We start from the raw sequence: 136,064 nt of genomic DNA on the forward strand, positions 1-136,064 counted from the left end.
ATTCAAGCTATGTAGTTCATGCTTTTGTTTTATTTTTTATGTTGTAAGTGATAAGAATACTCAGATAGATAATGAAGGTCTGGAATGGATGGCTTTATGTATTTGCTTATGTACTCACACACTATAACATTGATAATAGTTTGATCACATGCTTTATCTCTCTTTTTAATTATGTTTAATAATTTAGGCTACTTTTGTCATCCTGTTTTTCTTACATTTTATTTCGGATTAGTACAGTGATTGTTTTTAATGTGTTATGAAGTTTACTTTCTTTTATTCATATTTTTTAAGGTAATATTTCATATTATGATTATAAGTTAGATTTTAGTATCTTAATCATTGTTTTATTGGTATGGTACGGTATGAAAATGCTACCGATGCATATATTATTTCATATGTTCTTCGTTGTAGACTAGTGTGTTAGTTTTATTCATATTTTTGCATGTTATCTGATATTGCTTACATGTAATAGTCAAGTTCAATTTATTGGTAAAGTAGGATACTTTTGTAGGAACTATATTTCTCTTTATCTTTTTTAGGGGCATATTATTTTAATGATCAATAATATTTAGGTTTTTTTTTTATGATTCATCATATTTTTTTACATTTTTTTTTCTTTATAGAATGCTAGCATATACAGTACCCAGTTTGTTTGTGTTTTCTTTAATTTATTCATAAAGTACTGTGTTCTGAAAACCAGGATATTAAAATGCCAATCTTCATGATATTATATGAAAATCTTCACCATGTAAATGGATGAAAATGGATAGCACATATATGCCTGTATGCATTAGTCACAGAAATACTATTCTAGAAGTAGAAGTATACTTTTGGCATGTATTCAGTATTGACTGGTCTTGAGTCTGAGTTTAGTCTCATTTTTCCCCCAAGTAAAAAAGGGGGTTAAAATAAGAGAGATCTCCCAAAATCATAAGACACAGGCAGTAAGATTTAAAGATTTGTCAAATTTATTATATCATTGCTGCATTCATATATGTATCATTCATTATATTTGGTTGAATCAAATAATTGAATGTATTCTTTCACATGATTGGCTTATTAACATCAAATATTTCACCTGGTTTTTCAGAATACTTCATCCAGGAACAGCACTTGGTCATTCAAATACTGGTTACGTATGGAAAGGTCGTATTTTCTCAAGTAATTCATCAAACTCACAGTGGTTACTTTCACATTACAACTCTTGAACACAAAGGGGACTGATTGTTGCAGAAATTAAATTAGGTCACGATGGGCTTTAATCTCCTTATGTGATGTACATGTTTGTTATATCATCGGGCTCTTAGATAATCTTGGTATCCATTACATTTCCAAATTTATTATACAGTATTGTATAGAGGGTGGGATTTTCAAAATGTCTTGTGTAAATTTAGATTATTGATGACATTCAGCTGAAATTAACCTTTTCTTTTTTGTTTATTCCAGAGAAATTTTGTCACTTTAGTTCTTTGAGAAAGACTAGATTACATTCATCCCTCTTTTCTTTCTCCCCCCCCCCCCCATTTGTTATGGCCAAAACACATCTTATCTTTTATGGAGCATATATGCCACTTGCCTAAGAGACTTAAGACTGCCCTTCATGTATGGTATGATAACATGAAAATGAAGCCCAATTTCTGCAAAGTCAATATCACCATGACATGTGTTTGCCACAAGTGTCTTGCTTGAGAATTTGGAGAGACAAGATTGAGGCTTTATGAAAAGTATTTTTGATATAGAGAAAAAAATTTGATGAGAATTTAATGAATGATTCGATTGTATCAATATTTACATAAATTATGTAAAAAGTATCATGTACAGTGGTCGCGTAAGCACTTGATGTAACTAGCTATGGTAACCATATCTGTTACAAAATGCAAATAAATGTTACATGTTCATAGAACATAAAGTTTTTGTATCTCCCTTGGTTCTTGATCTTTTGTGTGTGTGTGGGGGGGGGGGGGTTATTAGCAACAGTAGAATAGTAAAAATGAATTCAAGTACAAGTGACTTTAAAGGACAAGTCTACCCCAATAAAAAGTTGATTTGAATGAAAAGAGAAAAATCCAACAAGCATAACACTGAAAATTTCATCAGAATCGGATGTAAAATAAGAAAGTTATGATATTTTGAAATTTCTCTTAATTTCACAAAACCGTTATCTGCACATCCTGGTCGGTATGCAAATGAGGTGAAACTTCATCCTTTCACTATTTCTTTTATATTTAATTGTGTGAAATATGAAATATTCCATTTTTCTCATTGTCCTGTGAAACAGTTTAATTCCTCCCTGAACATGTGGAATTAGCAATGCTATATGATTTCATGGTTCAGAGAAGTTGCTCCTTATTTTCATATCAGTAAAAATTGAAATACCGCTATATTATATTGGATGGCTCAGAATGGAATACCAGAAATATTCCAAGAGTTCGGGAAAATATTCCAAGAATCACAGATGAGTGAAATATTGGCCCTAACGAGTGGAATATTTCTGGTATTTCATGACACAAAGCCATCCAATATAATATCTATCCCACCCCCCAAAAAATGAGGGAGCAATTTGATTGAACGAAGACATGCAAGATTCATTTTCCAAGTGTGTTGGAAATCGTGTTGCCATGGTAATAGCATAGGGCAGGGGTATAAGTAGTGGGTAGGCACCCTGTGATATAGATCTAGAATTGTAAGGCTAGATGAGATCAACATGAAAAGGGGCGAATCACAAATTAATTAAGAAACAAATCTCTGATTCGATATATTTTTTTAATATACATTTCAATTGAATTCAATACATTGGATACTGCAACAGTAACAGAAAGGGAAAAAAAGACGGTATAATACGTTCTTTTTTATTCTGAATTCCTATCTTCATAATTAAATGGCATTAATGATGCATTGGAACCCAAAATAAGTTATGAGGGCTATTAGATATGGGGGATGATTTACCATCGCCATATATTATATTTCTATTGAAGGACATACATAAGCACTCCTTTTTTACACCTCAATACTAGAATAATAGTAAACTGTTTTGTGAAAACCCTCCAGGCGCCAAGGAATCAATCTTAGAGTATTTTGCACGAGGAACCACAAATATTTCCTGACAACACAATTGTGAATTAATAATAATCCTGGGTTTTTCTTCACTAAAATTAAGAAGCATTTGAAATGGATTTCCACAAACGAAAAATTCACTTTGCAACAATTAATTTCTCGTAAATAATCTGCACTCTCCCTTCAATTAGAGCTGCACATCAGAAGCTGATGTTGATGACTGGACTTTGTTCTTTCTGCCAGCAATGACAGATTATAATATAATAATACCAATAATAATAACAGGCATTTAAATAGTGCCATCTATCCAGAAATCGTCTATTCTGAGACACATTGTTAATATTATTATTACCTCGGCATTAGCTCGAGCTGTCTCTCAGCGCTAAGTGCATTCAAGAAATTAATTCTGCCAGGCACCCCTAACCTCACCTGGGTTGAGTGCAGCACAATGGGGGTAAATTTCTTGTTGAACGAAAAAACGCCATGGCTAGTATTCGAACCTATGTCCCTTTTGAAAGACCGGAGTCGTAACCACTAGACCACAACATCCCTACATATCAAATGTTCCTGTGCTGATGACTTCTGTAAGCTGGAGAAATGGTTTATATTCCTGATCTTACTAAATCGATACCTGTCGTCCAATCCTCCTCGTCTTCTTGCAATACAAGAACACAGGCATGTACCAGAACTAGTTAGTTGCCCTTGTTAATTTAGGATACTTGTCGTAATAGGAAGCTTTCACAACCTGGCCATGTATGACAGAGAATCTTCTCTTCCCTAAAGTCAATTTCTCCTTGTTCCACATCATGAAAATCCTGCATTAGATCTTATACATGTATGCTGCCACATGATTTTGAAGAGCACTTAGGGATTAGTAACACCATCAGAGTTGCCAAGCCGTGAATTCGGCAAAAACATTGCCTGAGAACAGTTATCAAAGCTGCCAACCTGAAAAAGGAACATTTCAGCATTTTTGAAGCTGAAAATCAGCATTTCGGTGAGGAAACCAGCATTTTCAAAAAATACCATAGCACACACAAACAACTGAAACTTTAGAAATCAGTAATTTACATGAAACTATCAGCAATTTTCTCACTTTTCAGTGCTAAATACTGAAAATCAGTACTACTACTTGGCAGCTTTGAGTTCTGAGGTCATTCATGATGCAGCTGGGTAGCCTTATCATTGTCCAACCACACTGTCTTGAGACTTGCACGATCTTCATGCTCAAGGGCATCATCCATCCTTGTCACATAACATGCTTGAGAGAAGTCATCAACTGTCTGTATCGGTGATCTCACTCTTTGCAGCCGGTAGCAAATCTCCCCAGTTGGTGTATCTGGCACAAAGATACATGTCTCTGATCAAGGAACAGAAATGAGACAAAATAACAAGATATTGATAAAACAGGAAATACAAGCAACACCTGTTCACTGAAAACATAAAACTATTAAAAGCTTTTACATGATTTCTTAACCCCCAAACAATCTATATTAATGCTCAATAGTATCCAATAAATGTTTGCATAATTGACAGCCAAAAATTCTCAATGTGTAAATTGAAATAGTACTACTATATTCCAACAGCTTTCCTGGAAGGTTCTTCATAGGAGCAGTTCATAAAGATTGCCACCTCTTAAAGAATAATTGGAATTAGGCATGCTAAAATAAAGGTTGAAGTTGAAATTTGCAAATGTTTATCTTTTGTACAGTTAAAACACCTTTTTTCAGAACATACCTCAAAACAAAGGGAATCATTAGAGATACAATACAGTCATAATTTCCAAAGATATCAAGGAAAATCCTTGGCTCAAATTCTGGCACTCAATGTTCAATTCTTCATAAAGTCATGCACAAATTCAAGGATCAGAGATGCTAACTGATAGCTCAAAAAAATCCTGAAAACCCAGGCCGGGGGTCCAGGGGCCCGCCCAGGGCCCCTGGCGGGGTCAAGGGCGAAGCCCCCTGAAGCTGGAACGTTTTCTTATTCTTTAGAGGGCTGAAATCATTAATCTACAGTAGTACATAACAAATAATTAATGACATAATAAACTTCATATCATAGGCAAGAAAGGTGCTCAAAAAAAAAAAATCATGTAACCCGTACTCATTACGGTACGGGTTAACCTGCTGCGGGTTAATATGCTGCGGCCAATGGGTGCGACTCGGGACGGGTGTATGTAGCAGCTGGGGTGCCCTTTTTCACTCACTGTACTCATCAACAAGACAATCCTATACTATTGAAAATCCATAAATCACAATTTCTATCAAAATGATGGATAGTTCACACATATGAATTGATGAATACGCACCAGAGAACACATGGGAAATCAGGGTCGAAATGCAGTCCACGCCGATTAGCTGAAATCCCGCGGCAGACAACCAATCACTCACGCAGCAGCAGGCAATTGCAGCCACACCGGGCCGTGCTTCGAGCGGTTCTACCGGGCGATCGCCCGACTGGGATAGCGCTGACACCCGTATCCCTGCAGGGTATAGGGCGGCGTTTGCAAATGCTACAATGTATTGCTCGCGCGTACCGTGCAAGTACAGTACCAGCTAAACTTCATGCTGCGCCAAACGCTAATAATTTTCCGTCTGCGCAAATTGGCCATCCAAAATTGAAATTGCGCTCTCCGTAGCGAACTCCGTGACAAGATTTGGAGGGGAAATTTTTACGGATTTCACTTTGACAATCGATTTTTTTTTCCGGAATATTTTTCAGCAAAGGAAAAAATCCGGAATTCCGGAAAAAATCCGGAAAATTCGCAACTCTGAAGGACAGCTTCAGGAAACAGACCCCTGTGTTATGTACATAAGAGATCTCTCAATCTGCTCCCTATATTTCTTTCTTCCCCACCCTCTTTACCCCCCCCCTCTCTCTCTTTCTGCCTTCTATCTGCCTTTCTCTGATTGTCTGTATCCCCCCCTCCCCTTCAGCTCCCCCTTTTCTCTCTGCTTACTTGACTGATCATCATATTACTCACTTGCTATGTTTAGACTTTGTGAACACAGCTTCCCTAAGACTCCCATCGTTGCAGCAGAGACGGCATATTACATGACGAGACTTCTTAAGCACTGGTTTGACAACTCTGGGCCAAACTGAAATAAAATCAAGATTGAACACTCAATGATCTGAAAAAATAAAAGATACAAACATAATCCTAATCTTAATAAAACATATAAGAATTTTAAAGAATAACTTTTTACAAAATTTTGTTAAAGGGGAAGTTCACCCTGAAGAAAACTTTGTTGTAAAAATAGCAGAAAAAATAGTAAAAAATATTGGTGAAGGTTTGAGGAAAATCCGTTAAAGAGTAAAAAAGTTATTAGAGTTCAAAATTTTGGATTTGTGACGTCATAAACAAGCAGCTGCCCCATGTGTTATGTAATATAAAATGTATGAATTTCAAATTTTGTATGGTTCCTGATGACTTAATTTTGTTTTCGTTTCATGATCGGGTGTGAAACGATTTGTCTATTGATATACAAAAGTTACAGTGAAAACCATTTTCAATTTTCTGAGAAAATGACATTTCATTGATTTTTTACCATTCGCTATGTAGGAATGCTGCTCGCATACGACGTCACAAATCAAATAATTGAAATTCTAATAACTTTTTAATTATTTGATGAATTTTTCTCAAACCTTCGGCAATATTTTTTATTGTTTTTTCTGCTATTTTTACAATAAACTTTTTGTCAGGGTGAACTTCCCCTTTAATTATTATGTTTGAAATGTTATACTCCAGTTTTTGCAATAGATTTGACATTGATATACAAGATTTGAGGGAAATAATAAGGAAATAGAAATAGATACACATCAGTTTTGCATAATTTCATAAAATGAATGACAAAAACATCTTTGTGATTAAAAGGGGTACATTGCAACACTCAAAAGGATGTGAGGAGATGAACCTGGGAAACAGGGCGGTATAAAAACATCATCAAACATGAACTTCCCAAACCTTACTTTATATTTGAGTTTCAAAACTAGGTTAACATAATACAATGACCTTGATGACATTCACAAGCTCAACATGGAAAAACAAATCAACCGACTCATAAAGTCAAACTTGCATGAGATAAACCTGATGGAATGGTTTCAAATTTACAAGTAACTATCCATGACTAAAAAACAGGGGGGGGGGCCAGACAATTAAAGAGGAGTTTTATGAACATCTCTGATGTCTTGCTTCTACGCAAAGTTTGGCAGCTGAGGTTGACCTATGATAAAGATTGAGTGTAAATCTATTAAACTTACTATGAGCGTCGATTCTGGGCCCTTTCTTGAGTATAAGATATGTGAACCTCTCAGTGTCGGCTGCAGTTGATCTCTTACCAGAAAACTGAGTCAAGGGTTGATAGGTTTGTTCAAAATTACATGGTATACCATTGCTTTCTTGTAGTCTAGGGCACGGGTCATCGTGGGAACACTGTCACAAGAAATAAGACACATTTAAAGATTTCAATATCCTACAGGTTATGATCAACCAGACAGGAAGGCCTGCTCACAGAATAAATCTAATTAATCCATATCTGGTGTTTGATACTTCCTTGGTTTTTCAAGTAATCATGTATGCAAGCATAGAATCTGTATTGCATTATGTGTTTTTACTTCATTGTGTGTGCATGGACAGTGTATATTTTTGTTTCAAATCAAATTTCATGAGTCACAGCCCAATGGCTAGATTATTAGCCATGTATACAATTAATAGATGCATTACATATTTTAAACAGCAAAAACTGAAATAAGAAATATGTAGTCGATCAGGCAAGTTTATTTAAGCAACAGAAATAAATAGACATAAGATAATGCATAAAGAAATTGATCTACTCTACAAATAGTAGATTGGACCCACATTACCTTTTTTTAGGGGGGGGTATTTCTCACGGACTGAAATGAATCAAAGCAACATAATATATTCTCATCCCATACTTTAAATTCAATTCATTTATTAGGGCAAGGAAATTTTATATTGTGCATAACCACCAATATTATAGTTCTAATGAGAACAATAAAACAGGGCACAGCATCCAAGATAAGTGGCATTGAAGCCAATTAGTAGCACATCCAAGGCCATGGTCTTCACCACACCCTTGGGTTGATTTAAGACCCGTCAGCAATGTTATAGGTCTGAAACACTTACCGGCGCAAATACATAGCCACCTCTTTGATCAACCTGGGGTTTGAGTCTGTCATGAAATTGATTCTCTGGTTCTTCCGTCTTAAAGTTTTCCTCATTCTGCTCCTGGTCCTTCTTTTGAAAAGGAGAATGATAGAAAGAAAGAAAAAAGAGGGAGAAAATGAGAACAAAGAAAGAAAGAGTGGGATAGAAAATCGATTGTGGGAAACGGAATAAAGATTAAAATCTTCATTCATGATTCACTTTCTAGACTACAAAAATTCCTGGATGTACAACCCCATTTACGGATGAAAATCAACATTCCCATTTGAAACTTTTACATGGCTTCTCTTGAAAGTATGAAATAAATACCAGAATATAACTACTCATAGAAGACACTGAACAAGTTTAATATGAAAAGAGTCAAAAGCTTAATACAGGAACTCAGGATACTACTATCAAAGTTCTGCTTCTCCATATTTTACATTTTCTCCCGGCTGGTATGTAATGAATAGAAAGACCATGTAATAAGATGACATGAACAATGTTCTTCGAATTGCATATTGAATAATGGGCATTCAACGAAATGTAATCCAATAGGAGAGTACTGCTGGTTCCTAATTCAGCAACAAGCTTATTAAAGTTTCATCTTATCATAACTTGAACTATCACTGAAGGTGATAAATACCCCTGCTGTATTTCATTACCATGGCAACAGTTTCCAACACACAGGAAAAATATGTCTTGCTAATTTTTACCCCAAGACCAATAAGTGAGCTAAATATCACGAGAAATGGTTAAAACAGACGAAGTAGTTCAAACCACAAGTTTTTTGCCTAATTTTAGACAATGATATGTTGATAATTTGGCAACATGATTTCCAACACATGGAGAAATATGTACTGCACCTCTTCACCTCAAGACCAATGTGTGAGCCAAATTGGTTGAAAACTGATGAAGTAGTATGAACCACAAGATTTTTCCCTGATTTTGGGCATATAATGTTGTTACCATGGCAACTCGATTTCCAACACACACAAAATATGTCTTGCCCATCTTTACCTTGAAACCAATGCATGAGCAAAATTTCATAATTGGTTGAAAATCAATGAAGTAATTAAAACTGCAGGATTTTCACCATATTTCATTACCATGGCAACATGTGTTCTGACATGCACAAAAAATATGTCTCGCACATCTTTTCCAAAACACCAATGTGCCAAATTTCATGAGAATGGTTTAATAATGAGAAAGTAGTTTGATACGCAAGATTTGCAACATACCACCGACCGCTCGACCGTACACTGATTCCTATATACCCCCCTTTCAAACTTTGCTTGGCGGGGTATAATGACTGATATGATTAACAGCATTGGCGTAAATCCATGCCATTATACTTTTCAAGTTTGGGGGATGAAACAATAGATCATCCCCCCTAAACAATAGGTTTGCCGCTTGGATTTATGCCAGTGGTAACAAGTTCAAAATGCCACATAATAAATTTTCCCCTTACCATCATAAGAATAGCATCTCTTGCCTCCATAAGAGCCAAGTAGCTTTCATAGCTGCCATTCTCTATCAAGACCAGGTAATCGTCTGTCAGTTTCCATAATGATCGTACAGTATTGACTCTGTCTTGAAAGGAAGGGAGCTCGAGCAGCGAGTATGCCGATACTGTCATACTATATCGTGCCTGGAAAAAAATCAAAGGTCACAAATACTACTAATGGATGAGGTAATGGAGGAGGACGAGTCATAAAATACATCACTCAAGTAAGGCATGCTCATGCGTAATCTGTTTCTTAAGGACAAGTCCACCCCAACAAAAACTTGATTTGAATAAAAAGAGAAAAATTCAACAATCATAACACTGAAAATTTCATCAAAATCGGATGTAAAATAAGAAAGTTATGACATTTTTAAAGTTTCGCTTCATTTCACAAAACAGTTATATGAACGAGCCAGTTACATCCAAATGAGAGAGTCGATGATGTCACTCACTCACTATTTCTTTTGTTTTTTATTGTTTGAAATATGAAATATTTTGATTTTCTTGTCATTGTCATGTGAAATGAAGTTTCATTCCTCCCTGAACACGTGGAATTCCATTATTCTAACATTTTGTGCTTCAGGCAAGGAGGTCCTAATCATCAAATTCATAAAAATTGAAATATTGTATAATTCAAACAATAAAAACAAAAGAAATAGTGAGTGAGTGACATCATCGACTCTCTCATTGGGATGTAACTGGCTCGTTCATATAACTATTTTTTTTTAAATAAGCGAAACTTTGAAATGTCATAACTTTCTTATTTTACATCCGATTTTGATGAAATCTTCAGCATTGTGCTTGTCTGATTTTTCTCTATTGATTCAAATCAACATTTTTCTGAGGTGGAATTGACCTTTAAATCTCTTTATGTATCAAATTTGCAATAATTTTTTAAAGCTAGTGAAATCATTCAATTTGATTGGCTAATATATAATTGGTTAAAGAAATTAAGCATTTGTTATTATAACAAGTCTTTACGAAACGAGACCCAGTAGAGGTCTAGACCAGAGATGTAAATCATACATACCCTGAGAGAGACTGGCATGAAGTATCTGAAGTAGACATTCGGAATGAGGAGCTCCTCCTTGCCAGCTGAAACCTGGAGTAATCTTTCTGAGAGTTGATGCATCGCCTTGGAAACCTCTACCAGGTAGTACTCTTTGACAGATTCTCCCCATGTACTGTGGGCTGCCCTGAAATATCATTGGTTTATTGATTTAAGAATGGAAAGCACAATAAAAAACATGGGAATGTAAATAATATCATTTAAAAAATATTTAAAAAAATTGAAGAGCTTGACAGCATGAAACAATTATATTTCCAAACAGTTCATAAATACATACTAAAACAACTGATAATATTGGGTCATACTGCAGTAACATTATTGGAATTATTGAAGAGTGGTTTCTTAATCTTTGCAAAACTTGCTTTTCTTGGTACATTTAAAAAGAGTGGTTTTGAGAAGGACATATTTCATGACTTATACTTTTTGTACTGGTCAACACTTCTTTTGAAGAGATTTACCTTTTGCCTTTTAATGAAGCCCCATCGGTTGTAAAGAATAAGCCATGTACTTTCACTTTCACTAGTTGTATGCATGAATATACCAGTTCAATTTAATTATCTGTAGGTGATAAAATTTGATTTCATATTAATATATTTGAATGTAGTTACCATGTTGTAGTACCAAGCCCGGATCCAAAATCAAGGATGCTTGAAGGTACATATCCTGGATCACCTCGTTTGATCTGACATAGGATAAAAAACAATAACAATTATGATCAAACAAGAATGAAAAGAAAACACATCAAATTGTAATATCAACACAGAGAACAACAAGAAGAAATGAATACATAACATTTACATAAGTATGTTCTGATGTGATAAAAGAAAACACAAGGTAGGCCTATGTTTGATGCATAATTTTGTTACTAAAGATGTTTGCTATTCATCTGCATAAAAGGGGCTTCTTTTAAAATTCAATTGGAGACTTGATATACATGATATAAATGATATACATGAAATTGCCTCTTATGCTCAATATAAATTTTATTAATGGGACACAATTACTTGTATTTGCTAATGCATTCTTGATTAGATAAATTTCTGATGATGGTTAAAATGAAGCATAACGTATATGGGTGAATTCCACGTACCTCGTTTAGAACTCTGGACAAAACAGCATAGTTAGGGGGCATCCTTGCAAGCATATATGCTAAGCTTTTCACATCATCATACCTAGTATTGGTGAAATGAACGAGAATTAATTGCAGTGATTGATCTCAATAACCTTGTTCTCTAATACAAGATATATCCCCACCCCTTCACAATTTCATTCTTGAAAAGAAAATGAATCCCTTTTTTCATGAATAATACGCTCCCAAGAGAGAATAACAAATGTGAACTCCTCCTGCCAAGAATAAGACGTTCAAAAGAAGAGGGCGATTTATCGCAAAGAAGATTTGCAAGGAAATGGTTCCCAAACTAGTGTCATGGGAGGAATCTTAAGAAGTCTTGTAAAATTCATACATTTTTAGCCAAGAAAATACAAGCAAGACTTGGAACTAATTCCCTATTTTTCTATATTTTAATCAAACAAGACAGACCGCACTGTGATAATGTCAACCTCTTGTGTCATCTTCATTAGCCAGAAAGTCAGAGAGTTTCTATGCATCTTCCTGCGTGCATATTGTACTTATCCTCACATTCATAATAGACAATACAATGCAGGAAAGTTGCTCTGAGGAATACGGTACATTGTGGCTTGATAGTGGGATTTAATGGCCCTTTCTCTTGCATCCCAAAATGTTTTATCTGTTATGTGAGAATATAGGATTCCTGTATGAAAGATGCAGTTCTGTCGTAAATATGTCCCTTCAATAATCCAAAGGAAAATAAACCCCAAACTTAAGCCTTTACCAGAAATTGTTTAATGAAAAATAGACAAGTAATTGATCAATATTGGATCTCCCAAAATGCTAATTGTAATGAAAGAACAGCTCAAACTTGAAAAAATTCTATGGGTTAAAATTTTTTGATAAAGAATTTCCCTTTTTCTTGCATCCTTTTAAAAGTCACACGATTCTCACTCTATTGACTGCCATTTATAGAGGTTTCTTCTCAGGTTTTTCATTACATGTTGTATCTTTCTTTTTCCCTCTTGAGGAAACAGCTGGCTGTTGACGTCATCAGCATCTATATCTGGTTTATGGGGAGAGAATGCAAAACGAAATCACCCATTAATTTAGAATCTACAACTTTGACACTTTGCATTATCCTCTATCAATCTTGAATAGTATGGTTATTTCATACTGATGTAAAATCAGTTTGATACATTCAATACAAGGGTCCCACAATCAATAATCCATTTTATTGTTCCAAATAGAAATCTGAAATGAAACAGAAATTCTCTGAAAATTCTTTTTGCCCAATTGATTGTGGGCCCGGCAGCCATTGTGCAGCCCCAGGTCGACGTTACTCTATCCCTTCAACCATTGAACACCAAACAAGGTAGCAGCACCTCCCACCTTTTAATGTCTTTTGGTCTAACGCAACCAGGAATTGAACTCCCGACCTCCTGGTGAATGACAAATGTTATAAGCTATTAAAATCCTTGTACGTGATTGGTTTATAATAACATTGTCAGTCAAGGTCAATGATAGGACACTTCATGAAAATGCTCCCTATGACTCACCTTCTAGTCCAATTTCCTCAGAGAAATGCCGAGCTGCTGCTCTTAATTCAGACTCTTCTACAGGTCTCTTACGACTGCTCAAATAGTTAGACAATCTGGTTGCTTCAGGAATAAGATTACGAATAGTCAGACCTATAGGAAACACAGAGATTTAATCTTACTTTGGTCTTTGATATTCATTCAGTGTTTAGTTTTTAAATTCATACGTAACACAATTTTAGATGAGTTCAGTTCTCTCCATGTGAATTAGAATAATTAATCAAGATATTCAACTTCTTTCAAATGGGAGAGCTAGTGCCTATCAATCAATCTGTGCATTTCATCATGCATCAACATTCATTGTCATGAGAGGCTTGAGGGCTAACCACTTTTTCAGGTATCACTGGTCACAGGTGAGAATTGAAATACAAATGAAATGTTTAACTGTCTTTGTCTGAACAGTGAACCACAAGCACAGGGAATAATGAGGATAACTCAGTAGAGATCCCGGTAAAACTGTGATGAAACTGGAACTAGATGACATTATTTTTAGGTTTGTGTTTTAGGTTTATTTCATTTTTGAGGTTTGGTATGATATGGTTTAATATTTGATTGTATACTACCCTACTAAATAAACTCATTCATTACCTAACTGCATGTCTGTCACTACTTGACATCAGGATTCATTTTTTAATGAAGTATTCAAACATGAATGTAATGTAAGTCTGAAGATACCTCCATGATCTTGCACCTACCGTCTAGGACTGATGCAATATTGTTTGAGAGAACATCAGGAAGCTTGATGGTTTTCATCTGCCGTACCCCTGCATGACGTCGGTGACTTGTAGCCTTTGTATCCAAAGACCAGTTAGTTCTGCTTTCTTTTGATTCATGTTTCTCTTCATGGAAAGTAGAAAGGACCTGGATAATAAAGTCAATAGAAAAACACCATAAACAGTTATAAACTTGCTTGTGGAGGACAAGAACTGAAAGGTAAGATGTGTTTTATTTCAAAAATCAATAGCTCAGGTTATAAACTTGGGCTAGTTTTCCTGCTTAGATTGTTGCTTTCACTTTTTAAAGATCCTAGCTACACTCTGGATCCAAGAGAAATGAAGAGTAGATATAAGAATGTCTAGATGTCTTAATTTTATCATCTTAATGCTAGTATTTACTGATTATATTGTGTGTTATTTCAAACATAGACTTCTATACATTCCTGGCTGTCTACATGTATATCCTTTTTAACATCATCCTAAAACACAGATATCAGAAATAATCAATATACATGTAGCCTACACAAACTTACTCAGCTCCTTCTACTTCACTAATATATGGCCTATGCAAACAGAGTGATCTTGAAGACAGCTTGCTTCAAGCAAGATAATTGGCAAATTTGCAATCTTTTCTTTAAAAAAAAACAACTTTGATAAGTGAATTTCTTGTTTTCCCACAATTTTCTTGAGATGTCAAAAACAAATATCATATGGTTGTAGGCCTATATCAAGTCAGGTCCAATAAAAATGTTATTTCAATGACTGAATTGCAGTCAATAATCTGACTGCTAATAAAAACTACATCACTATGTATCTCCTAGTAAGGGATCTTAATTATTATCATTCACTCTCCAACTAAAAATAAAAAGAACTGATTTTTTTTTTTATCTAACTAATGTACATTTTTTTTTCATCAGTCTTTATCACACATTAACAGGACAGCATAAAAACAAAGAAAAAAATATAAAAAGTCAAAAATTTTGTGAAAAAATTATAAAGAAAGAAAAATAAAAAGACCCAAGGAATTTTCAGGGAGCAAAGAACAGTAAGTAAAAATAAATATGAATAAAGAAAAAAAAGAGGTCTGAGGACCGAAAATGATGAAAAAATGGGACATAGAAATAAAGTTAGAAGAAAGAAAGAACAAAGGTAGAAAAGGACAAGAAAGGAGAAAATAAAACACCTAAAAGGAGAAAGAAAAAGTCTAAGTTTAAAGAAATAATATCAATAAGAAAATCAAGCTTAAAAAGGAGAAAGCAGAAAAATATGAGAGAAAAAAGGGGCAAAAATGACCCATCCAATGGCTGGTGCATGGGTGAGGGGATTGTGGAGAATTGCTTTCAAATTTGGCTTCATTTTATAGGGTGGTGTAAAAGTGCAATGACTCCTGACAAACACATCAACTTATTATAGGGCACCTGTGTATTTGAAGGGGAGGTTCACCCTGACAAAAAGTTTTTTGTAAAAATAGCAGAAAAAATAACAAAAATATCAGTGAAGGATTGAGGGAAAGTCCATCAAAAATTAAGAAAGTTATATTAGAATTTAAAGTTTTTTTTATTTGTGATCCCGGAGATCTACAGCAGGTTGCTGCATTGTTGTATAAATAATTATAAGAGCACAAAGCATTTCCTCAGAGTAGAATAGGTATCAGGCGGCGATACAATACGATTACACATTCAAAAGAGAGAAGAGAGAAAGAAGGTACGAGAGATGTGGATTTTGTGCAGGAAGAGTAAGAGTTACACGTTATATAAAATCCATAAATTTCAATTTTTTATGGTTCATGGGGTGACTCATGCTTTTATTTCTTTTAGGAGTGGGTGATGTGAAAAGATTTGTCTATTGATATACTGAAGGCACAAATTCACAATGAAGCCTAAAGGCTAAAATACCAAGTCAATATTGTTGTGGGAAGTACCTCGCTTATCATGACGTCGAACTCGAAGATCAAAATCTTAAAATTCGGCATTATCGTGAAATAGGTGTCCAGTTTCCTAATTCCCCCGGACACTTACCAAATGAAAAACATGTCCTCCTATATTAAAGGCTCAGTTTCTGTTCGCCGCGATATGTCTCCCTCTACCGTACCGTACTCTAGCTAGCTCTCAATCTCTCGTCTGATCGATGATCATATAGCTTTATTTAGTCGCTCGTGCGCATGTATTGCTAAACCTTGTTAACTTGTGATTTAAGAGTGTTTTGGGGTGTTTTTGGTGTCCTATTTCACGACTATAATAAAGCTTGTTTACTCTCGTTATAATATGATTTTGATTTGTATTTTGGTGTCCTATTTCACGACTAAATTAAGGCTTGTTAAACCTTGTTAATTGGTGGTTGGATGTCAATGAGAAGTTACGTGGGGAAATAGGTGTCCACTGTGTACAAGTCTATGGAGAGTTTCTCCGTGCGTTTCTACAGACTGGTGTCCTATTTCACGAGTAAATTAAGGCTTGCTAAACCTTGTTAACTAGTGTTTTTAGAGTGTTTTGGGGGGTTTTGGTGTCCTATTTCACGACTATATTAAAGCTTGTTTACCCTTGTTAAATAATGATTTTGATTTGTATTTTGGTGTCCTATTTCACGACTAAATTAAGGCTTGTTAAACCTTGTTAATTGGTGGTTGGATGTCAATGAGAAGTTACGTGGGGAAATAGGTGTCCACTGTGTACAAGTCTATGGAGAGTTTCTCCGTGCGTTTCTACAGACTGGTGTCCTATTTCACGAGTAAATTAAGGCTTGCTAAACCTTGTTAACTAGTGTTTTTTATAGAGTGTTTTGGGGTTTTTTGGTGTCCTATTTCACGACTATATTAAAGCTTGTTTACTCTTGTTAAATAATGATTTTGATTTGTATTTTGGTGTCCTATTTCACGACTAAATTAAGGCTTGTTAAACCTTGTTAATTGGTGGTTGGATGTCAATGAGAAGTTACGTGGGGAAATAGGTGTCCACTGTGTACAAGTCTATGGAGAGTTTCTCCGTGCGTTTCTACAGACTGGTGTCCTATTTCACGAGTAAATTAAGGCTTGCTAAATCTTGTTAACTAGTGTTTTTAGAGTGTTTTGGGGGGGTTTTGGTGTCCTATTTCACGACTATATTAAAGCTTGTTTACTCTTGTTAAATTATGATTTTGATTTGTATTTTGGTGTCCTATTTCACGACTAAATTAAGGCTTGTTAAACCTTGTTAATTGGTGGTTGGATGTCAATGAGAAGTTACGTGGGGAAATAGGTGTCCACTGTGTACAAGTCTATGGAGAGTTTCTCCGTGCGTTTCTACAGACTGGTGTCCTATTTCACGAGTAAATTAAGGCTTGCTAAACCTTGTTAACTAGTGATTTATTTTGTTTTGGTGTCCTATTTCACGACTATATTAAAGCTTGTTTACCCTTGTTAAATAATGATTTTCATATGTATTTTGGTGTCCTATTTCACGACTAAATTAAGGCTTGTTAAACCTTGTTAAATACTGTTTATTCGTGTTATTTATAGTTTACAATATAATGATAGCCTACTGTCTAAAAGTGGCAGAGTGGTCTTGAAGAGGAGGGAAATGAGGGGTAGATGGAATATACAGGTTAATTACCGTTTTGGTTTAACTATTTTTTTGGGGGGGTGTCCTATTTCACGACTAGATTAAAGCTTGCTCATTCGTATTATTTATAGTTTGCGATATTAGGATAGCCTACTGTCTAAAAGTGGCAGAGTGGTTTTGAAGAGGAGGGAAATGAGGGGTAGATGGAATATACAGGTTAATTACCATGATTACTGATATTGTTTTGACTGATTTTGGTGTCCTATTTCACGACTAGATTAAAGTTTGGTCTTTCGTTAAAAATAAAAACATATTAAGATAAATGTGGTAGAGCGGCCTTAAAGAGGAGGGAAATGAGGGGTAGATGGACTGTTTTACAATGTACTTTGTGCCCTATTTCACGCAATTCATATGATTCTGACTTTTGCGAATTCGTCAACTCGATTGGCCATAGAGCGCTTCGAGTGGGTGGATACTAGTCTGTACATGACTTGTATATTGTACGTGTAGGCCGCGAAACCTATTCAGATTTTAAGGCGTGGTTTGTTTTGCTCAGTAGTCAAGCCGAACAGACCACTCCTACAAACTGTCTCACATAATTTTCATGCAATCATACATTCTCGAAATCTCCGGGCGAAAAGTACAAATTGCACGTGCATCAGATCGATAAAAGTATCCGTATATTGTAATCGACAAATTCCCTAAATAATTCGCGCCTATAATTATTGCAGTGGCACTGGGCCGTGTAATCAAAGAGTATCTCTCCACGTTACCCCCCCCCCCCTCCTCTACATGACCTGCACTGAAGTTCACGTTCAACAGATAGAAGAAAATAATTCGAACATTAATTGGCCACCCTTCGATCTCGCATAAGCTGCTCAGGGGATATCATGGAGCTAAAATTAACCCGCTCAACTCAATAATATTATGGACAAATAATTCTGTTTGTGACGAGTTTTCATTATTTTATGATTACACGAAATTAGTGTGGCCGTGTAGTGGTTGCAATTGGACATTGATATACTTACCCCCCCTCCCATGAATGTCTACAAACAGTTCATAAAAAGTTCCTTCTCAAGTCAATATATCAAATAATTTCAGCTCCTGCTTTTTATGACCATACCACATCTTGTTTGTGATTACAAAAAAAAATATTTTATAATGTCACAATTTAGGTCTAAATTGCCAAAATATTTCAGATCGCGGGATTGTGAGAGCAATCAGCACTGGGAATTAAACCTAATTGTGGGCCTAATTGACGAAATAAAGAATAAAGCTTTGTTTGCGAGTGCACAAATGCTAGCAATTGATATATTATTAGCCCACGTGTAGATACTCTACCCACGTGGCCACACACACACTCCCTCTATCTCTCACATCTACGAAGAAGCCAAAACGTAGATCGTGTGTGCCTTTCGCCGTGCGTTGCATGCATGCACGCACTGTACTGGCCTATAAGCTGATTGGTCGGAAGTGAGTTTGTACATGCGCATAATGGTGCCGCAGTCGCGTGCAGGGCCAAGTGAATGAAGTGTTGGTTAATATAGGGCGTGGCTCATCTCAAGAGTAATTGACGAGGAATACTTTCTTGCATGCGTATCCTTGGGCACGTATCAATCAAACTATGCCAAATAGCTGTCTGTCATGGAGTAAACTACAGGATCATGTAATTTACAAATAAATTCTCAGCGTGCAATGCCGGTGCAATGAAACTATGTTGCCAGTTCAATACTGTGATAGACTACACACGCACACACACGCATGCAAACACTCCGTGCATTGGCAAGCTGGCTAGATGGAGTGTACTCACGCTCGTACCCAGCCTCAATCTGATTGGTCAAAAGTCACTTCTTATGCTCACATATCGGCGCAGTACGGTATTCGCGTGCATATAGGAGGTCGTAAATGATTACGCAGGCGCGCACTTTGGTCGTCTGTTGTGTGTGCATGTAGACTAGCTTCCATATATGGTTTTAAAAGGCGTGGTTTGTGATGAGCTCGCTGAGCAGAGTTCGAGCAGGTGTCATTCAGTGATTCTGGATAGTAAAGTACTACAAGATCCAGTGCAATCTACTCTTAAAATTCACAGCATGCAACTAACATGACTGCGAGTAGAGTAAAAAAAACTTTTTATTTATTCCACTACGCATGCTCAATATTTTGCCCTATGAGAAAATATGGAATGTACCATAATTTACAAAGGGTAATTACTGATTAGATAATGCATTGTGCAATCAATGCAAGGAAGTCTACTGCCACTTCTCGACTACATAAATGACATCATAAACAGTGTATGCTCCATGAATTAAGGGAGGGATGATTTCGTCTAATTTTCAATCAAGCATTCACTTTGAAACTAAAATACGTCTACAATATACAACCCCATTGAAATATCAAAATGGAAAGGTCTTGCATAGTAACAAAGTTCAATGCTATATTTTGCGCATGCTCTAAAACTTGTCTGTGATGCCATTGGTTCATGGAAAATATGAGATTATGACATGGAACTAATACAAACCTCATAGGGGTGTTAAAAGTCATCTTGCAACTTGACAATAATTGGGCCCTTATCGTTTTTTATTATTCTATGAAATTCGGAATGACTTCGAGAAATCGGGAAATCTATCATTTGTGGACCGATATACAGGATATTATTGGTGATGCTAGGAAATGGCCTCGCAATATAAGGAGGTGTTTTTGGACGAAAAATTTGGGACACTGGAACAGATGCTTAGTGGCAGCATTTGTTTTTGTTAATGGCCTTAACCCTGATGTATTTTTTAGACTGGGCAACGCTTTAGAGAAAGGTCAAGTTTCAACCACTTTAGAGCGTTGTTTAGATTGTTCGAAGGAGGAAGGAACTACCGACTCTATGCGTGGAATGTATCGACAGGGCGCTACGAGTTTTTGGATGGAACACCAAAATATTATTAAACAGAGGTAAGTGCCCCTACTTTTTTTAATAGAATATTCCTATTATTATGTTAATAGTATAATTATGCAAATTCTTTTCACTTAATGATATTTTTGGCGGCAATCAAGGGTATAAATAAGGGAAAATTGGAGGGAAATCATCACTTTGCCAACATGTCTTGGAGTAAGCCCCTTCCAGACCCTTCGACGGGGGTATTCGAACATTGGAAAAATCCATTCAACTTCTACAACCTTTTAATCAGTCTTGATGACAAGTCTTTGTATAGTTGGCTGAAAGAAAACCGCCTAATCGCTGCATCAGTCAACTGTGCAGTCTGCACCAGGAAGGCAAAGAAGTATCTAATGCGAAAAAAAAGGTGGCATTATCTGGAGATGTCGAGGATCGGTCACTTGGCCTCATTCTACAAGCCACTCCGTCCATCACAACTCTATCTTTGAAGGCTCTCATTTCGATGTCAGAGAAATCCTGGTCTTTATCAGGGAATGGATACTATCCTCTTCACTCCATCGATGTTCCGTGACCGCTGGTATGGACTACAAACGTACTGCAGTGGACTGGGCGAATTTTATGAGAGACATTTGCTGCAAATTCGTCAACGAATTGTACTATGGTACCTTTCCGGAACAATTTTCGGGGGAAGTAGAGATCGATGAAAGTCTATTCAGACGTAGATGCAAGTTCAACCGAGGGGATCCTCGTGGTGTCAAGGTGTGGATTTTTGGGATGATTGAACGCTCCTCGAATCGCATCATCATCTACCCCGTGGACGAAAGGAACGAGGCCACTCTAATTCATCTCATCGAGCGTCACGTCACCAAGGGCTCAACGATATACAGCGATGGATGGAGGGCCTACAGCTCGTTGAACAGGAGGGGGTATCAACATTTCACAGTCGAGCATAAGCATACCTTCAAACAGCTGTATAAGAACGACGACACTGGAGATGTAAAGGAAGTTCACACCAATACGATTGAGGGAGCGTGGAAACTGGCGAAAGACCACTTCAAGCAGATGAATGGCACTCGTCTCTCCAACTTCGAAGGGCATCTCTGTGAGGTGATCTGGCGAAATAGGGTCGCTTGTCAGAAGTTGGATCGTATCTGCAACTTCTTCGCCCTCATCCAAGAGTACTATTCACTGGTCCGCAAACCATCGCTAGAAGTTCGCTACCCGGTGATTGACTCTTGGAACGCTCACCAAGAGGAAGATAGGATAACTAGAGCATTCGAGCCTGAGATTGAGCAGATCCCATCAGATGAGCCAACACGAACAGAGCCGATGGAGCAACATGAGAGACAGCGACCAGTGTCTAGAATGCCATCAACCTCTAAGGAGCAAGTCATCACCCCGCTACCCAAAAGTCCATCTCGTCCCTGCCTGGCCATGAAGCGTCACATTATGAGTCCCGGTCGCAAGTCCTCGAACATTCAAGGAAAAAAGAAGGCAGCAAAACGGGACAAAACTACCGGTACACTTTGCCACCCAGCCGGTTTCATCCCTGTGGACAAAAAGGGAAAAGCAATTGCAACAAAGAAGACATCTGAACGCCCTGGCTACGGAAAATGTGACTTCCAATATGAATTCTCATCGGACAGTGATTTTCAGTAACTCTCTTAATATTCTTTTTCACGAGCTAACCTATTCAATCCTTGCTGAAATAATTAAGAATACCCAACTCCATGAAATATTTTTTTCTTCCTTTATGAAGTCCAAAGTGGAAATGATTATTTTCTCAATAACTCTTTCTTAAAGAAATTAGACTGAAATTATAAGATTCCATGCACATTTCGCAAGCCGTATATGTGAATTTTTTTATAGTGAAATAATTTCTGTATCTTTTCCAAAATATTATTCAATGTGGCGTTCCTTTACGTGAAACTGCAGTGTACGGATCCTAATATTTATGTGTGATTGCACTTTTGCTATAGGCCTGCATGACTCTGTGTTGACATTCGCAAAGTTGTAATTGACACTGTAATGTACACATTTTTGAAATGTCGCGTAGAGACGGTGTGCCCGGGAAGTCTTTAATCCAAGCTTTATTTAGTCAGTATGCTATTGAATTGAAAGCACAACCTATAGAGTAGTATGTATTTCTCGTGATAATTTTAATTATGAATGAAAACATAATTTTGTCCGTTAAAAGTCTAATCAAGCATTATAAATCAGAAACATTGTTGTTTATATTTCAAGACCGACACCCTGCAAGCAGTATTTCGACTACTAACTTAATAGACCTACATCACGGAAGTCAAGATGGCAAATGTATAAAGTCATATACAATGTTTGGGATTTGCGAATGGGTTTAATGTTATTTGGCCCTACGAGTTTGCTGGATCGAGGCACAATCATTCTATTTTCACTCAAATAATGTTGTGATGTTTATAACGGATTAATTTGCATTATATGTAATAAATAAGAGTTTCGAAAGTTCAAGATAATCATATCAATCATTTCTGATGGAAAGGTCAATATTGAAAATCTCTTTTTGACAACAATTAATAGTCTGATAAATGCTATAGCATATCAATTTTGTGATTCATGTTCAATGAGTGGGAACTTTTGGTATTAAATAAATAAATGTGATTAAACTGTTAAAAATGAAAATATACTTTTTAAATATTTTATGTTCTTATTAGTGACATTGATGTTTTTTGCTGCAACATTGGTCAATGATGGTAATCTTATGTGCTGATTGCTTAGAAGTGTGAATAATTCGCTGCACTTAAAGGGGAAGTTCACCCTGAAGAAAACTTTGTTGTAAAAATAGCAGAAAAAATAGTAAAAAATATTGGTGAAGGTATGAGGAAAATCCATTAAAGAGTCAGAAAGTTATTAGAGTTCAAAGTTTTTGATTTGTGACGTCATAAACGAGCAGCTGCCCCATGCGTTATGTAATATAAAATGCATGAATTTCAAATTTTGTATGGTTCCTGATGACTTAATTTTGTTTTCTCTTCATGATCGGGTGTGAAATAATTTGTCTATTGATATACAAAAGGTTCAGTGAAAACCATTTATAATTTTCTGAGAAAATGACATTTCATTGTTTTTTTTACCATTCGCTATGTAGGATTGCTGCTCGCATATGACGTCACAAATCAAATAATTGAAATTCTAATAACTTTTTAATTACTTGATGAATTTTTCTCAAACCTTCGGCAATATTTTTTATTATTTTTTCCGCTATTTTTACAATAAACTGTTTGTCAGGGTGAACTTCCCCTTAAAGAGTCTGACTTCATGATCTTTGCTCTGGTGAAGCATGCTTTCAAATGCCAATTGAATGAATATAAGGTGCATATTAGCATATTAGCAAGCCTTAATTTAGTCGTGAAATAGCTAGGACACCAAAATCTGTCAAAACAATATCAGTAATCATGGTAATTAACCTGTATATTCCATCTACCCCTCATTTCCCTCCTCTTCAAAACCACTCTGCCACTTTTAGACAGTAGGCTATCCTAATATCGCAAACTATAAATAATACGAATGAGCAAGCTTTAATCTAGTCGTGAAATAGGACACCCCCCCAAAAAAAATAGTTCAACCAAAACGGTAATTAACCTGTATATTCCATCTACCCCTCATTTCCCTCCTCTTCAAGACCACTCTGCCACTTTTAGACAGTAGGCTATCATTATATTGTAAACTGTAAATAACACGAATAAACAGTATTTAACAAGGTTTAACAAGCCTTAATTTAGTCGTGAAATAGGACACCAAAATACAAATCAAAATCATTATTTAACAAGGGTAAACAAGCTTTAATATAGTCGTGAAATAGGACACCAAAACAAAATAAATCACTAGTTAACAAGGTTTAGCAAGCCTTAATTTACTCGTGAAATAGGACACCAGTCTGTAGAAACGCACGGAGAAACTCTCCATAGACTTGTACACAGTGGACACCTCTTTCCCCACGTAACTTCTCATTGACATCCAACCACCAATTAACAAGGTTTAACAAGCCTTAATTTAGTCGTGAAATAGGACACCAAAATACAAATGAAAATCATTATTTATTAGGGTGAACAAGCTTTAATATAGTCGTGAAATAGGACACCAACCCCCCCCCCCAAAAAAAAACCCACTAAAATCACTAGTTAACAAGGTTTAGCAAGCCTTAATTTACTCGTGAAATAGGACACCAGTCTGTAGAAACGCACGGAGAAACTCTCCATAGACTTGTACACAGTGGACACCTATTTCCCCACGTAACTTCTCATTGACATCCAACCACCAATTAACAAGGTTTAACAAGCCTTAATTTAGTCGTGAAATAGGACACCAAAATACAAATGAAAATCATTATTTATTAGGGTGAACAAGCTTTAATATAGTCGTGAAATAGGACACCAAACCCCCCAACAAAATAAATCACTAGTTAACAAGGTTTAGCAAGCCTTAATTTACTCGTGAAATAGGACACCAGTCTGTAGAAACGCACGGAGAAACTCTCCGTAGACTTGTACACAGTGGACACCTCTTTCCCCACGTAATTTCTCATTGACATCCAACCACCAAATAACAAGGTTTAACAAGCCTTAATTTAGTCGTGAAATAGGACACCATTAAATACAAGCTATTCACATAATTTAGTTTCATTTTTCAAGACTAGTCTATAGATATAATTCAGAAGTCGATTGAAAAACCGTCCCTCGCTGTAAAAGTCGTTCAATAGAATATTGTGTGAGGAGCAAGGAACCAGAAGCGACTGCTCTGTGTGGAGAGTTTCGCATCGGGAACAAAAGGTTTCGCATCAGATCTTTTGAAAATTGTTGAAGCGAGGATTTCTTTAAAAAATCATGGTAAGGTAGATCCCGGTTCAAATAAGTGTCCAGTTTCCTAAAGCACGGAATGGCCTAAAATTCTAATAACTTCTTTAATCTTTCATATTTTTTTTGCTGTTCATACGTGTGGCTCAAGTGAAAAAGATTTTTTTATAACGTACGTTACTTCGTCTATCTACATCAGCATATTCAACATGTGGGACTAGCTGACATATTTTAATCAGAATTTAGTCTATTTAACTATCATGACTATCGTTACTTTTGTTCTAGGAAAAAGATGTAGGTTAAATCTTGATCAATCCTTGACTTTACCCTTTTCAAACATGCCATTCTCCTTTCCTTGAGAGCCAGGATATGCTGTAGGCAATGATATCTAGGTGTTGTCAGCATGGTGCACTTTGAGCTCATGGGAGCTGCCATCTTGAATTGCATGATGATACGAAGACTGTAATTGGACCAAAGTTATTCTCTGTCCAATAGGAATTGTCGTTTTAACGGTACGGATCGTACCACCGTTTTGGCCCCTCCCATATCTCTGCTGTATGAAATTTTGTGAACAAAGTACAGACATGGAAATCGGCAAAATAGTGACATGTAAAGCCCCAATTAACATTGCTGTCGTCAAGTATTGTAAGTAAGATGTAAATTCGGAAATTAATGTATTTTGTTTCGCTTCATTCTTAGTTCGGATGTTAATAATCCGATTATTTTGAGGTAGACTCTAGTACTAGTGAAAATGCAGCAGTGTGCGCTTACAAGAGCGGCCGTCACATTTTCACCCGCCCGGACCTTGCCCGGTGCAGTTATGACAGATGGCCGATTTCCCCCGTTCACTGGTTTTGCCCGTTGGTTGGCCGATGGCCGATTGAGCTGAGTGAGAAAGTCGACTGTCGACAGTTGGTCTGCAAGCTCCTATGTTAATGAGCAAGATTTATCCAAGTCGACTCGTGGCTGAATTTCAACCCTTCACAAAATCTTGTAAATTGTGACTGTGCTGTGAGACTTTTTTCTCGAAGAATTTAACCATTTTGAGACTTGAGTAGATCCACTCATTCAATGAACAAGGTTATGATATAACCTTGTTCTCAGTTATATCTCCATGTGTGACAAAATAAGGGTGGCAATGTTTGGCTTATTTTCTCTTTTTCTTCGGGCAAATGCTTGATTTTTTTACACTGACAGTTTCCATTAGACCTGTTAATTCATACTGCTTGGCTCTTATTTAAATTTGATTCTTTATATCATTTATTCTTAATTAAAAATAGAGATCAAAAAATGAAAATTTTCTTGCCATATTACTTTCCACCAATAGAGGGCGTACACAAAAATATGCCCAAAATTCAGGTTTTTGAGCGCTCGGGCGAATACAAAAATTATTCCCACATTACTAATGATAAATAAATTAAAACTGTATGGAAATTAGTAATTTTGGTCACAAAAGTGATATTTTAATGATTTTTTGAAGTGTGCTCTATACAGCATTGGCATACCATAGTCCTACCTGTAGATTCTCCACAGGCCAGATGGTAGCAGTGAACAAGTGGATAGATCTAGGCCCTAATAGTTGTTTACAAATAGTAAAATTGATTAAAATTTTGTAGGATGGGGGGTCGGGAGTCCGGACACTTAATATTTTTGAAGCCTTCTATTTTGTCTTTGGATTACACTAAAATATGAATTCAATAGTTGAAATCATCTTCTATTTTGTTCTCTATGATATTTCCTAACATTTTTTACTAAAAATTTATGAAACTTCACTTGTAAATTCTTCGAAATGACTTTCTAAAATCGATCGTATACCATAGCCAGCATTATAGCATAGGAAAAAGTCACACGTATTGCGAGGTAGTATACTAACCTCGCAATATGTGGGAAAGAGTAAATGTTACTCTTTTATACTGGTTATTTCTTTTGAACAAAATATTTTGATAAATAGGTGAATTTCAGACCTGATATTAGAGGCCTCAAACAGAGTTTTCTTCCTCTGTTTTCTTTTGCAAATTGTGCAAAATTTTGTGTTTTGGGCACAAATGTTATAATCATCAGAAAGCTCAAACTCTACTTTCATACGATGTCACTCTTGATATGTGACACATTTTAGATGGGTCAGCAGCCAGCCTTTTCCATCAAGATGCAAGACAAGATTTCTGAGTAGCATAAATTAATCTAGAGTTCAGATTTAGAGGTAATTTGAAGAGATTACCACATGGTGAGTGTGACCTGCAGAGGCCCAGTGTGGGGAACATTGGAATTTGCGTGGGTGTGTGGTCTCTATGACCAATCAGAGCACAGTATTCTTGTTTTTGAGCTGCTAAATGTACTAAATAACTTTAAAGTTCCTTTGTTTAGACAAATGGGATGCAAATGGCCATATATGTTCTGTTTGAATGAAATTTGGCCCATTTTACTGTATGAAATCATGATTGTTCAACTTATAGTCCAAAATGATATTTGTCATGTGAGTCACATTCCTGTGTCACGCGAGTCACATTTTCAAATGGCTATCGACTCAAAACAATATTTCCAGATTTTTCAAAATACTCTCCAGAAAATTTCATCAAAATCTGGTGTGTATATCCTGAGGAAATTACAAATACAGTAAGGTCAGGAATCTTCAATAGTAGCGTGTCACAGAAGTCATAACATAACAAACAAATTGAAATGTCTCCTACAAAATTAAGTCTGTAAATGCAAAATTTTTGTTGGACAATGTGTATTATCAATACTTTGTTTGAACTAAATTGTAAAAACAAGTACGCAATATACGATTTTCAAGTAAGTAACCTTAAGATTTTAAAATTTTGTGTAAATGTCACGCGTGTCACAATGGAATGGCTGCATTGTTCTCTGTTTTCTTTTCATTTTCAAGGGGGCAAACGAGATGAAAAATTAATTCTTCCTGTGAACTCGTCTTTGAGTGCTACCCTTCATATTGATCAACTGTGCACCACCACGACTATAGCTGGCAGCAAACACTTCCTTGAAGATAGACTCTGGCTCAATGGCAAGTAAGTTTGAAGTATTTAGCAATTTTTTTTTTATAAAGATACATGTAGAAATTTCTATAGGAGTTTAATGTCTGATTTTTGATAGAACATATTTAATAGTTGATTCTTCATTGAAGAGGGAAGGTCTTTATTACCAATCCTTACAATAATGGGTTCAAGGATGAATCAAAAGAAGATAAAAAGCACACAAAAAATATTTATCATCGTTTCATTCAATGTGAATAGATATAACATGTATTAGAGCCATTTAAAGAAACTCTTGTAGAACAAACTGATCATTGCAAGTTTTCAAGATCTTTTCATGTTATTAAGGAAGATTCTTATAGTAAAAATGTCCATTAAAGAGGATTGCTCTTCACATGCCCTTGCATTCAAAATATGACCCCAAAACAGCCGTAAATATTCATGCAAATCATTTGCGTTACATTGCCCAGATTCTCCTACACAACACTTCAATTAGCATTTAAGAAATTCTTTTTAATCTGCATTTAAGACATTCTTTTTAATCTGTATTTTATGCCTCCAATGGAAGATTATCAGTAACTAGGATGGTCATAACAAATACATTTTAATTACAGTCCGACCTCTCTTATCCGGCCTCCCCTTATCTGGATCTCTCTATTATCCAGATGCACACTTGCGAGATTTTTTTTTTTTTTTTAAATCTAGTACAGGTACGTGAGGAAATGAGATTTCAATCTAAACTCAATCCTATACATAAACCCACTCTGATTACATATATTTCCCAACATAGTCACCCTACACCAAACATATTTTTCATGAAAATATCTCACCCAAATCACCAAAAGAACTTTAGGAATGATAATTTCCAGTAAATCAGGGTGCAGCGCAAACATTTCATCACGTTTCTCTTTTTGATTCGCGGGAAAAATGTCTTGCTAGCTAACTTTAGGCCTCAATACGGACAGCGCCATCTATCATGTTTGAGCCTACAGTCAGTGAAACAATGGCTGACATTGCGAAGCTGCGATACCCGCCGCGATGATCTAATTTTAAAACTTGGTTTCATCGAGTCATTCACTTTCTTTCGAAGTATGCTCGATGTATACCTCAGTCATTTTAGCAGGTAAATTATCCAAGAGTTTTGGCCATCGATCGATTTCATTTCAATAAAAACACTGCCTATAATTTGCACTGACTCTGCAGTGAATATTGTCTTTACCTGTATACGCCCACTACAATAGTGCAGTGTAGCTACCACCGGTGGCCTGGGGAGGCAGCCGGCAGCGCAGCTGCGTGTATTTAATAATGGGTCTTCCAGATCCGGATAAATCCCTTATCCGGATTGGTGCTGGTCCCAACGTGTCCGGATAAGAGAGGTCGGACTGTAGTGCATTTACTTCTGCAAGTTTCTGGATTAAAGTTCATACAAGAGGTCTGGGGCCCGTTGTAGAAAGAGTTGCAATCAAACACAACTAAAAAAATCTTGCGGAACTTGATTTTCAGCCAATGAAGCACCCGTATTTGGGATTTGCACTTGATATTTTGACTTGCGTTTAAACGTAACTCTTTCTGCAACTGGCCCCTGGGCAGTTATTTCTTATTTTTAATGCAATGTTTTATTCAAAGATTTCTTTTTGTAATAGACTAAATCTGTGTGTTTTTGCTTTTTTGTTTGGCTTTTGATGAAGATCATTGTTCTTATTTTCAGGGAAGAGTCTTTAGAGAACCCAAGAGTAAGAACCTGCTTACAAGAGAGTAAGTATGATGCATTCATCCATCCTTTAGCACACCAGCCCACCCCCCCCCCCACCCCTTGCACACACAGTCATGTGACTCACTCTATCATTAATCAATGAAATTTAAAGATCAAGTGTTTGATGACAATTAAGCATGATTTTTATCAGCTCAGACTTTACTCTTTGTAAAACACAAACACCCTACCCCCTTAATTATTTCAATGATGGAATGAAATTGCTCTATTAAGCACTCTTGGTGAATCATTCTGGTTATCTACTGTTGATCCAAATCACTCTATCTTACATTCATGTCATATGTATGATGTATTTATCTGGTTTCATATAATTTTACTCCAGTTAGGAAAAGGGTTCGGAAGAGGAAGATATCGGCCGACGAATCATGCCCTGAGGATTGGAAGCTTCATATCTGTTCTGAAAACAATTTCCCTACTGCTGCTGGTTTAGCTTCATCTGCTGCTGGATATGCATGTCTGGGTAAAATTTTAACTTTAATATCATGCTTTTTGAGTATTTTCATTCTTGCTTGTCTGTCTGCCCCTCTCTCTCTCTCTCACTTTCTCTCTATTTCAACACCATGAATAGCACCCAATGAAATCCCACTATTGTAATTTTTCATTCTTCTCACTCAAACTTGTTCCCCCTCTCCCATTGACATTTGAAAATTATTATTGTTTTCTCTATGGGCAATTCCATAAAATATATACATCTGACCCCATGTATGTGAGACCTTCATGAAATATCTTTCTTCTGATTTCTGGTTCTTTTGACAGTCTGTAATGCTCTCAAATGGTCATGACTTGGTCAATTTATGAAATGAATTAAAATGTCAGAAAAATGGGGATCGGATGTATAAAAAGGCTAATTATCATACGGAATCGCCCATATCTTTCACTTACAGTTTACTTGAATAATATATTACTTTCCATATTTCTTCTTACAGTCGCTACCTTGGCACAGGTCTATGATGTCCAAGGGAACGTGTCCGACATCGCCCGTCAGGGCTCTGGGAGCGCATGCAGGAGCATGTATGGGGGCTTTGTGGAGTGGCTGGATGGGGAATCTAATGATGGCAGTGACAGTATAGCTCAACAGGTGGTAGATGAGACCTACTGGCCGGAGATGAGAATCCTTATACTTGTAGTAAGTACTGTTTCTGTCAGTGGTAACTTTCGTAGGAACTCGGCAGGACAGCATTTTGCTGGTAAACGCCAAGCTGGTATATAACCATTACCTACTAGGTTACATTTTACGTCTAGGTTACCGCTAATCAGTCATAGTGGCTGACATAATAGACGAGAGTTATCTTTCTTGGGCTGTTTTATCAAAGTGGAGACAATTGCAGAGCTGGGATGACCAGTACTGGGTTTTGTCATGTAGAGTTGATCAATTAATGACCATTGGGTGATGGGAATTTAAGTGCTACATGCATTTCAGGTTACACTTAACTCTTTGTGAAACGTACCCCTGTTCTTCTATTCAAATCATAGGACATGGTTGAAAGCTGCAGCGATAAAGTAAAGCTAAATAGGTGATAGGTGTTAAAGGGGGAGTGAACTGAGTGTGGTCTTTCATTGACTGTGTGTTATAAATACATATAAGTCCTAAAATATATGTTTTCAGATATCTACTAAAACTACAGAGAATAAATTGACCTATAATTGTATTTGTATGGAGAAACTAAAAGGTTTTGAGAGGAAAAGTAATTGTTTGCTACTTGGTAACATAATTATTGCGGTATAAATGTTTAATTAGTTAATTAGCATGTTATCATTCAAGTGGGTTTATATTACTAGACTACACTAGCATTATGGGTCAGGAAACTGGCCTGGTTTGAGTAGTTGAGGACTCAAGATGGCGCTATTTGTTCGAATCTGCTTTAACATCTGACCTCTGATCAAAATTTGTTTTTGGATGGAAATTGCTTGTGCCTCTAATTACTCAAGCTCATTCTTGGTTGTGTTTCATAGTCACTATCACTATCACCATACATGTGCATGGAATTTGAAATTTCAAAATCCAGAATCAATTTTCATTGTTATTGTTTTTCAGCTGATTGAAATTTCATGATTTCAGTCATATAGTGAAGATGCCATTTAACCCTCATCAGGGTTGGGCTCAATTACAATTACTTAATTGAAAACAAATGTTCAATTACAGTTACTTTTCAATTTAAGTACAGAATGCAGACATTCTTTTCAATTACAATTACCAATTATTTTTGTCAATTACAGTAATAATTTCAATTTCTTTATGAAAGTCATAAATGAAATCAATTTGTATTCTGCATGTACTAGCACCACCTTTTTCAACATTTTTTTTAAGTTACAGAGAAACAGACAAGATGAAGGTTTATGTTGAAGACCACAGATGCTGCTTATTACACTCTTTGATGCTGAAGCACTTGACATGAAAAGGGTCATGGAATTAAATCATAAAATAAATAAGTTTATTGTAAAGTAATTGAATGTAATCAAAAGTAATTGACACTTATTGAAGTCAATTACAGTTACAATTATTTCCATTTCAGAATTTCAAATACAATTGCAATTACTCAAATAAATGTAAGTTATTACATAATTGATCAATTACCTTTTAAATGAGCCCAACCTTGACCCTCAACCTTGACCCTCATACCTCGTTATATTAGGAGATATTTTCTTCTCTTGATGAAATCATTATCCTTATCGTATATGAAGGATATCTTGATGTTCAGGGTTTTTGAAGGTATCTTCTGTTTCCCGCTGCAGGTTAGCGATCAGAAGAAACACACGAGTAGCACTGCTGGTATGCAGACTACTGTAGAAACAAGTGAACTCCTTCAGCACAGGGTAACATTGATACCAGGATACATGGAAACTATGAGGAAAGCTATCAGGGAAAGGGATTATGAGACTTTTGCTCAACTTACTATGAAGGTACTTAAATCACCTAATCCCATTAATTCATATATGAAGTAACTGACAAGGATACCAAAGAGGGTACAGTGGTTTCATGGTACAGTTTGTATCTTACGTAGGCAAATGCTAGTCCTGAAATAGGACCAACATATGCCCCCGATAGATACATAGTGTACCATAAAACCAAAGATACTCTTTTTCTTTGCCATGGAAACCTTGTGTAGGATTTTGAATTATAGTATAGCCATTTATCATTACCGTATAATCATAAACTTACTAGAGACTTCATGTCACCTCTTCATTCAGACTCAAAGATCTGAATTCACAACGACTATTATCCCTCTCTGGGTAAAATCCACCCCTAAACAATGGGTGCATACTGTATATGATCGCTTTTTTTTTCGCAAAGTGCATGCATAGCCAGTGGCTGATTAGTACTCTACTTTTGACATGCTATGCTTAGAAACCCAAATGTTAAATCCTCTCTAATTGAATACCTCTAATGTGTTCTGGCACAAAAAAAAACATTAAAAGATTCATCATGGGTATCTTTGTTTTTGGTTTATTCTTTTTATCTGTACTAAATGAAATAACTCTGATTGTATACCAAGATGGAAATATGATTTTACACATATAATACACTCCACATGAAATTCTTCTTTATATTGCAGGACAGCAACCAGATGCATGCTGTGTGTCTGGACACCTACCCACCTATATCCTACATGAATGACACATCAAGGTCGATTGTTCAGATGGTCCATGATTACAACTCATTCCACGGAAAAACCAAGGTATGAAATTCTCACTATGAGATCATAGAATTCTTGGAGAGTAGGGAATGACTGCATCATGTTTGGCAGGTATCAGTAATAGAGTAATGAAGTGATGACGTCACAAAAAACTTTGAGCGTTTTTTATACCATATTTTGGTAGAGCATGATGAAAATCACCCACTGCCAGAATTTGGTGGGAATCGGTCCATGGGGGCCTTAGATATGACCTCATGAATACTTAATTAGCCCCATTGAAGTCAATGTATTATTGGCCTGGTTCTAAATGTTAGGAACCAGGCAAATGATACACTGACTTCAATGGGGCTAATTATGTATTCATTAGGTCATATCTAAGGCCCCCATTGACCGATTCCCACCAAATTTGGGTTGTGGGAGTTTTTCATCGTGCTCTACCAAAATATGGTATCAAAAACGCTGAAATGCAAAAAGTGAAAATTTGTGACATCACACTTTAGTACTCTATATGAAGTTGTATCCGAGAGTAGAAAGCTACTACAATTGCTTTTGCCTTGTTTATATGATGGTGGGTTCTTGAAGTGTCCATAGTTGTGAGATTTCATACAGGAGCCTTTGATATTGGAGTGATATATACTTGTCCAGCTTACACTCTTTAGAGACCACAGTTTTCTGTTTTCTAAAATGCAAACTCTGTGTTCTTTGGTGTTCTATACATCACATTCTGTGTTCTTTGATGACATGTACAAACACATGCAAAAGCAATGGTAAATGGTGAAAATCTATAAAAAAAACAAAAAAAAAACATTAGTTTTCATGCAGGTAAACCTTGGCAAATACATACTTGAAAGGGCAGACAGGTTTGATTTTATTAATTTTTTTTGCTTTGATTTTCATGATTTTCACTTTCTTTTTGTTTGGCCTGAAAATTTGCATTTTCTGTGAGATTCTGTGAATTCTGTTCCTTCTTCCTGAATTCTTTGATTTTTTTCCCTCCATTTTCTATTTCACAATACAGAAACCTATGTGCTTTGTAGGTCATAATTATAAATTTCTTAATTTACCAACATGTATGCTTATCAATTCATTACGCAGGCCTGTTACACCTTTGATGCTGGTCCCAATGCAGTACTGTACATCCTTGAGGAGAATGTGAATGAGGTGCTATCTCTGATCCATCATAGTTTCCCTCCTTCTGGAGACAATGTGGAGTACATCAGAGGACTGGATAGTAGTATTCATGATATATCTCAGGTAAGTGCTCCTGGTCCTAATGTAAGGAGAATGTGAATGAGGTGCTATCTCTGATCCATCATAGCTTCCCTCCTTCTGGAGACAATGTGGAGTACATCAGAGGACTGGATAGTAGTATTCATGATATATCTCAGGTAAGTGCTCCTGGTCCTAATGTAAGAAGAATGTGAATGAGATGCTATCTCTGATCCATCATAGCTTCCCTCCTGGAGACAATGTGGAGTACATCAGAGGATTGGATAGTAGTGTTCATGATATACCTCAGGTAAGTGCTCCTGGTCCTAATGCAAGGAGAATGTGAATGAGGTGCTATCTCTGATCCATCATAGCTTCCCTCCTTCTGGAGACAATGTGGAGTACATCAGAGGACTGGATAGTAGTATTCATGATATACCTCAGGTAAGTGCTCCTGGTCCTAATGCAAGGAGAATGTGAATGAGGTGCTATCTCTGATCCATCATAGCTTCCCTCCTTCTGGAGACAATGTGGAGTACATCAGAGGATTGGATAGTAGTGTTCATGATATACCTCAGGTAAGTGCTCCTCGTCCTAATGCAAGGAGAATGTGAATGAGGTGCTATCTCTGATCCATCATAGCTTCCCTCCTTCTGGAGACAATGTGGAGTACATCAGAGGATTGGATAGTAGTGTTCATGATATACCTCAGGTAAGTGCTCCTGGTCCTAATGCAAGGAGAATGTGAATGAGGTGCTATCTCTGATCCATCATAGCTTCCCTCCTTCTGGAGACAATGTGGAGTACATCAGAGGATTGGATAGTAGTATTCATGATATACCTCAGGTAAGTGCTCCTCGTCCTAATGCATGGAGAATGTGAATGAGGTGCTCTCTCTGATCCATGATAGCTCCCTCCTTCTGGAGACAATGTGGAGCACATCAGACAATTGGATAATAGTATTCATGATATACCTCAGGTAAGTGCTGGTCCTAATGCATGGATAATGTGAATGAGGTGATATCTCTGATCCATCATAGCTTCCCTCCTGGAGACAGTGAGGAGTACATCAGAGGATTGGATAGTAGTATTCATAATATACCTCAGGTAAGTGCTCCTGATCTCAATGCAAGGAGAATGTGGATGAGATGCTACCTTTGATCCAACATAGCTTCCATCGTTCTCAAGACAATGAGAAGTACATCAGAGGACTGGATAGTAGTATTTATCAATAATCCTTGTTTAAGTACTCCTGTAATCTATTAAATCTTTTGCAACTCTGTATAAACGAAGCTATCAATATGCAGATTCAAGGTAAAACCTGAATTAATGCCTTAACAATTTATTTTTAGAATGTATGAATAATTTTCCAATATCCCTGTAATTTTATGTTGTTTTAATTAGATTATTAGTAAAATATTTTATTGAAGATAGATATTTATTCAGATCCCCGAATAATGTTTTAGATTATCTCCTTGTAATCATATTGATCAAATTTATGAAAAGTATTTTAAAAGATCTGTTTTTAATCTCATTGGTCTATTATATTACACTTTCCATTGCTAATATTACTAAAGTAAAAAAAAAAAGAATTAAAAACTAGAAAAGATTTAATTTGTTTTTATACACAGGATCTCCAAAGTGCCATGAAGCGAGACCCCAATCCAGGTGCTCTGAAATACATCATCCACTCCAAAGTAGGACCTGGACCACAGGTAGTGATAGACCAGGAACTGAGTCTACTGGACCAAAATGGAATGCCTAAGAAACTTGTTAGTTGATGTTAAAGCTTTACAAGCTTATATTTTTCTTGGGCCTCCACACACCGAATCTGATCCAAATCGCCCTGTCCAAAACTGTATGAAATCACCTTTGTAGTGATTACATATGAACTGTTCTGTTTAGTGTTTACTAAGTCAGTGGTGGACCGTGACCCCGAGGAGACAAAGCATTGGGGGGGCATTGTTCACAAACAATGCCCCCCCCAATGCTTTGTCTCCTCCGGGTCACGGTCCGCTACTGTACTAAGTGGATACTTAGAAATGGTAGTTGATTCATTTGAACTGTCACTTTGGGATAGTGTGCATCAGCAATTATTTTGTCGAATATTTCCATGAACCATCATACCAGGGCCCCGTCTTACAAAGAGTTATGATTGAACTGATCAATCGTAACTCTATGGAAATCCATCAGTGTCATCATTTTTTCTACGGAAAATTTGCACAATGTCCTTTGTATGCAAAGAGAAGTGCAGTGAATTTTCAAGAAAACAATGAATGCATGAATATACATCATAGCTAAAAATATTTTGAACAAACATGCATAATAGATTTTGATGTTGCTGGTTGTCCATAGTTGTGATTGATCAGATTCGGGCCCAGGCTCTGGACTGTATTTTGATGTTCATTGGGCTTGTTCATTTCAGTATCAAATTTTATTAATGTGATATTTTCAATTTGACCATTCTCTAGATGCAGGAATTTTCTGTTTATTATCATATGAAAAACAGAACTGAAAAATTATTAACAGCATGAAATCAGAATTTTTTAAAAAAGACTTCATTTCTGTATATATATAAGGATGATGTTTAGCATTCTTGGCATAGAGAGGCAGAGGCACTTAAATAAAAGAAAAAAATGGCAGTATTATCAAACACTTGTGAGAACTAGATGTGTAGTCATGTTAAAACTATCGGTCAACAGTGCTTTTTCAATTAAAGATCAATGTATATTATGCATGTTAAGCTATGCTGTAAAGGAGATATTTTACAATGCTAACCATTAAAAAATTCTCAATGAATCATGTGCAATTCTTTACACATTCTAAGTACATGATAGCATCATGAAAGTAAAAACTAAAATCATAGTCTTTTACTGATTAAAAAAAAAAAATCATTGTCTTTATTATGAATCATTCTGCAACTTATAGACAAATTGACCTATTTTTTGAAGACTTGTGTATAAGAACTCTCATCCATAACTAAGAGCAACACTTCATAGTAATGCACATAATTATATGAAGCATTTCTTAAAGCAATACAGTGCAGGCCTGAGAGTAAACATCGATTGATGGAATAGCTTGCCACTGATCGCCAATGTACTCCAATAAATTACCAACTTTATATCAGAATCAATGATTTTGGCTTAATCAGTTATATTTCTAAAGGTTAGCAGCTCTGCAGCATGTGCCAAGTTCTTGATTAGAAATATATTGATATAAGCATAGTTCACTGAAATAGTGTTGTTTTAACACTTTTACACAATGATATTTGTTTTTTCGCCTGCCCTCCTTCAATCATGCTATTTAAATTGTTTGTCATTGCATCTTGAAGCTTCTCATTATAGTTTATTGTATTCAAATATGGTTGATGTAGGCAAATAAGATGCTTGTTCCAAGGAATTATGGATTTAAATTTCAACTTCAAACATTATAATAGCCTTAATTTATAAACTGGCCCTTTGTGTTGATCTCTTCTTTACAGTTTGTTTGTCTAAACTTCACATTGTACACTTTTTTTAGGGCCTACAAGGACAACAGAATGCCAATTACTGATGGAGCCACCCTACTAAAAAAGACTTATAAATAAATAAATGAACAAATAAATAGATAAAATATATAAATGAACTTAAACATGTTCCCCCCCCCCCAAAAAAAAAAATATATATATATATATATATGACTGATACGTTCTTGAAAAAGGTGATATGTATATGAAGTCAATACCTAATGATGTACTTGCAAAAAGGTAAACAGTGGTATTTGAGTTGATCATGAAAGCACTTGAAACAAACCATTCCTCTTGATATATGTAAAATGGTACATATTAGATTGAGACCGATAAGGTCAATTTAGATTTAATATCCTAAATATTTGATCAATGCAGTGAATAATATACATGAATGATATATTTGTATATCAAATAATCATGAAAGCTTAACAGTATTAACAAAAAAAGATGCCACTTATTAGACAGATGTTTGTCATCTGTCAGACAATGTCAGTGTATTTCCAGGCCATGAGAAATATATTTGATGTAGATAAAAAAGGCTCATATTTGATATGTATTTTTCATTATATTTGATGATTATTTTCCCTGTGAGCAACTGAGAAATTGTAAACTGTAAATAAATAAATTTCCAAACAGATTATGTCTATCATCTCTGTTGTATGAACCTCCATGCAGTCATGAGAATATAGTTACGTGTAGATTTTGCTTATGTATGTGCCTTGTAACATAAAGCTTAGCAATTAATTGTAAATTATGTTTATGATTGATCTCATTATTTGTTACATGTGAGTTATATAAATAAATTTTTCAATTAAAGGTCAAGTCCACCTCAGAAAAATGTTGATTTAAATCAATAGAGAAAAATCAGACAAGCACAATGCTGAAAATTGACATGCTGACATTTTTAAGTTTTGCTTATTTTCAACAAAATAGTTATATGAACGAGCCAGTTACATCCAAATGAGAGAGTCGATGACGTCACTCACTCACAATTTCTTTTGTTTTTTATTGTTTGAATTATACAATATTTTTATGAATTCGATGATTAGGACCTCATTGCCTGAAGCACAAAATGTTGAAATAATGAAATTCCACGTGTTCAGGGAGGAATCAAACTTAATTTCACATGATGGTGACGAGAAAATAAAAATATTTCAAATTTTATATAATAAAATACAAAAGAAATAGTGAGTGAGTGATGTCATCAACTCTCTCATTTGGATGTAACTGGCTCGTTCATATAACTATTTTGTTGAAAATAAGCAAAAATTTAAAATACCATAACTTTCTTATTTTACATCCGATTTTGATGAAATTTTCAGTGTTATGCTTGTTGAATTTTTCTCTTTATTCAAATCAAGTTTTTGTTGGGGTGGACTTGTCCTTTAATTACTAAGCCTAATGTTACAGTACCCAGGTCTTAACTGACACCAATTAGTATCAGTGACATCACTGGACACAAGGGTACTATCATGATACTCCTTTCAGGAATATTTTGGGAGGGTAGATGAGTATAAGAGAAATATAATGAATTTTTATCTTTCTTTGAGGTAATGGATAACTGCAGAGTTTCACTTTTAGAAAATGAGAGGGGTGTGGTACTTATGTTGGTGTAAAAGTGTAAGAGTTGAGATACTCAAATTGGTAGCAAGATAAAAGAGACTTGGTGTTTTTATTGGTTGAAAAGTGTGAGAGAATTGAGATACTTATATTGGTAGCAAAGTGAAAGAGACATGATATTTTTATTGGTTCTAAAGTAGAATCGAGATACTTATATTGGTAGCAAAGTGAAAGAGACATGGTACTTTTATTGGTTGCAACGTTTGAGAGCATTGAGACACTAACACTGGTACAAAGTCAAAGAGACATGATACTTTTTAAGTGTGAGTGAGCTATGGAAGCTTAAAAGTGCCACCGAGATGTTGAGATAATTATCTCGGGAAGTCGACATCTTGATAGCAAAATATAAGATGACGAGATCCTGGATCTCATCATGTTGACATCTTTTAGAAGAGATGATGAGATGACGAGATCCTGGATCTCATCATGTCAACATCTTTTAGAAGAGATGTTGAGATGACGAGATCCTGGATCTCATCATGTCAACATCTTTTAGAAGAGATGTTGAGATCCTGGATCTCATCATGTCGACATCTTTTAGAAGAGATGATGAGATGACAAGATCCTGGATCTCATGTCAACATCTTTTAGAACAGATGATGAGATGACAAGATCCCGGATCTCATCATGTCAACATCTTTTAGAAGAGATGTTGAGATGACAAGATCCCGGATCTCATCATGTTGACATCTTGTAGAAAAGATGATGAGATGATCTTGTCATCTCAACATCTCTTGTTAAGATGTTGACATGATGAGATCCAGGATCTTGTCATCTCATCATCTCTTCTACAAGATGTCAACATGATGAGATCAAGGATCTTGTCATCTCATCATCTCTTCTACAAGATGTCAACATGATGAGATCCGGATCTTGTCATCTCATCATCTCTTCCAAAAGATGTCAACATGATGAGATCCAGGATCTTGTCATCTCATCATCTCTTCTAAAAGTTTCTAAAAGATGTCAACATGATGAGATCCGGGATCTTGTCATCTCAACATCTCTTCTAAAAGATGTTGACATGATGAGATCCGGGATCTTGTCATCTCATCATCTCTTCTAAAAGATGTCGACATGATGAGATCCAGGATCTCGTCATCTTATCTTTTGCTATCAAGATGTCGACTTCCCGAGATAATTATCTCAACATCTCGGTGGCACTTTTAAGCTTCCATAGTGAGCTATATGCATGTCAATGATCTTATCCACCTTGTATTGATAGTGAGTGCCCCCCCCCCCACCCTCGGAGGGAACAGCCCTCAAGGTCCTTGAGGTTGATGTACATATAAACAAAATATCACAATATTTACATAAGGGCTCATCAGTAACCGCGGAAAAGCCGAGTATAATAATCACCGTGTTCATATTTACCCTTTAGCGCGCCCCGCCCCCACGATCGGCTTTTCATCTTATTGATAGTGCTCATTCGACCAAAACCCTCTTTGAGGCAAAGTCAGTGACTCTTCGGACAGCAGCGGTACAGACATTGCGCGCGGGGAAAGCTAGGCGAAAAGGATTTACTTTGCACACACAACCATGGCGAGGGGGATTTCTGTCGTAACGTTCCTTTTGGTGATATTTCACCTAGTTTTTGCTCAAGAATGCCCTAGTGGAACGCCAGATGGATGTCAATGTCAAAATCGTATTTTCAATTGCTCCGGATTGAATCTTAACACCATTCCAGCAGTATCCCTCCAAAACTTCGACGTCTTGTAAGTATTTGCATGTGTGCCGGCGGGGGGCCTGCTGTGTACATATTGACGCCAACTTTCCGCTGGTATAGTAAGGGGGTAAGAAGAGATGTGGGTGTGGATGAGTTTCTAGATCTATTGCCATTGTCGTGAAGGGTGAGCTACTGTGATGGGCTCGGATTGGGGTGGAGTAATAAAGAGTTATGGAGTATGGTCTCTGAATGGCTGAATGTGTTGTCATCATATTACTTTTATTGCCTGAATGAAAATGCTTTTGAATGTGAAAGGTTGTTCATTCTCAGAAGTCCATTGCCCTGTTTACACATCAAGTCTTTTTATCTGTTATTTACAGAGTGATAAATATTGTACTATTGACTTGTAAATTAGCCTACATGAGTTCCAAGGTAGACTTTTAGTGGTAGCTAAAACAGTTAGTTTTTACATATCATTTAATACATTTGGATAATATCTTGGCCTTCAACTTACGTGCTTTAGAAGTTGTAGCAATTATATACTTTTATGTAAACTAAAAGTAATGTAAGATTTTTCCAGAAACAGTGCAATTGGTCACAATTTTTTACCTCAAAATTTCATTATTTCATATATTGATGTATATAGTGATTGATGTTCAAATGCTATGTAGAAAATGTGTAGGTCTATATATTTTTTTTCTCCATGAATAGTGACTAATTGAAAATAAAAAATATATTTTTAAAGAAATTAACAGAGTGAAGTATACCGGGATATTCGTAAATAATGCACCATTTTAACCCTCAAATTCAATATTCTGTATATATTACCATCATGATTCCAAATTAACTTTGGAAATTTGGACCCCCCCCAAAAAAAAAAATACTTCGTTGACATTACTTTATCAACCCCTTCTTCAGCTTCTTCCAGTGTACAGTAAGTGCTGCTTCAAGAAAGATGAATACGCTTATTCGCATAATGTTATTTCACATAAGTTTTAAAGTTTACTAGCTTTGTTTATATACTTTACTGATGCAATATTTGCAAATTTATGTTTATAGGAATAAGTTATTTCCAATATCTAGATGCTCCTCAATCATGAATACGATTTTAGTTTGACTACTATGAGGCCCTTTTTGCATGTTTATTAATGTTTACTCATAAGTTATTTTGGGGGGTCTATATTATCTGTTTGATGACTGTTGTAAGTATTAGTTTTTATTTCAAAAATTTAAAATTTTACAGTGTAAATTCAAGATGAGTCTCCAGATAATTATCACAACAATAAAAGTTTAAACCAAACTTGACATTATAATTGAGTTTGACTTTGATGGCAATTTACCAATTTGAGCAAGCCAATAACAGGCATAATTGAATGCATTAGATGACATGATGTGTTTCAGTTTTCTTCAAGAGAAATGTAATTATCAATTGTAAAATTTATATTTTTCTCAGTTTCATAGTGTACATGTACAGTGATTTTTGTGCAAATGCCTTGTGTTTATAATTGCATGTATACAGGGAAGTGGGAGTTGACTGTCTGGTTAAGGAAAGATTGGTGAGGGGGAGGGGGGGGGTTATAGCTCACCTTGGTCCCATTGTTTTTGCTGACCAGACAGTCTTGGGTGTGGCCATTAAGGGAAAGTCCCTTCAGTAGGAAGTATGGTAATCACTCCTGTCATCACATTGTGTAAAAGGCAATTCATTGGACATATACATAGCTAAGTTTCTTGGGGTTCTTATTCATTTTGATACTTAGAGAGGTCAAACAAACCAGTTTTCCCTCTGATTTTAATGTGGAATTAATGTTGATAGGGTTTTACATTTAGGATATGTTTTTTTTTCTTTACAATTACGTATGTTATTATGTTATGTTTATGTCTTCAAGTGTTTCTCTCATGTAGTCTGAGAAATAATACAATAGCAATTTCAAGTTAAGTTGATATGGGCCTATTTGACTATGAGCATCTGATCTATTCTTCAATTAGTTCGGTAAAATATTCATTGATTCATATTAGAGCTTACAGAATATCTTCATTCTTCAATCAAGATAAGGAGGAAATATGCCATAATCACTTTCATGAAAGCTCAATTGAACTTACAAATTATTCATTCATTTCAAATTTTAAGAAGTACCGTTTTTTCCATTAAAAAAATAGAGAAATTTATTTGGAATATGATTTAATTTAGAAACTATTTGCATTCATAGAGAATTTTGGACCTACAAATAACGTTTTTCTGGTTTGGAAAAAAAATTAGTCTGGAATAAGGCCATTGATTCTTATTTCAGGAATATTACAGATAAACATCACCTTGGTAATGAAAATGGCAGGTTATAAACAAGGGCCGGGGGGGGGGGGGTTCAGCCCCCCCCCCACTTTTTTCCAAAAACTGTACAAAAATGTAAAAATAACCATATGATTGTGATTTTTAGCATGGTCAGCCCCCCCCCCCACTTTGAAAACCATTCCGCAGCCCCTGATAAAGAGATAAGTAGAGAAGGAATCCAAGGGAATGAAGCAAATGAATAGGGGTAAAACTAACAAATCAAAGTAGTGTTGCTCAAGATTATTGGCATTTTTTTTATTGGCCTCAAGAATCTATAGACTGTCAGGATATTTGATTTGGCCCCAATCACAATGACAGGGCATAATGACTATACTACATGTAGATAAAAAAAATCTTAATAAACTTCATTCAGAACAATTACAAAATTTCATTTATCACCAAAATATTTTAAGTGTTTTATTTCCATTTCAAAGTGCTAAATATGAAAAATACACAAGTGACAAGTGTATTGGTTGATTGATTGTTCTTTTAAATCAATTAAGTTGAGAATAACAACACCATCATTTGTTTATGAGATCCTAGGGGAAGTATTTTATTTGAACAATTTCCTCAACAAGTCTGGAGTGGGTCATGGACGTGGCTAACAACACCATGATCGAATTATAACTCTCAAATAGTTTTAAATAAAAGCTAGGTTGACCTCTCAGCATTCATACAAAAGGAGACAGTTTTGTTCAAAAGCTACATTGTGTGTTAAACTGAATTTATACATTAAATCCCTTATAAGTAACAGGGGAATCTCTATTATTTCATGAAGAAAAGGATAATTTCTACCCTTGTGCTGTTAGAAAAAAATTCTGTATTGGGAGGAAATTCAGAAAAATGAGAATTTTAAAAAATATACAATTTTCATACCTTTTGTAGACTTAGTTAACAGGTATTATATTACTTTTATGTGATACATATTTTGATATATTTAAACTAAAAGCTCTGAATGACCATCTTTCTTTATTTTTACACTTTATTCCTTCTGATGTTTGCTGGTGGCATTTTTTTAGGGGTTGTTAGTTTGAATTTGTGGAAGAATTAATATCTTGAGAACAAATCACATTATGCTTGAAGGGAAATCAAAGTCAGGATGGAGCATGGGGAAATTATATTGTATGCAATTTACAATAGGCTTGTTAACTTACACATAATAATTTGTCCATGATCATGCGAGCCTGTTAGACTGGTGTGATAAAAATTTGGAGAGTAGGAAATTCAACTGAACTCAGAATTGTCATACTTCATGGCCCTGTCTTAGAAAGAGTTACGATTTATCTGATCAATCGTAACCATGGAAAGCCAGCAACGTGAAAATCTAAAATTACATGTTTTTCAAAATATATTTCTAGAAATGATGTATATTCATACATTGACTGTTTCTTGACAATTCAGTATGCTTCTCTTTGTTTTCAAGGACATTAAGCAAATTTCCTAAAGAAAAATTATGACATTAATCAATCAATGGATTTCTATACAGATTGATCGGATCAATCATAACTTTTTGTGTAAGACGGGGCCCAGGTTTACAAGGTTTTTAATAATCCTAGAACTAAATCCTTGAATTTTGTCATGTCTCAGGATCATTATACCAAAACTATCATGCTGCATAAGGAATTTGTATTTCAAATTCTATGCCAATTTCCCTCACTTTCTTCGAGACTGGCGTGGACTATGTATATGCTCTCGACCTGGTCTACTGTTGCATCATGGAGCTATTAACAGAGATAGCTCCATGGCTATAGTGTGCTTGCAATTGTTTTTTTTTCAATATGATGAGCTTCTTGTCCTTGATTTATTTCTAATTGTGCAAACTTTGAAAAATTTAAATAACAATATTGGCTTCTTACATAGAGAGCACACTGGTCCAACTTTTGGTGCTTCAAGAAAGTAAATGTATATACAGGAGCAATTAAAATAGAAATAGAATTAAAATGAAACTTATTTTCTCCTGAACACAATACATTATTAACTTGTTAATGGGAGAGGAGCAAATAAGTTTTCAGTTTAGAATTGAATGTTACCGTTGATGAAAGTTGGAGCACATACTTGGATAGGAAGTTAATTCAGTAGCTTTGGTCATGTTACGAAAACAAACAACATATGATCCCCCAATCTGTGTTTTATTTTCAGCAATAAATCATGACACTTAGCATAATCATTCTTGTACATGTGGAACCCAAGCCAAGCAAGTTTGGAAATATGCCTACATGTACTTTCCCATAGCCTCTTTAATTTTTTACATTCTTTATAAAAAAATTACTAAGTTCATCAGATAATTTGTCCTCTGTTTCTTGATAATCAGGATATTGAATTAAGTATGTGTTAAACTCTGGGACACTCTTGTAAATAAATTGTACATGAAATGAACAAACCCACCCTGCAGTGTATACCTAAAAATAAGTACCATTATGATTAGTTTTATAACATTATGATCTTCTAGCTTGGAGTATTATGAACCCTATATATACCATCTTTTTTGTTTCAGACTGTCTTTCTTAACCTTATACTACTTAGCTGGGGGTTTACGCCTTGGCTTAACACTGGACTATCGCACAGCTCATGAATATTGACAATTTTGTCCCACAGCTCAAGTTTAACATGCAATTTCAAGTGCTTAGCCCCACTTTTCCTTTGCCCAGTTGGTTTCTGACTACAGTTCTCTTCTTCTACTGCAATAATCCAGCTTACCTTGCATTTTACCTTGGCCAGATATTAGCATAATATTTACCATGCTTGTTCACTTTGGTAGAATGTCATGTAAAACCAAGTGGGCTAAGTTTAACCCTGGGAAAATGGTAGGGCTAAGGCCCCCAGCCCCATCTTTTTCCCCGGGACTAATCACTAAGGGAAATTTGTGTAGTGTGAAAAGCATATCCGGGTGTGCCTATACATGAAACCTAGATTTCACCTCTGGATTTGAGTGCATACAGATCAAATCTTGTATCATATATGTATACCTTGTGGCAGCGGTGGGATGAAATCCCATGCCATTGAAGTAACTGGGGACTCTTTGTCACTCTTTGCCTTGGAAACTCTCTTGACCTATCTTTACTGATCTACAAAACTTGAAAAACTTGATGCCTTAATTGTAAACCATACAATTGTAAGTTGCATCCTTACACTCCCTACAACCATGCAAGTCATTGAAGGGACAGAGTTCATGTAAACTCGGAATGTTCTACGTAATAACTGGTGCGATTAATGATGTTCTTCAATCTTGATCATATGTCATTCTTTTCTTTACAGTGATTTTTCTTACAATAGCCTTCAGGAAATACCATCAAACACATTTACAAATGAACCTTTGCAAAGAATGTGAGTAGCTTGTACCTTGACTTTCATCTCACTTACATGAAGGTTATTAAGTTTATGTATTTATCTTTATATCTATCAAATTATCTATTATTCTATCTATCTGAAATTTGCAACCTGTAAAGGTTATTTAGTTTATGTATTTATCTTTATATCTATCAAACTATCTATTATTCTATCTATCTGAAATGCCCAAAGTTCACAAGTATGACTATATATTTACTGTCCTTTATAAGTATAAAAAGGACAAAATCTAAACAGTTTATTTGTTTATTATATTTTTTATCATTCTCCTGGGGGGTGTTTCACAAAGATTTAAGTATGACTTAAGTCGCACTTAAATGCTGACGCGTACATGATATGCAATCCGCGATCTTATTGATAGATACGCAGTAGTGCGCGTCCTCATGGCATGATCTGACCAATGCGGTCAAGCCTTTCATACCGTACGCAACTCGGCATTTAAGTGTGACTCTAAGTCATACTTAAATCTTTGTGAAACACCCCCCAGGATCTATTCTAATCTATACCAAATTATCATTGTGATTTTTATGATCTATTGACCATTAATTTCAAGTGCCTTTGATCTGTATTGTTTTAAATTGTAATTATTTCATGATGCATTTACATTCATTATATCAAGTAATTCAATTGAGACTGCAAGATACAGACTTTTCAAATTAGGTATATTGAAATTGTATATGTCCACAATTCTACATGTTTCAAAACTGGAAACAGAATAGGGCCTAAAGATAGAATTTAACACAGGAAAATTTTATGAATTATGAGGGACCTATGTACTGTACAGGCCTTCACATAGTTCCTATTCAACATTAAGCCTCATTATGATATAGGACCTATTATGAAGTAATTATGAAGTTAAAAATAAAAGGTTTCAATTTTTATTCTTTCATTTTTTTAATGTTTAAAGAAATGTAGACAAATATTTCAATTTAACTGCAGTATATTGCTAGTTTAGTTTTATTTGGATTAATTTAATTTTGTTGTAATATGATGTGCATTGAAAGAGAAATTAATAAGTTGTCATTCTGAAACACGACCACCTTTCTATATTCCTGGATGAGATCCATTGGATTTGGAAAGCAACTGCTTAAACTGAATACTTCATGCATATATGTGTTCTTGATGAAACTTTTTGAAAAATACTCCTACAAAATTTTAGTTGGAAATTGGTTCTAAGTTGTACTCATAAGGCATTTATTCATTGTGGCTTGTAAATTTCATATTCTTGTTTTCTAGAATTTTAAAGAACAATTTAATCACAATGATTCAGCCTGGGGCATTTGATGATCTCAATCAGTTAACATCAATGTGAGTATAATTGTCTTTGCATGATTTTTTTTCAGTTTATGTTACTAGGAATGAAAGCAGTATTTTTTTTTTTACATTTTTAATTGATTTTATAGCTTAGACACTTACAAAAAAACATAGCGAGTTTCAGAACATTTGATTAAAAAAAAAATATTGCCCCTAAAAACCCACAAGGGTAATTCATTGTACATTTTTGAGTTTGCAACTCTGCATTTCTCTTTACTATGATGATTGTTTCTAATCGTGACAGGCAGTTATTTTTAAGTGTATGATCAGTATCTTGTTCTTGACAGGTTGGTGAGTTGTTTTTTATTCACGATTAAAAATGCATAAATATAAACAAAATAAACATTACATGATCTGATAATTAAAAACAATGTAACAGTAATAAAATTTAACAATGCATGTAATACATAATCGTAGGGATAGACCCCGGGGGGCCACTTACATTGACGAGTGGATACCATGCGCGACCAAAAAAACACGTAAAAAGGATGTCCTTTTCACGATAGGGCACGTTACGTACGTAACGTGATAAGGGTGTCAAAAACACAGAAATAATGAAAAAGGGTATCTATTTCGCTAGGAAAATTACGTGTTTAGGGTCGAATTTGCTGGGATGATAAAAAAAAATTGAAATGTTTTATAAAGGATGTCCTTTTTGCCCCAGCACTTCGTGTTTAGAGTCCGATTTGCGCGAGGTGTAGAAGGTGGGGTCGTACTAAACCAAATAAGATAAAGCCAACAACCGAAGGACCCATAACAATAAAACATTCCTGTACTTGTTAAGGGGTTCATTTCAGGGAATATTTACCAAGAGTATCATTTTGTTTCCAATACTTGTTAAGGGGAGAGTTTCACACGCCAATACTTGTTAAGGGGTGCATTTTCAGAATATGGAAATTACGTGTTTAGGGTGCTTTTCGAGACCCCATGGTCGCGCATGGTATCCACTCGTGAATGGAAGTGGCCCCCCCCCCCCCCCCGGATAGACCCATTTCAGATTGGCTATTAATAGCCAACCTGTTCTTCCCGGGGGGTCCAGGGAAGAACAGGTTTCCATGAAATGTTCATGGGTCCCATTAGATATCAAATTCGAACTGCTGCCTTGACCTCAGGGTCGAATTCCGCCATTGTACCGCACTGTATTTCATTTCAGTTTTGCTTCCAAGTACCGGTTGTCATGAAATCAATTCTTTCTGTGTATTCATGGAAATCCTTGCCATTTAAAGTATTCAAACTGAGGAATTTTTTCATAATATTCACAATATTGAATAGGGGGGACACAATAGTTTATCCCCTCTGAAGAGTACATGTAGCTTTGCTGCTTGAATTTACACCAAAGATGATATAGAGAATTGGTTATGATTTATCAGTTTAACCTTCTTCAAAGTTCATAAAAATACCTTTTTAAAAGGAAAAATGGAAATAAAAGCATAATTCATTACAAAACAAAAATAGATTTGTTAAAAAATGAACCATTTTTTTTGCTTAAAAACCTATACATGTACCGCCTAAAAAATCAATTTTGTTTCACAAAATCATATTTTCGAAAAATAAAAATATTTTTGCCCTCTCTCCCTTCTCCCTCCCCCCTCACTATCTCACACTGAAGTTGATCATGTCTTGAAAATTGCTATTTTTTTTCATTTTGTAGAAACTTTGAGCAGAACAGTCTTTCCACCCTCGATCAGACTGGTTTCAATTTGGTGTCTGGTCTAACTGAGCTGTAAGTATGATTATGTCCAAATATTATTCTTCCATATATGGATTAATGGCGTTTTCATTTAAAGGAAAGAAATAGAACAATGATCCCATGAATGTGAAAAAAAATCATCTCAAAACCATTTGTTAATATCAGTGATTTGATATAGACTAGAATCTAGAATGGTATAAGTATCATTTTTTTATACAGATGTTTTGTTGATAAACCAGTATAATACAATCATCTTCTTCAATGTACTGATTGGGAATTTGGGAGCATTAATATGTACTGGTAATCACCTATTTCAATGTGAGTTCTTTGTTGATAAACCTTAAAAAGATATTGCAAGACTATTCATTAGGTGGTTTCAAACCGCCTCGATCACAATAATCCCCGTTAAATTACGAGAACTTTTTAAGGCTAAAAAATACCCATTAATTATTCCTGCATTCACACCGCCCCGAAACACATCCTTCGGGATAAGTTCCCGAAGTTACGAGCATGCGCAGTGTGGTCTGATAAAGCAGGCAAGGCGGGAGATTCAAAATCACTAGCCCAGCAGCCACCCACGCCGCCGCGCCCAACGACACGCTGGGATAAAAGTTCCCGTAATTTGCTTTCACATCGCCAAAATACCTGCGACCTTGGAAAAATCCCCACGAAAGTTCTCGTAATTTCGCCAAGTACCTACTATTTTCTTTCGGGGAGATTACGCGTAGTTTGCTTTCACATTACCAAAATACCTGGTATTTTCTGATCGGGGTAGATTTCCCGATCAGAGAATACCTGGAACTGGCGAACTTCGAGGCGGTCTGAAACCACCTAATTGCTCTGCTCTAAATTCATGAAACGATCTCCACGAGAGTGATGTCATATTCATATTACCTGATGATGTGATACATTTATATCCTTAAATACAGAAGATAGAATGTATTTGTCTCGGATTGATTAAACAAAACAGTTTATGTAATCATTTTATTGATTATTGAGTACGATAATTTTTAGATAGTCCATAAAATTGTAATTTTTTTTAACATATCATTAGGAGGAAAGTTGAGATGAAGGAGGAGAATTAATTTAAATGCTGGTTGTAGCTTGATAATCTGTAGAATGTAATAAGTTCTATCAATTTAAAAAATATACATTCACAATACATGCTTTTAAATCTAAATATAGAAAAGTTATTTTATCTGCTTATTAATTCTACAAAACCTACACAAACATTTGTGTGTGTGTTTTTTTGTGTCTGTTGTTTGTAGTATGGTTGTAATTGACCTATTTTTTATTTGATTGTTCATTTAAGTTCTTAATTTACCATGTTTTAATGTATATTTTGTATGTAAGGGTATCACTGTTAAACAAGCCTTAGGCTTTTGTTGTGATTCCCATACACATTTTATTGTATACATCTACTTTGCATTTTATGAATTATTAATAAATTGAATTGAATTTGTCAGGATTCATTCGAACCGTGAAACCATTCAACTATTGCTTTAAGAAAAAATTATTTTTAAATTTTTGCAGAAAATGAAAGTCCAGGTTCTACTCTATACATGATTAAGTTTGTAAGATGGCCATACAAAGATAAAATGAGTGAATTTGGAAACATGTACTGTACATAGCAAAGAAAACAATTAACAGCCTAGCGCACTTTTACAAATGCACGGTCAGCCAAACCGTCGTTTCTGCAGTGCAATGATTTTGCACAAGAAAGTAGTGATACCACATTATGCTGATCGCGCGTATAAATTGTGGAAAGTGTGGTCAGCATCGTCGTATTCCCTATGGCGTTTTTGTTCAGGAAAAATCTGAACTGCTGAAACGGAAATTACAATCTTGTAGCTCTTTTGAAATATTTCCTTGGATTCTTGTTTTAGTGTTTCGAAATAAAGACACCATTGTCTTGTAATTTGTGCCATGTAATTACAATGTATATTGTAATGTAATAGTGTTGATTTCATGTTTTGTATGGTGTGTTCTTATGATGTACATATGTATTGTGCAGGGCCCTGGTTGAGAACAGTGATTTAATCACTGAACAGACTACCCTAGGTAAAGAAGACAAATAAACAAAATGTATTTTTCAGGCAATGAAAAATCTAAGGCTGGGGACAAAAGTGTGGAAATTGTAGTACACTTTGAAGTTGATTATCTCTGAAATGGGTTTGCACTGTCATATCTGTGATACGACAGTTTGGATGACTGCCGACAAAATTGGTTTGATAATCAGAATGCAATCATCTTTTTTTAATACAGGTTGTTGAATGGTAATCCATTTGATTGTAGTAATGCAGCGAATGCTTGGTTAAAAGGTTGGTTGGCATCATCGAGTGATAGCCCTGTTCTCACTGGTGAATGCTCAGGTACTCCTGGAACAATATTTGAAGCTATAGGTAAGTACAATACACAAAAATGCATTTTAATGATATTTTCACTTAGAAAACTGACTAGATAACAGTTAAATCCTCACAAGAAATATCTAATTAAAATGCATTCTCATAGTGATTGAAAATTTCATATAAGAAGAATGTGTGCTAAAACACTATTTCATGATAATGCATTGCACAACTTCAAAAATTATGTATATTTCATGACATTAATGGCATCGCACAACTAAAATACTTTAAAATATATGTATATATTCTTTTGAAACATGATTTTGTTTATGGAAGATAGAAAAAAAAAACTAAAGCTATCAATGTTCTCTTTTAAAAATGAAGAAATTAGTTATTTTTAGACCAATCATCTAACTATTAGATCATGTGATATTTACTCTTAATGTTATACTTTTCCTAAATTCTGCATTTGTTGCTCATATTGCCTGTGTTCCTATGTGTGTTAATGCAATATGATGTGCTATTGTGTCATTTTTTGTTACATAAAACAATTACTATTATTTTTTTTTAGAAGTTACGCTCTTCAGGGCATTCAAACTATGAAGTTTTATGCATGAAGAACATAGTTCAAATGTCTGGACATCTCATTGTGGTTGTTTTTTTAATTTTGAATTTGCAGATGCATTAGCAGAGCCGGCCTCTGCCTTGTTTTCGTTTGAACAACTTGATTACAGAGTAGCAGAGGATGCTGGGGTTGCAGAAGTTGTGGTTACTAGAACTGGTATAGTGGGGACAATCGTGCAGTTCGGTAAGAAAAAGTAATCAAGTATTACAATATAAGCAGAATATATAAACTAATATTACCAAGACCACATCAAGGAAATTAGAGGGCATTTCAACTATTTTGAAACATAGGAAGAGAGAGAGAGAGTTGCAGTGGCATAATAAGGCAACAATTTTAAGGGGCCAGATATGGCATATCAGGCAAAATTTATAAAAACTTGCAAGCGAGCAAGCAAAAATTAGATTTTTTTTATTACAAAACTCAAATTTTGTGATAGATTTTTGCATAATATTCAGAAAATAATTATATTCCACCCTTCTCACTTTCTTTTTCTTTCCTCTTTTCTATTTTTTCTAGGTCCCCCCTAAATTTGAGGTGGGGGGTAACCTTTTTTTTTGCGTCCCCTGTGTCCCCCCTAAATTCCGGTGACCCCCCCCCTAAAATTTTGGTTGATAACCTTTTTTTTTTTTGCTTGCCAAATTTTAATTTTTTTGCATGTGTCCATCACAAAATTCCAGGTGGACCCCCTCCAATATTTTGGCTTCTGCTGCCAATGTTTGAGGGTCCATGTCCCCCCCCCACACACACACACACACACATCTGTCCACTAGTGCAGATTTGTATGAGAGGAAAGAAAAAAAAACAGATTACTTTGAAATTTTGATTAAAAGAAAACAAAATTGTGAGTGGGGTGTTTATCTTAGAGATGGTCTTACCTGTAATAAAAATCAATGAGTTTATATCTGTTCATTTCAAGGCTATTTTGGTGTTTTTTCTCTTCTTTGTGTGGGTCATTATAATTCACAGGTATTATGATATGCATGAATAATTTGATAATGCATACTTTGATGATTACAACTTGTTTAAAATGTCACAAATGAGAGATTTTGGTGTGTGTGGTTATTTGTCTGTGTACTTAATTAAAATTCTGGCCTTGTTGATGATTTTTGTCATACCTGAAATCATGTTTCATGTGGTCCAAATACTTAATGGTAATAGCTTTGATCTTCATCGCAGGTTTTTTTATACCCCTGAATATCTCAAAAAAGGGAGAACATTTGAAACAGGTTTATGAATTACAAATGACATCAGTATGCTTTGTGAATTATTGATACATAATTTATGACCAATTACTTCATACTGGAAATTAAGTTAATCATGTTATTATGATGAAATGCATACATGTACTTCAAAAGTTTGTTTGCAGTTATTAAAACCAGTTTATTAAGTTTCAGAAAATCAGAAGTTTATAAATTTTCAAAATTTAGGTTCATTGTCAGTTTGCGAGGCATATATTAGGTGAGAGATGCTAGTTTAGATCTGATAAAAACATGTAGAATTCACAACTAAGATGTAATGATTTGAATTGTAGTACATACTTTTTGGTTCATTTTTCATTTTGGTATGATACCACTTCTAAAATCATGAATTGGGCAAATATTTCCAGATACAATATTCATTAATAGAACTTGCTGATATTTGATCATTAATTCGAAGTGTATGTGTTTACAATGATTTTATATTCAAATAACCATTGCCAAGAGAAGGCATCGAAAGACTAAGTTCAAATTTTGTTCAAGAACAAATCGATGATAAATCATGAAATGATCACTTTATTTTTGTTGATATTGAATTTTAGAATAATAATGATAAAATATTTACCAAAGCTGCTGGTTTTAGAATGGATGAAGAGGTTGGTGCAATCCATCCTCGTGGAGCATTTCATAATGAGTTTCAGCCAATTAGATGCAAGGATTTTTAGTGGCTTATAGCAAAATTAAGTTCAAATTACTGACTATATTTTCTGGGAATTCTCCCAATCATGGTTCATACTTCCTCTAGCCAGGGTTCAAATATCAAATACAAAAGTATAAAGGATTTAAGAACAAGCAGTTGTGGTAGTAAATCACATGCCCATGACCTTATTGGCAGCCACTTTAGAAATATACTGTTCTCTCAGAAATTTGAACCCTTTCTGAAGGTAGTATAAACCATAATTCAGAGCATTTTATGATATGCAGTTACTGATTTACACTGGCTTTTGTCATAAGCTGCCAGAAATCTTTTCTTGCATTTGGGGAGTCCATCAGGTTGGGTAAAAAAATTACAAGATGTCCATGTAAATTAGGTATCAACTATTTTATTTCACAGTAAAGATGATTGCTTCAGATGTGGCTCAGATTTGATGTTTTAGTGTGAGGAATGTCTCCTACCATATATAGCAATTCATGTTTGATCTTCAAATCTTTCTGGACCTGTTGTAGCATAAATTAACTTTTTTAACCAATGGTACACGGATATCACATTCATATATATCATTGGAAATAGGTCTGAATTGCAACACATCATGATCGATGTGTAAGTAGTAATCTTTGTGGGCCACCATTTTTGCAGAAGAAGATCTTTGCCTGATTTAAATGAGACACAGTTTTATAGTTCTGGTATGTCACAAAAATGGACCCAACGTACCAATGGGCTAACCCATTTATGATATGATATGAAAATCCCTTGGGAGATATTGAGTTTGCGTGTCTGGCTGTCTGCCAAGCTTCAAAACAGTAGTTGCTTTTCCATTTTGTTTAGGAAACAACAGCATATTTCCATTTTGTTTGGGAAACAACAGCATATTTCCATGTGAGAGTCAACAAAGGAGGATATGTCCTCATGTTTTGTGATGATGATCATGATAGCGTATATATTTTAAAGAGCATATATGTCCTTGATAATCATCTTTCAAACACTATTACAGAGATTGGATGTTTATTGTGCATCATTTAAATTATTATCAGATGAAAGGAAAAAGTAATATAATGTGAAGAATGGCATATTTGACTAATTTGAAAACAGACTTTTATTTCTCTTCTTATTATTTGTGGTGTAAAATTTATTTTAATATAATTTGATGAAATATCAGAAATATTTTCATTCGTAATAAAGTTTTTGAACTATCATGAATTCACCAGTTATTGTAAAATGAGTTATCAAGACATTTAATCTGATTAACCATTCAATCTTTAAGGAGATATGAAATGGATGTCCCGCCTCAGTTTTAGTGAATATTAATGTGCGATTGATATCCATGAATGATCATTTAAAATTGGGAGTTGGGAGAAATTAATGGCCAAACTCAGATTTCCAAACTTTTTTTGAGGGGTTTATATTGTTTGTATATAACCCAATGTAGTGAAACCCTGAAATGTTGTGTTATACTTTATTCTACTCAATATGTTATTGCATTATTTTAGTAAAAATTTGTGATGGAATGTTCTTCCTTGGGTATTTCAATGCAGATGTGACAGTTACCAGTGGCACAGCATTAGAAGGACAGGATTTTGCCCCTACCGCAGGTAGCACACACACCATGCTAGAGGGTCAAACCAGAGTGGGTATTGATATCCTCCTCATTGATGACCCTATCATAGAGACTGATGAATCCTTCACGGTATCCATAACTATCGAGTCGCGTGGAGAAGCTAACATGGGAACCATCGTAGATGGCACCACACGAGTTACCATACAGGATAGTGAGTGTTAATTTAAGGGAGGTTACAAGTGTTTGAATACATGCAAGTAGGAAAGAGGGTTTACAAAAACTAAAAAGAATTTAAAAGCAAGCCTCTTTTGTAGCAAAAGATAAGGGGTAATTTTTGGATGAGAATGATGGTTGTATCCTAGAAAAAGCTTAAGAGATCTTGACCAATGAGAACCATGCTCTCCATAAATATTATATGTTTAGGTCTGGCAAATGTCAGAGGTCACCTCTCTGCAGAATCTCATGCTTTGTAAATTCTTTTGTTCTTGTCTCAATCTATACATTTAATAGTCATACCTAAGCTGGTTTACCCCCCCCTGCCTTTATCTTTACTTCTCTTATCTTTGTTTATTGATTTGTATAATGTTAACATATATGTATAAACTATAATGTAATCTTTGTGTGTATCATAAGATATTTGTATATCTTTTGTGTGAACAAATCAAATTCCCATTTGTACCTGATTGCATGTTATGGACAATAAGAATATCTGAATGACATTGCTCTGCAGCAATCGCTCCTACTGAAAATGCACACATTAATTATATACCCAAGCTTCAAATCTTAATCCTAACCCTCGCATGCTTCTGAACCTTAAAATTAATCCCAGTCCTCACCTGAGTCTGAACCTAGCTATCATGACCATCATTCTAACCTTATATCCACGGAAATTAGCGCAAAAGCAATTGTTGTAACTGCAAATATTGCATAACCAGTAAGGGTAGTGGTTAATGTGGAGAAAATTTTCACTTACATTTACAATGGCAGATCTGGGATTTATTGGGGGGGTGTTAGATTCATTCTCTGAAAAGAAATTGACAAGCAAGAAAGGTCAATTAGTTTTAGCCAGTAAGGGGAGGGACACATGCTCCCTTTTATTCCCCCTGGATTGGTCACTGATTTAATGTGTCTTGGATGGATATAGGTTGGTGGAAATTAAGTTTTGGTCAAAAGCAGATAAATTATTTCATTTAAGCAGAGGGGGGGGTTACAGAAATTTCCTTTCAGGTACCTTTTTTCATTTTAATCCCAATGAAACTGTGTGGATTGATTTCTTCATAATTTGACTCACAAAACATGTTGTCACTAAAACAAAATCAGTGGAAAATGGGGAGGAGAATATATTACTGCACAAGGGGTATATTACTACACAAGGGATATATTCAATATTTCAATATTTCCCATGACAACCTGTACTCAAGGACACATTTTTATAAAGTTATAGTTAGATGAAGTCTGGGATTTTCAACTTTGGTACCTGAGTGTCGATTTTGAAATTATCCCAATTCCTTGTTTTGCTTCCAAAGCTTTACTTGAGCTTTTGATCATCTCAAAAGTAGCAATACCTCTCATCAGTATATGTTTTCTTCACTTTATCATTATCTGGGTTTAAAATTCACACCTGTCTTACACTATACAGATGATAGTCCAGTTCCAACCATGATGTCAACGACAGCTTCAACAATCCATAGTCCCACAGCATCTACCCGGGCTGAAGATGAAACTACTAACCCGGTGGCAATGATGACTACAGCCGGTCAATCACCACAACCTACTACCAACGCAGTCAGTAAGTTATCACTGCTCTATTAAGCTTTTTCTTCTTTACAAGTATCAATTTCCATTGATATTACATTGTTTTTACCTTTGGAGTATAAGTTGGAATTTTACAAAACAATCTTGCCATTTGCCATCTCATTAAGTCATCAACTTTCTCGAGAGGAAAATTAAATTTCGCGAGGGTTCTCTTTCTTATTAAAACCTTTTTTCAGACAAAAAATAGAGAAGTTATGTTATATCATAAAAGTCTTTATAAGGCCTATACCATAATATTCAACATTCCATTATCATCCCCTAAAAAAATCTCTAAATGTTTAATAATGCTGCAACTTGGTAATACTTCTATATGGGTATGTTTGAAGTAAGTCTTAATTTCTAAATGTGTTTTTAAAATTCACAAATTATCAGTTCTCACTTCCCTCTTCTAATTCTTTGCCTCGATCGCTCTCTCTACCCCCACTCTTCTCTCTCCCATTCATTTGTTAATGTGGTGTACCCAAGAAGTTCTGTTGTAAAAAGAAGTTCTCACTCACTTTTATTTTCCTCTCTGTCTATATGTTTGTATAGCAAATTGATCCCAAAATAAATTGTATGTTAAATATTGCTTGTTAAATTTCTCTCACACATTTCTTCCTCTCTTTCTCTTCCCCAGTTTTGTATATGTGTGTCATTCTCTAACCATTATGTCAATTATCATTTTCACTCATATCTCTCCCTTCCCCTTTCTTGCCATTTATTAAAAAAAAGAATCAGATGTGGCAGCCATTGTGGTACCTATTGTTCTGATCGTCGTGATAGTGGCGGTTATAGTCGGGTATTTGTGGTATCGACGCGCTCGGAACACAAAAGCAACCAATTCCGGGCCATGATCGGTGATTGTACTTTCGGTGTTTGGAAGCTGGTCTCATTATTTTTTTTTAATATGCCAACACTAGCTGACATCACCAAACTTGAAACAAAATTGGTGGTGGGGCATATGTATGACATACATGAAATAATCCTTGTATTAAGAAGTTTTTATTAAAGACTAGTGTTGAAGGTTTCAAACTTAGTGTAGTGGTAATTTCTCATTTAACATTACTAGCCAAAGTACTCGGGCTGGAGGACTTTTAACTAAGTTTGTTTATATGTTTGTGAATCTCATGACCATACATCTAGTGGAAATGTCACATTAATATCCTTTTTTTTTTTTTGCATCAAAACTATTGCAAATTTTCAGAAAATTATTCATGCTCTAAATATTTTTTTAAAGACTTATAATAGTTTTTCTTCATTCCTCTGCAATTTGTGTATGATCATATTGGTGCTATATCTCATTTATTTTGCTTTTGCCATGTTATACCTTTTGCAGTGGGTAATTTCAAGTTCGGTGTTGATATTGGTGTGGTGTTGAAAGCACTATTTAGATTGCCTTTTCTAGCTCCAACACCTCCTCTGAGTTAACAAAAATAATCCAACTCATGTTCCTTTTGATAGCTCAACTCTTAAAAAGATTTGTCATAAGACCAATATCATCGTTGAAGTTTGGTGTTGTACCGACAGAATCATCAAAACGTCAACACAGAACTTAACATCACCCAATTAACTTTGAAATGTTTTCACATGAAGGTGTGAAGTCACTCAGTTTCAAGCCATTAAAAGTCATCAATATTTATTTGTGTATTAGTGTTGTTGCACTTTAAAAGGCTACTCCAGGCTGGTTATAAAACTGAAGGCCTAATATGATTCGAACAGATTAAGTAAGTTCAGGCAAACGAAACATTGACATTTTTATCCAAAATTGGACAAGGAATAACAAAGTTATGACAAATTAAAGTTTTGCATTATTTCAGTCAAACAGTTCTATGCATGTCTTCATGAATATGCAATGAGCAAGTTGATGATGTCATATCCCCACCTATTCTTTTGTCTTATTATATGAAAAATTATTTATCCAAATTTTGTTGAAGAATGACCAAAATTCGATTGACAACAGATTTCATGCATGTATGCATTTCTGCAACTTCTTTTAGAACTTAAAAAGGGAGACATAGCATACACATACATGTATATGAAAATATGAAATAAACATAAGAAATGGAAAATTATATGACAATGTGCATATTTTTACAGAACTTTTACTAAGCTTTAACATTCCATGACTTTGCTATTTGTTGTCAGATTTTGATATTTAAATCAAATATAAATATTCACTCATTATTTAGACATAGTTATTTTCAGTAGCTTTCAAAGCTTTCAACATAAAAAAACATACTTGACATCACCCAATGAACAGTGTCCATTGCTCTTCATTTTACAAGTAGATGTTTCAAAAAAAGAAATAATCTAATTACGTATTGATATTCAAAATGGATATTTACTTTTATTTATTTCGCTCTCTCTTTTCTCTCCTTACTATTCATTTTACCTCGTCCAACCCCTATACACTTTTTCTGCGTGAATCAGATGTAGCAGCCATAGTAGTTCCCATAATACTGATCACCGTGATTGTGGCAGTCATAGCAGGGTATCTCTGGTATCGTCAAACCAGGACGATCAATAAAGCGACTACTGCTGGGGTACGTTACGCTGCTGTGCAGAATAGAGGCAAAGTATACAGTGATGTGACTGCCAAGGCATGATGTTTGGCTGTGCATGTTTCATGCTGCCTTCTTTTCAAAGCTGCCAATAATTTATGATGCAAAATGATTTTTTTTATGAAAATACAACTACAAAAATGTATATATTGTGTCCAATAGTATTGTCATCATGCGTTTTATTTATATATACAAGTGGATTCTTATAACAATCTTTTTCTGTTATTGAAGTCTTGTTTGTAGGAGATTGGTTTCAAATAAGAAAGTGGTGTTCTCTAGCATTAACTTGAATACAAACAGATCCTTTACGAGCAGTAAGTGGTTAGAGCAGTGGACTGCTCTAATCTCAAGGTTGTGAGTTTGAATCCCAACTCTGCCATTTTCTCCACTTTTATAAAAAGGCCCGAGAGTGACATCTGTCATCTATGAGGTCAGCCACTATGACTGATTAACCTAGACGTAAAATGTTTCCTAGGTAATTGGTTATATACCAGCTTGGCGTTTACCAGCAAAATGCTGTCCTGCCAAGTTCCTGCTGGAGTTGTCATAAACAGAAACAACACATTTCTTATCCCTAAAAGAAGTAATTGAAAAATGTTTTTCAAACAAAAATATATGTACTTTTGTTGAATGTGTAGCTGATAGTAATAGTTTAATTTTTAAACACCTTTTTAACTTCAATGACTTTTTTTCATAAGTCAATAGGAGCCCCCCCCCCCCCCGATAGTGATGGGCTGATCCACCCATGTAATACAACCCCCCCCCCCACCCCACCCTCTATAGATAAAACATATTTTCTCATTAAATGACTGAATCCCACAAACCAACCAATTAAGGAGACAGAAATCCCACATTCACTGATAAAGTTGTACTTCAACAAAAGAATTGCTTTAAGAAAAAAGATTGTTTGCTTTCTTTTTTAAATAATGTATGTGTAGTCAATCCAATAGAAAGATATTTATGTATAATTTAGATATTGTTAATATGTTTCCAAATGTTGGATATGGATTCTGTGTCTGAAAGTTTCTAATTCAAATTAAATGAAATTGAGATCACTGATCAATCATAGATGCAGAGAAATGCATGGTTAAATTGAAGCATGGCATGAATATTGGATTTTGTAATGTTCTTTATTTTGGTATGCTATGGCATAGTTTTGTATGTATCACAAAAGACACCGTTTTTCATTAATCGCTTTTACAGATATTCTCTGTGTTTCATTGGTTTTCTCAGGATATTTGTAATGCTGCACATTATATTTTGTTCATCATAAAATTATGGCTAATGAAAAAAAATAGATAAGTAATAATGCAAAGTTGTGCAGAAAAATAAGTAAACACACATATGCAACAAACAATTATCAAATTTGTGTGTAAAGAAAGCTCATCATGATCTGGAGGACAAAATCAGTTTTTTAAAAAAATGCAAGAGTAATGAGCTGTTTGTTTGCTGAAAGAAAATAGCAATTGTGATGTGTTTGACATTTTCGTGAAATAGAACATACATATGAAATCTTGAGTGAATAGTAATATGGTTTTACTGAAAATACTGTATTCCCAAATTATTTTACTTACAATGTCTTTCACAGAATAGTTTAAAATAATGTTTTTCTGCCCAAAATATGTAAGTCTCAACCCTCAGAATATTGCACTTGTGTTAATTGGCATACCTTTGAGTTAGACAAGTTGAAGATCAGCAGTTTGTAGTTATTCAATTTGGTCATAATCATAGCCTCTCAAGATGCTAGGTGTCAGAGGTATATTACGTATATACATAAATACATAAATATTAAGAAATGCAAGATTTCCACATGACTTGTTATGTTTTGCTAAAATTGTCATCCTTGACAAACTATGGATACTGTATGTAATGTACCATTTTATCTAGTGCTGCAATTCTTTGATCCTTTGTCAGTTTATTCTATTTGGCTAAACTTCATGGAAAACTATATACTAAATATATACTACATACCTTATATGAATGCACATATTAATAAAAATAATCTACACAGTAAAAACGCTATTTAATATTCATACAATGCTGTTTACCATATGAATTTAAGAGTTGTTTAACTGATTTAACAACTTAAACAACCATCCTTAATTCATGAAAATGAAATATTTAAAATCAACTTTGATATTAAACACTTGTTTAAACTGTTAAACAACAAGTGTAAATTTCACATGGTTTACAGCATTGTATAAAAATTTTTCGAACAGCATGTGTACATATATCAACTCTCAATGATAATAATGCGGATAATAAAAACATAGATTTATAGAGCCCTTTTCCAGAAGATTTAAGGTGCTAATAAGGATTTTGAGCAATTTCAGAATTAATGTTTATTTTTAAGTGTATTTTTTAATAAGTCGAAAGTTTTATACTTTATCTACTTAACAATTTATCAGTAAAATATGTTTTTTTAAGTGTATGCATATTATATAAAAGTGTGTTGGTTTTTATTTTTTTGAATAGATTGAAATATAGGTATGAATTTGAATACAAATGAATAAAACATAATTTATTAAATACATGCATTACATGATTATGAAATGATATATACTAATATATTGTCTTTCATTGTTCTTGTTGAGAATCAACTATCAAGAATTTAATTTGTTTTAGAATGTTAATTTATAGTACATTACATAAGGCTGGTAGTCAAAACAACATAAAAAGAGTTATTAAAATATTTTTTTCACATGTACATAGGCAATAACAAATGATTACATAAGGTGATAAATCTACTCCAAGTGAGGATTTGGATCTACTACTGAGACTCAATTCTGAAGTCATATGTATTACGTACATATATACAAGACATATATATTAGGTCAAAATGTATGGGGTAGGGCATCATATACCTGTCAAAAGGTAAAACGAGTTCAAGGATACAAAGATCGTTTAAAAGGGGGGTTACCCAAGAAACCGGTAAATCTTTAAAAGTGATGCGCATGCTTGCTTGATATGGAATGATATGGAGAAGTTTGTGCATGGTGTCACCAGTGAAGTCATGCAGTAGTCACATTCCAATTGTATCCAAGCAAGTACTAAAGCAAGCTGAATTCGGAGAATGCAATTATAATTAGCATTGTGACAGGGCCTGGGAACAATTTTTTCACTGGGGGTGCTAATGTAAATTTCAAAAAAAAAAGAAAAGGTTGTCAATACAAAACTGAAGTCGAATTGGGCGCGATAAATTTGACAAGCCAAAAAAATGGGTTTCCCCCAAAAAAATGAAGGTAATTTTGATTACATTTTCCCATTTTTACACACCTCCCAGAAAACCTGGGGGTGGTGTTTAAGGAAAATAGTACACCCAGCTTTCCAGGGCTATGCTTTATTTTCCATCCAAACTGGTGTAATTCTCATGCAGTATGACAAAGGCCTTTATTGCTGGGTTTCAGTCTCATAAGTAGTTGCCTTTAATTTAGGTTGAAATCATAGGCATATACTTGGCTGATTGTGTTATTCAGAGTTCTTCTAAGTAAAGAAAAAATAGAATATAGTTAGTATTTATTTTGTTGGATTAGATACCATAATTAGAAATGATACTGCAAGAAAGATGTTTATTATTGTATTCATAAATTTGTTGATGATAACAAAGAAGAGATCCTGACAGTAAAATATTTAAAGAGAGATATGAATTCTGGTGCTTTCTCATGTCTTAATTGTGTGCTGATATGGCTTACATTTGAAATCAATCCAACCAATTGTGGTTAGGGAAAATATTGAAAAAAGTAAAAATATGAAATCATATTCCTATAGAATCCAAGTTTGATTATTTTCACAACTTCAAAGTTTTGAGGTATAAGTTACATCTATACAATTAAGACTGAAAAAATCACTGTGTATTCATTGAAAAAATATATATGTGTGTATATATATTATATACATGCATACCATGAATGGGTGCTGTGGATATTTTTTTATGTATGTATCATCATCCTTTTTACAAAATGTCCAAAGAGGCCAAACTCAGTTTGTTTTTCCTTTAATATTTGAACTAGACTGTCACATGAATTTAATTTTTGAATTCACTGATTGCCCTACTAAATTCTTCATGTATTGTACTATCATCAATTGAATTCAATCCAATACTTCTCATAGCCACAAAACAAATTTTAGACTTTAAAATATGTGGAATTTCAAAATTTATCCCTGTTCGATGAAACCTCCTTGAGATAGTTTGTGAAAATGCTGATGATATATTACTTTCTTTTTTTTATGTACACATATAGGTGTATAACTTTATATCTTTTGCAAATTTGTGTGAAACTGTGATTGGATATGTTATTATTTTTTTATATGGACAAAGTTGTATAACCTTTTTTTTAACCAAAAATAAAGTTTGGAATTCAAATGCATGTTTGCTTGTTATATTTTTGTTTTATTCATTTGTCTATGAATATTTCTGTTGGAGGTATTTGGATTTGTATTGATGAAGTGGTAGACAACATATACATATACTTTGATGTCTTATGCATGCGTATCTTCGCAAATTGATGTTGCCCTTTCCTATAATTAGAAGCTATTGCATGATAGCTATGTAATTGAAGTTGCACGCTCTTTGTCAAATTTGGAGTTTACCATTATACAGTATCTCCTATTTACAATATTATAGGCTCCATGGATAAAATCTAATGTAAGGGAGAATATATTGAGGAAAATGGGGGCATTGGTGAAGGAAATCAGAGAAACATGGCATGCAAGTGATTTATATTACAAAATAACCATTAAGCATGGGAATATGATTATGCATATAGAGGATACAATCCCGGCCCCATGGCCCTGGGAAGCGGGGTGCTTTACAACACCCCTAAGATTTTCTCAGGGAGTGCTGCATGCTTTATTCTTGATAGCATGGGTGTCGATTTGTGTCGCAAATCTATTTTTCAAGGGGAGATGATATATTTTTTTTCTTATTTTTTTTTTGCTTGTCAAATTTCTTGGCACCAAAACGACCATCATTTTGTAGTGAAACCCATTTTTTTGCTTGTCAAAGTCTTTTTCAGCACCCTCTGCCAAAAATTTTTTCCCAGCCCCCCCCCCCCCTGCTTCCACACTTCCCCAACATATCAGATCTGGGCAACTCTATATAGCCAATTAAAAAAATTGTGTATTTGACCAATCACTGATCAGTATGATATTCATAATGATGGAATAGTCATTTGCTATGAAAGTAACCACGATCAATGATAAATTTTATAAATATGGAAATAATGAGATTGATGATAATGCAGTTTAACAATGAGATAATGAAATGTTACGGGTGGCCTAAATACATGGAAAGTAAATTTTGCATACGACAGGACTAAAGCTGAATGTAGGCCAATAGAAGAAAGTTAAGATGAAGAAGATATAGCAGGGGATGGGTATAGGAAGATGGTGATGTCTTTAAAGGTCAAGTCCACCCCGGAAAAAGGTTGATTTGAAAAAATTGAAAAACAAGAAAAATTCAACACGCATAACACTGAAAATTTCATCAAAATCGGATGTAAATAAGAAAGTTATGACATTTTAAAGTTTTGCTTAATTTCACAAAAGAGTTATATGCACATCCTGGTCGTTGTGCAAATGAGTAGACTGATGACGTCTACCACTCACTATTTCTTTTGTATTGTATTATATGAAATTTTCTCCTCATCGCTAAGTGAAACGACGATTAATTTCTATCTGAACATGTGGGATTAGCACTGTATTGTACTTCATGGTTCAGTCAAGTTGTCATATCTGTAAAAAAATGAAATAATGTATAATTAAAAAAAAAAGATATAGTGAGTGAGGGACATCATCAACTGTTTCATTTGCATATCGACGAGGATGTTTGTGAAATCATGAAAAGGAGAATGAAACCTTTCAAACAAGATAGTTTATGTCAAAACAGAAAAATCAAAGAAACAGATCAACGAAAGTTTGAGAAAAATCGGACAAATGATGAGAAAGTTATGAGCATTTGAATATTGCGATCACTAATGTTATGGAGATCCTCAAATTGGCAATGATACAAAGATGATGTCACTTGTGAACAACTCTCCCCATTACTTTAGTATATATTTCACTTAAACTGCCTCTTTTTTCACATCTATCAGGAGAGTATAATTCTTTCTATAGGAGGGCATGTAATACAGATTTTTAAAGAATACGTCATGGATAAAGAGTTTGTATCACCATAAGAAAAAGCAAAAAGAAATATTTTGGGAGAAATTTATAGTCCATCAAAGGGAAAGTTCACATGTGACATAACACATCCTAGTCGCATTGCCAATAGAGGATCTCCAAGCATTAGTGATTGCAATATTCAAATGCTCATAACTTTCTCATTATTTGTCCGATTTTGCTCAAACTTTCTTTGTTCTTATTCTTTGATTTTTCTGTTTCGACACAAGCCTACTTGTTCCAAGGGTTTCATTCCCATTTAAGCAACACTTTAAAATGTCATACCTTTCTTAAAAATTTTCACCCGATTTTGATGAAATTTTAAGCATTATGCTAGTATGATTTTTCTCTATTTATTCAAATTAATATTTTTCTGGTGTGGACGTGACCTTTAACAATGAGAGAGGGAGTAAAGTGAGGGACATGGATAGAGATTTGGGAAGGGGGACATAACAGTGAACATCCTAAATGTAAGTACACAGAAGTAAGGAGCTTATAAGGGAACAGGGGCCCGTTGCAGAAAGAGTTGCAATCGATTGCAACTCTAAAAATCATGCGTAACTTGATTTTCAACCAATCAACAGCGCGCATTTGGGACTTGCGTTTGATATTTTGACTTGCGTTTAAACGCAACTCTTTCTGCAACAGGCCCCAGATGTTTTTCTATTGATAAACAAATTATAATTTTGTTTGTATCCCCTCCCCACAGATCTATGCAGTCCTCTGAGAAAAAAGGGTAACTTTGATTTTTCGTTTTTTATACTTGATTTAAAATATAGTTTCTTCCTGCCTCTGCTATATAGATTACAAATCCAATATGCTATTCCCTTTTTGTTTCTTTCGGTATCTTCAAACCAGGGTTAGTTACGAGGTTAAACGAATACACATTATCATGATCGATTGAAGAATATTTGTAATCTTTCATATCCTGCGAATACATATTTATTTCATAATATCTACATGATTTACATTTTACATTTGTACTCTGGGGGTTTCTCGGGGGTCTCTATATACAGTCCATAAAGTCAGGGCGGATCCAGGATTTTTTCAATAGCGGGGGGGGGGGGCTTTTCCCGAGGTAAAATTTGAGAAGCAAAGAAAAAAGAAAAAAAGGGTCTTCGCTATCGAAGGGGGGCACACTTCTGTTTTAACGGCATTTTTACATTACAAATTTTAATTGTGCCTCTCAAAAAGGGGGCGCGGGCTGGCTGTGCCCCCCCCCCTGGATTCGCCAGTGCATATAAAGTCTTTACAAGCCATACCAAATTAACCTTACCCTTTATCTTCTTTGTCTGAGTCTACTATACTTGCCCATATGCCTACCAACTCACTCCCATTTTCTTTGGCTCACAGTTATGTAATTAATTTCATGGTTTTTTTTTCAGTCCCATTCCCATCCATAAATGTGCAATGGAAATATTGATGATGATGGAGCCTCTTTCAACAACTGATCTGAACTATGCCATCTGTGTGATACCAAGACGAGATGATCGAGATCACTGATGCGAACAAAGGAAGAGCTAACTTTTTTTTACCAACAAATTAAAAATATAAAATAATATGATTATAGCTTATCCCCTTTATACAGAGAGACATATGGGACTTATTTTTTTTTCAAACTCAATTGGCAATAATACTTAAAATATTGATCGAAGGTATGTAGAAGATGCCATTTGGGTGCAAGGGAGATGTCATATTCACCAACTGATTGGTAACGGTTTATTTACTACATTTTTATGTAATGAAACTTTCCTCTCCCCCATCAAGATCAACCGTGAACAAATAATAACAACAACAACAATAATAATGATAATAATAATATTAATGATAAAAATGATAATAATAATAATAATAATAATAGTAGTATGATAATCAGCACGTGTCATGATCAGTGGCTAGTATTCTACTTCAAAATGTTTTACCTTTTATAGGGCGGATCCAGGATTTTCCAAAAGAGGGGGCATTTTTGTACAGAACAAAAAATCAACAAGCCCCCCCAAAAAAAAAAAAAAGAAAGAATCTTTACTCCCAATTAATGGTGATTTATTTAAATTTAACAAGTAAATAAAAAAGAAGGGGGGTCCTCAATTGCGTATTCAATATTTCCCTGACAAACCGTGATTGGTGAAATCTAAAGTACCTCGTATATAGTAAGACTTCACAAGCAATTTTTTAATAAGCAATGAGGAAGATAATGAACAAAATAGGGAAAATGTAACATAAAATTAGTGTAAAGCCCATTGAACAATTGTCATTGTGACCATAAATCATTTCGAGATGAGAAAGAATGAAATATCATTTTTTGTGTCAATAAATCTTCAACTTTTTCACCTCGTTTTGCCAATTTTGTTTGGATGTTCCTTTAAAAAGAAGGTATATAGAATCTTCACGAAATAAAAGATGATATGATAATTTCTTTTGATATTCATGAATTCCCCTTCCAAAATTATGACTGATCTTGAGGCTGACCTTAACGCAGTCCAACGAATTAAAGAGAGTACTCCAGGTTGAACAAAATATGATTTGAACAGATAAAGAAAAATCGGATAAATGCAACACTGACAATTTTATCAAATTTGGATAAGGAATATTGAAGGTAAGACACAATAAAGATTTGCATTATTTTGGTGAAACAGTTCTATGCATGTCTTCATGAATATTCATTGAGCAAACTGATGATGTCGTGGCACCACTTGTTCTTGTGTATCATTCAAATCCTATCCTCAAAGAACAAAACAGAAATGAATTGACAACTGATTTAATATGCATTAAATAATTATTTATTGTTGTAACTTATTTCATTATGAGACATCATAGTATGAAATTATGAACTAAATGTGATTTCATTTAATAACATAAGAAAAGGGAAAGTCGGGATGTGACATAATCAGCCAACCTGAATAAATTTGAAAGCAAAACATAACATGTATATTTTACAGTTCATTATTCTTTTGTGTTTGATCTTCTTTGATCTTTTTTGTATGAAATAAAATTTCCAATGAAATAAACATTTCAACAAAGAGTGTAAATGTGTCATTTTGTTCATTGATATCAATAACCCCCGCAATGACCCACCGGCAGCACTGGTTCGTATTTTCAGTTTTGTTTTCATTGTTAATTGTCCTGTCAAAGTTTAAATCAGTATTTCTCTCAGGTGTAGCAATTAGACATTGTTTTATAATCCAATGGTTAAATAAACTGCCCCGTGGCGGGGTTTCGTCGACTTTTTGGTGAATATGAATCAAGTAGGCTTATTCTTATTAACAAAGATAATTCCCAGAAAGTTTTGCTTATTCCATCTTAAATCAGGGATGGGACCATGCAGCACCTGCCTTATGATCGTATAGGTATGCAATTAAAGAAATTAGACACAGAGAGCCTGAGTAAGAAAGAGAGAGATAGATAGAGAGAGAGAGAGAGAGAAAGAAAGAAAGAAATAGGGGGAGCCTTTGTATAGGAATCTGGGGATCTGAGGGATGCCAGATATTAGGGAAATTACAATACCCACTTATCCTCGGGCTTATCCAGTTTATCCTATCATCCTTTTCTCCCCCTTTCTCCCTTCTACCAACTTGCCATATGCCCCACACCCTCCCCCTGTATCAACGTCTTTGTAATTTGGTCTTGGAGGAGTCATATATCTAACAATGTCTCTGAACTTGTCTGTCCGTCTGTCTGTCTTTCATCGCTTGTTATAAATGACGCATTTAGAGGTAGATTAGTTATTTCCACCAGTCGTATTTAGGTCAGCAACTTTAATAGCTCGGTCTCATGCCATTAGTGCGATGATTGTTATGGCCCGTGTTCAGGACAAAACACCTCTAACCCTTTTTAACAAAGGTATTAAATTCATTTCCTCTGAAATCGTGAAGGGGATCCCCTTTTCTTTTTTCCTACTCGAGCGAGCTTGAACTTGATGTTGAATAACTCCCTCAACTTTCACTGCATGCACAGTTAAAAACAACGCAAAAGCACGGCATCTGTTGATCCGATGTGTGAAATGTTCTGAGACCTGTCCGGGGACCTGTCAGCCAATCCTGTCATAACAAGTGGATGAGGATCAGAGATAAACATTTTCAGAGTTGACTTTGGAATACAGGTACGTACTTAGCCTTCCTTCTTGTATATTGAGTGAAATATTGTTGATTGATTTCATGAGGAAAGACTTTGATAGAATATATTCATGCTACCTTAGCTTGCTTGGTTTGCGGAATAATTGTGCACACGTGTATACTGCTTTGATGCGGGGGTTCCCCGTTGATAATTCATCGCGGATGCTGATTGTGGCTTGAGCTGAGAAAGTTTTCAGGGATGTTGCGTAGCTTGACCTGTTATATATGACTGTGTGAAGTGTGTAGGTCAACTGTGGGTACCTGACCCGTATTGCATGAAGCCATTAAATAACAATGTGTCAGATGGTTTTGCCCCTTCCTTTCCTCCCCTAGTTTAAGTTTTAGGATTACTACCCTCTTTTGAGTTTTGGAATCCTCTCCACTTAATTATCTTTTTAGGCCTACCCCTTCCACATCCCTTTCTCCCTTCCCAGCTCTTCCCTCCTTCCTCCTCCCATCCCCCTCCTCTCCTAGCTCTTCTCTCCATCCCCTCTACTCTTCACCCACATCCTTCCTAGCTTTTCCATTCTCCCTTCACTCCCTCCCCCTCCTCCCCTAGCTCCTCTCATTCCTCCCTTCCCTGCCCCTCATCTTTCCTCCACCACATCCTCTAGCTAGCTCTCTATCTTTCACCTTTCCCCCTTTCACCTCTCTTGCCTCTACTTCTTTCCCAGTGGCACAGTGCTATCCTACTTTCCTTTTCATCATTTTCTTCCTCCTCTTCCTTGCAACTCTTTTCCCCTTCTCTTCTCACATTCCTTTCACTCTCAGTTATTTTGTTTGCCTCCGAGCTGTGACTCCACTGCATGGGAAGGAGCCAGAGCTCAGACCCATAGTTTTGTCTTTATATATTTTTGTTTTGTCCCCTTTATTCCCTAACAGCTTCTTTATTCTCCTCATCCTTGTTAAGATTACTTTTTCTTTTATAATCTACATCCTTTTCATTTTCATTCATGAATAATTTTACCAAGGGTAGGTTTAATTAGAACAGTATAAGCCTATAGGTAAATGTTTTGAAAATTCCAATAAAATACAGTTTTCATAATTTTATCCTGTGCCATTGTGAAGTTTGTTTCAGCTCAAGCTCAATTCCATACCTACCATTTAGGATTACACACCTTATGGTCAATTTCAGATTAATGCTGGGGGGGGTACAGTGGATTTCAATTGACAATGTAATAAATATTGTTTTAGATGTACCAATTAGAAATAATATGTAGTTCGAACCATATAGGTCATACACAAAAAAATTTACAGTATAAAATCATTATTTTCCCATTTACACTTTTAAATTACAGAAGAATTTTTATTCCTTATTTTCTAACTTTAAACATTCTTGTATTTGTGTTCCTATCAAGACCGTAATTCATAATATTCAGGTACATGTAATAAAAAGGGCGTTACTGTTGAAAATATTCATGACTAATGTATGTCTATAAATAGTGCTTATAGATCAAATATCGTTTAAGCATTAGAGGCTGAATGGCAATAGTACTATCGGTTTCAATTTTACAAGCACTCTATGCACATACAGTGTTAAGCCTAGCTCAGTTTCACATACTTTATAGTAAAGGAAGTGATATAGCTAAAATGAAGACAAAAATCATGACTCAAACCACCCACATCAGGAGAAGTTGTCAACATCTGTTTGAAATGGTGGAATTACTAGGTTTCCATGGCAACAATCCTTACAAACAAACCAGCCAAGATGAGCTGTCTTGTGTCTTGGGATGCACGGTTCAGTTGAAAGAAAGGACGGGCAGATGAACTGAAAAGAATCTCCATTCTACTAAAATGACAGAAGATGAGAAACTTCTATGACATGAGAAAGAAACAATTGAAGAGATTGGAAAGGATAATTAGATAGAAGAAGGATGGATAGATAGTTCGCTCTATAGATGGATGGATAGATAGATAATAGATAGATACATGTTGATAACATGTTCAAAACAATTGTTCTTCCGATTCTTGAGTACGGTCAACCAGCTTGGCACTTGCATATGAAATATTTATCCCAAAAGGCCGAAAATGTTCAGAGACGAGCCACCCGCATAATACTTAAACAAAGAAGGCAAGAAATGTCCTATCATGACAGATTACTAAAACTCAACTGGCAAACATTGGAATCAAGGAGGAAATTTTCATTACTAATTTATGTTAAGGCTTTGTATGGTATTGTACGTTGTGATGCAGTTAGATGTTCCATTGTCATTAACAGTAGGCACTTAGAGGTCGTGAAGTTCAACCACCTCCGAGCGCGAACAAATCGACTTCATCTTTCAGCCATCAATTCTTTTCCCCGTTACTGGGATGAATTGCCGGCAAGTTTGCGCTCTGGGGTGGTTGTAAACTCACTTATTTCATGGACAAATGAACTAAGGAAAAATTTTATGCCTAATGAATGACCATATTATTTACCCTTGCATGAGTTCATTATTTATTTATTTAAACAGCTAATTTCGATATTCTAAGTTAAGATGAAGTGTTATTAAGTAGACCTATGTTATTTTATTCTATTATAATTGATCTTAAACATCTTTGTTCATACCCACTCTTTTATCCGCTTCTGTTTTATGTAAGCACCCACTGGATAGGGTCAAATGGTCTTTATTGACTACAGTAATTCAGTTAACTTTATTTGACCCTGGCAGTCCAGTGGGTGCTCAATCTTTACTCTGTTATGTTTATTATGTGTATACACTAGGCGGTTTCAAACCGCCTCGATCACAAGAATCCCCGTTAAATTACGAGAACTTTTTAAGGCTAAAAAATACCTGTTAATTATTCCTGCATTCACACCGCCCCGAAGCACATCCTTCGGGATTAGTTCCCGAAGTTACGAGCATGCGCAGTGTGGTCTGATAAGCAGGCAAGGCGGGAGATTCAAAATCACTAGCCCAGCAGCCACCCACGCCGCCGCGCCCAACGACACGCTGGGATAAAAGTTCCCGTAATTTGCTTTCACATTGCCAAAATACCTGCGACCTTGGAAAAATCCCCACGAAAGTTCTCGTAATTTCGCAAAGTACCTACTATTTAGCGGGTATTTTCTTTCGGGGAGATTACGCATAGTTTGCTTTCACATTACCAAAATACCTGGTATTTTCTGATCGGGGTAAATTTCCCGATCAGAGAATACCTGGAACTGGCGAACTTCGAGGCGGTCTGAAACCACCTACTGTACCAATTTCTTTCAATTTTCATTGCCGAAATAAATAATAATAATAATAATGATAACAAGAGAGAGGCACATTTTTAGATTTAAAATCATCTTTCCAATGATATTAATATTATGAATTCAGTAAATTGTTATTAAATTGTCAAGCATGCATGTTTCCTTGATACCATTAGTGGATTAATCATGACTTTATATTTTATGCTTTCAAGTAGTGTGAAATTTGTCTCTCATATTTTTTTTGTCCATGTTTATTTTTCAAGTTGTGTAGTCAAATCACATTTTTTTTTCATAGTTTTTACTTCAGGCAATTAAAATATTTACAAAAAATAACATCATTTAAAGGAAGGAAGTGGTAGGAATAGATCATGTGTCTAAATCCTGTATGTTGTATTTCCTAAACCATTGCAAGCATTACGATGGATTCAAGGATTTGCAAAGTTTTTTGTTGAGAGAAATAAAAAAGTGATGATGAAATTAGGGAGAATGGTATTAGACAGATCTATAATTAATGTAAGGCTTATTCATCTTGTCAAAACTTAAAAATTATGTTTTGTTGGAAATTAAAATGCTAGCAAAGCTTAATTGAGCTGGAAAAAAAATAGAAAGATATTAAGATCTAAAGGGGGAGGCCACTTACATTGACGAGTGGATACCATGCGCGACCAAAAAAACACTTAAAAAGGATGTCTTTTTCACGATAGGGCACGTTACGTACGTAACGTGATAAGGGTGTCAAAAACACAAAAATAATGAAAAAAGGGTATCTATTTCGCTAGGAAAATTATGTGTTTAGGGTCAAATTTGCGGGGATGATAAAACAAAAATAAAATGTTTTATATAGGATGTCCTTTTGCCCCAACACTTCGTGTTTAGAGTCCGAATTGCACGAGGTGTAGAATCTGGGGTCGTACTAAACCAAATAAGGTAAAGCCGACGACCGAAGGACCTGTAACAATAAAACATTCCTGTACTTGTTTAGGGTTCATTTTAGGGAATATTTGCCAAGAGTATCGTTTTGTTTCCAATACTTGTTAAGGGTAGGGCCGGGGGTAGGGTTTCACACGCCAATACTTGTTAAGGGATGCATTTTCAGAATATGGAAATTACGTGTTTAGGGTGCTTTTCGAGACCCCATGGTCGCGCATGGTATCCACTCGTGAATGGAAGTGGCCCCCCCCCCCCCCGGGATTCCAAATGACTTGCTGGTCTATGGGTACAAAGTTATTGTCAATCATTGCCTCAGTGGGATAGAATGATTATTAGGATTTGGCCTAATTAGGATAATGATTATAATGATAATGAAATAAAAAAATAATAAGTGGGGAGATAGAAGGTGGGAGAAGAAGAAACCCTGATATTTAATGTTAAACTAAATGCTATCATACTTTATTTATTTTTTGTTCTTGATATAAGTGCTTCTCTGCGATACAACAGACACAAAGGGTGAAGCTCGACAGTTGCCAATGTGATGAACGGAGAGGGAAGGAAGCAAGCTGGATTTTCAAGTGTTCGTTTCAGTTTCTGTCAGGGGTAAGAAACCAATTAAATTGGAATTTATTAAATATTATGTGTCTTATCAATGTGATCTAAGCTTGAATTGCAGATGGATATATCTGCATACCAGTGGGAATCATAAATAAAAGGAAATGTGATTTTGATCACAATTGCCACAATTTTTATGCCTATGTTCATACATCATATTTTTAGAGACGATCATTTTCAGTTTAGTATCAGCAGCTTTCACACGTCATACATTGAGAAAAATGCTTTTGTCTCACCTGCATAGCAGAGAGAGACAATAGGCGCTGCTTTTCCGACGGTGGCAGCATCAAAATCAAATCTTTACCGAAGGTTAAGATTTTTAAATGACAGCATAATTTAACAAAAGTGTATGGACCTAGTTCATGAAACTTGGACATAAGGTTTAATAATCAAGTATTACTGAACGTCCTGCCTGAGTTCAGGTCACATGACCAAGGTCAAAGGTCATTTAGGGTCAATGAACTTTGGTCACATTGGGGGTATTTGTTAAATTACCATCATAACTTCAAAAGTTTATGGATCTGATTCATTAAACTTGGACATAAGAGTAATCTAGTGTCACTTAACATCCTGTGCAAGTTTCAGGTCTCATAACCAAGGTCAAAGGTAATATAGGGTCAATGAACTTTGGCCAAGTTGGGGGTATTTGTTGAATTACCATCATAACTTTGAACGTTTATGGATCTGATTCATAAGACTTGGACATAAATAAGAGTAATTAAGTGTCAATGAACATCCTGTGCGAGTTTCAGGTCACAAGACCAAGGTCAAAGCTCAAGGTCAACAAACTTTGGCCATGTTGGAGGTAATTATTAAATTGCTGTCATAACTTTCAAAGTTCATGAAAATAGTTTATGAATTGTGGACATAGGGGTAATCGAGTATCCTTGACAAGTCTTTGGTCACATGATAAAGGTCAGATGTCATTTAGGGTCAATGAACATTGAACATAGTATTGTATCATTATATGAGTGGTGTTTTTTGTGAATAATTATTTTATAGTAGTTTTCAAAGTCAGCACTGCTGCTCACATTATGCAAGTGGGACTGCCAGGTAGAGGTGCTCCACTTGTTAATTACAAGTTTTCCCTTTTTGTGTAGCAGATATTTTGCAGATTTCTTCCCATTTCAAGAAGTGATACCATGCTGACTTTCTTACTTTGCTTTAAAGCGATACTCAAGGCTGAAAATTATACTTATAAACAGAGAATTTTTAAAACATGCACGGCTCTAGTTATAAACTTTAATATAACTTCAATGAAAAATACCAAAGTTATGGATTTTTTTTCAGTTGTGCATTATTACAAAAAAAATGTCATTGATCAGGATTATTCGATGAGTCAGATATTGATGTCACTACCCATGGTAATTGATCAATCATGTAATTAATTGCATTTTTATTTGAAATTTTGAAAGGGAAAGTATTTGTAGTTGAAAAAATGTAATTGACTTTAATTACTGTCAATTACTTTTAATTACATTCAATTACTTTACAATAAACTTACTTAATTTATGATTTTATTTCATGTTCTTTTTTCATTTCAACTGCTTCAGCATCAAATAATGTAATAGGCAAAATCACATGCATCTTGTAAGTTTATCTGTAACTTAGAATTATGTTGAAATAGGTGGTGCTAATACATACAGAATACAAATTGATTTAATTTATGACTATCATCGAAAGTAATTGAAATTGTAATTGTAAGTAATTGGTCATTGTAATTGAAAAAATGTAATTTAATTGAAAAGTAATTGTTGTACATTCCTTCAATTACATACTTTTAATTATAATTGTAATTGAAGAAAGTAATTGAGCCCAACCCTGGATTTCCTTTTTTTTCTTATTTCTAAAATCTTGCGAATCTGATTATTCCTTGTTTTATACATTATCAATTTCATGTACAGCAATGAAGAGTCTGTAAGTTCTATTTTGGTTTTCTTGGGGGCAAAGAAAATGAATGATTGTGATTTCACATAATGATCAACAAACTGTAAAGACTACTCAGGGGAGAATTAAAATGTAAATAAGCAATTGGTGCTTATAGACAGGTTCTGTTGTTTTTTTAATTGGATGATGCAATGTTCAAGGGAACAAAAAAGTGGTCTTGTAGGGCTGGGAGTTGGTCTTTCTTTGCAGGTGGCCAATATAACATGTTTGACTGTGGTAAAATACAAAATTTAAAGTGTTGAGATTTTTTCAATATTTTTATGATATATCATCAAGAATCACAACATCTACAATTGAATGACATGAACAATGTAAAAAAAACATAAAAAAGAATGAAGATGAAGAATGTAAAAAAAAAGCAGAACATATTAAAAGTAAAACATATCAATTAAGAACAAACTCTGAGATCATCAGCTTATCAATCTCATATGATGACATGCATGTTCTCTCTACCAAAATCATTTCCTGTTTGAAGTGTAGGCCTACTTGTTATTCGTTCTTAATTCTTCTTGATGCAATTAATATTCCTTTCATGATGGGTCCTTGACATCATTCAAGCCTTAATGAGAACACGACGTTTATAAATTGATTCTGCTTTCCATTCATGTAGATCATTTTCAAGGTTGAATTTCCCTGGCTTGAAATTATGGCTCCCAAACTAGACATATTTATAGTTTTAACTGAAATCTATAAATAGTATGGCCTTATGCCAATGATTAGAGTTTAGGCCTCTTTGAAAACAATGAAATTATGAACCCTGAAACCCTGAAATAATGGCCCTGCATTGAATATGACAGGGAGGAAATAAATGTATGGATCTATGTTAAGCTTGTACTTCCTGCTCTCTCTGTATTGCAAAATGAATCAAAAGTATGATTAATGGTTGGCCAGAGTATGTATTATAAAAACAACACAGCCAAGAGTAAAGAAGTGGATTGCCATTAAAGCATGAAGCTATTAGTCATATTGATTGATTATAAAAACATCCATTACTTACAGAAAATGTATACAGTTTCTATTGCATTCATATCGATCTGCACAAAGTGACCCACCCAATTGTAAAGTACAATAAACTTATTTGATGATGCAACAAAAAATAGACACATTAGGTGGTTTCAGACCGCCTCGAAGTTCGCCAGTTCCAGGTATTCTCTGATTGGGAAATTTACCCCGATCAGAAAATACCAGGTATTTTGGTAATGTGAAAGCAAACTACGCGTAATTTCCCCGAAAGAAAATACCCGCTAAATAGTAGGTACTTGGCGAAATTACGAGAACTTTCGTGGGGATTTTTCCAAGGTCGCAGGTATTTTGGCGATGTGAAAGCAAATTACGGGAACTTTTATCCCAGCATGTCGTTGGGCGCGGCGGCGTGGGTGGCTGCTGGGCAAGTGATTTTGAATCTCCCGCCTTGCCTGCTTATCAGACCACACTGCGCATGCTCGTAACTTCGGGAACTTATCCCGAAGGATGTGTTTCGGGGCGGTGTGAATGCAGGAATAATTAACGGGTATTTTTTAGCCTTAAAAAGTTCTCGTAATTTAACGGGGATTCTTGTGATCGAGGCAGTTTGAAACCGCCTATTCTTGGATTACATTGAAAATATCATTGAAATATAAATCAACTTGAATTTATAAGGCCTGAGTTGTACTGGTTGGTCCAGGCCTCTAGGGGTCCCTGTAACTGATGCTGCTGGTCATTGGTGCAATTTTGTGTAGACTAGTTTATATAACTGATGAAATAAAAACGAGATACATAGAATGCCTCAGAATTTCAAAGTCAAAGACTTTGACAATTAAACTTAAGAATCTGGCTCTGGTCTTTTTCCTATTCCTGTATTTGCACTTGTATCAATAAAATGATCTATCATCATAAATGAAATCATCCCTTTCTGAAAATACCCTTTCATTTTGCTTTATCTAGTTTTAGATTACTTTATAATAATCATCATTATATTCTACATTTCAATAAAAAAGCAACTTACAAAAGAAAGTAAGAACGTGAATATGGGATTGCCTGGAAAATGAAGAAGTAAAAACAGATTACTGTACATAGCCCCCACACAGGCTTTTGTCTGATGTGTATGGCAACACCTACAAGTTTGAAAACATCAACAAAACAGTATTGTACTAGTAATTCAAGAAAATGAAATGTGTAGGCCTATGCCTACCACACTAATGAAGCTAATAGGAAAGTCAATGGTACTGTAATGTGCATTTCACAAAAGAGATTCCTCAAACTTTAATGAATAGAAGAGAAGGCATGGTTGTTTAACAAAGAGGTCTCGTAACCTTACGGTACTAAAACTTAGACCCAGTTCTCATCAACGTTATTTTAAATGATTTAGTGGAAACTAATGGTAATGCTTGAAGTGGTCTTGGAAGCGATATCCCAAACCAGTTTGGAAAAGCCACTTTGCGATGTGGTTTTAAAGACCGCTTTGACTTATTTTCTAATTTGAGCATAGGTGCACAGGGACTCGATCATCCTTCGGGAAGCAATCTTTGCATGAAATTATGAGAGTGTGTGCATGCCAACGATGCGGTGATGAGGGCGCCTGTAAAGCGATCTTTTAAAGAGAAATTCCAGTAGTTGCAGTAAACACTGATTTCATGAGAAAATCTGTAAAACAAGGCTTAATTGTCAGTATATCATCAAGGATCTAGATCTGGTACAGTTACATTAACTGAACTTTGTGAATCTTGAAATCTACGCTGAAAATTGTTCACACCAAAGATCCCCAACACAGATAAGCGCACGTGGGACAATGTATAATTATTGCTTAGAGCGTCGGGCCCGATGCTCTACCCGAATCCTGTGCTTATTTGCTGATTTCTCAGCAATTGCACAATGTCTTCCAGAATCCTTTGGCACATGCGTTTTATTTATACAAACAGACACTTTGGTGGCCATTTCATTGGATTCTGTACATACTCATTTTGATATCGTTACCAAAACTAGCATTTACCTTTAAGCTGGTTTCCTCAACTGGTTTAAGGGAAAACGGGTCAAGAAAGCATACTGAAAACGGGGTCTGGGTGAACTGATTCTACCAGGGTCGTGATTCAAGGTTGACTAGACTTTGATGTGTCTTTGGGAAACCTGACAAGACTGAACTGCAAATGCCGCAGAGTGATAGAGGGCATCCCTTTAAATAGCTGATTCAAGAAAGGAAATGTTTGATGTCATCTGTAGTCTGTGATTAGTGTTCCAATTGCTCCAATCCAAGGCTTAGTCATGGCCAGGGGTGTGTGTGCCTGTGCCAACGATCTTGGTCAAGGATTACACCTCGTTCAGGACAGTCATGGAGTGAAGAGGCTTTTGATTTCTTCTATTGCTTGGGGATTAATTTCAAGTTAAAGAGCAGGTTTTTCATCCAGGATTCTTAGGATCATGCCTCAGTTATCCTCAGTCTTTGGTCTGTATGTCAGGGTTTGGCATAATGACACACAAGTCATGGTTCATTATTCACCTTCGATACCTTCCATATCAGGTATGTTTTTTTTTAATTTATTCACCAGTGTGATTTGTTTATTCTTACGTACACTTCATATTTTTACCTGTTTCATAATGTTTGTACCTTCTTTTCTTCTGACTTTCTGCTCCACTCCTTCCCTTCACTCCCCGTCTCTCTCTCTATCCCTATCCACCCCCCTCTCTCTCTCTATCTGCCTCTCCTCCTTCCCACCTATCTCTTACCTTTCCAAAATTCCACAACAATACCATGCTTTATCCGTATTATTTATTTTGTAATTATCTGTGTTATTGTTTGAATATTTTTTGTGTCTTTATTACCTTGTGAATACATCGCAATTCGGCCTTAGCCGCGATGATGTCTTGATTTTTATTAATAAACCATTTATCTATCTATCTATCTATTTTTTGTTGCATTATGAAAATGGCCACATCAGAAAACAAAATTAGTAAGCGATAATAAATAGTTGAACAAAGTTGTTTGTGTATGCAAAAAATATTAGCTTTGTTTGCAGTACTGATGTAGGCCTAATGGTGTACTGACCTAAACAAGATATTTTGCAAAAAAAATTATGCTCAAAGATTAGGATGCAGAGCCCTAAAAAAAATTACCTGTTATTTCTTCATGTTTCTTGTTTAATTAAAATCATGTTTAGTTCTCTGATTAAAAAAAAAATAGTGTTGAAATTCTTTAAATTGGAAATATCTGTTGATTATACTGGAATATATTTCTTTTTATAATTACCAAATTATTTTTCTATGATTTTATTCTTTTGATATGTTGTAAAGATTATCACATATTTTAGGATTTCTAAATCTTTGTGAAGTCGCATTTGAGCACTTTCCATATTAATTCCATAAGTTATTATTCTTTTTGATTGTTTTCATAGCATGTAGGAATAATTTAGTGTTATATCAATTTTGCAGAAAAAACCCTTAGCTTTCATCTGACATAACAGTATCAAAACTTTTAACTCATGAACTCATTAACTCTTACATTCTTCCCCAAAATAAGTTTCTTTAATTTTTCCTGTTTTTACCGAAAATAATGTGATGTCAGTATGCGACTTTCCCTTTGATATATAATTCCAACTGTTTGAGGCCATTGAAAAATGTTGTAAACACTTGAAAAAAAAACCATACCTGTATATTTCACCATAGGAATTTTTCACTGTTCTATAACTGTCTATATTACTCAACAGTCTACCATTTGGTCACACCTACACAACCTCTAATTAATCGACTACTGTTTAGTATGTGTGAATTAGGTACAACAGGAAAGGAATGATATTGGGAGGTATTTAGTCATGAGGAGGAACGTCAATTACATTATTGCACAGTTTTAACTGTATTGTGTCAAAGGGAGGGGGGGTATGGATAGTCTGCAGGCATAGACACAGGTGCTACATCAGCACTTGCCTGGGCAAGTAAAAGTTATAGTTGGGCAAGTGTTTTGAAGTAAAGACCAAAGCTACTTGTCGAATTGGGCAAGCAAAATTCTCTCAGTAGAATTACCAAAATTAGGGTCAATATGATATACCGACCCTAAATTTTGTCATGGCGGGCAAGATAAAATCACTTTGTAAAAAGAAATGCAAGAACAAGGTACATCATCTGTGTCAAAAGAGAGAAAAAAGGTCAATAGTTTCTAAAACCATAATATTTCCTTTTGAAGAAGTAAAACTTTTTTTCAAGGATTTTTTTGGGCAAGTATTTTCCAAATATTTAAAAATTTACTTGCCCAACAGGGCAAGTGCATCTAAAAAGTTATGTAGCACCCTGCATGATAGACCTTCAGTCTTCACATAGTCTGTGATGTAGAGTCTGCAGTAGTGACATTAGAGAGTTTTCGCATTTACTATGGAGCCACTCTCTACAACGCACCAATTCCTTTGGAAATGCAAGTACAATCACAATGGAGGGCTCAGAGAGTTTTTCGTCTAAAGTTGGTGGACCAGGGACACAGCGTAGTGGCTTGACTGGACGACATATCTGCAGTTGTTCGTCTGGTGCAAATTTTCCACCAACTTACAACAAAAGCCAGTGTGATTTTTCTTGCATTTTCAAGGAATTGGTGCGTTGCAAAGAGCCGCACTGTAGTAAATGCAAAAACTCTTTAATACTACTAACAGACGGAGAGTTTGGAGTCTGTTCTTCAAACTAGACATGGGCTCCGTAACACAAAGATTAGCGATCAATCGCTAAATGAATTGACCAATCAAGATCGACATTACACGCGCATTTGGCGCATAATACTGACCAGAAACCAATCAGAAGTGTTCTCCCATATTTGCTATTCATCGCTAATCTTTGTGTTAAGGGACTATGGTATACTTTGTTGAAGTGTCACATTTCAGATGGGGGGGGGGGGGCTCAACCACAGTACACAAAGTTGACTATTTCAGTTGTGATTTGTTTAATGCCAAATGGAATTATCATTTAATAGAGAATGTACATTTTCATTGCTTAAGATCTAAACTGCCCACATTAGTAATATGTGACTATAATTGTAGGATATGATATGTGAAGGTCATTCTCATGAGTAAAGCTCTCCCCCTGCTGTGCGATCGATCGAAACAATCTACAAATATAACCCACAAAATTTTATTTGATAACCCACAAAATATATACCTCAAGCTAAGTTAATAACTTAATAGGCAGAATTTAATTTTGCATTTACATTTAAAATCGAATTGTGGGGGCTACATTAAACATGGATCATTGGTAGGGCGTCTTTCGTCGATTTACCGGCAGCAGCCATCCAGTTTTCTTAAAATTACTGTATGACAAAATTGCTAAATGTTGCATTATGTGCCAATTGCCAAATACATACATAGGATATTATATTTCACAATTTAAAGAGAAGACAGCATAGCTCTTTCAGATATTATTTCCAGTTGATGATGAGCTGACCAATTTGCTAATTTATTTGGATAAAGATATTTAAAGTGAATGAAGAAAGAAAATTTGGTTTGGCAATACATCCCTGAGTAAATGAAGTAAATAAAGAAAAGTCTAACTGAGAAAAATACAAAAATGCATGAGTAAAAATGGAAAAAAAGTACGGGGGAACCAAAGGAAGATAAGAATGTAAGGAAGAAAGACAAAAATCTAAATAAAGAATAATATAACTATACAAGTTTAAAGATGGGCAGAATTTAAGGTGATAAAAGGGATAGTAATAATGATGTTAGACAAAGGGAAAGTGAAGAAAATTTCATAAGAGATGATAATATGGACAGATTTGATAGAATCCATGAATTTATGCCTGCAGATATATTGTAAAATACCTAAATGATAGGAAAATAAGGAAAACACGCATGAGGAAATAGGACATCAAATAGAAAATACAAAGAATAACACAATCAGATCTTATTTCATGCATCAAGTTGATGCCAAATTATTCTTAAAGGTATTAAATTATTATTTAAAGGACAAGTCCACCCCAACAAAAACTTGATTTGAATAAAAAGAGAAAAATTCAACGAGCATAACACTGAAAATTTCATCAAAATCAGATGTAAAATAAGAAAGTTATGACATTTCAAATTTTCGCTTCATTTCACAAAAACAGTTATATGAACGAGCCAGCTACATCCAAATGAGAGAGTCGATGATGTCATTCACTCACTATTTCTTTTTTTTTATTGTTTGAAATATGAAATATTTTGATTTTCTCGTCCATTTTCATGTGAAATGAAGTTTCATTCCTCCCTGAACACGTGGAATTCCATTATTTTAACATTTTGTGCTTCAGACAAGGAGGTCCTAATCGTCAAATTCGTAAAAATTGAAATATTGTATAATTCAAACAATAAAAAAAAGAAATAGTGAGTGACATCATCAACTCTCTCATTTGGATGTAACTGGCTTGTTCATATAACTATTTTGTTAAAAATAAGCGAAACTTTGAAATGTCATAACTTTCTCATTTTACATCCGATTTTGATGAAATCTTCAGCATTTTGCTTGTCTGATTTTTCTCTATTGATTCAAATCAGCATTTTTCTGAGGTGGACTTGACCTTTAAAGGTACATGCACTTTTTTCCACCAAAGACAACATTGTACGTGCATGATAAATTACAACTTCAGAAATGGAAAACCGATTAAAGACCATATGGTGTATTTTTTACTGAAAAGCCTAATAAGATTAATGGACCCTATCTATCAGTGCATGATCTGGAGTTGGCTCATTGCTTTATGTCACTACTTCTGGCTTAATACATAGTTCACCTACTCGAGAGCATAGGATAATGACTAGATAATCTATATCTACATTAGTATGTTTTAAAATTTTGTGGTTAATTTTGCACAAAAAAAAGATTATTCAATTGAGATTTCACTAGCCTGTATGCAGACTGGTGGCAGCTTTTGATAAGGGAGCAAAAATTATAAATTTGATGTATTGGCCTGTATTCTGAAGTCGGGTTTAATTAAATAAAGTTGTGGTTTAACTATGGATAGCCAAATGTGATATAAATATCCAACAATAGAAGCTGAATGAATCAGCTCAACTGCCTGGCAAGGTTAAATAACAAAATAACTTTGTCTTTACCATTAAAAAAGAATTAGAAAAAAGCACAGTAAACGTAAGTAGCATGCAATGTAAACAAAATCTTGACATGTAGGCCCTACATCTAAGTCTTCCTATAATTTTTTGCAGTGAGACTACTATCTAAGGTCTGACTCAGAAGACAGGTCATTGTATTTTATGTATTTCTATGACATAGAGATCTCTCGCATCCTGGTTTCCTTTCCCTTCTATGCTCTCATTTTTTTTTAATCACTTGAAAAATCATTGGGGGTGGGGTAGGGTAGTGCCTTGTCCCCACTCACATTATGCTGTATATTCTCTGATACTAGAAAAAAATAATTTTTCACAAACATCTATGTAGGAACAGATGGAGCTTAATGAAAATGTGAGTAAATTTTAAAAATAACTAACATTCTGTTGCAACTTAGAATTTGAGAGAACTAGATATAATCTCAAGTTGTAGTCAACTGGTCAGTACAGACCGTTCCAAATGGGACAAATTTGTCAGATGGTGATGCATCCATTTGTAATGCACTAAAATATCATGGATTTCCTGTTTTCTGTTAAGCCATGCTTACCCTGGGGCCATAATCTGATATCAGGGATAAAAGCTAAAACAACAGACCCTATATTTGAAAAATATCTTTTTTGTTATTTGTGATGTTGAGTTTCTACTGATTTAACGTCACAGTCAGGATTCTTTGAATTTTTTTTGTGTGAGTAATGAGAACCATGATTCAGCAATATTTAAAGAGAAATTCCAGTAGTTGCAGTAAACACTGATTTCATGAGAAAGTCTGTAAAACAAGGCTTAGTTGTCAGTATATCATCAAGGATCTAGATCTGGTACAGTTACATTAACTGAACTTTGTGAAATCTTGAAATCTACGCTGAAAAATGTTCACACCGAAGATCCCCAACACAGTTTAGCGCACGTGGTACAATGTATAATTATATTGCTTAGAGCGTCAGGCCCGACGCTCGATCTACCCGAATCCTGAGCTTATTTGCTGATTTCTCAGCAATTACACAATTTCTTCCAGAATCCTTTGGCACATGCTTTTTATTTATACAAACAGACACTTTGGTGGCCATTTCATTGGATTCTGTACGAACTCATTTTGATATCGTTACCAAAACTAGCATTTACTTTTAAACTTTATATCCATTTTAAAACTTGCCAATTAACTTTGAGGTATTTCACTCTTTCCAAGTAAATTTTCCTTTAGGTGTGATATGTAGTGAGATTGCTTGTGTTTGATACTCAACAACATTCTTTTGAATCAATTTCTGAATTACATGGAATTTAGTGTTGCAAAGCTGAGTTTCAAAAGCATACAAAATAGTTGTAAAATTGATTATGATTCATACCATCAAATAGCAAAAGTAATGGTTGCAAAAAAGATGTAGATAGAAGCAATTCTTATTTTGCCTTACCTAATCCCCCCAAACATGTATTCATTGTAAAGTAAAAGAAAAGGAATGCTCAAAGGGATTGTAAATATTGCTATCTACTTAAGATGGTAAAACACTGAATTTATGAATTGTATCATCAAACCCAAATGCAGAAATCATAGTAATTAATCACATTTTTTTTCTTCAGTACTTGTTTAAGAGAAAAATAGATTCCTTCTAGTTGATTTGCTTGCATCTCGGTAGTTTGCTATGAAGATTTGATATGATTATCCAGAGCTGTACAGTTGATACCCTTGTGAATAGCGCCATCTCTTGATCATAGATGTCAAACTTCACACCATTGATTTTCACAAGCAACAATGTAAAAATGATCACGTTTGATTGTATCGTACAGTGTTACTGATGAAGGAATATTCTCGAAAGGAATTTTTTTTTCCTCTGGTAGTGGGGGTGTATATGGCAGGATCCCCCTAAATACGCAGACAGCCCCCTACCCCACTGCCCTCAAAACAATTTACTGATTCACATAAACTTAACAGATAATAACAGTTATACCCCAGTCACATTTGCTCTACGGTGGCTGTATGGCACAGTTGTTTTATTCATATTTATTCAAACCACCTATATATGGCTAACTGGCTATTACCCAAAAATGTTACAACATCTGTGTTTGACTCTCCGTACGGATGCCATAAGAGCAAATATGACTAAAAAGATAGCAATAGATAATACATGCCATATAGATTCATGGATATAATAAAGTATTAAAGATATTACTGATACCCGCTTCAGGATGAAAAATGAGTGTACATTTTATATTCTGAATTGCTTATAAATTCATCTTACCCAGGGGCAGTAATCAGGATGTTTGCATTTTTATTGTTCAATGAAGGGCAGGGTGGGGGGGGGGGGGGGGGAGAGGAGAGATACATCGCGAAACATATTGCATGTTCCATGTACATGAATGTGGGAATAGGTAAACTTGAGAGTTTGTGAACTGGTTTAAGACTTAACTGGAATAGACCCTCTCAGTGTGAAGCTAATAATATCAGCTGTGTTTCACAGAATTATTTGTTTGTGGTTATAAGAAGTGATGTTGGGAGAGTCAACACATGCCTTGTATATCACCGTACCTGTCATTTACCAGCATGCATGCTATCCATGGATATCAAATGATGGAAAATTTTGGTCATAGGAGAACATGACAAAAATATGAAGTAACTAAGTAGACAGTCTATATTATAACATGCATGGATTTTCTTCTAAATAAAAGGAGAATTCGACCTTGACATTAGTTAAGATGTAAAGTTTATAGCAGAAAATTATAGTCAACAAGGAGTATAGTTACAACATGCCATTTCATCTAGTGATGGATTTGAAATTAATCAATATTTTATGTTATCAGTAAATAATGAATTTGTAACATAATGATGTATTGTAGAGAATAGGCTCTGTTCTGCTTTTTAGGGATTTTTTAATTCAATTTTTGTAGTAATTGATTACGAAAATTTAAATTTTTTTTACAGGATTTTTATCATGCAGTAATTTATTAATATATTTCATTATGCTTAGACTAATTATATTGAAAAGCATTTTTTGTATGGAAATTTAGTCAAGATTGTTCTATTAGGATAGATCTATGATTAAAATCATTTTCAACAAAAGAATGAAAAATAGGTTTGGTCTGGTGTATTTTTATATGATCACATGGGGAAGGGGGGTGGGGGAGAATTTGTCAATGATTCCTCTCTAATTGTTTTTTGTTTGCAACTTTAGAAGGGGGTTGTGGTCACCAATATGTGTCTCTTTTTATTTTTTCTGCTTTAATTAAATTGATTGCGAGGTAAGGGGCTTCATCTTTATTGTTTAATTGTCAATTTAGAGGCTATGATTCTAGACTAAACTGATAAATTGAAAAAAAAAATGGCTGACTGTTTACAACAACACCTTCTCTCCCCTCGGTTTCTATCCTTTTCGCTCGAACCAAGAAAGAAAGTCCAAAGAGGTGATTCACGGTAGAGGTATTGTTTGAATATGAAATCTGATCCAGTGCCTTTACTTTCCTTTAACCCCCCTCTGGCTTTTCATAAATCTTTGCATGTTTACACTTCTTCTAAAAGCCTGTTCAGGCACAGAGTTTATCTTCGATTTGGATTTATATTAAAAAAAACTTTCAAGATTGCTCTTGCCATGTTGCTTTATATTTTATTATTTTACCAGTATTATGGGGCATTGCAAGAAACTTGCGATCAATTGCAAGTCTATTTTTGGTTACTAAAAGGATTTCTTCAATCTTATGATATATTTCAACTCTATTAAATATGTTGTCTTATACCCCTCTCATAAACCAATTATGCGGATAATATCTGTATAATTTGGTTGTAAAATCAGAGTGGGACCAGAGTTATCCGCATAATAGCAGCATCAGGACCAAATTTTGGCTTTGTGAATGCATTTCCAAAGTAATGCGGATAATTGCTTTGGTGCGGTCACAAAAGGTCACCCTTTTCCAACACAACCCCATCGGAGGGGGCGTGTGCAGTTGCCATGACAATGATTCGCCTTTTTCAGGTCGGGCGCTTGTGACAAAATAGTGCAGATTATTTTCGGAGTTTGTAAATGCAATTTTTATTATTTTTATCTTAGGCCGATATTTGGGGATGGGTTTGTGAAAGGGTATCACTTCAAACTTGTGATTAATTAATTGTAGCGTTTATGACCATGGGCAAATCTCTTTTGTTCAGACTACCTTCCACAATGTCCAGTATAACAAAACAAACCACAGCCAGGTTCTCATTGGTAAGTGCAAATACCTTTTGTTGTTAGGTGACCAGAAACAAAATTCACGGTATTGCTTTTAAAAAACTAATTATATTTTCCTGCAAAGTTTTGCTCTGGGTTCAATTTTTTTCTATCCTGAAAGGGGAAATCTCTAGTCTCGTATGCCGTCTATTATTGTGGGTATAAGCTTGGACGTATTAAATGAAATTAAAGAGAAAGTTGCCCCAATCAATAGTGTTCAATGATTTGGAGACCATTTAAAGAAAATTGATATAAAAAAAACTACACATCAAATTACATGGATTTAGAATAAACTAATTTCAATGTCCCTTAGTGACTACTTGAAATCTGAAGTTCATTTGAACACCAATGATAATTTTAAAGATAAATTCCAGTTTTGGTAACGACCTCAAAATGACTTTTGTCCCAAAGGATTCTGGAAGAAATTGTGTAATTGCTGAGAAATAAGCAAAATAAGCGTGGATTCGGTCACTTCCGTCGGGTCTTTATTCCAGCAATATTAATACACTGTCCCACGTGTGCCTATCTGTGTTGGTGATCTTCAGTGTGAACATTTTTCAGCGTAGATTTCAAGATTTCACAAAGTTCAGTTTATGTAACTGTACCAGATCTAGATCCTCGATGATATACTGACAATTAAGCCTTTTTTACAGATTTTCTCATGAAATCAGTGTTTACTGCAACTACTGGAATTTCTCCTTAACGTTCGTGTTTATTCAAGCTTAAAATCCAAGGTTAAGGTTTAAATCTTAATTAGGTGTTTTTGACTGATTTAAATCCATGAAATACAGAGTGGGAAGGGGAATATCATGACTAGAAAAGAAAGGAATAGCAATCAGTGTGAACATCCTGGATGAGGTGTGAAAGGGGTGGTCACTTTTTTTTCTGATTTGCTCTCAAAGAGGTAGAAAACTTTGTTTTTTGCAATCAGATACAATCACTATTGATATATTCTATTGAAGGGTAGCTTGCCAAACATTTCAGATTTGCCTTAATAGTATTTTATCATATTTTTCAAACTTTTAAAAAAAGAAAATGTGTGCAAACTCCCATTGACCTATTTCTCTCATTCTATTACTACTATTACTTGTACAACAGTTAATTCCGGTGGGAAATTCCCCTTTGAACATTAACTTTGGCTATTTTCCAGACTTGTCCCCTTCCACTCACCACGTATTGAGCTCATTATTTTGATAAAGGGCAACTCAAATGTTTGATTTAATTTCTGCATAGAAAGGGAAAAAGACTTAATTAAGACATATGAAAGAACATTGGCACAATATATAATAAAACCAGATGAAATTTAAGCTCAGAAAATGTATTAGTCATTGTGGAAATTGACATATAATGGAAAACATGATTGTTTGGCATGTTATGAATTCACCTAACTTATTTTTTTCTCTTTCATATCCTTCTATGGGGCAGAAAGCACACTATTATATTGAAAAGAACCTCATGAGTCATTCTATAACACTAAACATTCTTAGTCATTTGTTTATGTTGGGAATGTTACAGCAAATGGAAAGAGCAGTCCCGCTCTTTAAGTAATTGGTTCAGACAACAACCAAATAAAGCACTGGGTCCCATTGCAATGATTATAATGATTGGCCAACATGTATGTGTACATGTTCTAGAAAGACTGTATTGCCAAGGAAAGCTCAGCAGGGCAAATTTGTATTAGGCTGTAGAGAGAGAAAAAAAAGGAGAGTGAAGAGAGAAAGGAGAAAGAATGAGCGAGAGATGGGGAGAGAAAGGCCAAGAGGGACAAGTAGGAGTAGGAGATGGGGGGGGGGGGGGTAAAGAAAAGGGGAGGGAAACAGGGAGAGATGGAGGATAAGTGGGAGAAAATATAGAAAAGAGGATAAAAGGAGAGAATATGGAAATGGGGGGGGGGGACAACAAAGGAGGGATGTGGGAGGAGCTGGGGTCAGTATTTGAAGAGCAATTTAACTTTAAGAGAGGTGCCTAGGATCAGGGATATAAAAGGAGAGAAAAAAAAAACATTGAAAGAGAGAGAATGTGTCAGAAAGAGAGAGCCAGAGGAAGAGTATATGGGGGAAGGGGGGGTAGATGGAGGGAGTGAGCTGGTAGAGAATGGTAACTCAATTTGGTGTTCTCTGACAGGTGAAGGAGATGGAATAGGTCACAAAACCGCTTGTTACGCTCCGCTCCAGAGTCTGCTAAGATCATTCCCTTTCAAGCCATGTTTGGTGGACGGGGGAATGGCAAAACTGGAGAACTGGTATATTACCAATTGGATTATGATTTACAGGCGAAGCACAGTGGAGGATATTCTCATGTGTTGCGTTCAAGTCACGTTTCTTCCACTAATGATTGGATAGTTATGACTCCTTGAGTTATTGTTTTGGGAGCTTACTGCAGCAGTCTTCAATTTAACTCTGATATGTGGATGTATGTTTTCTGAGATTAATCAGCATTTCATCCCGTGCATCCCTGCAACTCATCATCGTCACTGGTATCATCCTACGCATAATCTTTGTGTGAGGAAGAAAACCCCTGTTAATTGAAACTTTTCGACTGCCTGTTCAGGTCGCACTGATTGATGGATGAAGGAGGTGTGCTTTGAAACTTCTTGTTGGCAATGATAATGGTCCTATGATTCTGTTTTCATGAGGAGGTGGTGGAACCGGTTTTCATTAATAGCTTTTGAAGAGATACATAGGCCTACATATTGAAACGATAATCAACCGCTTTGCCAATGATATTGACTTCGCTCCTGGCTATAAATTTTGTATTTGTAATGAGTGAGAAATATTTTACAACCATTGATGGAGAGATTTTAGTATTACCTTTCTGGAATGTAGTATCTCAATCGGTTTTTGGAGAATTTAAAACATACTGCTTCTTGAATTGAACATCAGAATCTCTGTGATTGAGATTTATCACTCTAGTGAATCTACATGTAGCTTTCTTCATTCCATATGAATTGACTAACATCTATTATCTGGAATTCATTGATTAATAGATAACGCTTTGTCTGAAATTGTTTGCTGCTCGTAATAAATTCTACTCCAGGACTAAATCTCTTTATACCTCAGTGATTAATTTGAACTGTCAAACTCTTCATTTTATACTCTCGACTCCTAATGGTGAATTCTGCTGGAACTTCAATGTTGATGGCTAGTTTCTTCATCTGACAGATTACATTATTAAACCATCTCCGTACATGAAACATTACTGCGTGGAATGTGACTGTAATTTTTCTCACCAAGTGAAATAGAAAATGGATATTTGGATATAACAACGTATAAACTATCAACATTATGATTGCTGCTAAGCATTACTGATTTCGGAACATACTCTGTTTCTTGAACGTTACAAGTTTATTTTCTTCGCTCATTATTAACATTTAATTAGTATTTCTAAGATGTCTTCCCGTAGGCGTAACATCAAAGTCCGGCATCTATCCGTGATCAACCATGCCGCGACCTCTCACATATCTCAACTCATGTTCTATTACATAGGCCGACTCCAGGACATGTCCGGGTCGCTGACGGGACGCAGGAGTCAGAGGCCATCCATTCACTCCAGTCTCCTCCGCAGCAATTCGTTTGCAGGTTTCCGCGATGATGTTCCGTCGGATCCTTTCTTGGCGGTAAGTCGTTCAGTTTAAATTGTTCATTTCTTTATAACTACTCAACAATGATGCAGTAAAAAAGTACCAAATAGTAGGGAAATAAATTACATTACAGCTGACTGAGCTGAGAAGAATTAATATCTCACTTTGAATGTTATAAAATTTGATTCAATTCTTTTTGCGAAGTGACCAGGGTGTTTTTGTATGAAGGAATCATGGAATAGCAGAAATTATATACCTTCATTTATAACAAGGACAACAGTAAACATCGCTTTCCAAGGTCTTCTATGCATTTAAATAGTCTATTCTCTAGCCTCTTTTGTGTTCAAAGTGAAATTGAAAGTGAATTGCTGTTCAATTGGGATTCATGTGGTTGCTTCGGGCAGTCAGTTTCTCTTCAGAACAAAAAAAATTGCCCATAAATTAGTTTACATAAATGATTACTTTTAGATGATTGCACTCTTTAATAATCATATTGATTGTTTTCCTGTACTGGTAACTGACCTAGATAGGTGGCCAGTAAAAGCATTGCAGCGTGCATAATGGTGATGATCAATATCTGTTAATGGGTTAAAAGATGCACATGGTATCCTGATGTAAAGACTTAGACATGGAGTCTCCGCATTGTATGACCTGACTGTCTTACAAGTTACAAGGGTCATGAAATGCTTGTAGACTTGACCGTCTTACAAGTTACAATGGTCATGAAATGCTTTTGGACCTGACCGTCTTACAAGTTACTATGGTCATGAAATGCTTTTGGACCTGACCGTCTTACAATGGTCATGAAATGCTTGTGGACTTGACCGTCTTACAATTACAATGGTCATGAAATGCTTTTGGACTTGACCGTCTTACAAGTTACAATGGTCATGAAATGCTTTTGGACTTGACCGTCTTACAAGTTACAATGGTCATGAAATGCTTTTGGACTTGACCGTCTTACAAGTTACAATGGTCATGAAATGCTTTTGGACTTGACCGTCTTAATGGTCATGAAATGCTTGTGGACTTGACCGTCTTACAATTACAATGGTCATGAAATGCTTGTGGACTTGACCGTCTTACAAGTTACAATGGTCATGAAATGCTTTTAGACTTGACTGTCTTACAAGTTACAAGTAATGGTCATGAAATGCTTTTGAACTTGACCATTTTACAAGTTACAATGGTCATGAAATGCTTTTGGACTTGACCGTCTTACAAGTTACAATGGTCATGAAATGCTTTTGGACTTGACCGTCTTACAAGTTACAACGGTCATGAAATGCTTTTAGACTTAACTGTCTTACAAGTTACAATGGTCATGAAATGCTTTTAGACTTGACTGTCTTACAAGTTACAAGTAATGGTCATGAAATGCTTTTGAACTTGACCATTTTACAAGTTACAATGGTCATGAAATGCTTTTAGACTTGACCATCCTACAAGTTACAATGGTCATGAAATGCTTTTAGACCTGACCGTCTTACAAGTTACAATGGTCATGAAATGCCTTTGGACTTGACCGTCTTACAAGTTACAATGGTCATGAAATGCTTTTGAACTTGACCATTTTACAAGTTACAATGGTCATGAAATGCTTTTAGACTTGACCGTCTTACAAGTTACAATGGTCATGAAATGCTTTTAGACCTGACCGTCTTACAAGATACAGTGGTCATGAAATGCTTTTGGACTTGACTGTCTTACAAGTTACAACAGTCATGAAATGCTTTTAGACTTAACTGTCTTACAAGTTACAATGGTCATGAAATGCTTTTAGGCTTGACCGTCTTACAAGTTACAATGGTCATGAAATGCTTTTCACATACATGTATGATATGAATATTGTTGAAAAGTAGTTACAAGTTCTGAATTTTGGGATTGTTTTATCTTTCAAGTTCAATATCACCAAATTTCCACTTTTAACATTTCCTTGCTGCGTAAGTGAAAGCAAAACCATTGCATTCTGATTGTAAACATAGCAACTTATGAATAATGTGAACTCGTAAACTGAAATAAACTCTTAGATATTTTACATGGATATACTTAATTTGGATGGATATTGTGGCTAACAGTAGCTCATGTGATATTCGAAACAACAATGCAATGTTGAATAATGTAGTTTGATCCTCCTGTGCCATACTATGTTTTTTTTTTCTTCATGTATGATGATGATGATGGTGATGTCATAGAGTATCATATTATCATTGTGATAATAGATGGAACATACTTGTTATGAGGTTTCCATGGTAACTCGAAAGGCCCTGTCCCATCTTATCTCTGGCCATCAGAAGAACATGATCCTTTTAGGGTTTCTGATCCCTTCTCTGTGGTTTTAGTGCATGCATGCGCAGGAACTTTGGACTTGGCCCCATTTCAGACTTGCATTTTCTGGGAAATTTCTGAGTGAAACTGATCAATGCGATGGGATATGATTTTCATTGTTATACAACATAGAAGACGGAATGGAGGTGGGGAATAAGTCTTGCATTTTTGTTGGAGTGATTTTATTTTCAGGCTTGGAAATATCTTCCTTTATTTTGAAGGAATTTTCCTGAATTTCCTGAGTATATTTATGGAATGAAACTGAAGTTAGATAGAACATGACAACTTCGAGTCATGTGACGGAAGAATTCTGTCTGGATTTGGTAAGGAATTGTTGTAATTTGCTCAAAAGGGTTATTATACTGTGTGGACAAGTCCAGGAAACTACTCGTATTGCAAAGGGATTGATTCTACCTGAGCTCTGTGATAAATGTAGAAATGTTTCACAGGATCAAGAGATATACAGAACTGAAAAATTCTACATTCATGTCGATGGAATTTCCTGGATGTGGTTTTGAAATTTGTCAAAATCTTATTTGTCGGAGGTTGTAATGTAAACATACATGCATCTTTTTCACCATCAGTTCCTAGAATTCTGAGTTACAAGAAATGGGCATGTCATGAAATGGAAATAAAGGATTAAATGTGATCTTGCAAACTGTGGTGGCTGACTATTGACAAGTTTTACAACAAATCTTGTGATTGATCACCAAGGAAATGTATGACCCGAGAATTTATTTGTATAAGCAGAGAATCCTGTCCAGAAGGATATCTTGTGGATGAAAGGCTTAGGGCATTGAGGAGATATCCTCTTTGCAGATGAACTAGAGAAATATGAGACTACTTAATAGCTTCTATAAGTCTACGTTCAAATCTCGGACCTTTATTTGTCGTGTTGGAGTGACTGTATTCACTTTGAATAAGATTTGGAGTCGTAGGATCCCAAGGGAATGTCTTATGTGCACCATCTTCAGCTTGTGATAGTGGACGGTGATTGGGAGTATGTCTGTGAAATGACGACAGAGCCAGTTCGCTACAAGAAACATGTTGTAAGCATATCGCCATGATGTTGATAGTAATGACGAATGTGATTGTGATGGAGATGTTCTTATTCAGGTTTTTTTTTAACTGTATCTTGCAGCCAGAGGCAGAATTGCACTCAATTTACATTAAAAAAGAGAACATGGCAAGCATTTAAATTCATTATAAAATGTCGTGTGAATGATGATGGTGAAGATTTGTAATGATATTGATGATGAGGAGGAGGAGGAAGAGGAGGAGGAGGGGGAGGGAGTGATGATGGTGATGGTAAATGGCCTGTTATACAGTGTGTCCCAGAAACAAGAACAAGACCATAATTCACTTTCAGTTAAGTTTTTTTTTTTGCTGTCGTGATAACAGATTTGCTTCATGAGATGCACATGAATGGAAAGATGTGCTTCTCTTTCATTTGAGGCAAATTTCAATGTTCATATTGCAGGCATGACTGAGTCAGAGCAATGGAGAGTGGTGCAACCAAATTTTCATTTGCACAAGCAAATAACAATTTTGAGTGAAAAATTTCTTGCTTTTTCTGCTTAAATATCCATCTATTCTTCTTTCATATGAGACCTTATGTGTAAAATATGAATGACAAAAAAATTCACGAAAAACATGCTCCATTTCTACCTATTTGAAGGATTGTTGAAAAACAATTTCGTTTTCCCACCAAAGCAGTAGACAATTATGCTAACAAGACAGTGAATGTATCTAGTGAGTGAGATCCTGTGGTTGGCTTGAATGTTTTGTGAGTTCTGGCCCCCATCTTACAAAGAGTTACGATTGATTGGATCAATCGCAACTCTTCGTAAGACGGGGCCCTGAACTAGAAAGTTGCTTGAAATGATTAGATGAGGCAGGGGCTGCAGAATGTTGCATGTGGGGTTGCCCACTTTTAAAAAGAAAATTTCGAGCCAAAAAAGGGCTCCCCCTTCTTTAAAAAGTGATGTGCCCCTTCAAACATCAATCTGCCATGTTGTATTGGACATTTTTATATGCTTTATCACTTTATAAGGAAATGAATCCATGAATGAAAACTTTTTTCTTTCTATCATTCAAAACATTGAAGCTTAAGACAAAAGTAAAAGAAGAAATTCTGCATGTGATGAGCATGGGTCATATGATGATACCTCAACATTCACCTTAGTATGCAGTGTTCATCACAATTATTTTTGCATTGTTGGTTGGATAGAAATAGAATGTCTATTCTGACATTGTACCTGACCATGTAGGAATCCAGTAGAAGGCTAAGAAGCTTGTTTGTAGCCTTCATATGTCAACTCAAAATGAGATGTTGATGTCTTGTATAATGGTTCCATGCTGATTTGCTTTAATTCAATTGATATGAGGTCATCATTACAGAGGTCGATGTCGAGGTCATATTCCATATTTAGTATTGTCTGATGGCCCTGTTCAGACAGGAGGAAATCGGTAGAACATTAATCATTAATGGAAGCTAGTTTGATCGCTTGGTTCAACCTGGCTGCTAAGGGTTGACCTGACCAAAAAAAATGTATTTATGGAATTTCGTAGGCAAGTGTAGGGTCACAGCATTGAACCAATTATTCACTAGGTGTGAAGGCCTCCAAGACCAAAGGCCAAGAAGACTGATTTTCCCCAGAAATTCTCCTTCTGTTTTGCTTATTTAAGAATCTAGAGATCATGTAGGCAAAAGCCAGATAAAGGAAATTGAAACCCAAAGTTGGAAAAATCAAATTTCATCTATAATGTGGATTGAGAAAAGTTGTTCCTCAAAATCGATTTCAAAATGAGAAAGTTATGAGTTTGAACAATCTTTCTCTGGTGATCATTATACATGTTGATCCAGAATTGCAGGTACCAGTCTTCATATGATTTGTAGACAAACTTTCATATTTTCAAAAGCTGAAGGTGTTGGCCAAATATGTGCACTAAGTTTTAATCATTTATTTATTTGTCATTATTTTCATCAGCTGGAATCCGTGGGGCATCCACTCATAGCAGCATAATTTCTTATATGTGGGATGTGATAAAAACAAAGCTCTTGACAAAAAGACAAAAAGAAAGTTGCCCAAAGATCCAAGTAATCGATGAAGGTTGGAATTACACATGGCAAAATGCAGTCTAAACCCCGGGGGGGGGGGGGGGGCGCTCGACCAAAAAAGTGGTAGGAGTGTGCCGCGGGCGAGACAAAAAACAGGGGGCCTTGGAGCGGGCTTATTGTAAAAAGGAGGGTCCTCGGAACGGGCTTCGGAACTACAATTTTGTGAAAATGGGGGTCCTTGGAACGGGTCACCAGCGTGCGTATGCACCCCTATGGAACGGGTATGCGTGCATGAAGCAGCTAACGCGGCCTCCGCCGATGCGCTCGCCCAGAGACGATGGTCGGACAGCGCTCGGCGGCGCTTTTCACCAAAATTGCAGCAGATCAATGCGACCGAGAGGCGTAACGAAAAATATGCGAAGCTTTGGAGCGGATTTCTTCTTTTTTTCTCGATAAGAACAAAATGCTATGCTTGGAGCGGCTTTCTTTGTTTTATTTTCTCAAGACAAAAATGCTATGCCTTGGAACGGAAATTTGGGTGTAAAAAATGGGTCCCCTCCGCGGCACATACCCACTATGCATTATATACTGAGTGCCCCCCCCCCCCCCCCCCCCCGGGTCTAAACGTGATCTTTATGAAAAACAAAATCTTTGAAAAATACTTTTAAAATTTTCTTAATAAATTTCCTTGAAAAATATGTTTATTTCTACATCTGTTGAATATATTTTATATTCTCTGATTTACAAGTTTTCACAATTTTTTTTTTCAAGGAACTTAGCTACCAGGATCCCCTTCTCTTTTAAAATAATTAGAGCTTAATTCCACAAACCGATTACATGCACATCCTGGTCTGTATGCAAATGAGGGGACTGATGATGTCACTATTTATTTTGTATTTTGAAATTTTCTCCTCATTGTCCTGTAAAACATAGTAGGATTTCTCCCTGAATATGTGGAAGTACCATTGTTTTAACACTTTATGGTTCATTCAAGTTGGTCTTTATTGTCAGTTCTGTTAATAATTAAATATTTTTTATTCAAACATTAAAAAAACAAAGAAATAGTGAGTGATAGACATCATTGACTCTCTCATTATTTGCATGTCACTGAGATTTGCATATAATTTTTGTGAAAAATAAGTCAAAATTTAAAATGTCAGAAGTCTCTTATTTTACATCCGATTTTGATGAAATTTTCAGCATTATGCTGGATTGATTTGTCTCTCTTGATTAAAATCAACATTTTTCCGGAGTGGACTTGACATTAATGGCTCTGACTACTCTACAGGACAGCCAACTGTCAAGCAGATGACAATCAATACTTCAACAGCTCCCTCTTTGGTCAAATTATAGCATTATTCCAAAACTCAGAGCTTGCAACAAGTTCTTCTTGTATAAGCTTCTAGACAGTATTGTTGAGATTAATAATCTCCAGAACTTGACTAAAAAAACTTTTAAAGAGAATACATTGAGTGTGAGAATAATATTGAGCAAAGGTTTAATTTCATTCTTAAATAGAAGGAAACCCTCTCAAAGAAAAGTTAACGGGTGTGAGGATGAAAAAATCAATAGTAAGACAGTGGTCAGCAGTAAGACAATTTGATTTTTTTTAATGAATATACTATCAAAGTATCAAGAACTTTCTTAAAAAATGTGTGATGATGATGTCACATGTTAAATTTTTTTGTTCATTCTATTTAATTAAAAACAACTCTCCCTTTGATGAAAAGTATATTTTAAGAGTTAGAACACCTCTTTTTTGCACATTCTATTGTACAAGCTCTTTGTTAACCCTATATAACATGCCCTGTCATAGAGAACACCTGATTTACCAATACACTTCATAAATAAAACAATTTAAATGAAGTACATGTATGTATAGGGAAGTTATTTATGTGCAACATCACACATCCATGATCCTGGTCGCATTGCCATCGGATGAATTTCTGAACATAAGTGATCACAACATTCAGTTCCTCATAACTTTCTTCTTGGCCCATTCTATTTTCACACAAGCTAACTTGTTTTTAACTTCCAAGGTTTCATTTCTTTTGAAGGCCCTTCTCTGGAAAACACAATATAATAATCATAATAATGATTATGATGGATTCTTGAAAGCGCAAACATCCATCAGGCATGACGCTCATGCATGGCGCTATGTACAATCATAAAAATAAAGCACATAAATACATGGAAAGCATTGAATCAATCTCTTTACAGTCTACTTCACCAATTAAAAAATTGTAGAACAATGACACGAAGAGTCTCCACCCCCCCCCCCCCCCGTCATAATCGATTTGTTGAGGTCTTTTTTGTCATCATATTCATTGTAATCTTCCTTTAATCCCATTTATCAAACATATCTAATTTCTGAGTTGATTGATGGTACTTGTCCTGAGCCATAAGTCTGAATGGTCTTGGCCATCAATGAGTACTTATTTTTGTCATTTCTGTAGTTATTTGCTTGTCACCCTTATGAATGTTGTTTTATGTTCTGATTAATGATATTAAAACTTGCATCATTGACTTAGGCATGTCATTTTAGGTTTGTTACTATATTTATATTTTATGAACTTGTAAATTCTTTGAAACCTATATAAGCAGAAAATATTTCCATTTATATTATAAAGGGTTTTATAGGAAAATTTCACGTTTGGTAATGGGGATCTTGCGAACAGGGCGGGGCGGCTTGTGAAGGTAATTTTTATCATTTGGAGTATCTAGCGAACTGAAAATTAGGTCTGAAGAAGGAGGTCATCGAAGTGGCACATCCCCGTACCACCAATATATGTGAGTGCCCCCCCGCCGGTTGATGCCTTTTTACAGCTATTTGTTTCATCATTCAATATTAAATGAATGATGATCAATGAATGAATTCATTGATAAATTTATTTAGCGTTTATTTCCTCATTTATTCAAGTCGTGAGTTGATCATATATTCATTTATTGATTAATATAATTTCTGTGGAACCAAATCATTTTTATGTTGGGCATACTCTTCCATTTTTTGGTAACAGTAAACAAAATGATCAATGTACCTGGCCCAAATTAGACCCCTCCCTCCTTTTGAATGGTACTTTAACAATAGAAATAGGGTATTATCCTCTACAATTATCAACTAGTCTGAAATATTCACAGTATATTAGGGACATCCCCAATAAATAAAGAAGTCTGTATAGATTGCTTACACTAAAATTTCTTATAGGGCTATAATGATTTTTTTAAAGGCATACACAATTTCACTCCTTGTTTTTTTTTTTTTTGGGGGGGGAGTGGTAGGAGGTATACCAATTTTTTGTCCTTTTCTAAGATTTTGTATGAGATTTATAAGATATTCCATATGTGATTCCCCCCTCTGATATCTAATCATCATCATCTAGATATTTCACCTGTACTGATACTTTGGAATTTAAATCTAAAGATGAATTTGGATTTTCTGCATTCATCAATAATGTGAAAAAAGGAGGAATTATTGATCATTGACCCTGGAGTATTTTAATAGAGTCTGATTTTGGAGACTAAGTGTCCTCACATGGGGTGTCATGGATGGGTAGTAATGAAAAGAAACATAATAGTTTGGTCAAGCCATTGATATGGAATGTCAATGATATATGTCTCATACAGGTGAATATGTTCATACCAAAGAAAAATAAGCATTTTATTTTGATAGATTATTGTGGAAATGGTAAGAGTGTCATCTGAATCCTTCCTGCAGTATTGCTTAATTGCCTCAATCGTGTCATGTACATACTTCAGGGAATGTTTGATATTTTTATACTGGTATTAGGATATATATATATATGTTTTGTTTTTTAAGGAAATAGATTTAAAAAAAAACTAGGAATTTACCCAGAGTGAAATTTACAGTCCTATAAACACAGAAATTTGTGGATTTGGAACCACAAAGATAAGAATATAAGAACAAAAAAATATATGTTTAAAGAAAAACAAATGCAGAATGATAACATAGTTTTATGATATCAAGGAATTCTAAACACACTTTTTGAAATTTGATATCTCTTCTGTGTAGTGATGTTGCTAAGTAATAGAGTGAAGTTTTTGACTCTTGCAACTTACCAATTGTAGGTTATGATCAGCTTAAGAGCAGTGCGTTACAGCTTCTTGTTGCTATATCAGATGACTTGTCAGTTTCAAGTTTGCTTATACCTCTGCATTGAGCAATGAACATGACCAGATATATGAGTATAACAGTCATGATCACATAATGACCATCAAATAACATAAAATTTATGTTTTTATAAAACTTGAACGAATGTCGCTGTGGTTTAGCCTAACAATACATTGAATGGGGGTTGGCATTGGTCATATTTCTTTTCATATTCTTCATTGATAAAACTTTTTTAAAAGCTTCTTAACTTAAACTGGCTTAAAGAGTATTTTTTTAGGGCTATTAAAGGGTCATGATGCAGCTCCTATTTTTTCTACTTACTCAATGCTTTGAATACATGGGACCTGTTCATATGGCCCTATTGACCCATGTAGGAATGAAAGTAGGTTACGCTGTATGAACACACTCCAAGCCAACAAAGCAAGCACTCGTTAAGCTACCCATCTATTGTGTGTGTGTGGAGAGTGTGAAATGAAAGCCTGAATACGCATAGTTCATCGGCAAGGAAGTGGCGTTCGTAGCGACGACAGCCAGCGGTGGCTTTTGTACGGAGAACCTTACGCAGGCAGCCAGCCAGCCAGCATGCGAGGGAGCGATGACTGGATTTGAATGGCTCTAGGCCTATGATTCAATCTTGGATGTGTTTACTGGGTAGCAGTTATGACAGCATGCAGTGTTCTACTGGAAGAACTATTTGAAATGGAACCTCTTTAACTGGATTATAATCTGGATTACCTCACAGTTTATAACACTGGTAAGTCATTATCACTTCATCTTACTACTACCCCCCCCCTTTGAGCATTGACGCTATCAGATAAAAATCAGAATATTAATTATTATGATTACTAATAAGTGTAACATGTGTATGCTGTATACATATCCCTCAGTGTCATGATGGTATACCTCATATTCTGCTCAAGTTGTAATTTTCATATTTTCTGAGTATATATATATATATACATATATATATATATATATATATATATATATATATATATATATATTCATTTTGTACTCATTGACTTGTCTATGAAATATATATATAACATATAATTACATGAAGTGGCCTTCGATAATATGCATTGGCCAAGGCTGTGAGAATTGTGACCAAGTAATAATCATCTTATTGATTTAGCTGTTATTGATTGGAGTAGTCATTTTATTGTGCATGCTAAACACTGTCGTGGAAGTTCTACATAGCAAGCCAATGAGTTATTGACTGTATACAACAGATACAGATGAAATGTCATTAAAATCAAGGTTTACCCTCAGAGAAAATTGACTTGTTGACATGCTTTACAACTAGAATTTGTAATGAGGTGGTCTAATTTTGATAGATTACAGTCATTACACCTCACTATTCTTCAATTTCCTCCATGTTTGTGATCTTGTTTTGTCATTTTGTTTTTTTTATTGGTGTTTTCTTGTTTTATTTTTTTTATATTGTCCTTGTTTTTGTTGTCCACCTTTTTTAATACAGATACTTCTTTGCTTTATTGATGATTTAATACTTTACATCACCAGCAATAAATTCGAAATTTTGATTAAATTGCTTTATTTGAGCTAGATTACCAAATCCAGCTCTCTACATACTTTATTTAAGACAGAAATTCAGATTAGGGATGAGCCCACGTAAAAAAAAACATAGATATTTGAGGGAAAAGGAGACAAATCAAACTAGCATAACACTGATAATTTATTCAAAGTTGAGTGTAAAATAAGTTACTTAAGACATTTTAAAATTTCGCTTATTTTCCCCAACAATTATGCATATGTAGGTAGCACTGCTATAGCCGTGTTGTATCCTCAGCTGTTATTATTTATATAATGTTCACAATGTCACTCATTCACTATTTTGTATTTTATTGTTAGAGTTATTTGTAATTAGTTCATTATTTTTTCAGACAATAGAAATATAGTCTTCAAACCACAGTAGGTTACAGTGATAGCAATATCACCTATTAGGGGGAAATCAAACTTTGTTTCACATTGTAGCAAGAAGAAAATAAAATATGCATATTTTGTTTGATAAATATACAAAATAAACAGTGAATGGGAGACATTATTTAATACCTCATTTGCATACCTACCAGGATTTGAAACAGTTTTGTGAAATTAAGGGAAACTTTAAATTGTCATTTAATTTTCTTATATTTTTTATCCAATTTGGATGAAATGTTCTTTTTATATTAGTTTGATTCTTCTCCAATTTATTCAAATCAACTTTTTTTTTACTAGGGTATACTTGCCCTTTAAGATTTATGAGAGAAATTTGATAAATTTGTTATCTTTTCTAAAACATGTGCAACAGAACAGGTGGGACCAGAAACCTTTTTAACAACAGACTGAGCGTATCCTAAAATAGATAAAATGTTCTGGTCATTTAAAACTAGGCAGTAGAGCTCCTTATGATGATATGTACTTCCTAGCCGAGATACCTCACTGGTAGAAGGGCCCTTTGACTTACTACCTTCTTCTTGGTATAGCGTTGTCTCTACTTAAAAACATTCTTAGCCTACTTAGTGGGATATTTCCTTTCCACTGTTCTATTAATGAGTTACTATAAGGGGCAGTTGACGTGAGATGATTATGGAAAGCTGTTAAAGTCGAACCCCGCCCTCATATTAATTTGTTTTATAGAGGCTTAAAATAGAGGAAGTAGGTATATAAATAAAAGTTGAGAAAATTTGAATTAAAAAACACATAAAATTTAAGTGTATGGGTATAAACAAATAAATGAATAAGACTGTTAGTTATCTGTGTCTACAAAGGGTAAAATCATGAACAGATGTATTGTTTGAAGCAAATTTGTGCAAAGATAAATACCCACTATCATATTGATTTGTGGTGTAATAGTTGAAAATGAGAGGAACAGATCTTAGGAAATATTTTGGTTACAATTTTAATTGACATAAAATTCATATGGAAAGTAATCCAGTGCCTTGTGTTTTTAATTATTACTAAATTCTGGGCTTGACTTTTTAATCAGCAAGACAAAAAAAATTCAACCCGTCTGACATGGTGTGATGAACCTTCGCTGATGCAGATATTGTAAAGATTTAATGTCTACACTCTTGAAGGGGTGTACAAATATGGAGATTAGACAGTGTTCTTTGTTGGGATATTGCACCTTTCACATGGGAAGGCAAGAAAGTCTTGATCAAACAAGATGGTTGATTAAAGTAGACAAAAGCTGGATTCCAAAGAATAGTTTTCTCTATCACAATTGTAGCTTCTGTTTGGCATTAACAAAGTTTCTTCCAGCAATATGAGCCCATCCTTTATTAGTGGTCTGGATTGTGTATATAGGCTCAAGGAAAGCAAGTTGTATCAGATGTGGAATACAACTGTTTTTTCTCTCATAAGATTTATTTCAAGAGTTAGTTGTTATTTATTTATTCGCACGTTTTTTAAAATTCATTTATATATCTATTCATTTATGTTTTAAATCATACATTTATTTGGGACAGGATATAGTTTATTTGAATATTATTTGTTATTAATTCCATATCTTTAGTTCTGTTACTACCCGTTCATTCATTCATTCATACATTCATTCACCCACCCACACACTCACTTACTCACTCACTCTCTCATTCATTCTGTTGTTGATTATTGTCTCCAAAGTTTTCCATTTTTTTTTTTTGGGGGGGGTCATTTAAATATACAGCTACATTTGAGAAAACCTTAGATTAAAAAACGAACTAATAGATTTTGTGTAGGCCTACTACTCAATGGTTTCTCTACAGTTGTTTCTTTTTTTTTTGGGGGGGGGTCCATTTTATTTGAACTACTGTACATGAGATCATTCATTATGACCTTGACCTAGACCATTGATTTTAGACTGAACTAGTTTAGGGTGTTTCCCTTTTAAACCCCCATCCCTTCACTCAGCAGGCCTGAATCCAAATATCTTCTCATGGATTAGTGCGCACTCCTATTCATGCACGCTTGATACTCCGAATGCATACGTGTGCTTCTGAATCGTAGAGAAAGTTTATGAGAAAATTGTTGCATATATGAATATGTTAATGAAATCATGAAAAGTGTCATTATAGATTAAAAATAATTTTATTCGGTTCTTGATAGGTTCTCCTTATTAAACTATAATTATTTTTCATGATATTTTACCATTTGTATTATGCTAATGTTGTGGTAAGACTCCCCAAGTTGAACGTTGCTGTTCCAATTCATTACTCAATTTAAAGCAGTAGGATAAGAAATAAACATGTTTTATCTGATATATCTTGCAATTTTTCATGAAAATTTGTTTTGATTATATGATTGGGTGCCAAATCAAATTTGAATATGTTGGTATTATGATTTTTTTTTGTTATAAAGCCATTTCTTAAGCATGGAATGGGCTGAAAATGTCAGGATATACCTCTGTCTATAGCTTTCTGATATCAAATCACCGCACTAGTTTTATTAGGTGGTTTTAGACTGCCTCGAGGTTCGTCGGTTCCAGGTATTTTGGCAATGTGAAAGCAAATTACATGTAATATCCCCGAAAGAAAATACCCACTAAATAGTAGGTACTTGGCAAAATTACGAGAACTTTCGCGGGGATTTTTCCAAGGTCGCAGGTATTTTGGCAATGTGACAGCAATTTACGTGAACTTTAAGCCAAGCGTGTAGTTGGACGCGGGCGCCGTGGGTGGCTGCTGAGCTACATGTAGTGGTTTTGAATCTCGCGTCTTGCCTGCTTATCAGACCATACTGCGCATGCTCCTAACTTCAGGAATTTATCCCGAAGGATTATGTTTCGGGGCGGTGTGAATGCAGGAATAATTAATGGGTGTTTTTTAGCCTAAAAAAGTTCTCGTAATTTAACGGGGATTCTTATGATCGAGGCGGTTTGAAACCACCTAATGTTAAAGTTTGAAATGTTCAATCAGGCCTGTGTCCAATGTTATGGGTATTCGCATGATTCACACTTCCCTCAGGAGGTGGTTTCAAACCGCCTCGATCACAAGAATCCCCGTTAAATTACGGGAACTTTTTAAGGCTAGAAAATACCCGTTAATTATTCCTGCATTCACACCGCCCCGAAACACATCCTTCGGGATAAGTTCCCGAAGTTACGAGCATGTGCAGTATGGTCTGATAAGCAGGCAAGGCGCGAGATTCAAATCACTAGCCCAGCAGCCACCCACGCCGCCGCGCCCAACAACACGCTGGGCTAAAAGTTCCCGTAATTTGCTTTCACATCGCCAAAATACCTGCGACCTTGGAAAAATCCCCACGAAAGTTCTCGTAATTTCGCCAAGTACCTACTATTTAGCGGGTATTTTCTTTCGGGGAAATTACGCGTAGTTTGCTTTCACATTACCAAAATACCTGGTATTTTCTGATCGGGGTAAATTTCCCGATCAGAGAATACCTGGAACTCGCGAACTTCGAGGCGGTCTGAAACCACCTAGTTTTACTAAATTGCTTTGAGGGCAGTTGATGAGGAAGTTCTGAATATAATCCTATGTATTAATCCCATTTCTATTCATTCCTACCCCAGTTCGTAACAACATATGAGAATAAAAATTGTAAATTAGTTTGCATTTACACTCCGCAGTCTATTTAGTTACCATATGCTGCGCAATAAAAGCAATGTTAAAAATTGTATACATTGTTCACTATATGAACATTACAGTAGTTGATGAACAGTGTAAGCAACCCTGCTTGATCTATTGAGAATAAAATATTGAAAATTGAACGTTGTCGTATAAGATTTTAAACACTTTTAAACCATTTTAAACGAATGTAGCATTATAATCGTAAACAGCTTTGTATACATTTATTTTTTGACGTTACTCCTATGTGTTTAAGATCGCATGCTCGATCTGTAATGAAAATCATAAGTCAGAAATAATTGGAACCAGTGGGATTCAAACCTGCCATCTACTATGTGAACTTCACAGCAGTTGTTTAAAGCCTGTGTATAGCTTTGGTAAAAATAATGTGATTGATAATCGAATATCATCTAGTCTTACTGAAGCGTATAGAGACCGTTAGATATTTTTCCAACTGCACTTCTCTGAGAAAATTTCAAATATTCAAATCTTGGATATATAGCGCCCTCTCTCGGCGATGCTTGTTTTAAATTTAAAAAATGGGCATTCAAGCACTTATCTTATAAATTTAGTGATTAGATATCCAAAAGTTACAGACAAAGAACATATCTTGAAAGTTTCAGCCCATTCCATGATTTGGAGTTAGATTTAATTGAAAGACGAAAACACACAGATATTTTAATTTGATCGGGTGACCCGATCAAGTTAAATTTCCATGTAAAATCGCAAAATCTATCCTGTAAAACACATTTTCATTTCATATCCTCCACATCATAACTGTTATAGGGCATATCCATTCATATTAGCTAGCAATGAATTGGAATAGTGATAGGTGCATTTTGGTGGATTTACCAAAACTATACACAAGCTTTAATGGTGTAAGCAACCTTTTATTGAGAATTAAATATTAGAAATTAATAAATTAATTAAAAAGCTTAAATTCTTTAGAATTAAACAGCATTGTACAACAATTATAAACAGCGTTTTTGCTGTGTATAAAAGTAATGAGAAGGTTTCACACCTTGAGAGTGCCTCAAGGTTTGAACATTAGTTTGAATCACTCAAAGTGATTGTATATAAAGACCTTCACATGAACTATCATCATGTGCTCATACTCTTCCTTAAAGGGGAAGTATTTACCGATATATCAAGTTAGTCGGGGTTAAAACGTGAGAACTTGAGAAGAACAGGTAATAGAGATTTCAAGCAATTCCGACCCAAAACAAGATGATTATTAATATGAAACAGGTGCAATCAGTCAAACAGATTGAAGATTTGTTTTGTGATGCACTTGGCAAGCCCCACTTAATTTGGCCTTTGCTATTCAACAACCCCCCCCCCAAAAAAAAAAAGAGATCAGCCATAGACAAATTTTTCTTTTATTTATTTATTTATTCATTTATTTATTTGTTCATTTATTTATTTATTTATTTGTTTGTTTGTCTATTCATTTATTTGTTTTTTGTTTGTTTATTTGTTTATTCAGAGTGGAGATTTTATTCTTAGTTTGGCTTAATCTGTAAGAAAATATTTTTTTAATTAATTCAAAAGAGAAGGATATAAAATGACTTTAAAGCAAAACTGCAGCAACAAAAAAAGCATGAACAAAAATGTCAAATTTTGTTTTTTAGAATCATAAAACTACTATATTTGTGTTTAAGCAGACACCCTTGCACACATTTTTTAGAATATTTTGATTTGTCACATTATAAGCTATTCACAGTATTTCCATTCGCATTCTGGCAATAATTTACCACTAAACAAGTTTAAACTGTGTAAAACATGTCCCTTATTAAGGAATTCAAATTAGACAAATAAATTATGGGACAAAATCGCTTAAAAATGTATCCTAAATACGATCTTAAAGAAATACTTTCTTTCTATTTTTGCATTTTGACACCCTAATGTGTAAGCCATCTTTATCACATATCTATCACCTCGTAATCAAAAGTTTATCTGGTGATGATATATTTGAATGTTCCATCCTCTTCCTCTCCCCCCCTCAATTTTGTCTTTTGAAAGGAAATTTTTCCCCCTGACAAAGTTAATTTGTGTGTTGAAAACAATTGAACAGCTGTCAAGTACATTAAATTAGCACTGGTGATGTAATGGATTAGAAATTCTCATAGGTAGTCAGTCCATGGTTGGGTAGTCCTAGCATCATTCATGATCATAAGTTTTTTTTAAGTGGTAATATAATAGCTCTATGGTAATATCTTTCCCATTTCAAAAGCACAGATAAGAAAGAAATATCAAGATACGTGTATGATTTTTGTATGCACAGGTCACTTTACAAAAATATATTTATATAAAAAGTGTTGGTGCTTGGCAGTGCCTTAATTAAAATTAGGTCCTCCCTATTAGCAAATTGGTTTGAATAAACAAGGAAACTCAACTTATTCAAATTTATTGAATATGGGATGTAAGATAAGAAAATCATCAATTATAACATTACAAAATAGCATTATGCACAATACAAGTAATATGTAAATGAGATAGTTGATGATGTCGTACACTATTTATTTTTTTAGCTTCATCATGTATTTTTTTTCATTTGAATTATCAAATATTAAAACTTTTGATAATTTGATATGGCAATTTCACCTTTACAGAACAGTTAACCAATATTTTACAATATGGGAGGAAAATAATGATTCATTTTATATTCTTATAATATAATACAAAAGAAATATTGATTCTGTAACAGTAATGTCATTGACTCTCTGATTTATGTAATATACTGTGCATATTCTGTGTTTTTTAAATGAAGCAAATATGTGAAATATTACCATATTTTTCATTACACTTTAATGAAAGGTATTATGCTTGCCTATTTTTTTTTCATTATCATACCTATTTTCTAAAAAAATCTCTGTTAGGTTAAAGGTTTTCAAAGGTGTGTCAGGTCTCGCTAAAAAATTGATTTATTTACCTTTATTCATCTATAATTGAAGTTGCTGTATTTTCATATCTGTAGTAAAATAATTTTGTTGGAAACTAAAGAATTAAAATTTTGCATTATGCTAGATCTTGAATTACTTTTCTCGTAGTGAATAATGAAAAATTGATTGATTTGTGTGCTTCATAAATGTAAATTCAAATTTCGAACCCATACTAGTATTTGAATATTTTGGATGAGACATAACTTTGGAATTGGTGTGTTCTTTGAATTATTTGAACATTTTAAGATAATACATCAAATGTTTTGTTTTTGTTGTTCTTGTAATATTTCTGTTAATGTTTTGTATTGCATTTGTTTGTTTCTTTTCCTTTTTGATAATCTTCATATTGATTATCACAAATCTTGCTTATTGAATAAAACGAGTGAGGATTTTGGTTATTTGAAAACTATAATTGTATATAGTAGATAGATGAAAAGAAGTTGAATAAGGGATACATTCGAAACATAAGAGTGGAGAAAATAGGAAAGGCATAGTGTACTGTAAAATATAGATATATTATAGCGTTGTGAACATGAACAGAAAGGAATAACTTTATGTAGGGAATCTGTCTTTTCCGCTTGTGATCCAATTATTACAAAGTGTGATAACCTTTAGACTAATCATGTTCATTCAAAGTAGTCCCTGTGCATGACCCTAAGATTGGTCCATTGTTCAGCTATTATTGTTCATTACAACAGCTTTTGTGATACGAAATCAATGATCTCATTCAAGAAAAGTTGTTTTCTCAGCCCATTGAAGCGTGAAATCACAGAAGACTGTGCTTCAATCATGCCTAGTCATGAATGAAATGAGTAGTCCACCGTGACATTGACTTCAATTTGCTGCTTTATGAACCCAAAAATATCAGGTGAACTTTCCCTTCAATGAGCAATGTATGAGTATTTATATTTGTAGCCATGCAGGTCTTTCTGTAGTAAAGTTCTCTTGTTCTTGAATACTATCAGACTTACATTCACATCTGGACAAAGAACGTGAGAAATTGATGTTACGAAATCTATCCGTATGAGGGTTATCATTAACATTATTCTGTTTCTTGTCTTTCAGCAATGTACGGAATATGAGGTGAGACATCATGGAGGTGCCACAGAGGAGGGGTCATCAGTTGAGGGCCGAGAATGGACCCAGCTACCAGACACCGCCGAGCAAGGACAGGTCTGATGGAGGAATGTCGAAACAGGACCTACTTCAAAGGTTGAGAGCAAACAAGAATCGGCACAATGATCAGCTGGTTTCTAGGACAACAAGACCCTCAGAAATGCAGCCTAATGGTCCAATTCCTACAGGGAGACAACAGTCTAGTTTAAGTCCTTCTGGGGGTCCACAGAGAAGTTTGAGTCCTACTGGAAGACAACAATCTGGTTCTAGTCCTTCAAGCTGGAGGCCACAATCTGGTACTAGTCCCACAGGGAGACCACCAGTCTCCTCTGGTTTTAGTCCCTCTGGAAGACCACCATCGGGTACTAGTCCAACTGGGAGATCACAATCTGGTACTAGTCCACCAAGGAGGCTAGTCTCTGATACTAGCCCTACAGGGAGACCAAACCCTGGTACCAATCCGACTGAGAGACTGCATAATGGCCAAGCTCCTAATTTTGTGCGTGTTGAGGTTGAGGTCCATGCTAAGATGACTCCAGAACAAACTTCAGAAAGGAGAGAGATTATTCGCAGGAGAAGACGTTCAACTCAGCCACAAAGTGGCATAGATTCAAACATTCCAGAGCAACAGAGCAATGGTCCTGTTGCACCACCAAGGAGAAGATACTCAACTGATAGTGTAACAAAAGATGATAGTAGTCCTGATAGCAGGCAACAGGATATTAAAAAGGAAGAAAGCATCCCAAAGCCAATGCCTCGACCAAGACGTTCACAGAGTCAGGATCGTGGAATAGCACAACAGAAAAGATCCGATGCTGAGAAACAGTTCTTATTAAAACAATATGAGCTTTTACAAAAGCAGAAACAGCAGCAAATAGAGAAAGAAAGGCAACAGAGGAGTACAAGAGACATGCAGAAAGTAAAAGTTCAGCAGGAGTTGCAATTATTGAGTGAGCAGGAACAGAGAGTTGTCCATAAATTACAAAAGTTTGAAAATGGGGCTTCGACTAATCACAATGTTAACTGGGTTCGAAAGCAACAGCAGATGTTTGACAGGCAGCATGATGTTAAGATTCAAAGAAGTAGGAAAGACCAACACCTTGAAGCAACCAACGCAACCGTTCCAAATGTTCAACAACTCCAGCAACAAGCACAACACCCACAACCAGCACAACGCCAACGGAGGCGCCGTCCTCAACCTGAGTCCAAGCCACAGGAACAGCAACAGTCAACTCAACAAACAAAATATAAACCACCTCCAGTTATGCCAAAACCAAAGAGCCCAGAGCTGATGGTTCAGTCAGTCACAAGACAGAAACCTAATAATCAAAATCAGTATTATAATGTGCAACAACAACAATTACATCAGCAAAGTGAAAAGATGAGATTGCAGCAAGAAAGGTTGAGGCATCAATATCATCAATCCAAGAAAGAGTCTTCTGCTGCTCAGCTTCAAGTTTCTGAACATCAGGATCAAAGGGGTAGGAGATCATCATCAAGAAACAGTGAAGCAAGCAACCAAAGCCATAGTTCTTCCGATTCCAGCGAGGTTCGTTTGTTGCACTATAAACGTAGAGATTCTCTAGGTGATTTCGAGCCTTCGAAAGAACACACTAAACCTCAAATAAAAAATCCTGTTGCCAGACTTTCTCAAGCACTTCGGAAGGGTACCTCATCCCCATCTCCACAAAAACAAAATGAGAACAATATAGCCAATAATCTCAGGAGTGTGTTGGAACAAACTAAACCAGCTTCTTCAAAGAGAGAGGGAATCTCCAGTCAAGAGATGGAAGAGATTATTAGAAGAACAGCTGAACGCATGAAACGAGAACAACAGCAAATGAGAGAGGCTGAAACGAGGCTAAATAGTAGTCCAGAACGCCCAAGACGGAGAAGAAGAGAAAGCCAAGGGATCGGGGAGAGTAAAATGCAGCAGACTACGATGGGAAACAAGAATCGGGTTACGAATATCAAAGCAGGAAGTAGTTCATTGGATGTTTACAACGCTCCACACACGGATGTGACAAAGCCTCGGGATCAAGGGTTACATCGGGTTAATGATAGAAAAGATAATCTCGTGGCTGAACCCAAGACTAGTATACAGATCAATGGTGGCCCTGAGATGGGTTCAGGGGTGAGGAGTGGGACAGATGAAAGTGATGGGATGGGAGAAGTTGCCATGGTTGAAAAGATTCCCCACGTTAAGCCTGACCATGACATAAAAACTAGAGGTAAACTTGGAGTTAGTGAAGAGCTTGACAATGATCCAAAATTGATATCAGAAGATGAGAAGATCAGGAAACTCAGTGCTATCGAAGAAGAATCATCATCCAGGAGTGAAAGTAGACAAAACTCAATAGGGGGCGCTGTTATATCTTTAGAAGTAAACGCTATCCAGTCAGACAGTGAGGATAAAGCTTTGGATGAAGCGCTTGGTTTACTTCATGAACTTGCATCCACTCAGGTTACAACAGACACAAAATCATTGGAATTTTCAAACAATGTATCTCAGGTTAATGTCAAATCTAACGAAAGTAAATCTTGTGAAAATAAATATCCGGATAAGAGGCCAACTTCTCCAATTGGTGTTACAGAATCTGCGTGTCTTGAAACACAAAGCAAGAAATCTGAGAATAAATCTCCAGTTAATAGAGCGTCTTCTTCCACTCCACAGGGAATAGAAACCAGATCTCTGGAGAATAAATTAACCGCACACAATAATGAGAGCACTGATGGACAGGCCTCGTCTTTCCATGGTAAACCCATTAGCGATAGTGTGAAAGTAAGCCCAGAGAGAGCATTAGCTACCAGTCTTCCTGACTCTGTGATAAGGAATGTGAGCGGTGAGGACACACGTGCAGACAAGGCCCAAACAGAGGAAACAGTGCTCGGTAGAAATAAACAGAGAGAGGAAATACAGCCTATAAGTAATGCTACCAGTGGAACTATTGAAAAGCGTCATGAAGATCTCTCCCGTACAGTGACTCCTATACCAGAAGTGATACAGGGTGAACCGGGAGAGGACGGGATTGCTCTCCGTCGTAAGCGGTTTGTCAAGCAAGTGAGTTTCCACTCTGAATCCGAAAAACTACAACAAGTGATAGGAGAAGCAGACAAAGAAAGCTCTCCACCAGAAAAATCTCAGATTGAGACATCGCCCGACTCGCCCAGGAGGGGCATACTAGCGAGGGGACGTTTTTCGGGAAAACGTGATCACCCGAGCCTGTCCAAGCAGACCGGGGAGATGTATCGCAGACCAAAGAGCGCCATATTTGATGTTGCGATCCGGAAGCAGCCGGAGAGCAAAGAGAAGAACGATGGAGGCCGACAGAGGCCCATGAGTGCCCTTTACATCTCTGAAGGGGATAGTGATCCTATGGACAGGGGAAGACCACTGCCAAAACATTATCGGCCTCAGAGCGACTCTCTGATGCAGCTAGATAAGTTTGATAGTCTTCAGATCAAGCCCAAAGCCAGGAGAGACCGATCCCCGAGTCCGGTAAGATCACTGTGTTTAATTGTATCATGCCTTTGGTACTACAAGCATTGGAGTTACAACTTCATACAAATGCATCATGGTGTGGGGTATGGGAGGGGTGAGGGTTACTTTCTAGCCCTCTTCCCCTCCCAGTGGTGATACTAACATCAAATATTCATTAAAAAAAATAACTATAGTCTTGCCTGTACAACTTGGAAAGCAATTTTTCTTCATTCTTATTTATCCCTCTGAAGTTATGGTCCTTTCTTCAGATTTGAATGACAACGATTCATTTGCAAATTTAACTTGTTATTCATTTACAAGAGGAAAGTTGGGGAAAAAACACATTATGCTTCAAAGATGAAGGTTTGTTAACCAGAACTGATATGTCAATTTTTGTGATTTGAGAAAAAAATTATTTCCAGATTCATTTCACTGGTCAGCAAAGCCAGTGGATATGCAATATGATACTGGTTAGACATGCCCCATATCAAATGTAATCACATATATTTATGTGAATATAAAACTTGTTATTGCATGGATATCAACCCCTGGGATGTCCTAAAATGTTATTCTATGAGAAAATTGAAATGTGATACATAAAATCACTGTAATATTATTTAAAGTACATTAAAAAAAACCCTCTTAGTTTTGGTCTACCCTTCATAGACCCAGAACTGAGGAGAAAGTTTTAGTTATTCTGGTTTATGAAATTATCTTGATTGTATAAGTTATCTTTTGAAATATAGATCATGAAGCAAAACAGGAAACCTAGATATTGTTAATACAAATGTCAATATCTTCTATCGGAAAGGAGGATCAGTAGAGAGGAATTCACTGTATAAAATATTGTTTCTGTATGTAGAATGATTATGAAATTATACATTCATGAAAGGGAAATCTGTTGATTTTAACAGGAACATAAAATCTCTCCAAGAAATTGAATAGAAGATGTTCCAATAACAATATCCTAGAATAAAAAACAAATCAAGTTATCTCTTATATGCTGTCAAACAGAATTCATAAACAATATCTAGAATAGGGTGATTGCTTAGTGTATCACAAATTAAAATAATTTGTGTTTGCTCCATTTCACATCAAGAAATCTTGATTGTTTACTTGTTAGCTCACAAACTGTTTCATACATGGAACCAACACAATTTATCCCTAGTGACTTCCCCTTTTTGATAGGATCAGAGTACTATATAAGTACAGACAGGCCACTCTCCCCTCAATGGCTTCACCATTCATTTATCTTAATGTAAAGTCCGTCGACATTTCCCTCAGGCAAGCAAGTTTGGTGTCAAGTTCAAATCATGCCTGTGATCACATTGTACTGTTTATACTGCAACGGCAGACATGATTATTTCCCTCGTACAAACAGATCACATTGTATTTCCCCTCATTCACTTCCTTATTGAAGGGATTCCAACTTGAACACAGGAAACCCTATTACTAGTTGGTGTATATAATAACAGTCATATTGAATGCGTGGATGTTAAGCGTTTAATTTGTAGTACGAGTATGGTGGGGAAAAAATATATATATCTTTTTGATTAAAGTTGATTTAAGAGACAACAAATAATATCTTGAAAGAAATAAACGATAAAGGGAATTTACGAGTTGAAAAGTATGGTGGGACAGTGAAATAGAATTTTCCTCTACATCTTGAAATGGTTCTTTTGAAAGTTTTAAGTTTTTGGAAAACAGAATAAAGAAGGGGTTGCCTGAGCAGAGGGGTTGATGCGAAAAGCCACATGTAGATCACATCTGAAACTTTGTCATTCACCTTGAGAACAGGGCCTTCGTTGTTAACATGCCCTGAACACATCCAGGTTCAAGGAGATGGTGATGTACATGACTAAAACCCCTCACAACAAGATTTATTTTTAGGGCTAATTGATCACAGCTTTTCCCTCAAATCGACAGTATTTTTTCGTAGTCACTGCCACTGAAAGCGTAAAATGAAACATCCCTAAAACAATCTACCGGTACATTGGTTGAAAATATGTTGTTGACATGTTTCTAATTCTGCAAGGGTTTTAGTGTAAAAAAAAAGATATTGGTGACACACATTCGTAACAAAATAGAGATAAACATGATTTTTCTCATGGGTCCCACCACTACGTATGTAAAGTACACCCATTGGCCTCATATATTTACTGCTCCCCACCCAAGGGTAATGGCTACTTGGTAGGATCATTCCCAAATATTCCCATGCATTTAATAAATACCATTTACATGTATACCATGAGAAGTTAAACTTGCTGAAAGTAACATCTCTAAAACAATCTTCATTGTTGGAAAATTAATAGCAAATAAATCTAAATCGTTGAAAGTAATATGATCTGTATCAGTTCTAAAGCAAAGGGGAAGTTCACTCTGACGTCTAATTGGTTTCAACAAGAGCAGAGAAACAAAAGAAACATAAGTGAAGGTTCGATGAAAATATATTTAATAAATATTAAGGGTTATTAAAGTTTTGCTTCATGATGACACATGCAAGCAGCTCTCCCATTTGTCTTGTGTAGGTTTTTATAAATGCATTCCACAAATTATGATTTTCAGTTGACATTAAGTTTACCTCTGCATGCAGTATATCCTGGGATAATTTTAAAACATGTTCCAGTATCAAGAATAATTGAAAGGACAATTTGTGGAATTTATGTTTCATGTCTTTTGAGGAGCTACTTGTATGTGATTGATGTCACAAAACCAAATACTTGATATAATCATAGCTCAGTTTTTCATCAAACATTAAAGGTATAAGAAAGTATTTGTAGCAAACAATTTATTATTTCATGTCACCATATTATCATCTATCTAGATTTGGTACATTAATGTAAACTTATCTTTGTGAAATCATGAAATCTTAGCTCGAAGCCCATAACAGATAATTCAGAAAAGTATATGTAGAACAATGTATTAATATTGCTTGGAAAAATACCTGCCATTTGATGGAATTTGCACTTATTTTTCTAATTTCTCAGCAATTATACACATTTTCTTTGAGAGCCATTTGGCAATTTTTATTGAAACATAGAAACACTTAAGTGGTAATTTCATTTGATTCTGTTCACACTCATTTTGAGATCATTGCCAAAAGTGGTCAATACCACATGGAGTTCTCTGAAGATCTGCATTTATGTAACACACTAACAATAGTGATTAACTCAATTCCATTTGGTTGTAAGCAGCTTTGAGTAACAGGGTTTTTTTTTTTTTTGCATAATTTTTTTTCTACTTGCATATTTCTCAGCTTGTAGTGTCTTCTGATACGGTGAGTGATGGGCTTGATGTGGGTTGCTGTGAATCTAACATGTGAATCATTACTATTTATAGAGCACCCTTTAATCCTTTTAAAAACATCATCTTACGAAGGCTAGCTTGATCACTGATTTCAAGAAAGAAGACAAGAGCATGTTTCTTTTGTTGATACAGCGGTGAATTGTTTTTATCCCTCTTTATGCCTCTCTCTCCCACTGTCGTGCGATCTGTTACAAACGCCTTGATCGGCCTCCCGTAACTGATCGCGAGAAATTTTTAACCATTCAATTTTTTTCTGCAATCAATACGATTGACACGACTGATCTGATGTTATCACTATGATTATTAGACAATTAAGATCACCATTTCAATCGTGGTGCGAATCGTGAAAGTGGGAACCAGGGGCCCGTAACACAAAACATAGCAATGATTGTAGAACATGTTTTCTACGATTGATTCCATTGAATACAATGTACAATCATAAAAATCAAGCATATGATCACTCGCTAACCTTTGTGTTAAGGGACCCAGGTATTTAATGGATGATATACATGAGAAAACATTGATAAAACATTAGGAAAAATAACCAGGTTTATTATTGTATTTCAAAACTAGAAATTGGGGGTCTTTCACTATGTTATCAATTTAACGGTGATAGACATTTAGAAAAAAAAATCAGAAATATTTTGTCAGGCATGGAATGCAGGAGTAGATGAAGGAATTCAAAATGGATAGAGAATTAGAGATGCAACTTTCTACTCAATCATATTACATACCCAAGCTATGATGAATCTTAAGTTGAAAATAGACCAGAAAACCTTAAAGATTATCTAATTGTTGAATGAAATTACGACAGTGATCCATGAATTTCATCAAACAAAAGAGTCTCTTTCGTTGATCATTAACTTTTCATCTTCTTTCTCTTTTATAGACATTCTAAAATGATTATATCAAGAGTATCCACTTTGTGTTGAATTAATGTCACTTCAAATAGGAATGTATCTTTCTATTTGTGCACACTTTCAACTTTTTTCCAGATAATTAATCTCCATTCCAAGTGTAGTTTTCTTTTTGTATTCTGATTCTTTTCATGCAGTGTTTTAGCCTGAAATCCTAGAATACACTTTAGAATGGATACATCGCATGCTTTGCAAACCTATGACATTGAAATGAATAGCTTGTCCTTTTTAAAGCTTATCAATAAAATATTATGCTGTCCCATCTTTATTTTTTTATGATGAATATTATAAAACAAAAATCAGCATATGTTATTTTAGTTTGAAACATATCCTCTTCTTTTAAGAGCTGTGCAATTTTAATAGTTTGAAAGTGATACCAACTAAGGATATTCTAAAGGAGAATTCGACCCTGATATAAATTGTTTTTAATTGAAGTGGAAACAGATCAGAGGAACTGCTCTATGATATTTGAAACTGTCTACATTTTCAACTCAGAATATGAAGAACAATTTTAGCTCCACCATATGTCATGATTTAATTCCAAATATTGCCATTATGTTTAAGATGATTTGAAATATTCTTTTCACAAACTAGGGTGTGATTGCATGTATCAAAAGTGCATCTATAGATAGAATTATTTTAAAATATCATGTCACAACATTATAACTTTTTATAAATCAAAAACTTTTCTTTCGATGAAGTTTCTCAACTTTCTTGAGACCTTCATTATTAATATATTTCTCTCATTAATCTGTTTTTATTTCAAACAAAACTGGATAAACATTCTCTTTACTTTAAGTTTATAGCATTTCGTATACCTGTATATAGTATAGTAGGCCTACTTCAAAAATTAAAAGGAAGATTGCGTGGTATGTCTCAGACTTCAGTTTATCTTTGATTATATACCAATATTTTTTTTTATAGAAAAACAAAACACCAAACATGATTTATAAGAATGTTGTAATATGCACAGTATGAATGTGAATACTTCGCTCATACCATGGACCTACTAGAGATTCCACGCCCATGCCTTTCCAAGTCATTCATCTTGTCTTTGTTTTCTATCAAAACCCATTTGATATCAGTCTGGTATATTCCCCTTGAAAGTATTCATTTCAGTAAATTGTTTGTCTTGAGAGAAGTGCATGTATCTCTCTGTCATCGAGTGTGTGCTCTTCTTGGGACGTGTCTCTTTCAGACATCTTCCCTTTTAAAGGACCAGATCTCTTTCTTTTATTCTTCCTTTGTTATCGATGGTTTGATATGCAGCAGACCAAAGACCGGTATCACATGGATGAGTGTTCTAATGCTGCATCGTCCTTCAATAGGCTTAACACCCATTCACACTGGGATATTTACACAAACCTTATAAAATATATATATATATATATATTTGAGAAATTATATTCAAGATGCTAATGAAGAGATCTGAAAAACATTTATGGCTTTTAAGATTATTCTATGTATAGCAAAAAGCATAATTCTGTGATAATAATTTGATATAGGTGATAAGGAAACTTGTAAAGTAATTTGGAGGAGTACCCCCCCCCCCACAAAAAAAGAAAATTGTGGAGACAAATAAGGAATACAACTATAGAGACATTAATAAGAACATACACAGATTAAAAGATATTGTTTTAACGTCCTTCTGCAAGTACTGTAGTTCAAACATAAAGTAGGATTAAATCTTTGAGGAATTTCGATATTAATTTTCAGAGTTTTGGCCATCATGCCAAGAGCTTCACATATAAGGGGAAAAAACGATATTCAGTGGAATTTGTGTACACAATAAGAGTGAGAGTTTTCTGCAATTTGTTGTGTGATACAATTGAGTGTAAATAAAACAAAATGTGAGATTCATGTTAATACAGTGATCTAATTTTTCAAGCATTCATAACTTTGGTGATTGAGTTAAATGTCTTTTGCAACTTATTTTCGTGAGTGCAAACTAATTCAAAAGGGTTTGCCCTTCCAGATCCGTCTTCTTGAATTGCTCTGAGTCTGAAGCTCTTTCGTTTTCCATGGTATATGAGTGCTGTTCAACAGACACCTTTATGACATACTGTATCAACCATTTCTTTTGTTGTTTTGATCACTAACTTTAATGCTCACTTCACTCTAGCATGTTTACTTCATTTTAGGTCATTATGCGGTGCAGTGCAACAAATTCTTTGTTCATAAAAAGAACGGATTGTCGGATGAATATGGATGGGGGAGACAAAGAGAAATAAAAGAAGGGTGGGAGAGGGTGTGGGAGAGTTACAGAGAAAGAGAAAGGAAAGAAGCCAGACAGTAACCCCAAATGATAATCATAATCTTAATGTTTTTGATGAATGCTGTGTCATCTTGTGCTTAACCAATCAAACCCTTTCCTATTGCTTCTGGGGAGCAAGAAACAATTCAGGAGATGGCTCCGAGCCATTTTCATGTTTTCCATTCAGGGCAGCTGTTGTTTGGCTCCAAAACAGACAATAATGATGTGCTTCACACTTTTTTATGTCTAGAAATAAAGGCTTTATTTAAAGTAGAAATATATTGAAAATCGTAAAACTGGAGAATCATATATCACAATAAAGGAGAAAATAAGGAGAACACGATGGTGTACATCATTTATCATGGAGACGGATGAAACTCAGTTAATTGATAGTTTAAAGTTCTCTCTCTGAATGCTTCAAACACGCAGAATTACGTCCGCGAAATTGGGGATTTTTTATGACGTCACTGTCTGTACGAGAGGCGTGATTGGCTCTCCCACGTGAAGCTCCACTTGCATGCAAAACCTGTTGCAAGGGTACATTTTCTCCACATTGTCACTGAATACTTCGATCCCGAAATGATCGAAAGAAAACCCAGAATTTTATCGAGATTTGGATTTTCAAATTGATGATTTTGAGATGAAGAGAATGATGATGAAGTGAAACAACACAGTGGCGTACTAGTTGGAGGTAAATTGGGGGAATTACGCCGATGATGATGATGATGATGAAAATTCAACTTGCAACACAATCACAAGTAAAGTCATGTACATACCGATTCGCTACCAATTCATGCTGCTGGAAGTGCTAGCTACACCGCTCGGGCCAAATTGAATTCATGCTGAACATGAATAACCACATCCAGACAGTCTATCATAAGAAGGAAAATTATATAACTGTACTTACAAACAAGTGAATAATCCGAACCTGAAGGCAAATCAACTCAACGAATAGTACCAGACGATATGGCATATGCACTGACGATAAACTTCATCCGGCTGGATAGATTGTCACTCGTTCTGTTAGATGTAACTTTTATCTCATTAATTTGACAAAATTACGAAACTCGGGAATTATTATTCTATATAAAAATATAGTAAAATCTCTTATCATTTTTTTGAATTACGATAAAACCTGTTTTGAAGGAAAACGTTGAGGTAAATTAAAATTAGATGTAAAAGATCATCCCATCATGCGTAGCATTATGTGATCGTAAACAAACCATCACAACAACACATGCAGTATTGTTTGCTCGCCTTGGCCGAGACTGAGAGAATAGATCTATGCACGTTTTGCACAGCTCTCAATCAGCAAGGAAGGAATACGTGCATGTTTGCGATGGTTTGTTTGCAATGACATACAAGCTACGCATGTTGGGGGGATTTAAAAGTAATTTTAGTTTATCTCAACGTTTTCCTTCAAAAGAGGTTTTATCGTAATACAAAAATAATAAGAGATGTTACTATATTTATATATATATATATATATAAATAAGTCCCCGAGTTTCGTAATTTTGTCAAATTAATGAGTTACAAATTACATCTAACAGAACGAGTGACAATCTATCCCAGCCACATGAAGTTTATCGTCGGTGCATATCGTCTGCTGCTATTCGTTGAGTTGATTTGCTTTCAGCTAGGTTAATTCGGATTATTCACTTGTTTGTAAGTACAGTTCAAGGGCGCCGGAAGCGGGGGGGCAGGGGGCACTTGCCCCCCCAAAGAAAATTTTTGGGGGGCAAAACGAGATTTTGCCCCCCCCCCAATTTTCCCCCTAAAAGTAGAAAAATGATATTATTTAAGGACAAAAGTAAACGATGAAGGCACTTTTCTGCCTAAGAATTGTCATTTCTTTTGTCAAAAATAAAAAAAAAAATCGCCCCTGACGGGGCAATTACACATCATAGTAAGCCTTGCGTCTTTTGACGAACATGTCCCTCTGTGAAACATACCTTTGATAAGCCCCTTTTCCATCTTATTACAGTGTGATAAACAAGACCGCTGAAAGACCTTTGAAAGACCATGAATTTTGGTTGATCTTTCAGAGGTCTCTCAATGAACCTACAATGGTCTTTGAGGTCTTACGCGAGTCCTGACCAATCTTTCAGTGGTCTTCGTGGTCTTCATGGGCTCCAAAACTTCTTGAAACGGTTCAAAACAGTCTTACAACTGTCTTACAGGAAAATTGTCTTTCAGTGGTCTTTCAGCAGTCTCTCAAGATTTTTGCGGAGATCACTGTAAGACTCATGAGAGATCATTGAAAGACCATTGAAAGACCAGGCAAAGTCCATGGAAAGAATTCTGAAAGATCACTTATTGCATAAAAAATCTCTGAAAGACCATTGAAAGATCTCGAGAGGACTAGTCTAAGACCAGTACGACAAGAAATATCCAACTAGTCTTTCAGAGTTCTTTGAGGGGTCTTTCTGAGCCATTCCACAGAGTCGACAAATTTCATTGATCTTGAAGACCGCTGTAAGACCTCACCAATCTTTCAATGGTCTCCGTTCTGTGGAATGGGGGCCTATTAGTATTAATGAATACATTTCAGACTAAAACCGAATGGCAAATTTGCATGCTGTGTCGGCTAACAAACGCGTGGTCGCCCAGAAACGCTCAGACCGGGGTGGTGTTTCATAAATATTTTCGTCCGACAAGTTGTAAGATCTGACAACTTTCCTGTATTCTGATTGGTTGAGAAGCATTGTTACCATAGTAACTGTCGGATAAAACGTCCTCAGGCTACAAGTCCTTTCATGAAACGCTCCCGGACCTGGGGAGTGTTTCATCCGACAAGTTGTCAGATCTGACATCTTTCTCTGATGTTGATTGACTGAGAGGTACTGTTACTATGGTAACTGTCGGATGAAATGGGACTTTTCGGATAAAACGTCCGACAAGTCCTTTCATGAAACGCCCCCCCCCCCCCCGATATCACCAACGCGCGTGAACGCTAGTTACTCGAGCAACATATGGAATCTGAAAATAGCTGTAAAACCGAAAAGTTTAAAGAGTTATAGAGGATTGAGTAGTTGCTTATTGGATAAATGAGAAGATGCTATGATTCGGCGAATGGAGTGCAGAGCAGGAGTACTCATCTATCAACTAATCAAGCCTCTTCTTCAACCTTTTCTGGTTTACTGTCTTTATCAGGATTACACTCATTTGAACAAAACATTACTCGACTTTCACTGTCTACTTCCTCCTATCAATTTCAATTCTTCCTCTATCCACTTTTTCTCTTTTTTTTCGAAAACTCCACATGGTGTACCGTCAACCACATCCGCTGTTGGAATGTAATTGTTTTCTTCTAAATAATGTTACATAATGTACATTATGAACTGCCGTAGTTTGTTAGTTCATGATTATTTACCAATGAATATTTCCAGGAATTCGATATTCATTATTTCCTAGTTATGGTCACATTTTCCCCAGAAAATATGTAAAGAAAAAGAAGATTTTGAAGGGGTCATCCAAAAGTGCTTCCCAGCCATACAAAACATGCCAAAGGAAACACATAAATCGAGTAATGTTTTAAATTTTCAGAAAAGTTTTAAATTGTTAGACAATAATTAAGCAGGTCATATTTCTTTTTCCTCCAGTTACAAAATATGAAACGTTTTGCCTATGTATGTATAATCAGGGACTCTCTCCAATGCTGAGGTCAGAAATGATTTAAATAGAATGGGTATTTAAGCGCTTATCGTCGTCTGCCACGTCAGAACCCGCCATTTTGAATTTAAAAAGACATTCATTGGAATGTATTTTGTTTCTGTTGTTACGCTTCTTCTGCTTCTTCTTCTTCTCGCGTCGTCCGTGTATGTAAATGTACATAAATAAATATTTCTGAAAGGATATTGCATGAAAAATGTAATTTCTGGTATTTTGAGTCAATATAAGCGTATTACGTAATTTAATTGATCAGACACGAAAACCACATTCCGAATTAAGCGATCGTTTTGCGCGTAGATTTCATAGGTTCTCATAAACTCTGAGTATAGTCTTTCGTAGTGAATTCTATGTTTAATTCTCAAGAAATTTATTTTTGAATTCTCTTAGAAACGTAACTTTTAAACTCCATTTTTACACAAAGTCCTTACCGTGGGGGGGGGGTCCCACGCCCTCTACCGCTCGATCGCTTCGGTATCTCACGCTGTCAAAAATATTGTGCCCCCTTCGGGATTTTGCCCCCCCAAAACTGAAAGTGTTCCGGCGCGCCTGGTACAGTTATATCATTATTTTCCTTCTTATGATAGACTCTCTCTGGATGTGATTATTCATTTTCATGGATTTAATTTGGCCCGCGGGGTGTACGTATAGCTACCACTTGTAGCAGCAGCTGCATGAGTTGGTATAGCGAATCGGCATGTACATGACTTTACTTGTGATCGTCGGGCAAGTTGAATTTTCATCATAATCATCGGCATTGTTCCCCCATTATTTACCTCCAACTACCTCACTGTGTTGTTCACTTCATCATCATTCTCTTCATCTTTAAAATCATCAATTTGAAAATCCAAATCTAGATAAAATTCTGGGTTTTCTTTCATTTCGTGATAGAAGTATTCAGTGACAGTGTGGAGAAAACGTACCCACGCAACAGGTTTTGCATGCAAGTGGAGGTTCACGTGGGAGAGCCAATCACGCCTCTCGTACAGACAGTGACGTAATCAAATTCCAGTCAATTCAGAGACCGATGCGAGGCATATTTCGGAGGGGCATTTTAGCGTTTTTTAATCGGCGATTTTCACCATTTTGTATTATTTTCGGTATTTTTGAATGACCCACTGATGATCCCCACATCATTACCTTTCCATTGATATATAATAAGACCACATTCATAATCAATATATTTCTCCTTTAATATGATGTGCCATCCAATATATGTATAATGAGTTGGATGATCTGAGCCCTGTCTTACAAAGAGTTACAATCGATCCAATCAATAGTAACTCGATAGAAATCCATCAGTGTCATCATTTTTATACAGGAAATTTGCAAAACGTCCTTTGAAAACAAAGGAGATCATACCAAATTGTCAAGAAATCAATGAATTTATGGATATACATTCATATCTAGACATTTTTTTAAACAAACATGCATTTTTTATGTAGACTTTGCTGGCTTTCCATAGTTGCGATTGATCGGATCAATCGCAACTCTTTGTAAGATGGGGCCCATGTTTTATTTTTATCCACATGTTATTGGAGAGCTATTTCGTGTGTATGTTTGAAATCAACTTTCTTGGTATTAATGAGGATTAAATAACAGTGCACCTTTATACTGATATAAAGGGGCACTCTTGCATACCGGTATCCAACTCCAAGCCCATTGCTAAATGACTGAGCCATCAAAATGTCAACACCTGGTACTCCCTTAATTGGTAGACTTGGTAGAGCACTCCATCCCTACAATCCTGTCTGGAGGGTTCAAGCATGGAGTAGCTCCATGATTCAAGTCTTGCCAGTATGTACGAGTTGAACTCTAATGTCAGAGTCGTCTGCCTTGGACCCTTCCCCATCCTCCCCCCCAAAAAAAAAAAAATGAAAAATAAAAATAATGATAATGACAATTATCAATTTAGATAATATAGAAAATAAATGAATAATTTTCAAAAATCAATAAATAAATATTATCTCTTTACATAAAGTGATGACAATGATAAATAGATTTAAACAATAATAGATGAATACATGTAATATTTTATTTAAAAGAATATAAAAATAAAACACACAAAAAATAACAAACAGTGGTATTTTTTTACCTGATTGCTAAAATAGCATGAATGCTTGTAAGCAAGCAACTAGAAGACCAACGGCTTAAGGTCCTCTCTGAGGGACCTGGTAATGAGGATTAATGCCTTACCAAAGGGTACTAGCACACCAAGTGGAATCGAACCTGGGTCAACAGAATCTGCAACCCCCGCTCTACCGATTGAGCTATCACGCCGCCTCAACAATAATTTAATGATAAACAAAAATTTGAAATTTTTTTTTGGATTTGTATGTAAATTCTTTTATATATGCCTTCAGTATAAATGTCTAAATTGAATTTCTTTGGAAACATCCATGCGGAGTAGCTGACCATTTCTCTGCTACTTTCATTCTGATATTCCAGAAGGCCATTTCCTTTCTAAAATTATATTTGTTTGTATTTCCCCATACAAAACTGCATGCATCCACCATGCATTGTAGCCACTCTTTGAAATGCATTTCCTATTGCACAGACAAGCAATGAATATGTAATAGCGCAATTAAGTCTCTTCAAGTTTGGGTTTAACTTTGGTTAAGTATTGAGCTTGTTATTATCTTTGATGATCTGATCAATATAGAGCTTTGGAATGATGGTGGATCAATACATTCCTGGAAGGTTTTAACTCTAATAATTGATTGTTCACTTAGGGTGATGCTTACACATTGTATTGTCGAAACCTGTATTCAGTTTTGGTGCGATGAGTATTCACTTTCAAAATTTGTATTCATTTTCAGGTAACATGAAAAAAAGTATCATAAACTAGAGGTCACATGGTATTCACATATTAAAATCTTATATTTATGGGTGAAATCGATCAAAATGTCTGAATTAAAAAAATGATTTCCCCACAAAAAAAAGAGAGCTGTATTTTTTTTGTAGTTAGTGACTTAGTTGTCAAGTATAGAATTTCAGAATGCAATATTTTATATCTTTCTGATATCTTATCACTAAATAAGTGTTTGAAGGGCTTTTTATTTTGAAACATAAAAAACATTACATCTCAAAAAGAGGGCACTTGTAATATTCAAAGGATATTCACATTGTCATGAAGATTCAGTCAATAAAAAGTGATTAAATTGGAATATAAGAATGTAGTCTCTTGTCTAAAGGTGTGAGATGTCCAATTATGTGGACAAACTCATGACATAATGATGTCATAACTCATAACTTATGATGATGATGTAATGGTATAAATATCGGTTTCATGGTGATGGTTTCAGTAGCTTGCTTACTCATATCTAGATGAAGTTGTCTTCTCTGCTTAGAAGTATTTGATTGGTTCCCAGATCTTTTTGTTGGAAGCATAGATGACGGATTAAACAAAAATTGCCTATACATTTTTAGACACTTTGCATCTGACTGAGTTTGTCCGCAAAGAAGCGACTGAGCTCTTTTTGTCTCCTGTCTGAATAATTGTAGTGATTCAATTGTAATTGAAGGAAATGTGGGGGTCACTCTAGTCTAGGACTGCAAAGGTATCCATGCATGTCCCCCCCAAAAAAAGGAGGAGGCATAAAAGGTTTAGATTTCCAGCCCAGACAATGATATTTAGTTCAAAGGGTTGTTTATTCCCTAGACCATATTATGCCTCTTAAAAGGGTGTAATTTACATTATCCTACTCTATTTATTATGGTAGAAGAATCTGACACCATTAATGCCATTTAGGGGGTCTACTTTTGAGGTGCTTGGATTAGCATGGGTGATATACTTTAATTTGCAATTGACTAGGGTAAATGGGGTGGGGGTGTTGATGGTTGGAAATAAGCAGATATATATAACTTCTACTTCAAGTGAGAATAAGGTTGAACAAAGTAAGAGTGATTTAGCAATGGTTGAGTAAGCTATGTTTGTATTTATTTGATAAGAGTTTCTTAACAGCACCTCTGTTCTTGTGGCTTTTCAGTTCCAGCTTTTCTATAACTTCACCAGTCCATATTCAGCATTGTCAATATCAGTTAAGGAAGCTTGCCACAGAAACTTACGATCACCTTCCTTTTTCTCCAGCTTATGCCTCCAGATCAGACTTTGTTTGCACAGCCTTCTCTTTCTGCTATAGCGCCCTCTTGTGTGCCCTGTCATATATTGTTATTGCTATATATTTCAGAACATTATTGATTAGGCGTGAAGGAGTATAATAAATCATTGATCAGGACATATGTTTTTAGGAGAAGCCAGTCTCCTTGCTGCATGGAGTAATGCATGCAATCAACAGTAGCTTCATACTGCTCAACGGAAGCTACGAACAATAGGGCATCTGGTTGATCGGCACTTTTTCAAAAGTGACAGAGACAAAGAAAGATAGAAACAAGTGAGGTTGAAAATATGATGTGAAACAGAGATGGGAAGCGGAGAGATTAAAGGGAACTCTGAATTTTTATTAAGTTATGACATTTTATATATTGATATAAGAAACCCCAAGAAACTAAATAGTGAGAATGGTGAGAAGACATCAAGTTATTTCATTTAAGATAGAGATAAAAGTGATATTGATAGTCAGGCAATATTAAAGGATAAGTCAACCCCAACAAAATGTTGATTTGAATAAAAAGAGAAATATCAAACAAGCATAACACTGAAAATTTCATCATAATCGGATGTAAAATAAGAAAGTTATGACATTTTAAATTTTCGCTTAATTACAGAAAACAGTTAAATGCCTATCTTAGTCGGTATGCAAATGAGGAGACTGATGATGTCATCCACTCACTATTCCTTGTGTATTTTATTATACGAAATATAAAATATTTCGATTTTCTCATTGTCAAGTGAAACAATTATTTTCAAATTTGTAAAAAATGAAATATTGTATATTTCAAACAATAAAAAACAAAAGAAATAGTGAGTGAGGGACATCATCGACTGTCGCATTTGCATGTCATTGAGTTGTGCATATCACTGTTTTGTGAAAAATAAATGAAACTGTAAAAAGTCATAATTTTTTTATTTTTCATCCGATTCTGATGAAAATTTAAGCATTATGCTAGTTTGATTTATTCAAATCAATGTTTTCCTGGGGTGGACTTGACCTTTTTGATATTAATTAAAGAATCCCCCAAGAAACAGAATAGTGAAAATTGACCAGTAGTATTTCTATTTTACAAATTAGAAAGAGAGAGAAGTGATGATGAAAATCAGGCAATGTATGTGATCTATAAAGAATAGGAAAATTAGATATTTGGAGCTGAAACATCAGTTTTCAGCATCATGTGCTCCATTCCTACTTGGAACAGAAATCTTCATGAAATATCTATTTTGTGTGTTATTGATTGTAGAACAGGTGCAATGATAATTGACTTTTGACTGGCAAATCAAAGTGATTTATCCTTGTAACTATGGCAGCAATAACTTATTTCCCCTTGTTAATGGAGACTGACTTGAAAATGTTCATATTTTGGTCATATATATTGAAGGGAATGTTATTTTTCTCTTCTTTAATAGTAGTTTGTTTTTTCTCTCCTTTTTTTATTAAAATGGGCTGTGGTCAGGAATTTTCGTCTTTTAATGAAGTGAAATATTAAAATAATGTTAAATTGTGAAATATTGAAGGAACTTGTTACTTTACAGTTTTTACTCTGGAATTTGCTAAAAATATTTCACTTTTTGTTGCAAAGTTCAAGCTCTCCCTGTCAGATTTTTCTTGTAGGATTTGGTGTTTTCAACTTAACATACATAAATCAGCAACTCTCAGTGCCATAGTTTCTTCCCTTGCAAGTGAGGGATAAGCGGAAAAGGGAGCATTTGAAATTGCACCTGAATGTCTAAATTGGAATATGAAAATGGCTTTAGCAATGGCATTGAATAATTATACCTAAAGGGCATTAACCCTTGACAAGTACAAGACCCCCTCTGGTGTCAGACCCGTTCTCACTCACTTCTTGGTCCGTTGTGGCCAGTCCAAATAAAGTGCTTTAACAAGTGGTGTACAATAGACCAAACTTTGATCTCTTTGACTGGTCCAATTTTGGATTTATCTTAATTACGTGCAGTTCGAATTTAGAAGACCACATTTACCCATGTTGAAAAGTAGATCTTGTGCTCATCGGGGAAAAAGAAGATATGATGAATCGTCATAAGAAAGATAATTGAAAAATGAAATGTCAAGCTCTAGGTATTGATCAGGCACATCAGAATTAAAATAGAGAGAGAAAAAGAATGTGTCCTATTTCAAAAGTATTAAGTGAAGATTAATAGTGTTGATACTTCACATACATTGAGATTCAGATAGCAACAAGATAACAACATAAAGCCCTTCTGGATCAAGTCATTGACCACTGGGAAAAACTTTAGTATTTTGGGGTTTGACGTCTGATTTCCAAATCAAGTTCATTTCAGATTAAATTGAAACCATGTATAAGCAGTTTAACGTGGATCTTTCACTTACGTACTTGAATTATTATTTTTTTGCATTTTGAGGGAACATGTAGACAAGGTCAATAAGAGTGTGAATTGGGCCTTTGGATTGATGAAATGATCTATTCAATCAAATATGTCTCCCATGAAGATATTGTTTGAACTTTCTAGAGGGCGGGGTCCTTTCAACCTTTGAACTTTTGTCTTCCATCACACACAAGCAAGGTCAGTAGAATCAATAGGGTAGGGGGGGAAAAAGGAACATAGAGAAAATGAGAGATGGAGAGAGTGGAACATAGAGAAAGGATAGGGGTAAAAACTTTGTAGAAAATACTACATATATTAATATAATAGCAGGATTATTATGAATGGGAACAAGGGAGGGGAAACTATTCTCTGAAAAATAAAAGTTTTATGTTTGTTAGAAGGAAAACAGATGGGGTAGGTGAGAAGAGGGCTTGATGGGTGTAATATTAATGTCTTAGAATTTTGAATTGCTCGTGAATAATGATTTCTGCTTCATATGATACCAAGATTGTACAACGACATTATGCAAACTGTGGTGCTATACACTTAATGATGTTCAAATTTAACTTTTGGTTTATTGTACATGCATTTCATGGAATTTTGAAATAAGTTACTTTTCTCAAATTTCATAATTGTATTCAAAGTTCTTCATGTGTCTATTTAGATAGGCCTACATTACATGATCATAATTGCTGTTATTATGAAAGCAAAATTTGTCATTAATATGATGAGTAAAAAAAAATACATATTATTGTTGAAATATATTATGTTGGCCTTTGCAGAAATAGAATGTTGGTGAATATTCTGGGCTCCCAAAGCTATGTATCAAATCCTCTTACCATTATTGCTTATAAGATGTACTCCACTTTTCATATGTAATTTCATTATGTCGATTTGGATATTATAATTCCTCATCTGACATTGAATGGGGCCTATCCTAGGCATATTGCAATTCAAGTGGATTTCCAGGGTTTTTTTAGTCCTAAATTTCTTTTGGTAATACTGGTGAACTAGACATTTATAGGCAAATATTAAGATGGAAGAAACCACTTGTACAAATGCAATTGTTCTTTTGTTTTCTTCAATGGAATGCTAACATTCTATATACACTGAAGATTATGTTTTTTCATCACATGACTATCACATTGTGACTTACATAGGCGCAGATCATCCCCAAACACAGCAGAATCATGAGAAAGTAATGCAAGCAGCAGTTAAACTTTGGTTTGTTCAAAATAGTGTTTGGATAAATCATAGCTTTTCTGAAGAAGAAGATGGTAATTCTAGATTCAACCATCTCCTCCCAAAAGTTCAGCTCACTTCTGAGTCATCATCCAAACTCTGTTTAGCCAGAAGAAGAGTAGGATTGACCAATCAGAAAACAGCCCTCGGGGCTATGGCACTCTGATTGGCTGTGAGCTCATACACGTGGGTGGAGCTCAAATAGTTGCTATTGTATGTCTGCACCAAGGGGGATGACTCATGCATGAATATTCAAGAGGGAGACCCAAGGTTGACTTATTGGATGATAGTCTAAATTCAGACCTAAAGGAAGAACATAATATAGTTGTTATTGAATTTGTCAAGCAAACTTGGCAGATATAAATTTGTGTACAACTGCTCAACAATGGCCCCGTGACCGATAGTTCCGGGTTTACACAGTGACACGGCTCGGGGGTTTGACACGCGAGCCGTGCTCAACACGGCAATTTTATGCTGTGTAAACGCGATCAGAGTGATCCGCGAGCCGTGTCGAACACGGCTTTTTTGATCCTCCAAAATCGTAGGTTTCAACCCGCGAGCAGAGTCAGACTCGTCAATTTTTCGTGAGTAAACAGAAAGCCGTGTCGAACTCTCTTGACCAGGTCACTGCGCGCGCTTTCACTTTTGGCATTGTTGTTGTTCGCACGGACAAGATTCAATTCCGGCGGTGAATTTCCCGCGTTTAATTTGCGACGTCATAATTCTTCTTCCGTTCGAGATCCGCGAGCCGTGTTGAACTCGCCTTTTTATATGTACGTATAAACGCGATCTCTGATCCCTTCTTCGCAGTGTTCAACCCGGCTCGCGGATTCAACACCCGAGCCGAGTCAATGTGTAAACACGGTAAATGTAAAGGCTTGAGATGTCATGAACTGTTTTATTGGTCAAGTTGGTCACCATATAAGACCAGAGAGTCACAAACATTTCTGGAAATGATGGTTGGATGGCTTTGAGGAGAATGGAGCATGTGATGATTGTGTAACATGCCTGTTTGCATGAATTCATCAGTTGATAATGAGTTTTGATGACAACCTGTAATAGAGATGAATGTTGGTGGAGTGCAATTACTTGTAACCGGTTTACAGCTTGTAATGTATGAAACTGATACATGAAAGCCTTTGGTTCGTTAGTGTGAATTATAATAGATTATCATTCTCGCAATCCAATCTTACAATTAATCTGATGATTCTGTTTGGGTTTATTATTTGACAGACATTTATTTTTTATTCCAGCAAATCAACTTTAATTATTTTTTAATTTTGTTAATAACTATTACATGTTAGATCACACCTTATTAGATTTGCTTCAGAATATACTTATTTATTTCATTTGACATTGAATGCAATATCTTGAAGACATAGGCCCGTATTCTGAAGTCGAGTTTAAGTTAAACTCGGCTTTAAAGTTGTGGTTTAAGTATGGGAAGCCAAAAGTATCAAATTTGTTATTAAGTTGTATGTTTCTTAGTATATGTTTACTGTGCTCTTTCCTGATTCATCGATGGTGAAGCCAATAATCTTTTTATA

General features: G+C 35.3%; 4 protein-coding genes and 1 long non-coding RNA gene across 11 annotated transcripts; 4 read left to right on the forward strand and 1 right to left on the reverse strand.

Moving 5' to 3' along the window:
* Positions 1-4,137: 4,137 nt before the first annotated feature.
* LOC121407786 (methyltransferase-like protein 17, mitochondrial) lies at positions 4,138-25,876 on the reverse strand. Of its 2 annotated transcripts, none has more exons than XM_041598985.1 (12): positions 25,757-25,876; positions 14,160-14,325; positions 13,426-13,557; positions 12,821-12,932; positions 11,888-11,969; positions 11,406-11,479; positions 10,759-10,924; positions 9,693-9,872; positions 8,204-8,311; positions 7,318-7,489; positions 6,041-6,155; positions 4,138-4,414 (listed from the first exon to the last, which is right to left on the reverse strand). In XM_041598985.1, exons 1-12 carry the CDS (start codon positions 25,874-25,876, stop codon positions 4,330-4,332), a joined length of 1,512 nt encoding a protein of 503 aa, XP_041454919.1. In that variant the 3' UTR covers positions 4,138-4,329. The 2 variants fall into 2 exon arrangements, with proteins under 2 accessions (XP_041454919.1, XP_041454918.1); XM_041598984.1 differs by having other exon boundaries at positions 8,204-8,314.
* A 28-nt stretch (positions 25,877-25,904) lies between these two features.
* LOC121407787 (diphosphomevalonate decarboxylase-like) lies at positions 25,905-36,952 on the forward strand. 2 transcript variants are annotated; one of them, XM_041598987.1, is made up of 10 exons: positions 25,905-26,074; positions 28,314-28,452; positions 30,125-30,171; positions 30,510-30,647; positions 31,114-31,313; positions 32,921-33,088; positions 33,742-33,864; positions 34,918-34,983; positions 35,118-35,210; positions 36,663-36,850. In XM_041598987.1, exons 1-10 carry the CDS (start codon positions 25,987-25,989, stop codon positions 36,810-36,812), a joined length of 1,212 nt encoding a protein of 403 aa, XP_041454921.1. In that variant the 5' UTR covers positions 25,905-25,986; the 3' UTR covers positions 36,813-36,850. The 2 variants fall into 2 exon arrangements, with proteins under 2 accessions (XP_041454921.1, XP_041454920.1); XM_041598986.1 differs by lacking the exon at positions 35,118-35,210 and having other exon boundaries at positions 34,918-35,076; positions 36,663-36,952.
* Positions 36,953-41,663: 4,711 nt separating this feature from the next.
* Positions 41,664-61,680, forward strand: LOC121407788 (leucine-rich repeat-containing protein 4C-like). 3 transcript variants are annotated; one of them, XM_041598988.1, is made up of 9 exons: positions 41,664-41,874; positions 47,407-47,475; positions 48,733-48,804; positions 50,462-50,533; positions 52,766-52,902; positions 53,525-53,653; positions 56,920-57,153; positions 58,582-58,731; positions 61,167-61,680. In XM_041598988.1, exons 1-9 carry the CDS (start codon positions 41,699-41,701, stop codon positions 61,340-61,342), a joined length of 1,215 nt encoding a protein of 404 aa, XP_041454922.1. In that variant the 5' UTR covers positions 41,664-41,698; the 3' UTR covers positions 61,343-61,680. The 3 variants fall into 3 exon arrangements, with proteins under 3 accessions (XP_041454922.1, XP_041454923.1, XP_041454924.1); XM_041598989.1 differs by lacking the exon at positions 61,167-61,680 and adding an exon at positions 59,469-59,875; XM_041598990.1 differs by lacking the exon at positions 61,167-61,680 and adding an exon at positions 59,475-59,875.
* A 9,693-nt stretch (positions 61,681-71,373) lies between these two features.
* LOC121407790 lies at positions 71,374-94,094 on the forward strand. Its single transcript, XR_005968953.1, has 3 exons — positions 71,374-71,555; positions 76,160-76,276; positions 93,948-94,094. It is a non-coding gene; the product is annotated as an uncharacterized LOC121407790 (long non-coding RNA).
* Positions 94,095-104,031: 9,937 nt separating this feature from the next.
* LOC121407791 (putative mediator of RNA polymerase II transcription subunit 26) lies at positions 104,032-120,287 on the forward strand. Of its 3 annotated transcripts, none has more exons than XM_041598991.1 (3): positions 104,032-104,314; positions 113,135-116,684; positions 119,923-120,283. In XM_041598991.1, the coding sequence occupies exons 2-3, from the start codon at positions 113,163-113,165 to the stop codon at positions 119,986-119,988; spliced, it is 3,588 nt and encodes a 1,195-aa protein (XP_041454925.1). In that variant the 5' UTR covers positions 104,032-104,314; positions 113,135-113,162; the 3' UTR covers positions 119,989-120,283. The 3 variants fall into 3 exon arrangements, with proteins under 3 accessions (XP_041454925.1, XP_041454926.1, XP_041454928.1); XM_041598992.1 differs by lacking the exon at positions 104,032-104,314 and adding an exon at positions 112,864-112,937 and having other exon boundaries at positions 119,923-120,287; XM_041598994.1 differs by lacking the exon at positions 104,032-104,314 and adding an exon at positions 112,890-112,962 and having other exon boundaries at positions 119,923-120,287.
* Positions 120,288-136,064: the final 15,777 nt, after the last annotated feature.

Source organism: Lytechinus variegatus, chromosome 2, assembly GCF_018143015.1.
Source record: "Lytechinus variegatus isolate NC3 chromosome 2, Lvar_3.0, whole genome shotgun sequence".
In the NCBI taxonomy this organism is placed as follows: Eukaryota; Metazoa; Echinodermata; class Echinoidea; order Temnopleuroida; family Toxopneustidae; genus Lytechinus; species Lytechinus variegatus.

Coding starts and splice junctions, on each gene's coding strand:
- LOC121407786 (XM_041598984.1), bottom strand. CDS start 25,876: ATGCAATTCAAGATGGCAGCTCCCATGAGCTCAAAGTGCACCATGCTG. Junction 10,925..11,405: donor GGGCTTGGTACTACAACATG/GTAACTACATTC, acceptor ATGATATTTCAG/GGCAGCCCACAGTACATGGG. Junction 4,415..6,040: donor ACAAAGTCTAAACATAGCAA/GTGAGTAATATG, acceptor TTCCTTGATCAG/AGACATGTATCTTTGTGCCA.
- LOC121407787 (XM_041598986.1), top strand. CDS start 25,987: ATGAAATTTTGTGAACAAAGTACAGACATGGAAATCGGCAAAATAGTG. Junction 31,314..32,920: donor TGAGAATCCTTATACTTGTA/GTAAGTACTGTT, acceptor TTCCCGCTGCAG/GTTAGCGATCAGAAGAAACA. Junction 35,077..36,662: donor GTATTCATGATATATCTCAG/GTAAGTGCTCCT, acceptor TTTTATACACAG/GATCTCCAAAGTGCCATGAA.
- LOC121407788 (XM_041598988.1), top strand. CDS start 41,699: ATGGCGAGGGGGATTTCTGTCGTAACGTTCCTTTTGGTGATATTTCAC. Junction 52,903..53,524: donor AACAATATTTGAAGCTATAG/GTAAGTACAATA, acceptor TTGAATTTGCAG/ATGCATTAGCAGAGCCGGCC. Junction 57,154..58,581: donor ACGAGTTACCATACAGGATA/GTGAGTGTTAAT, acceptor TACACTATACAG/ATGATAGTCCAGTTCCAACC.
- LOC121407791 (XM_041598991.1), top strand. CDS start 113,163: ATGGAGGTGCCACAGAGGAGGGGTCATCAGTTGAGGGCCGAGAATGGA. Junction 116,685..119,922: donor GAGACCGATCCCCGAGTCCG/GTAAGATCACTG, acceptor CATATTTCTCAG/CTTGTAGTGTCTTCTGATAC.